A 144179-nucleotide genomic window follows, 5' to 3' on the forward strand; every position below is an offset into this window, starting at 1 on the left:
CTAGAATCCTAGTTTATTATTGGCGCTCTCTGGGTTTAACAGCACCAATTGTCACAGAAAAGCACAGCCTCAATGGCAGCGAAAGGGATCGACTACCTAATGCTAAATAATAATTATGACATGACATTGTGGGAACCGCAACCAAGTGTTTTTTATTGCAGGATATACTTTTAACACCCCGTTTTTCATAGTTCCATTATTCTTTGCGTATTGAATATAGGCTCATTCGAAAGCCAAGATTCTGATGTATTAAATTATATAATAAAAAAATTAAATAATTTATGTGCTTTAAAACATATTCTATTTATAGCTAATCAACCTTTGGCAGCTAATAACTAATATGACTATCAGTTACAGTGTTTACATAAACAATTAAAGGAGGTGAAACATGAGAATTCTAAAGTCTTTACACAGTTATAATTCTTTGTGTTTTAATTTATGTTAAAACCATGTTTAGATTTAAATATTCATTCTAGATTATTACTACTTCAGGAAACTCGGACTCGTTTAAGAAAAATATTTCAAGTCAGAGAACAGTTCTTACCAAGTACATTAAGATATTGATGGGAAATAACATGCTTACATCGCTTCTAGTTAGCATGTGGTCCATCTGTCTACTGATATGATTTCTAACAGAGACATAAATAGCTCAGGTATGATTAGTCATATAAAGATAACACATCTACTTTATTATCAAAGATCTCACTAGCATTGAATGATTTACTTGTGTAGATATTGCTGTGGAGCGTGATCATAGACAACCGTTCCTTTACACTATAATGGTAGACTCCGAGTCTACACGCTGGGATAAACATGAAAGATGAATTCTCTAATAAAAGCAGTAAGTTATATTATCAGATGTTACTCAGTTCATAAGTCATGTGAACCTGTTTGTTGAATATCCCTTTGATTACAGAGTCTGCTTTATAGTAGTGGTTGTAACTAATTCTGTGTGAGCACTTGTATGTAACTATAACTATTGTGTACCAACATTTCTCTACAGACTTCATCGTTTTCCATTTGTAACATAGATTATTATTGGAGGTAAATCATACATTTAGTTCACTAAGTATGACTAGTTGTTGTTACCCATATGATAAGTTTAACAATTCCCTATTATAACATTTTAACCATAACAGAATTCCGTGCTCTGCTTGTTAAACTGGAGTTGTTCTCTCACAAGTTCATCACTGCGTATGGCCAAACCAATGGAACGGGCAATGATGAGTGAATTTTGCAGTAATAGCACAGGGGAGTTAATTGAAATGCATGACCTACATTGATGATTTCAGCTGTATTTAGACCTAATGACTTTGTTCACGGAATTTGTTTGAATAATCTTTTTTCTATTTCTTGCCAAAAATTAGGCAAAGCAAGTTATTATATTGGTTGGTTTTTACAAATACTTGGCTAAAACAACTGTCCTTGGCTGTCCTTTATTCTGAGCAAGTTTGAGCAGGCAGAATGAAAGTTGTCCGCTCATGTTACAGGCCGCTTTTTCCGTGAGTAGGTAACTCTTTTTTAGCTTTGGTTTAATTCAAAATGTAGTAGGCCTAAGCCCTCAAAGGCGTATAAAGTATATGTATATTGTAGGTCCTTGTGTCCTGTTGAAGTCTGCCAGTAGTACCAGACAGGATGATATATTAAATATGGCTGCCTGTGTATGCTAACGTCTTTTATTCATGTATTGGCTAGTATGGAGTATTTGGGTTGCTGGTGCCAGATCTATCGATAGCAAAATTACTTCTTTACATCCAAACTGAGAGCTTTCTTAGCTTTCTGTCCTCAAACTGGTTATTTTGTGCTACTAGCATCATAATCATGGATGTATAACAAAATATTCTATTGATATTATTATAGATAATTGTCATTCTAAAAGGTGGTCCTGCTGTTTCTGAAATCTCATTCATCTCGTCGGTGTTGCTTATTGACATCGAGTGAGTGAAGTTTACTGTTAATGTTCTCTTTGACATTATCATTCAAAACATAGAGCTGGCAATGATTTGAAATCTCTTCACTGTTTTTACTTACATATTACTACACTTTACTAACTGAGATCCTAGTTTGGGAATGGAAATAAAATTAGTTTAAAGTGTATTTCTGTAATTGCAGTTGTTCCGAACTTCTTATTTATATGGTTATGTTTATGCTTACACCAAAAGACGTACTAAATGCCAACTGAGTACGATTTAAATTACATTTATTTATAATAATATCATCATGGTACTTTTTTGGTGAGGAGGGATTTTGATTTCACAAGAACAAAACGCAGTTCTGAAGACAAAATACTTCATCGACGCATTATACATGTATATAACCTTCATAGATGTATGATATACTATGTACATAGGCGTATGATATACAAGGTACATAGACGTATTATATATAATTTACATAGACGTATGGTATACAATGTACATAGACGTATGATATACAATGTACATAGACGAATGATATACGATATACATAGACATATGATATACAATGTAGATAGACATATGATATACAATATACATAGACATATGATATACAATATACATAGACATATGATATACAATATACATAGATGTATGATATACAATGTACATAAAAGTATGATATACATTGTACATAGACGTATGATATACAACGCGCATAAGCCTTTGATGCACCATGTACATCAATATATGATATGCAATGTGCATAGACCTAAGATATACAATGTACATAGACATATGATATACAATGTACATAGCCTATGATATGCAATGTACATAGACAAATGGTATACAATGTTCATAGGTGTATGATACACAATATACATAGACTTATGATATACCATGTACATAGCCTATGATATACCATGTACATAGGTGTATGCTACACAATGTACATATACACATGATATACACTGTACATAGGCGTATGACATACAATGTACATGGATGTACATGCATGCTATACAATGTACACGGATGTATGATATACAATGTACATAGACATGATATACAATATACATAGACGTAGGGTATACAATGCAGGTGATGAAAAATTCTCGCTTCAGGGAGAAAGAAATTTAACAAAATATTTTGTCAAAATGTGCTATTTTTGAACTCATCTGTGTAAACCTGTTCATCTTGCTCTGATTTCATGAATAAAGATTTTTAACAGACAAGGTTCAGAAAGTGTATCATAAAAGACGAGTTTGTTTTAATATATACATGTAGATATAGCATCACATCTGTCTCCGGCCGATATTCTGCTAAACTCATGAGTAGACACAGAAGGGAAAATATACATATTGAGGGAGCATAGGTTCAAGGCAAGGTTCATTTAGACAGAGCTGTATTTTTACTAGTAACATTCTAAATCAAAATATCTAAACAGAATAATCAAAACTTCCTGTCACTAATCCTAGTAATGCAACTATTCATATTGCTCTGTTCAGAGTTGTGTCTCTACAGATATTATTATGTGTTTTACAGCTACTCATGTTGACTCACAGGATGTAGTATGAGATGATTGCTTATACATTATTGAGAGTCACTCACAGTCTCTCAAGGTTAGCTACCTGCTTTTCTCACCACTCCAGCTATTGTCAGTATTACTCTGGTCTTTTTTCGGGAACCACCTGACTGATCGAAATGACATTTCTTGTGAATGTATACTTATATTGATCCTCTATCGTCTGTTCTTACAGGTCACATAACATTACGTGTAATGATTGTAACTTAGTTCAAACAATCATACCTTAATTATACCGATCATTCTTTAGTCAATCCTACTTAGTCAGGACGATCCTACCTTAGTCATAACAATCCTATCTTAGTCATAACAATCCTACCTTAGTCATAGCGATCTTACCTTAGTCATAACAATCCTACCTTAGTCATAACAATCCTACCTTAGTGATAACAATCCTACTATATAAATAATAATCCTATTTTAGTCATAACAATCCTATCTTAGTCATAGCAATCCTACCTTAGTCATAACAACACTACCTTAGTCATAACAATCTTAGCTTAGTCATAACAATCCTACCTTAGTCCTAACAATCTTGCCTTAGACATAGCAATCCTTCCTTAGTCATAACAATCTTGCCTTAGTCATAACAATCTTACCTTAGTCATAACAATCCCACCTTACTTATAACAATCCTAATTTATAAATAATAATCCTATTTTAGTCATAACAATCCTATCTTAGTCATAGCAATCCTAGCTTAGTCATAACAGCCCTACCTTACTCATAACAATCCTAGCTTATTCATAACAATCCTACCTTAGTCATAACAATCTTAACTTAATCATAACAATCTTACCTTAATCATAACAATCCTACCTTAGTCATAAAAACCCTACCTTAGTCATAACAATCCTACCTTAGTCATAGCAATCCTAGCTTAATCATAACAGTCTTACCTTATTCATAACAATCCTACCTTAGTCATAACAATCTTACCTTAGTCGTATCAATCCTATCTTAGTCATAACAATCCTACCTTAGTCATAACAATCCTACTTTACTCATAATAATGCTACCTTAATCATAACAATGCTACCTTAGTCATAACAATCCTACTTTACTCATAATAATGCTACCTTAATCATAACAATGCTACCTTAGTCATAACAATCTTACCTTAGTCATAACATTCCTACTTTAGTCTTAACAATCCTACCTTATTCATAACAGTCCTAGCTTAGTCATGACAATCCTACCTTAGTCATAACATTGCTACCTTATTCATAACAATCTTACCTTATTCATAACAATCCTACCTTAGTCATGACAATCTTACCTTAGTCATAACAATCCTACTTTAGTCATAACAATCTTACCTTAGTCATAACAATCCTACCTTAGTCATAACAATCCTACTTTACTCATAATAATGCTACCTTAATCATAACAATGCTACCTTAGTCATAACAATCTTACCTTAGTCATAACATTCCTACTTTAGTCTTAACAATCCTACCTTATTCATAACAGTCCTAGCTTAGTCATGACAATCCTACCTTAGTCATAACATTGCTACCTTATTCATAACAATCTTACCTTATTCATAACAATCCTACCTTAGTCATCACAAGCTTACCTTAGTCATAACAATCCTACCTTAGTCATAACAATCATACCGTAGTCGTAATAATCTTACCTTAGTCGTAATAATCTTACCTTGGTCGTAACACTTTGTATCATAGCCCTACCAGATAATAATATACATCTTTTATCAATGATTTTAACTAATTTAACCATCTGTATTTGTAGCTGTTGTCTTGAAAGTTTTGCTCGCCGTTTTTTTCCAGAATACTCTAGGGTCTAGAGTATCATAATATTTTTTTTTATTATTTTTTTTAGACCATCCATATTTCCATGCCCACTTTTCTTTTTATCTGAACGATGCTTAAAGGTTGACTTGAAAGAAAATTCACATTACAGTTATTGGTATCAAAAGATTCACCATGTTCTATTCTGTTATGTTGTAGTTGCCAAATATGTGGAAAAGTGATTACAAGCTCTTGAAAGCTCAAAAACGGAATGCCGCCGTAGATGGGAATCTTTTTATTTCGATGACGTAGCCATGAAGTTTGGTTATTGTCTTGTCACGTGATGTTCTCACGTAAACTGAAAGGCCAATAAAAAGCTCAAGATAAAACTTTTCATAGCACGAGTTTATGACAAACACTTCGGGTTTTACCGAAGACCTCGTATCAAATATAGATGTTGGCTACTTTACAGTTTCGTTTCGGCCTGGTCTAATTGGCAAGTCGTAATCTGATCATGTGAACTATTACTTCGCAAATAACTTTTTCAGCACTTTTCGATTATCACAGGTGACCAACAGGCTCTTCATGATTATCAGACAATGATATGTACTCCTTCGAAGTAAGGCTAAAAAATTAAACGATCTTTTACGGTAAGTTATAAGATATCACTGCTGAAAGTGACAGCATTTACAATGACGATAAAACAGATGTGTAAGAACAATAGACATGGTTTTATTGAATGCGTGAAATAAATTTGTAAAAATGATTCGACCAATAAGGTTGCATGAAAGTGTAAACAGAAACCATCTCACACAACTACATCACATTTGAGCCGTTTTGCAAAGAGAATCCAAACTACGGCGGTCTCGTGTGGCTGCGATTAACTGTTCGTTCTTGAGCTTTTAAGAGCTTGTAATCGCATTCCTACATATTTGGCACCTACAACACAACAGAGTAAGACATGGTGAATCTTTTGATATCAAATAACTGTAATGTTAATTTTGTTGCACGACAACCTTTAAGAATTTGGAAAAGTGTTAAAAGTAATTGTTATCGGTCTCCATATTATGTATCTCCACATAATTTGTTTCCTGTAACGTTATTTATAATTTATAGGAGGATTCAGGGCACACCACACTCAATTATTTCATGCATGTACTCATATACATGTACTATAGTCTGGCTGATGTGGATGTTCAGTATCACAAGTATATCTGGTAGAAGAAGTACCTTACCATGGTGCATATGGTAAGTTTCAAATGACCCGTTTTACTCTCCTATACAAGCTGTAGATGATATGAGTTGAAGTAATCTCAGTTAGTTCTTACTTTTAGTAGCTTTAGATAGTACTCAGTACAGTAACTTTAGATAGTATTCAGTACAGTAGCTTTAGATAGTACTCAGTGCAGTAGCTTTAGATAGTACTCAGTACAGTAGCTTTAGATAGTACCCAGTACAGTAACTTTAGATAATACTCAGCACCGTAACTTTAGATAGTACTCAGTACAGTAGCTTTAGATAGTACTCAGTACAGTTACTTTAGATAGTACTCAGTACAGTAGCTTTAGATAGTACTCAGTACAGTAGCTTTAGATAGTACTCAGTACAGTAGTTTTATATAGTACCAAGTACAGTAGCTTTAGATAATACTAAGTACAGTAGCTTTAGATAGTACTCAGTACAGTAGCTTTAGATAGTACTCAGTACAGGAGCTTCATATAGTACTCAGTACAGTAGCTTTAGGTAGTACTCAGTACAGTAGCTTTAGATAATACTCAGCACTGTAACTTTAGATAGTACTCAGTACGGTAGGGTGTGATGGTACTCAGTTCATTAGCTTCAGATACCACTCAGTACAGTTACTTGAAATAGTACTTTGTACGGTAGCTTTAGATAGTACTCAGTACAGTAGCTTTAGAGAGTACTCAGCACAATTGCTTTTGATAGTACTCAGTACAGTAGCTTTAGATAGTACTCAGTACAGTAGCTTTAGATAGTACTCAGTACAGTAGCTTTAGATAGTACTCAGTACAGTAACTTTAGATAGTAATCCGTACAGTAGTTTTAGATAGTACTCAGTACAGTAGCTTTAGATAGTACTCAGTACAGTAGCTTTAGATAGTACTCAGTACAGTAGCTTTACATAGTACTCAGCATAGTAGCTTTAGATAGTACTCAGTACAGTAGCTTTAGATAGTACTCAGTACAGTAGCATTAGATAGGACTCAGTACAGTAGCTTTAGATAATTCTCAGTACAATAGTTTTTGATAGTACCCAGTACAGTAGCTTTAGAAAGTACTTAGGGCAGTAACTTTAGATAGTACTCGGTACAGTAGCTTTAGAGAGTACTCAGTACAGTTGCTTTAGATATTTCTCAGTACAGTAGCTTTGTATAGTACTCAGTACAGTAGCTTTAGATAGTGCTCAGTACAGTAGCTTTAGATAGTACTCAGTACAGTAGCTTTAGATAGTACTCAGTACAGTAGCTTTAGATAGTACTCAGTACAGTAGCATTAGATAGGATTCAGTACAGTAGCTTTAGATAATTCTCAGTACAATAGTTTTAGATAGTACCCAGTACAGTAGCTTTAGAAAGTACTTAGTGCAGTAACTTTAGATAGTACTCAGTACAGTAGCTTTAGATAGTATTCAGTACAGTAGCTTTAGATAGTACTCAGTACAGTAGCTTTACATAGTACTCAGTATAGTAGCTTTAGATAGTACTCAGTACAGTAGCTTTGGATAGTACTCAGTACAGTAGCTTTAGATAGTACTCAGTACAGTAGCTTTAAATAGTACTCAGTACAGTAGCTTTAGATAGTACTCAGTACAGTAGCTTCAGATAGTACTCAGTACAGTAGCTTTAGATAGAACTTAGTACAGCAGCTTTAGATAGTACTCAGTACTGTAGCTTTAGATAGTACTCAGTACAGTAGCGTTAGATAGTACTCAGTACAGTAGCTTTAGATAGTACTCAGTATAGTAGCGTTAGATAGTACTCAGTACAGTAGCTTTAGATAGTACTCAGTACATTAGCTTCAGATAGTACTCAGTACAGTAACTTTAGATAGTACTCAGTATAGTAGCTTTAGATAGTACTCAGTACAGCAACTTTAGATAGTACTCAGTACAGTAGCTTTAGATAGTACTCAGTACAGTAGCTTTAGATAGTACTCAGTACAGTAGCTTTAAATAGTACTCAGTACAGTAGCTTTAGATAGTACTCAGTACAGTAGCTTTAGATAGTACTCAGTACAGTAGCTTTAGATAGAACTTAGTACATCAGCTTTAGATAGTACCCAGTACAGTAGCTTTAGATAGTACTCAGTACAGTAGTCTTAGATAGTACTCAGTACAGTAGCTTTAGATAGTACTCAGTATAGTAGCGTTAGATAGTACTCAGTACAGTAGCTTTAGATAGTACTCAGTACATTAGCTTCAGATAGTACTCAGTACAGTAACTTTAGATAGTACTCAGTATAGTAGCTTTAGATAGTACTCAGTACAGCGACTTTAGATAGTACTCAGTACAGTAACTTTAGATAGTACTCAGTACAGTAGCTTTAGATAGTACTCAGTACAGTAGCTTTAGATTGTACTCAGTACAGTAGCTTTAGATAGAACTTAGTACAGCAGCTTTAGATAGTACTCAGTACAGTAGCTTTAGATAGTACTCAGTACAGTAGCCTTAGATAGTACTCAGTACAGTAGCTTTAGATAGTACTCAGTACATTAGCTTTAGATAGTACTCAGTACAGTAGCTTTAGATAGTACTCAGTGCAGTGGCTTTAGATAGTACTCAGCACAGTAGCTTTAGATAGTGCTCAGTACAGTAGCTTTAGATAGTACTCAGTACAGTCGATTTAGATAGTACTCAGTACATTTGCTTCAGATAGTACTCAGTACAATAGCTTCAGATAGTACTTAGTACAGTAGCTTTAGATGGTACTAAGTACAATAGCTTTAGATAGTACTCAGTACAGTAGCTTTAGATAGTACTCAGTACAGTAGCTTTAGACAGTACTCAGTACAGTAGCTTTAGATTGTACTCAGTACAGTAGCTTTAGATAGTACTCGGTACAGTAGCTTTAGACAGTACTCAGTACAGTAGCTTTAGATTGTACTCAGTACAATAGCTTTAGATAGTACTCTGTACAGTAGCTTTAGAAGTACTCAGTACAGTAGCTTTAGATAGTACTCAGTACAGTAACTAATACATTTCACATTATTTTTTAGATACAAGTTACCATCATGGCACTTTGCTCCAGTCAATTCGTCTTCAACATCTGTGATTGTCCAATTATGTTTCTTCACTGGATTCCCTCTTATGTACTCATCATTTTCGCTCTGTTTGTCAACTTCTATATTGAACCCTTCAGAAGTAGGTGAAGCAAAAAAGCTATTAAAAGTGTCTGACGTCTCTGAAATCAATGATTGCGCAACTGGTTTAGAAAACATTAACATTTACTTAAAAAGCTTCCAATGTTAAGCTATGTACACTTTTCACTATTCATATAATCAGCCTTCTGCTAGACTTATACTCCTAGCTACTGTTCCTCCATGGAGCAGACTTTGATAGGTTTTTTCCTTGAGCATTACTTTTTTGTGTTACAACCGGTTATCTGTGTGCCTTTATAATATTATATTCATTTGATTCAGCTGACAGGATTTCTATTGATGACATGTATGACTAGTATGACTCTCAAGTTACCATAACTAGTTAAAGTAACAAGTTACAAGTTAACTAAGTTATTAAGTTACAATATCTATGAAACATATTTCACAAGTTATCATTATACAAGCCATTAGAAATGAGTTGGCATGTATTAAGAGTGCTCGGGATACTAAAGACGGTTAAATACTGTAAAACCTTTATTTGAACGCCATGGTGCTGTATTTTTTAATAATTTCCTTATAGCGGCGTTCTATTCGAGGCGGCTTTCAAATATATAGTGGTCCTCTATCTTTCGACAAGCTCGTCATTATGGTGGGAAAATAAATTTATGCTTTTTACGAGCGATGCATTGTTAATGTGGCCTATATTTTACACTCTCCATCAGGTTGCGCGACAGTATTATTATCGGCTTCAGCGTGTTTTTGTTTAAACGGTCTTACATACACCGTTGTACCAGACTGACCTAAAGGAGGAACTAGTTTGATTAAAACATATTAGCTACTTAGTACCAGACCAACGTAACCAAGGAACTACAGTCAAACACGGATAACTCAGTCACGGATATTTCGAACACATGGTTAACTCAAACGTATTTCTTTGGTCCGTTCCTACGCAATGATAAATTGCTTTTGATAACTCGTACTTAACATCATTAATTCGAACAGTTTTTTTGCCGAAGGAACAATTTTAAAAGAAACTTGGGTTTGTTTTAATCCGACAGAATTTACATTAGTTTTGGAGCTAGGATTACTCTGCCTTCCTAGCGAGTAAAGCGCTTCTTATATGTATATAGTGTACATATAATTCTCCCGTACCGTATAATGGAACCGATTAGGAAACCGTATAAACCTGATTAATGGCGTCGCTAACAGGTCGACTAAGTTACCGCCAACCCAAAAACGTTAAAACGTATCACCAAAGCGATAACAATTTAATAAAGACGTTTTATAGATACGACAGAGGGTAAGGACTATAATAACTGCTTAAATTCTATATATACACTCAATTACACTGTTTATCTTTCTCAACAAAACACCTTTTCAAAGGCTACACTCAATAAGTTTTTTAAATGAAACAACTGATCAGATGTAAAGCATGCGTTTTCACATTGGTCGTAAATGTTTACTCGTGCGAAGTTTTAAAATTCATCTGAAAATTTAGATATTTTTCTATTAGCTGAGATTTGTTTGTAGTCTTAGGTGATGTGACTGTCATGATGTTTTAAGATTAAAATTGGCAAAATTGATCTCTGTTGAAACACTCAGAAGAAAAAGATGGGTCCTTTTTCTGAGTGTTTTAACGGTGATCAAGTTTTGCCAATTTTAATCTGAAAACCTCATGGCAGTACATCACCTAAAACAACACACAAATCTCGAAAGATAAAAAATATCTATACTTCCTGATAAATACTTTTGAAACTTCACATGAGAGGCCGTACAACTTGCAACAAGCATCTATGATTTTGCTTTACACATAGTTTGTATATGTACATGTATCTTCTATTAAATACATCCACTTGTGACAGTGATAGGTAATATAAGTCTGATGAAGGCTCTGATAAGTCAAACACTTTTGCTTTGGCTAATAAAAAATTGTTTTTGCAATTTTTTATTAGCCAAATCCGGCTAATAATTATTTAATGGTGTCACTTTCAAAGTGTTTGGAAAAACCATGAAGCTTCGGACTTGAAAAAACAGTTTTCGGTACGCCATAGAAATTCCTGTTATTACATCGTACAGTGTTCCTAAAGAGTATTCTCATCGCTCATCAAAACGCTTTAATGTTTTCAGGTCAGATTGTAAACCACATTATGTACAAGTCTGAAGTCAATAGATCGGATATAGACCTTAGTGATTCCGAATCAGAGTGTAGTTATGATGATTGGGACGATTGATTATCGCAGGTGCATCATCACGAAAGTCATGGCAGCCACTACAGCAATGAAAGTATTGCTTATTATTGATGAACGGAGTCATTACTACTGCGATTTTTTACACACTACTCTACTAATCGCTTTTACGCTACTGATCGCTACTGATCGATATTACGGGTTTGTAAATATCAAGGAATGTCAAAATGGCAGTCAAATAGAGGTAGCATTCAATTAAAGGGTAGCGCTGTGTTTTTTTAGCCTTCTTCTATAACGACGTTCTAATCGAGGTGGCTTTCGAATGAAGGTTGCATTCAAATAAAGGTTTTATGGTATGCATGAATGTGTATATGCAGTTGACTTAAATATTAACTTCTACACATTTCATGTTCCAAGTTTAATCTATACAACTTGTAAGTAGTATAGTGAGAGCAGATCTACACACCTATGCACTTATAGTTGGATTTTGGGTACATTTTAGCCCGAGAACCTCGGAGAATGGTGTTGTCTGATGGAAAGTTTGGGGGGGTAGGTGTGTGAGTGTTGGGAGCTAAGGTTATGAAGTTTGAGAGGAATTGTGGGAAGGATGCGGTGCTGGTCGAGAGGAATTGTGGGAAGGATGAGGTGAAGAGGGCGATGGTTTCGGGTTTCGATGCGATGGGTTTGGGGTTCGGGTGTCGACGAGTTGAGCGATCGATCGTCGAATGGTTGGGGTCGGGTTGGCGACCGGTGGGGTGAACGGTGTTATGTCGTTTCGGTTGAATGAACGCTGATGTTGGACGAGTTCGGGCGTGTCTATTCGTGGAATCGGTTAAGTCTCCCTTCGTTATAAAACTCTTTAAAGATGAGTAATAAAAAAGGGGAAAGTCGAATGAATTATTCATTAGGAAAAATTTCTTTTGAGAAGACATGAAGAGTCTTTATAGAAAACTAGATGATATAATTCAAATTTCTCCAATACTATTTATTAGTTTTGGATTTTTTCCGGTTATCGGTGAATTTTTACGAAATTTAATTCAATTTGAACATAACCCCTCGGATTGTACTTATGGTATAGCTAGTTATGAAATTATTCAAAGGTTGGGAATTACTGAACGACTTGTTCAATGGGCTAATCCATCTTCACGATCAGCGAGATATTGTGTAGGCAACTCAGCTCGTTCAAACTTTTGTGGATGGAGATCAATGCCTATTAAGTTTGTTTGTTATCATCCACAATTCGAAGAAAATAATGGTAGATTTACAGCTCCAATTAATTCTTCCACTACTCGATCCACCATCAGAACTACACATACATCCAGAATTCCTACCACCACCACAACTACACTCGCTAGTACAATTCCTACTACCACCACAACTACACTCGCTACCATCATTCTAGCAAGTGGAATCACAACTCTTCCATCATCTGAAAATCTTAAGGAAAATATAACTAATACCCCTCCAAGTAATAAAGAAAGAGGCTATGGAAATGAAAGTTTTTCTGTAGACAAATTACAGGATGTCGAAATTTTTTATCATAATCACATACTGCTGCTAAAGTTGTAATCTAATTTTCATGCTTTCCTAAATTTTTATTCCACAATGAAAATGATATGTGAATATTGTATTGATTTTATTTTAATAATAGTATCTTAAAATATACAATAAAATATAAATTCTCCATCTTTGGAGATGAAGATTTTATTTCTAAAGGTTCTATTGATTTGCATATATATTCATTCAAAAAAAAAAAAAAAAAATCTTTTTTTATAAATACTAATTGTCAGTTTTCTGTGGAGATGAAGAGCTTGTCACTTCAGAATATTGTAATTCTTTCTTATCGAGAAAGAAGTATGTGCTGCTTGACTCGCTTTTCTCATCATCTTCTTTTTGTTTTGCATCATCACTGTTTAAATATATAAAACATTGAGGAATGAGAAAGGATGAAATAAATGGATAACTATATATCTTTGGTTTTAAAATTCTTAAAATCTACTTACCAAAATATACATTGAGCTAAGCCATCGTATACGTCTTGTCCACATGTGCAGGAAGGTAATCTGTCTATAGGATAATCCAATGGTAAATCCAATTGCAACTCCGTTTCACTATTTTGAGAGTTTGTTTCTTTCGAGATGTTTTTTTCATCACTTTCCTCACCATCTTCTTGATACCTGTTTAATTTTTTGAAAATCCATTGAAAATTGAGAAAAGATGATGTATATAAAATGAATAATTATATATTCATATAAAACTTTAGAATTTAAAATTTCAAAATGTACTTACCAATGTACACATTGTGCTAATCCATCATATACATGTCCACATGTACAGGAAAGTAGTCCGTGTGTACAATATTCCCATGGTGTAGCCCAAATTTGAACACAACTATCTGTACATTTCCCTTCTGACATTTTACCCTTCTCAGAATTCTGTTAGCTTATGAAGAGTGTTATGATAATAATGATTTGTTCTCGATTGCTTTTATAAAGTTGAGCATCTGTAAAACGCTTGAGTGAGTTTAATGAAAATTTATAAATAGATTACAAAACATTTCTCTATGCTTACAATTTCGCGAAATTACACATATATATTATATAGTCAACTTTCGCGAAATTGGATTTCGCGAAATTTCACATTATATATATTATATAGTCAACTTTCGCGAAATTGAATTTCGCGAAAAGTGAATTTCGCGAAATTGGATTTCGCGAAATTTCACATCATATATATTATATAGTCAACTTTCGCGAAATTGAATTTCGCGAAAGTCAATTTCGCGAAATTGGATTTCGCGAAATTTCACATCATATATATTATATAGTCAACTTTCGCGAAATTGAATTTCGCGAAAGTGAATTTCGCGAAATTGGATTTCGCGAAATTTCACATCATATATATTATATAGTCAACTTTCGCGAAATTGAATTTCGCGAAAGTGAATTTCGCGAAATTGGATTTCGCGAAATTTCACATCATATATATTATATAGTCAACTTCGATTTCAACAACTAATTCAATTTCGCGAAAATCTGTTTGCTATTTTCGCCTCATTAATTCCTTTGGACACACCCATCATTCTTCAATTCACTATATAAGCATTGCATGATCTGATGGAATATTCTGCCTCATTAACCATCTCTTGATGCCTACTTATATTTGAGAATTTGGGTCGATCGAGCGTTGATACCATAAGGCTTGTATGCTTCAGCTAGAATTCGGTTAGTCGGCTACTCGCGATTAAGTTCGTTGAGTGTCGCTGTTTTCAGGGGCTGTTGTGTGGACAAGCGCCTTGGCATTCGACCTGATTGTTTTCCTAGGTTTACCTATGGAATTCTCCTGTTTGGTTTGGCTTAACCATTCCATAACAGCCTCTCGACCAGTAAATAGATGAAGATGATGAACTAGTAAAGAGGCATACATGGATTAATATGTGGATTATTTTGAGGATAACTCCAACTCAGCGTGAGTATATCAATATATAAAACTTATATCAAAAATGTTACGTTATTGAATCATTGGCTTTGCCGTTTCCGGTTAGTGCATGCGCACGCAGTTCTGTTTTTATCCTCGAGGATGCGTTACACGTTTTTCTAATGCTCTTGTATTGTATTCCTTATTCACATGTACTATTGTTCGTTATTCATAATATACGTTCTACAGCATTAACTACACACATATTCAACAAAAAAAGTAAATAACATTCGGTTGTATTTTTTACCAAGTTTATTTCGATATAAAGTATATATGTATATTCAATTGTAAAATATAGAAAAAAATTTTATGTCAGTTCTTCTAGTAATTTAACAATTTGGGAAGTTCCTTGAATATGTACATTGTCAATACCTTCATTTTCTTCGTTATTAAGACTTTTACTAATTTTTCCATTCCAATCATATCTATCTAGTATAGTTTTTCGAACTACATGATCTCGTGTATCTTTTTCAGAAATTTTTAGCATAACTGTTAGAAAATCTTCTATTGAACATCCTCTGCTCCAAAATATTGCAAAGAGAAGACAGTAATCTCCACATGTTGTTGAAAGAAAACCTTGGAGTAGAACATCATTCCATTTAATTAACTTTATTCCAGAAAGTTTTAAGATTTGAGCGACATCTGGATATGTTGAAGGATCTCGTCCTGTTGAATCGAAATAATTAATTTCGGATTTTGTTCGAATAACTCCTATCCAGTGTTCTCCTGGTTGATAAGAATAGTGTGTGTTAAAAATATATATTCCTTCATTCGATAAAAATTGTTCTATAAATTCATTTCTTGCACAGACAGCAAAAAAATGATTATTAGTCATGTGATCTTGGGAAAGAACATCGAAAATATTTGCTGTATTCATCCTTAGAATATGCTTCCACCACTGAGTCGAACGCTAAAGTCAGAAGCGATTTCCATCATTCCATCTTTTTGTATATATGTATTAAGATAGACATTTTCTGGTGTTGCAACCCGAAAACCGATATCGATTGTTAGTGAAACATGTCTCACTAAATGAAATCCTTCGGATGAGAGATCTCCTGTCAAATCGAAAGCGTATATTGCAAGTCCAGTTTCATATTCACTCAGTCCAATTCCACTTCCTTCAGAAGAAAGATCTTTTCCCATTGCATTTAGAAGTTGTACATATGGTCGAGTATACATTCTATTTACAAAATTTGGAGTATATCGTTTTCCAAAAGGTAGTCCATCAATTTGTAGTTCTACATGACTCACATCGTAATGACCAAATTTGAAAGGATTACGATTGTATGATCCATTTTCTCCATCGTGTGATGAAAGTGAAACAAGTATTAAATTTGGTCTAAGTGTGTTATCAGCAATTTTTATTTGAGTATGGGTTAATCCAGTATTCACATTATAAGATCTGGTGTATACCCGAGAAAGAGGATACTTTGCATTAACACCATTAAGTAGTTTTTCGTTATGTAAAAGCTGAATTGTTTGGTTGATTTTTAATTTTCGAAGATGAAGTACACATTTCGTCAACTTTACTTTTCCCCCTCCTCCAGGAGTAGCTGTTGCTGCCATCAAACAATAACTTGGTTTACTTCGGTCTAGTTCTAATTTACAATTCAATCCTGGAATGAGATATCTTTCCTGTTGAAAAATGCTAAGATGGAGTCGTCCAAAAAACTCAAATGAGTTTGAACCTCTAATAAGATTCTTTCTTGCTGTAGCCGCACTATTATCGAATTCCGCACCATCTTTTGCAAGATTATCATCTTGAAACCATCCTTCTGCTTTTAATTGGTATTGTTTTGCTTCTCTGCTATTATTGAGAAGGGTTTCTATGAACGATCTCATAGGATAATCACTTGAATGTTCAACAACAGATCCATTAATTTTGAATGTTGCTGTTTTGATTAGCGAATGAAAAAACGCATCCCCTGGTACAACATTTACATTAGCAGCAGTATTGTCTAAATTGGAACCATCGTCCTTGACTACTTTTCCTTCGATTTGCAAATATGAATTACTTAAATCGATATAGTGATCTACATCTCCAGGTATTTCAATTTCAATTGGCCCATATTCACTGAGACGTGACGGAGCTAATTCACTATAATATCCGCGCTCCACCGAACTATGTGTGCCTGGAACATCAAATATACCCAAACTTTCGTTTATCGTAAAAGGAGAACCCGATATTTTTAAACCTGTTGAACCAATCTCTCCAGAACTCATCTTTCACTATTGATGTATGTCAATGAAATGAACTAAAAAATATTGAGATAATAATATATAAAGCATTTTCAAATTTTAAAAAATATTTGGAGTGGCTTTTCTCCGTCGCTTTGCAGGTTTGCTACGGTTATTTAATTTTCTTTTCCCAGGTTTTCTAACTCTTGGAATTACTACTTCATCTGTTTCTTCTTCTTCTTCTTTTGGTCTCTCTACCATGTTATTAAGATAATTGGATGCAGCATCTAACCCTTTTTTCCCTAATGAGATAGCCGTTTTTTTTGCTAGAGGCACAACAGCTTTTGCTAATTTTTTAAATATTCCTGATAGTCGTCCATTTCCCATCACTCTCTTTCCTTTATATGGTGTCAATCCGCCATTTCCTGATTGATTAGACGTGTAATATTGAATGTAAAAGTTTTTTGAGTCTTCTGGAGTATATGGAATTAATATGGAATTCATTGTTTCTTTCTGAAATGAACCGTTAGTATAACCTTCCCTCCATCAAATGGTACTTTTTCTCCATCATCACTTGTTATAAGGGTCTCTATCACATCAGTAGAAATTTTATCCACTTCAACGTAATGCGCTTGACTGAATTCTGTATAAACTCGAGAGAACTTCTTTCCACTTACTGGGACAACTCGTAGCAATCGTACATTTGCATCTCCAACGAGTCTGTTACTTACAATTGATGAATATACGTATAATGATGTAAATCCATAGTTGATATCCGGAGATGTGATGTTTCCGTGTTTTCCCACATTATAAGTTATCTTCGGATCTAATCCTAAGATATTTGCGAAATCTTGTGAAAACGAAACCTGAACACTCGAATCTCTTACATACAACATAGATTTGTTGGATATTTTGTCGTATTCGAATTCTATAGTTGGATGGAGATTGAAGGGTTTTAGAACATCATGAGTTCGTTGAATTACTTCATCTATATCTTCGTATCTTCCATTTCCAATTTTTATGTCGAAACGACGAAATCTCCCATTAAGTTCCGCTTTTGTGATGCTTATTATTCCTTCTACTACATTTGGCCAATTATTTAAAAACGATATATCTTTTAGAGCAACTTCCCATTGTCCTTCTGTAAAATCTACATATCTGGCTAGTCTAACTGTAAAGTTTGAATTAGTATTTTTAGGAAAGTCACTAAAACTAGCATCAGAAGGAAGAGTTACGAACTCCGACATTTTCAATTCTTTCAATGAAGTTCAATTGCTTATCATCCTCTTTTATTTAACAAAATCTCTTTCATTGACCCAGCTATTGAATGAATCAGGATATCCCATCCATTTAACGAGTATTTCCTTTGTTCTTCCTCGTTTCCGAGATTTGAGAATTTTCTCAATTCGAAAAAATGCGGGTTTTTTTACTTTCTGTAGTTCATCTTCATAAAAAGTTCCATCAACCGGTTCGTTTGCTAAATCACGTAATTTATAGATAATCGGTCTTTCAAAATCAAGCACTTCTGTAATTTGAAAAACTTCAACTGTCCAATTTATTGTGAAACCTCTTTCGAAAACTGTTCTAGCTTTACTAATACGAACGTAATCATCAATATTGAATTTGGGAGTACTGTCAGAACTATATTCTCCATTTTCATAAATCCTATTCCAGATTCTTTCTTGATTTTCATAATTTACATCATTCGGTTTTATTCCTAATGTTGTGTGAATAGTATTGTTATATGCTTTTACCATTTGTGGTAAAACATCAATATATCTACGATCATCCGAATATGTCATGAATCTATACATCTTCACCCGTAATGTTTTGTTGAATCGTTCTATGATGGAAGCTTTAATTGTCTCATTCTCAGATGTAAACCATTTTACTTTATTTTCTTTCAAAACTTTTTTGACATCTCGATTATTAAACTCTTTTCCTTTGTCTGTTTGAAAAACTCTATAATTAGTTCCATCCAATACTTTTTTTAAGGCTTTTGCTACCAATATACCTGATTTGTTAACAAGAGGCTCTACCCATGCTTTTCTTGAAAAAACATCAATCATTGTAAGTAAAAATGTAATTCCATCATTTTCAGCTCGATGAGATCTAACATCCATTAAATCAGCCTGTAATTGTTCACCAACTCCTGCAACAATTGTAGGTCTTCTTCTAAATTTCGTTTTTATTTGTTTGTGTAACGTATAAGCATCTTCACCACTTAACCAATCTCTAACTTCTTGTTCGCTTTCTTTTCTCCGAAGTGCTTCATTCAGTTTTCGTGCTCCACCTAATGAAGATGGTAGATCCGGGGTATAATAGAATTCATTTAGTAAGTCGTCCATTTTCCTCTTGTTCCTACATAAGGTTTTCGTGAAGACGATCTATTCGAATTGGATTTTGATTTATTTGATAAATTCGAGTTCGACTCCTTGATAATTTTTTCAAATAAGTTATATTGTTTCTCAAATGAACTTGGAGAAAAGGGAGAAGATATAATTGAACTATCTTTAACTCGAATCTTTCTTTCAAGAAGATTTCGTAAGTTCTCAGGTTTAATCTCTCCTGTAGATCCTGTTATTTTCCCGGTTAAAGAATCATAATTTCCAGACTTTTTCAATTTTTCCAGAAGATTTTTCGCTTTAGTTCGATCTTGTTTCGAACCGAAGTTTTCAACTATTGAAGAAATGGAATAAGATCTAGAAGAATTTGACGATGGTTCTTCTTCGTTTAACTTCTGTGGTAATAATGTGTCTTCTTTTTTTGGCGATTCTTTTAAAACTGTAGAGTCTTGAGACGAATTATCTTCGGGTAATTCAGGTGTATCTTTCTTTAGAGTTTCTTTTGAATTTTGTGGAGCTGAAGGTGTTTGTGACATCATTGAAATCGGATTTCGAATAGTCGGAGACTGTTGAATTGGATAACTCCGAATTGAATTCATTTCATCTAAAAAATTTTGAAGTTCAGCTGCATACAAATTAACTTTGTTATAGTCTGAAATAGTGTTATCGTTATTAATTTGACGCATCCTATCTCTGGTCTTCTTAACCTTACTTACTCTTGGATTTTCTAATGGATTGAAACGAAGTGACGAACTATAGCCATCATTGATAATTTTTGAATCCTGTTGACTTTTAAATTGGTTCCTTTTGTACTCGTCTTCAGAAACCAAAAAAAATTTTTTTGTATACTTAGGAAAGCTCATCTTCCTGCTGAATGATTAATACAAGTTGAGGGATGGCTTTATAATCCGTTTCAATAATCCTTTTCCGTTTTGCAAAATCTTTCGTTTATATTTAAGAGGTTTGTTTTCATCGATAATATTCATCAACTCCTTTTTATGTTGACTCAGAGAATGGTATTGATTTTTCGTTAAAGGTACATTCCCATATATAATATTTTTAACAATTTCAAGTAATGTTCTAATTACTTCTTCTTTCATATGAGGTAAAGCAGAACTTGCAAGTTCATCGGTAAGACTGTTCAGTATTTGCAGAATTACTCTGTTTTTTTTCATTCTCTTAGAAAGTGGAGAATTATCCATGATAACTTAATTATTTTCTTCTTCGTGTTTTAAACAATCCTCCGAGCAATGGTTCAACTAATCCTGGGAGTATAGCACCCGCGATCGGACCTAGTAAAGCCGATAAAAACCCTCCTTTTTGCAAAAGTTGTTTCTTTTCCAAATTCGATGTTCTAGGACTAATCAGTCGAGCGATGTTTTTACTTTGTCGACTCAAAGCTTTATACTGAGCATCAGTTAGTCGTTCTTTTCTTTTAATGAGTAATTTCACACAATCAATAATTGCTAAAATTAAATCCGTTTTAGCATTTTTAATAATCGATTGTTGAGAAGAAATAGAATCTCCAACTAGAGATAATAAAGTTAGTAAATTTCGTTGAATTCTTTTTGTTTCAGCCATATCTATGTGATAATTTTAGTGATGTTATAGTAATCACTCAGAGGAAGATACAGAAGTGGTATGGTGAATATTTAAAGAGAACTTGGAATATATACTTGTTTTATTTAATTATGGAATACAAATCAAAATCGTTTGCTTAATTAGGCTTATAAATAATCATAGGCGTAGAGTCAACAGGAGGGAAATTTCCCATAATTCTCATTGTATCATCGGTTTCTTGTCGGAGGTCCAGTCTCATGAAGGAATATGGTGAAGATGTTGCATCTCGGTAGGATTCCTGAAAATATTTAACTTGTCCAGGAAAAACTTGTTTTCCTAAAAATGTGATTGATGTAGAATCCCTGGGGTTTTTTCCTATAAAAAAATAGTGACTATTCAGCGAAATTGTTCTAAGTTTACCAAAGAATAAGTTTTGTGTAATAGTAAAAATACTAATATTTAGATGGTGACTTTCTCGAGTATACAAATTGTTAGCCATCTTGATATTTGATGATAATTCCTCCATTAGATCATCAATGATCATCCATCTATTTTCTCCATCTTTGGGAAAAGTACTCGGATCTTTCAATCCTTCATGAAATTCCACTCCTTTCATATTCTCAAAAGCTTCCTGCCATATTCCATAGCAATATATAATTTCGATTGGAGGAGGAGTAGATATTAATTGAGATTGTTCAATCAACCGTTTAACGAGTTGAGTTTTTCCTGATCCTGTTGGTCCTGTTATCATAGATGTGAAAGGAGAATGTAACCTCACATCAATTGATTGTAGTCCGTCTTTCTCCATGTTTTGATAATTACTAACATTTGAAGTTTTCATTTAAACTAATTATAATGATGAGGAGATGTTTCAAAAATCATACTTTCATTATTCACAAAATTTTGAAAAAATACTTCTACATAGTTCACAGTAGCATTCATCTTTTCTCCTGTAATCCGAATAAAAAAATATTCAATCAAAGATGAAGCTACAGTTATTGCAAGTAATATTAAAACCACTCCAAAAAATTGAAGCAAACTTTGTCGAAGCGGTTTTGATGTAGATTTAGTGATGTTATCAAAATGATTATGTAATAATACAGCCTCTTCAACTAATCCATCTGTTTCATCTTTTTCTTCTTCACAAGAATTGTAAACTTTAGAATTATCCTTATGAATAGTTTCCATAATTTTATATTCCTTCTAGTTGAACTTCTCAATGATATAATGTTCATATATATAAAACTCTTAACTTATAAATAGTGAATGGACAGTTAATCGATTCCACGAATAGACACGCCCGAACTCGTCCAACATCAGCGTTCATTCAACCGAAACGACATAACACCGTTCACCCCACCGGTCGCCAACCCGACCCCAACCATTCGACGATCGATCGCTCAACTCGTCGACACCCGAACCCCAAACCCATCGCATCGAAACCCGAAACCATCGCCCTCTTCACCTCATCCTTCCCACAATTCCTCTCGACCAGCACCGCATCCTTCCCACAATTCCTCTCAAACTTCATAACCTTAGCTCCCAACACTCACACACCTACCCCCCCAAACTTTCCATCAGACAACACCATTCTCCGAGGTTCTCGGGCTAAAATGTACCCAAAATCCAACTTTAAGTGCATAGGTGTGTAGATCTGCTCTCACTATACTACTCTTGTATATAGACTTTGATAGTAACTTTTATGTCTATTATTCAACATTTACCTCTCTGGAATAGTTTTTTATTTTCATATTTCCTAACTAGTTATAATTTTCAACAAGCTTCTATTTTTTCTCCTTCACTTTCTTCCATGAATCGTCGCCATTGTGATTTACTATTAAAACATGATATTATAAATATATATTTTGCATATGTATAATATATATAAAATTGTATACCAATACAATGCACCAGTTTCTCAACAACCTTATAAAACAATGTCTTTCAAAGAGTTTACTTTCCTTCATCATATGTAATAATTAATCCTACATCATATACAGACTAATTACATACATACTGATACACTGGTGTAAAGTCTCTTGTTTACTAACTGATCACGACTATAGATAATAAAGATTCAACAGCTCTGGTCTATATTCATAGTTAATGTACTGTCTCTCTATTTCATGGTAGAGAGATTCAACAGTTCTGGTCTCTACTCATAGTTAATACCCTGTCTCTTTATTTCATGGTAGAGAGATTCAACAAATCTGGTCTATACTCATAGTTAATATCCTGTCTCCCTATTTCATGGTAGAGAGATTCAGCAGTTCTGGTCTTTATTCATAGTTAATACCCTGTCTCTCTATTTCATGATAGAGAGATTTACTGTTACATACTGTTACACTCAGTGTTCGAAATGGGGTATGCAGGGGTATGGCATACTCCTAAGAAAAATTAGTGGTGGTATTTCCTAGAAGGCATACCCCCTCATATAAGGTTGCTCATATCTTATTAAATGCAGTAAAATCGGAATGAAGTGAAATATTCACACAACTTTTTTTTCCTATACTTTCTGAACTTATATTAGCTCGAGTTCATTACACCAAAAACAGTGCGCATTTTCGGGACGAGAGAATCACGTTACTGATCTTTAATATCTTCAGTCAGCTTTTTGCTATTATAGTGGATCAACTAGATTGTTTTGTTAAAAACCTGAAAACCAATCGGTTTTCTATCAACCGACACAATCGACGGGACCCTGTGTTGGCTATCCTCGACTAGTTTAAGATTAATCATTGCTTGGATTCTTCTCTTGTGTTTTGGATGGCAGTTTTGAATAATTTCTAGCGTATTATACTAGTTTCCTCGTTTCTTTCAATTCATAATGAAACAGCATGGGCTAATAGATAACTTCTTTAAAGGTGAGTAAGAATTAGTGACTGTCATGAATTTAGAGTCTGTATTTGAAAAAAAAGTGACTGACAGAGCTTATCCTATAATAATATTTATGATGGCTTGGAGATGGGACTTTCTAGTGTCTGGGGTCTGTGTGGACTGTTTATGGGGCTTTTTGACTCACTCACATCACAACTTGGAGTCTCCATAGTCATAGAGCACACAGGTTCTGCAGCTAAGCCCACTTGTAATTTCTTACTGGACACAACACAGGGTTTAAAGTTATGAAAAACAGCATAATTTAGGGGCATTCGTGCTAAAAAAATTTCCGAGGAGCACCCCCGACTCCCCTCAACTGAAAGGGCGCAGCGCCCTTCTCAGACTCACCCTGCGAGCGGCGAGCAGGGCTGTTGGCCCTGGCCACTGCCCTTCTGGTATGACAGAGAGTGCCCCCAAGAATCTCTCTCCACTTCAGACACTGGATACACTGGTGTAAAGTCTGTTGATCACTAACTGATAACAACTATAGATAATAAGGATTCAACATTTCTAGTCTGTATTCATAGTTGACACCCTGTCTCTTTATTTCATGGTAGAGAGATTCAACAGTTCTGGTCTATATTCATAGTTAATACCCTGTCTCTCCATTTCATGGTAGAGAAATTCAACAGAGCTAGTCTATACTAATAGTTAATACCCTGTCTCTCTATTTCATGGTAGAGAGATTCAACAGTTCTGGTCTATATTCATAGTTAATACCCTGTCTCTCCATTTCATGGTAGAGAAATTCAACAGAGCTAGTCTATACTTATAGTTAATACCCTGTCTCTCTATTTCATGGTAGAGAGATTCAACAGTTCTGGTCTATATTCATAGTTAATACCCTGTCTCTCCATTTCATGGTAGAGAAATTCAACAGAGCTAGTCTATACTCATAGTTAATACCCTGTCTCTCCATTTCATGGTAGAGAAATTCAACAGAGCTAGTCTATACTCATAGTTAATACCCTCTCTCTTTATTTCATGGTAGAGAGATTCAACAGTTCTGGTCTATATTCATAGTGAATACCCTGTCTCTCCATTTCATGGTAGAGAGATTCAACAGTTCTGGTCTATATTCATAGTTAATACCTTGTCTCTCCATTTCATGGTAGAGAGATTCAAGAGTTCTGGTCTATATTCAAAGTTAATACCCTGTCTCTTTATTTCATGGTAGAAAGATTCAACAGTTCTGGTCTGTATTCATAGTTGACACCCTGTCTCTCTATTTCGTGGTAGAGAAATTCAACAGTTCTGGTCTATATTCATAGTTAATACCCTGTCTCTCTATTTCATGGTAGAGAGATTCAACAGTTCTGGTCTATATGCATAGTTAATACCCTGTCTCTCTATTTCATGGTAGAGAGATTCAACAGTTCTGGTCTATATTCATAGTTAATACCCTGTCTCTCTATTTCATGGTAGAGAGATTCAACAGTTCTGGTCTATATTCATAGTTAATACCTTGTCTCTCTATTTCATGGTAGAGAGATTCAACAGTTCTGGTCTATATTCATAGTTAATACCCTGTCTCTCTATTTCATGGTAGAGATATTCAACAGTTCTGGTCTATATTCATAGTTAATACCCTGTCTCTCCATTTCATGGTAGAGAAATTCAACAGAGCTAGTCTATACTCATAGTTAATACCCTGTCTCTCCATTTCATGGTAGAGAAATTCAACAGAGCTAGTCTATACTCATAGTTAATACCCTGTCTCTTTATTTCATGGTAGAGAGATTCAACAGTTCTGGTCTATATTCATAGTTAATACCCTGTCTCTCCATTTCATGGTAAAGAGATTCAACAGTTCTGGTCTATATTCATAGTTAATACCCTGTCTTTCTATTTCATGGTAGAGATATTCAACAGCTCTGGTCTATACTCATAGTTAATATCCTGTCTCTCTATTTCATGGTGGAGAGATTCAACAGTTCTGGTCTATATTCATAGTTAATACCCTGTCTCTCTATTTCATGGTAGAAAGATTCAACAGAGCTAGTCTATATTCATAATTAATACCCTTTCTCTCCATTTCTTGGTAGAGGGATTCAACAGCTCTGGTCTATACTCATAGTTAATATCCTGTCTCTCTATTTCATGGTAGAGAGGTTCAACAGTTGTGGTCTATATTCATAGTTAATACCCTGGCTCTTTATTTCATGGTAGAGAAATTCAACAGTTCTGGTCTATATTCATAGTTAATACCCTGCCAATCTATTTCATAGTAGAGAAATTCAACAGTTCTGGTCTGTATTCATAGTTAATACCCTGTCTTTCTATTTCATGGTAGAGATTCAACAGTTCTGGTCTATATTCATAGTTAATACCCTGTCTTTCTATTTTATGGTAGAGAGATTCAACAGCTCTGGTCTATATTCATAGCTAATACCCTGTCTCTCTATTTCATGGTAGAGAGATTCAACAGCTCTGGTCTATATTCATAGTTAATACCCAGTCTCTTTATTTCATGGTAGAGAGATTCAACAGTTCTGGTCTATATTCACAGTTAATATCCTGTCTCTCTATTTCATGGTAGAGAGATTCAACAGTTCTGGTCTATATTCATAGTTAATACCCTGTCTCTTTATTTCATGGTAGAGAGATTCAACAGTTCTGGTCTATACTCATAGTTAATACCCTTTCTCTCTATTTCATGGTAGAGATTCAACAGCTCTGGTCTATATTCGTAGTTAATACCCTGTCTCTCTATTTCATGGTAGAGAGATTCAACAGAGCTAGTCTATATTCATAGTTAATACCCTTTCTCTCCATTTCATGGTAGAGAGATTGAACAATTCTGGTCTATATTCATAGCTAATACCCTGTCTCTCTATTTCATGGTAGAGAGATTCAACAGCTCTGGTCTATATTCATAGATAATAAATACCCTGTCTCTGTATTTCATGGTAGAGAGATTCAACAGTTCTGGTCTATATTCATAGTTAATACCCTGTCTTTCTATTTCATGGTAGAGATATTCAACAGCTCAGGTCTATACTCATAGTTAATATCCTGTCTCTCTATTTCATGGTGGAGAGATTCAACAGTTCTGGTCTATATTCATAGTTAATACCCTGTCTTTCTATTTCATGGTAGAGATATTGAACAGCTCTGGTCTATACTCATAGTTAATATCCTGTCTCTCTATTTCATGGTAGAAAGATTCAACAGTTCTGGTCTATATTCGTAGTTAATACCCTGTCTTTCTATTTCATGATAGAGATATTCAACAGCTCTGGTCTATACTCATAGTTAATATCCTGTCTCTCTATTTCATGGTAGAGAGGTTCAACAGTTCTGGTCTATATTCATAGTTAATACCCTGTCTTTCTATTTCATGGTAGAGATATTCAACAGCTCTGGTCTATTTCATGGTAGAGATATTCAACAGCTCTGGTCTATACTCATAGTTAATATCCTGTCTCTCTATTTCATGGTAGAGAGGTTCAACAGTTCTGGTCTATATTCATAGTTAATACCCTGTCTTTCTATTTCATGGTAGAGATATTCAACAGCTCTGGTCTATACTCATAGTTAATATCCTGTCTCTCTATTTCATGGTAGAGAGATTCAACAGTTCTGGTCTATATTCATAGTTAATACCCTGTCTCTCTATTTCATGGTAGAAAGATTCAACAGAGCTAGTCTATATTCATAATTAATACCCTTTCTCTCCATTTCTTGGTAGAGAGATTCAACAATTCTGGTCTATATTCATAGTTAATACCCTGTCTCTTTATTTCATGGTAGAGAAATTCAACAGTTCTGGTCTATATTCATACTTAATACCCTGCCAATCTATTTCATAGTAGAGAAATTCAACAGTTCTGGTCTGTATTCATAGTTAATACCCTGTCTTTCTATTTCATGGTAGAGATTCAACAGTTCTGGTCTATATTCATAATTAATACCCTGTCTTTCTATTTTATGGTAGAGAGATTCAACAGCTCTGGTTTATATTCATAGCTAATACCCTGTCTCTTTATTTCATGGTAGAGAGATTCAACAGTTCTGGTCTATATTCATAGTTAATACCCTGTCTCTTTATTTCATGGTAGAGAGATTCAACAGTTCTGGTCTATATTCATAGTTAATACCCTGTCTCTTTATTTCATGGTAGAGAAATTCAACAGTTCTGGTCTATATTCATACTTAATACCCTGCCAATCTATTTCATAGTAGAGAAATTCAACAGTTCTGGTCTATATTCATAGTTAATACCCAGTCTCTTTATTTCATGGTAGAGATTCAACAGTTCTGGTCTATAATCATAGTTGATACCCTGTCTCTCTATTTCATGGTAGAGAGATTCAACAGCTCTGGTCTATATTCATAGTTAATACCCTGTCTCTTTATTTCATGGTAGAGAGATTCAACAGTTCTGGTCTATATTCATAGTTAATACCCTGTCTCTTTATTTCATGGTAGAGAGATTCAACAGTTCTGGTCTATATTCATAGTTAATACCCTGTCTCTCTATTTCATGGTAGAGAGATTCAACAGTTCTGTTCTATATTCATAGTTAATACCCTGTCTCTCTATTTCATGGTAGAGAGATTCAACAGTTCTGGTCTATATTCATAGTTAATACCCTGTCTCTTTATTTCATGGTAGAGAGATTCAACAGTTCTGGTCTATATTCATAGTTAATACCCTGTCTCTCTATTTCATGGTAGAGAGATTCAACAGTTCTGGTCTATATTCATAGTTAATACCCTGTCTCTCTATTTCATGGTAGAGAGATTCAACAGTTCTGGTCTATATTCATAGTTAATACCCTGTCTTTCTATTTCATGGTAGAGAGATTCAACAGTTCTGGTCTATATTCATAGTTAATATCCTGTCTCTCTATTTCATGGTATAGAGATTCAACAGTTCTGGTCTTTATTCGTAGTTAATACCCTGTCTTTCTATTTCATGGTAGAGATATTCAACAGCTGTGGTCTATACTCATAGTTAATAACCTGTCTCTCTATTTCATGGTAGAGAGATTCAACAGTTCTGGTCTATATTCATAGGTAATACCCGGTCTCTCTATTTCATGCTAGAGAGATTCAACAGTTCTGGTTTATCTTCATAGCTAATACCCTGTCTCTTTATTTCGTGGTAGAGAGATTCAACAGCTCTGTTCTATACTCATAGTTAATACCCTGTCTCTGTATTTCATGGTAGAGAGATTCAACAGGTCTATATTCATCGTTCTGGTCTATATTCATAGTTAATACCCTGTCTCTCTGTTTCATGGTAGAGAGATTCAACAGCTCTGATCTATATTCATAGTTAATACCCTGTCTCTCTATTTCATGGTAGAGATTCAAAAGTTCTGGTCTATATTCATAGTTAATACCCTGTCTCTCTATTTCATGGTAGAGATTCAACAGCTCTGGTTTATATTCATAGTTAATACCCTGTCTCTCTATTTCATGGTAGAGATTCAACAGTTCTGGTCTATATTCATAGTTAATACCCTGTCTCTCTATTTCATGGTAGAGAGATTCAACAGTTCTGGTCTATATTCATAGTTAATACCCTGTCTCTCTATTTCATGGTAGAGATTCAACAGCTCTGGTTTATATTCATAGTTAATACCCTGTCTCTCTATTTCATGGTAGAGATTCAACAGTTCTGGTCTATATTCATAGTTAATACCCGGTCTCTCTATTTCATGGTAGAGAGATTCAACAGTTCTGGTCTATATTCACAGTTAATATCCTGTCTCTCTATTTCATGGTAGAGAGATTCAACAGTTCTGGTCTATATTCATAGTTAATACCCTGTCTCTTTATTTCATGGTAGAGAGATTCAACAGTTCTGGTCTATACTCATAGTTAATACCCTTTCTCTCTATTTCATGGTAGAGATTCAACAGCTCTGGTCTATATTCGTAGTTAATACCCTGTCTCTCTATTTCATGGTAGAGAGATTCAACAGAGCTAGTCTATATTCATAGTTAATACCCTTTCTCTCCATTTCATGGCAGAGAGATTGAACAATTCCGGTCTATATTCATAGCTAATACCCTGTCTCTCTATTTCATGGTAGAGAGATTCAACAGCTCTGGTCTATATTCATAGATAATAAATACCCTGTCTCTGTATTTCATGGTAGAGAGATTCAACAGTTCTGGTCTATATTCATAGTTAATACCCTGTCTTTCTATTTCATGGTAGAGATATTCAACAGCTCAGGTCTATACTCGTAGTTAATATCCTGTCTCTCTATTTCATGGTGGAGAGATTCAACAGTTCTGGTCTATATTCATAGTTAATACCCTGTCTTTCTATTTCATGGTAGAGATATTGAACAGCTCTGGTCTATACTCATAGTTAATATCCTGTCTCTCTATTTCATGGTAGAAAGATTCAACAGTTCTGGTCTATATTCGTAGTTAATACCCTGTCTTTCTATTTCATGATAGAGATATTCAACAGCTCTGGTCTATACTCATAGTTAATATCCTGTCTCTCTATTTCATGGTAGAGAGGTTCAACAGTTCTGGTCTATATTCATAGTTAATACCCTGTCTTTCTATTTCATGGTAGAGATATTCAACAGCTCTGGTCTATTTCATGGTAGAGATATTCAACAGCTCTGGTCTATACTCATAGTTAATATCCTGTCTCTCTATTTCATGGTAGAGAGGTTCAACAGTTCTGGTCTATATTCATAGTTAATACCCTGTCTTTCTATTTCATGGTAGAGATATTCAACAGCTCTGGTCTATACTCATAGTTAATATCCTGTCTCTCTATTTCATGGTGGAGAGATTCAACAGTTCCGGTCTATATTCATAGTTAATACCCTGTCTCTCTATTTCATGGTAGAAAGATTCAACAGAGCTAGTCTATATTCATAATTAATACCCTTTCTCTCCATTTCTTGGTAGAGAGATTCAACAATTCTGGTCTATATTCATAGTTAATACCCTGTCTCTTTATTTCATGGTAGAGAAATTCAACAGTTCTGGTCTATATTCATACTTAATACCCTGCCAATCTATTTCATAGTAGAGAAATTCAACAGTTCTGGTCTGTATTCATAGTTAATACCCTGTCTTTCTATTTCATGGTAGAGATTCAACAGTTCTGGTCTATATTCATAATTAATACCCTGTCTTTCTATTTTATGGTAGAGAGATTCAACAGCTCTGGTTTATATTCATAGCTAATACCCTGTCTCTCTATTTCATGGTAGAGAGATTCAACAGCTCTGGTCTATATTCATAGTTAATACCCTGTCTCTTTATTTCATGGTAGAGAGATTCAACAGTTCTGGTCTATATTCATAGTTAATATCCTGTCTCTCTATTTCATGGTAGAGAGATTCAACAGTTCTGGTCTATATTCATAGTTAATACCCTGTCTCTTTATTTCATGGTAGAGAGATTCAACAGTTCTGGTCTATATTCATAGTTAATACCCTGTCTCTCTATTTCATGGTAGAGAGATTCAACAGTTCTGGTCTATATTCATAGTTAATACCCTGTCTCTTTATTTCATGGTAGAGATTCAACAGCTCTGGTCTATATTCATAGTTAATACCCTGTCTCTCTATTTCATGGTAGAGAGATTCAACAGTTCTGGTCTATATTCATAGTTAATACCCTGTCTTTCTACTTCATGGTAGAGATATTCAACAGCTCTGGTCTATACTCATAGTTAATATCCTGTCTCTCTATTTCATGGTAGAGAGATTCAACAGTTCTGGTCTTTATTCGTAGTTAATACCCTGTCTTTCTATTTCATGGTAGAGATATTCAACAGCTCTTGTCTATACTCATAGTTAATATCCTGTCTCTCTATTTCATGGTAGAGAGATTCAACAGTTCTGGTCTATATTCATAGTTAATACCCTGTCTCTCTATTTCATGCTAGAGAGATTCAACAGTTCTGGTTTATATTCATAGCTAATACCCCGGTCTCTTTATTTCATGGTAGAGAGATTCAACAGCTCTGTTCTATACTCATAGTTAATACCCTGTCTCTGTATTTCATGGTAGAGAGATTCAACAGTTCTTGTCTATATTCATAGTTAATACCCTGTCTCTTTATTTCATGGTAGAGAGATTCAACAGTTCTGGTCTATATTCATAGTTAATACCCTGTCTCTCTATTTTATGGTAGAGATTCAACAGCTCTGGTCTATATTCATAGTTAATACCCTGTCTCTCTATTTCATGGTAGAGATTCAACAGCTCTGGTTTATATTCATAGTTAATACCTTGTCTCTCTATTTCATGGTAGAGATTCAACAGTTCTGGTCTATATTCATAGTTAATACCCTGTCTCTCTATTTCATGGTAGAGAGATTCAACAGTTCTGGTCTATATTCATAGTTAATATCCTGTCTCTCTATTTCATGGTAGAGATTCAACAGTTCTGGTCTATATTCATAGTTAAAACCCTGTCTCTTTATTTCATGGTAGAGATATTCAACAGCTCTGGTCTATACTCATAGTTAATACCCTGTCTCTGTATTTCATGGTAGAGAGATTCAACAGCTCTGGTCTATATTCATAGTTAATATCCTGTCTCTCTATTTCATGGTAGAGATTCAACAGTTCTGGTCTATATTCATAGTTAAAACCCTGTCTCTCTATTTCATGGTAGAGATATTCAACAGCTCTGGTCTATACTCATAGTTAATATCCTGTCTCTCTATTTCATGGTAGAAAGATTCAACATTTCTGGTCTATATTCATTGTTAATACCCTGTCTTTCTATTTCATGGTAGAGATATTCAACAGCTCTGGTCTATACTCATAGTTAATATCCTGTCTCTCTATTTCATGGTAGAGAGATTCAACAGTTCTGGTCTATATTCGTAGTTAATACCCTGTCTTTCTATTTCATGGTAGAGATATTCAACAGCTCTGTTCTATACTCATAGTTAATATCCTGTCTCTCTATTTCATGGTAGAGAGATTCAACAGTTCTGGTCTATATTCATTGTTAATACCCTGTCTTTCTATTTCATGGTAGAGATATTCAACAGCTCTGGTCTATACTCATAGTTAATATCCTGTCTCTCTATTTCATGGTGGAGAGATTCAACAGTTCTGGTCTATATTCATAGTTAATACCCTGTCTCTCTATTTCATGGTAGAGAGATTCAACAGCTCTGGTCTATATTCATAGTTAATACCCTGTCTCTTTATTTCATGGTAGAGAGATTCAACAGTTCTGGTCTATATTCATAGTTAATATCCTGTCTCTCTATTTCATGGTAGAGAGATTCAACAGTTCTGGTCTATATTCATAGTTAATACCCTGTCTCTTTATTTCATGGTAGAGAGATTCAACAGTTCTGGTCTATATTCATAGTTAATACCCTGTCTCTTTATTTCATGGTAGAGAGATTCAACAGTTCTGGTCTATATTCATAGTTAATATCCTGTCTCTCTATTTCATGGTAGAGAGATTCAACAGTTCTGGTCTATATTCATAGTTAATACCCTGTCTCTTTATTTCATGGTAGAGAGATTCAACAGTTCTGGTCTATATTCATAGTTAATACCCTGTCTCTCTATTTCATGGTAGAGAGATTCAACAGTTCTGGTCTATATTCATAGTTAATACCCTGTCTCTCTATTTCATGGTAGAGAGATTCAACAGTTCTGGTCTCTATTCATAGTTAACACCCTGTCTCTCTATTTCATGGTAGAGATTCAACTGCTCTGTTCTATACTCATAGTTAGTACCCTGTCTCTGTATTTCATGGTAGAGAGATTCAACAGCTCTGGTCTATATTTATAGTTAATATCCTGTCTCTCTATTTCATGGTAGAGATTCAACAGTTCTGGTCTATATTCATAGTTAATACCCTGTCTCTCTATTTCATGGTAGAGATATTCAACAGCTCTGGTCTATACTCATAGTTAATATCCTGTCTCTCTATTTCATAGTAGAGAGATTCAAAATTTCTGGTCTATATTCATAGTTAATACCCTGTTTTTCTATTTCATGGTAGAGATATTCAACAGCTCTGGTCTATACTCATAGTTAATATCCTGTCTCTCTATTTCATGGTAGAGAGATTCAACAGTTCTGGTCTATATTCGTAGTTAATACCCTGTCTTTCTATTTCATGGTAGAGATATTCAACAGCTCTGGTCTATACTCATAATTAATATCCTGTCTCTCTATTTCATGGAAGAGAGATTCAACAGTTCTGGTCTATATTCATAGTTAATACCCTGTCTTTCTATTTCATGGTAGAGACATTCAACAGCTCTGGTCTATACTCATAGTTAATATCCTGTCTCTCTATTTCATGGTGGAGAGATTCAACAGTTCTGGTCTATATTCATAGTTAATACCCTGTCTCTTTATTTCATTGTAGAAAGATTCAACAGAGCTAGTCTATATTCATAGTTAATACCCTTTCTCTCCATTTCTTGGTTGAGAGATTCAACAATTCTGGTCTATATTCATAGCTAATACCCTGTCTCTCTATTTTATGGTTGAGAGATTCAACAGTTCTGGTATATATTCATAGTTAATACCCTGTCTCTCTATTTCATGGTAGAGAGATTCAACAGTTCTGGTCTATATTCATAGTTAATACCTTGTCTCTCTATTTCATGGTAGAGAGATTCAACAGCTCTAGTCTATATTCATAGTTAATACCCTGTCTCTCTATTTCATGGAAGAGAGATTCAACAGTTCTGGTCTATATTCATAGTTAATACCTTGTACCTCTATTTCATGGTAGAGAGATTCAACAGCTCTGGTCTATACTCATAGTTAATATCCCGTTTCTCTATTTCATGGTGGAGAGATTCAACAGTTCTGGTCTATATTCATAGCTAATACCCTGTCTCTCTATTTCATGCTAGAAAGATTCAACAGTTCTGGTCTGTATTCATAGTTGACACCCTGTCTCTCTGTTTAGCAGCAAAGAGATTCAACTTGATGTTCCAGAGCTTACACAATGGTTGATTTAATCAGAAAGCTTGTTAGTTTTTGCTGCTATAGTTATGGTTGGGCCTTCTAAGTTCTTTTAAAATTAACTCAATTTCATAGTAAACCACACAGAACATGTCATAGATAACTGATTAATTTTAGTTAGCAGCTCGCCAGGAGTTTTGTGTCAAATAATTCCTCGTCTTATTGGTTAGCTGGCAAATAAATGTACATTGACTCCTAAATTCATAGGCCAGCCATATGCAGTTAGCTCTTTAGAGATGAGATTTTAAACATCGATGCCATTTGATAAAACCTCTTTTTATTGAGAAGTCTATGTTCATAGCTAATACCCTATATTGCCGTTATCTAATGAAACAGTCCATACGTGACTGATAAGGTTACTAGTTTGTCTAGAAAGCCTGCTTGCTGACTGGTGTTTGTTTTATTCTTACTTGCTGATAAGCCTGCCATAGCATAGCATGATTAACAAGCCAGCGGTACAGCCAGCCCACTTCAGGGGGATTTGAAAATTGCTGTCATTTGAGAATAAATTTTTATTTGGTAACAAGATTTTTAAAAAGAAAGGTAAGAGAAATATGTGAATAATTGCTGTTGTGATGCATTTGCACCTGATGTTTCCATGGATTCGAGCCAGTAACACGGTCTAAATCTTTTGTTTTTAGCAAGAGTTTACTACTTTCCGTTTAATTGACCTTTGGAAAGAGTTCATCATACCTACACAGAGTATCTATAGACTGTGAGTATTTCTATAGATGTTAATAAAAGTCTGTTAAGGTAACAGGCTAAGTAAGCATAACCAGACATGTTTACCACGAGTCTTGCTCACCTACTTACAATATACCATGAGTTATTGTAGAGCTGTCTGACACTGTTCTATTAACAATCTCACCTATTTCTGTTTTCTACAGGAACACCTTATCTCTCATTAAACTCATTAGTAAGAGTATATCAGGATATTCACACAAAACTATTCTAAATATCTGCTTATATTTGTTAAGTAGGTCAAGTCAAACCATTTCCCTTGTTACCAACCTATATGTAGTTATGATTTCATTACTGCATGAATACAAATATTACTTTACTTTAAAGAGAGTGTAACTTGCTCCATGTACTAGAGAACTGAGGAGCTAGTCTCTTCCTGACCACAGTCTCTACATTAAAGAAGTCTTCACTTACATTTAGTTTGTCCAGCATACTAATATGCAGACCTACTCAGAGACCTGAAAGAGTGGTTCTAGTAAAGAGAACTGTGAGTTACATGCTTGTAGATGTCTCACTATTTTCAAAGCCCTGAGAGGGTTTCGTGTACTATTACTAATAACTATCTTGTACTATTAGTAGTAACTATATTGTACTGTTAGTAACAACTATCTCTTACTGTTAGTAATAACTTTCTTGTACTGTTAGTAATAACTATCTTTCACTGCTAGTAATAAGTATTTTGTACTGTTAGTAATAACTATTTTGTACTGTGAGTAATAGCTATATTGTACTGTTAGTAACAACTATCTCTTACTGTTAGTAATAACTTTCTTGTTATGTCAGTAATAACTATATTGTACTGTTAGTTATAACTATCTTGTACTGTTAGTAATAACTATCTTGTCCTGTTAGTAATAACTATATTATACTGTTAGTAATAACTATCTTGTATTGTTAGTAATAACTATCTTGTACTGTTAGTAATAACTATATTGTACTGTTAGTAATAACTATATTGTACTGCTAGTAATAACTATCTTGTACTGTTAGTTATAACTATATTGTACTGTTAGTAATAACTATCTTGTAATGTTAGTAATAACATTATTGTGCTGTTAGTAATAACTATATTGTACGGTTAGTAATAACTATCTTTGTACTGTTAGTAATAACTATATTGTACTGTCAGTAATAACTATTTTGTACTGTTAGTAATAACTATTTTGTACTGTCAGTAATAACTATCTTGTCCTGTTAGTAATAACTATTTTGTACTGTTAGTAATAACTATCTTGTCCTGTTAGTAATAACTATATTATACTGTTAGTAATAACTATCTTGTATTGTTAGTAATAACTATCTTGTACTGTTAGTAATAACTATCTTGTAATGTTAGTAATAACATTATTGTGCTGTTAGTAATAACTATATTGTACGGTTAGTAATAACTATCTTTGTACTGTTAGTAATAACTATATTGTACTGTCAGTAATAACTATTTTGTACTGTTAGTAATAACTATTTTGTACTGTCAGTAATAACTATATTGTACTGTTAGTAATAACTATATTGTCCTGTTAGCAATAACTATATTGTACTGTTAGTAATAACTATCTTGTACTGTTAATAATAACTATATTGTACTGTTAGTAATAACTATATTGTACTGTTAGTTATAACTATCTTGTACTGTTAGTAATAACTATCTTGTCCTGTTAGTAATAACTATATTATACTGTTAGTAATAACTATCTTGTATTGTTAGTAATAACTATCTTGTACTGTTAGTAATAACTATATTGTACTGTTAGTAATAACTATATTGTACTGCTAGTAATAACTATCTTGTACTGTTAGTTATAACTATATTGTACTGTTAGTAATAACTATCTTGTAATGTTAGTAATAACATTATTGTGCTGTTAGTAATAACTATATTGTACGGTTAGTAATAACTATCTTTGTACTGTTAGTAATAACTATATCGTACTGTCAGTAATAACTATTTTGTACTGTTAGTAATAACTATTTTGTACTGTCAGTAATAACTATCTTGTCCTGTTAGTAATAACTATCTTGTACTGTTAGTAATAACAATCTTGTACTGTTGGTAATAACTATCTTGTACTGTTAGTAATAACTATATTGCACTCTCAGTAATAACTATCTTGCACTGCTAGTAATAACTATTTTGTACTGTTAGTAATAACTATTTTGTACTGTCAGTAATAACTATATTGTACTGTTAGTTATAACTATCTTGTCCTGTTAGTAATAACTATCTTGTACTGTTAGTAATAACAATCTTGTACTGTTGGTAATAACTATCTTGTACTGTTTGTAATAACTATATTGTACTGCCAGTAATAACTATCTTGCACTGCTAGTAATAACTATTTTGTACTGTTAGTAATAACTATTTTGTACTGTCAGTAATAACTATATTGTACTGTTAGTTATAACTATCTTGTACTGTTAGTAATAACTATCTTGTCCTGTTAGTAATAACTATATTATACTGTTAGTAATGACTATCTTGTATTGTTAGTAATAACTATCTTGTACTGTTAGTAATAACTATATTATACTGTTAGTAGTTACTATATTGTACTGTTAGTAATAACTATCTTGTATTGTTAGTAATAACTATCTTGTACTGTTAGTAATAACTATCTTGTACTGTTAGTAATAACCATATTGTACTATTAGTAATAACTATCTTGTACTGTTAGTAATAACTTTCAAAAACTTATTGTAAGTTAATAAACTTAGTAAGTGTAGACTAGGTTATCAACAATCATAGAAGATACTTACCTAAAGTACACATGACTCTAGTATTTTGATGTTTATTATTGTCTGCAATGATTATAATATCTGTAGCTAGAACTACCTAGTAATAGTACATCTCATACACACCATGTACAGTGGAACCTCGGTTTTCGAATGCTTCGGTTCTCGACCATCTCAGTTTCCGACCAAAAATTTTGAGATTTGTTCGTCTCGGATCTCGACCATAAATTTAGTTATCGACCAAACCGGAGCATGCGCAATTGAATTAAACGTTTGTAGCAGCTCCGGAAACAACATGTTTATACATTTAACGACGTTGTTATGAGCCACTTTCGGAAGGTTCTCAAACGAAGGAAGATGTTTCGGGTCATAAATTCTTTACAGGAAGGAACCATCTTGGACGACATCCTTCTATACCAAAGAGATTCGCTAGAGACAACTCTTTCAGTCGAGTTACGCTGAATTGTTTTGGAGGAGGATTCTCCTTCAAAGATGTGAAGTAAACGTGCCATTGCTTATTCTATTTTCTTTTTCACACAATTTTTGATGTATCTGATCTGTTGCATGTTTTTATTAAATCATTATCAATTTCTGTGATTTTTGGTATTGTATCGTAACCTTTAATGTTTTCGATGTTTTAAGAGCAAAGCATACGAGATGTTTACTTTTTGTTTTCTTTGTATTAATATTGAACACCATTTATATCTACCCATTTTATTTATAGTATACATTTGGTGTAAAATGTTGAAAAATACTTTATCAAAGTTGTTAAATCGACTTGGAACGAATTACAGCTTATATATATTAATTCTAATGGGAAAACTCGTTTCGGATCTCGAACAAGTCGGTTTTCGAACAACCTTCTGCAACGGATTGTGTTCGAGAACCAAGGTTCAACTGTACATATTATGGCTTGAAATATGTAGATAGTGATTACATATAAGGCTATAGCTATTTATTAGTACTATCAACACAACAGGGCTCTTGTATCCACAATGCCTGAGTATATTTGTAAAAGGTCCATCATAGGGAGAGGTATTTATTAGTCTTGTCAACACAACAGGGCTCTTGTATCCACAATGCCCGAGTATATTTGTAAAAGGTCCATCATAGGGAGAGGTATTTATTAGTACTATCAACACAACAGGGCTGTTGTATCTACAATGATAGAGTATATTTTTAAAAGGTCCATCATAGGGAGAGGTATTGCTGGTGATGATGCTACTTAAAAATGTACCAGCTGGTGATACAAATTGATCTTGTTACCTAGATACGAGCAGTAGATTCAGGGGGGATCGATCAATATTACCGGGGTCACCTGACACCTATGGCAGTGAAAGATCAAGGATGGTGTGGCTTCTTTGAAGTAGTTGAATGTATTTGTCTGCAGCACTTTTCATAACTATTTTCAATTACACAGCAGTCTCCTTGGCAACACATCGTCTATATTATTCTATATGCCCCTCCTTTTTGTGCTGCCCTACATCACTGTCACTAGTCTGGTTGTCTACATTCATACACTCCTTCAATATTTCCCGATATCTTCTTTCGACTTTATAAAGCTCCAAGTTTGCTCTTTGAACCTTTTGAAGAGATAAAGAAATGGGCTGACATTTTACGACTTGAAAGTTCATATAATCACTATGTTTCCATGACTCACATGATAAGTATTTGGGGCTGCGAGCAAGTCAGTTACTTTGCAATCGAGCGTTTCAATAAACATCTGCACGATATGATGCACACTTAGCACCAGCGCTTAACCCCATAGGTCAAGTATTGACCTAATTACTGACTATAAATAGCTACGCAGTCTTCTCACGCTAAGCTTAGTGGCAATCGTTAGGAACATTGGCAACATTGGCGCATTGAGACTGTTCAATTCAAAATAAAAATGACTTAAGGGTGAAAATTATTAGACTGGAAAGCCTGCGCGATATTTTAATGCGCATCCTTTGCAGGTGCCATTTCCATCATTTGCAAGCATGATGGATTTGATAAAGATTTGCAAATCACAAAACCTGCCCAAGTTGCTGATTTATTACGTTTCCATGATGCGGTTAACTCGTGGATTGGCTCATGTCAGCAAATCACGCATGTCATGGAAACAGTGACTGCCAGCAATCTGCTTATAGTTCCAGATGTCCTTTGCCCTATGACATATCCTAATCACAATGCATGCATATACATCCTCTCTTTTCCAACCACATACAATACAATGCTGGAACACCATTAGTTAGTTTAGACTTGCCAGCTCTGTTCTGTTGTTGGTTTAACCTTTGTTGTCTTTCAAAGCTCTCTTGTAAGTATCTACAGAGAGTTATATTTGGTAAGTTGGTCAAGTCTAAACATCAAGTCTATACATTACTACATTGAATAATGATACTGTTTACCTTTCAGAAATAGTGAACCTCATTTCATGTACCAGAGAACTGAGGAGCAAGTCTGTTTCAAACCACAGTCTCTACAGAAAAGAAACCTCCCTTCATCCAGTATTCTAATCAGTAGACCTACTCAGAGAACTAGAAGAGTAGAGAGAACATTCTAGTAAAGTGAACTGTGAGTTAAAAATACTTGTTATAAGTTCTGTTAGATCATTTCCTCAAGGTAGAGTCTGTACAATTTGTTGACACCAAGTTGTTATGTGGAGTATTTTATGTAGACTCACCAAGTGTCAGGATATTTGAAATGTCAGCCATCTTGTTGTTAATATTTATTGTTACCTTATTTGGACTCAGGCCAATAAACAGCTATGGTCTTTACCATTCAGTTGATGTAGGGTAAAAATAATTGTGTTTTATTGTTTACTAAATACTAGTCTAACTTCCTAAATGCTTCAACAAATCACGATTCACTCACATGTAAAGACCATTTGATGAAATTATAATCATTTTAGTGGTACTTTTGCATAGGCATCATTTGGCAGAACTAGCATGAGATTTGACCGAGAATAAAAAACTAGGCCCATAAATTCCTAGAATATTTCATTTTTTGGAAGTGCACAAACTCATCGAAAGAGTGATATTATTAAAACTGACCAGAAGAGATGCAAGTGAAGGTAGTCTTTATTCGACTTGACAGTGGTTTAGCTTCATTCAACACAATAACGGAGTAATTTAGCTGTGAGTCTTTGTGTCATTGTTTCATACGTAAGGTTTAGATCATGTTAATTTATTGATCAGCTGCCCTAAACTACAAAAAACCTTTTTACACATCATCAAATAACTAGTGTAAACTGTAGCTTTTGGTTTAGTCATAAATAATTATACATGAAAGTTTATCTAGCTATTGGCAAACTGATGCTTCAAGTTAATTGGAATTCAGTGATCATACATAAAAGATCTTAGCAACACTATTTTGACAAATAGTTCCACATAAAGATGTTTTAGCAGAAATCCAATTTATTATTGGTTTTTTTACTCTGACTTAATTTTTTGACCTGCAAAATTATTGATGTCAATGATGACTGCCCCAGAGTTTCAAGGTTTGCTTTCCTATCATTGTTCCTCTCTTGGTTGGTATTCTAAGCTCCATAGACATCAGGGTGTTTGCATTCTCTATTACTGAGCCAGCTCATGCATATGCCAGGTTTTAGTTTTCTATATCTATCAAGGGTGCACAACTCTTAGCAGTTGATCAATGTGACCCATTTTATTTCTTCTCATATTATCGTGGATAAGCTTCATATTCCTCAATCAGATACATAACCAGGTGATGTCCACACAGTGCTTTTTTCTCATCTATTTACTTTGGTTTGTTCCGATCAATCTCTGTGTGTTATCCATCTATAAGTCCTCCATATATACATGTAAGTAGTCTGACAGACTGCCTTCCTCCTACAGACTACATTCTTATAGCCTTACACTTCCCTCTATTTAAGCTAGCCAATGTGTCTCCTTAGCAACACAAAAACTATTTAATTGTATCTGTTCAGTCATTTCTACGCAATCTCACATCAATGTCACTACTTCTGTTTAATGTTTTCTTACCAAGAAGGATTACATCTGTTTGCTATTTTAAATTTACAACTTGCACTTTAGAAAATTCCAAGCTTTGGCCTTTGACCCTTTTGAGGAAATGTGAGAAGTAGAGTGGTATTTTATGACTGCAAAATTCATACATACTACAGTCATATTTCAACTTACGAGCTTAATGCGTTCCGAGACTAAGCTCGTATGTCAATTTACTCGCATGTTGGTGCAATTTATTTATATATATATAGAACAATTAAATATATATTGATTGGTTTCCATACTCTAAAAAGAGCAAATAAAACACTCAAAACAAGATATTGTAACAGAAAGAACATGTTGGTTATTTTCCTTACGTACTACATGCTTTCAAAAAGCAACAAATAAAAAATGATGCAAGGAAATGTGATTAATTAAAATGTAAAATTAAATACATACAATAGCAGTTATCACTCGCGTTTGCCAGGGAGGGAGATATAAGTTATTCTTCGTTACAACAGTTGACTTTGATAAATTTGGATTTTATCAAAGTGTTAAAAGACAAACTTAGAAGCAAACTTTCATTTTCAACTAAACGAAATTAAAATTTCTTCGGCGTTCATAGTTTAAAGTTTCTTGCTGGTTAGCGAGTAATCTTTCCTTTTTTTCGCTTTCACGACTAGCCGGCCGTTTTAAGATAAACCTATCTGAGGACGTTTGCCTTTGTCGCCCTTGCAACATGTTGCGATAAGGACGAACACAAGTGTCGTCACAAATGGTTAATGCGCGACCACTAGCCAGCTTGTCCGAATGTCTATTAAACAGTTTGAATAGATAGCGCTGGCCTTTTCACATAGCATCGTTTCAGTTACGCTGTCACCGGCCAATTGTTTGTCCAATGCCATCAGCGGTCGTGAAGATCGCTGCACTGTTTAGAAACTATGGTTAGTCCTTTTGCGAACAAAATGCCCTGAATATAATCCTGTTTGATATTATAAATGTATTTCTGTCATATTCCCGAGCTAGCTCAATCACATATACACATTTCGCATATTTTTCAATATTTTTCCGTTTAATATCAATTGTTATCATTTGCTTTTTCTTTGTATTATCTTTCATTTTACTGGCAAACTTTCGGTCTACGCACAGTACGTTTAATTCACATAGTTCTGCACAGAAAATCGTGCACAAAAAACACGGTACAACAGTATAACCTGAGCAGTTGAAAAATACAGAGTGATGCTGTTCTCATAAAACACCTCCGGCATACTTGGCAACTGACTCAAGTGCTCGTATCTCAAACATGGCTCGTATGTTAGTGCTAAAACTTGCTTGAAAGCTGGCTCGTATCTCAAGTTTCTCGTACGTTGGAGCACTTGTAAGTTGAAGTATTACTGTATAGTTAACCGCTGGTAGTCTGAAATGACCTTGACACTTATTCCCTTATTACAAGTATTTATTAAGTACACATTAACATATGCTGACAGGTATTATTGATATAAGCATCTAACAGCTGATTATATGCAGCTATAAGAATATGATATAACATTTAATGTATTCTATTGTCATATTCTCTCCTCTCTCTTTCTACTCATGTGTAACACATCTGTATGTATCAACTTATATAAGAGAGCTATTGTAGACTTTACTAAAATACTTACTCCTTAACTATGACATTCTTGTTACTAGTATCATCTTCAAATGTTATTCTAAAGTCTAACTATCCATTAAATATTATATAAGGATAAAAACAGTGTAGATAAACATGAGAGAGTTAGCTAGGATGATATAAGTGTGACAGGGGTATGATATTTGAGATCCTACCAACAAATAAAAATGTACTCAAGGTTTAAACTTGCAAAGCAGGAGTTATACAACATGAGTGTTGCATAATGCAAAGTTATTCAATTATGAGATTTCGATATTTCTTAAGGATTCAGAAAACATTTTCTCTAGCTTGGATTAAAAATTGCTGTTCTGCTGGAAAGGATAATGCCAATTTAGTGAAAAGCGGTTGTCTAAAAGCATTCAACAAAAATGTCATTTGCCTTATTCACAGATGTGATTTGTATCATGCATAGCAACGCCATCAAGGTCATCACTCAATGTGTCAATCTTTTGACACGAAGGGTTAAAAATACTTGCAAATTTTACAAATCAGCATAAAAATGTGTCATATGATCTCAAAATTGGTTATCTATATGCCGAGCCTGCATCACACAAGAGATTGAGCTATCAGATATTCTAATTTAGGAGTTGAAATTTGCTTATTAGTATTTGCTAGACAAGTACATGTAGGGTATGGAATAAAATTGTATTTAAATAAGGCTTTAATATGATGCCAGTTTGAAACCTACACACAGTTTTAACAGAACTTTTTAACTCTGCCAGATGAGCTATCATTCCCTTCATGGTAGATTTTATTTAGTATGTCTACCAGGGCTGGATATAATCCATTTTATCCTTTACATGCCATTATGAACATAATTCATTGAGAAAATCTTTTCTCTACATAAAACATCAGTTTTGATAATTTTGATAGCTATTTTCATCAAATTAACAAGTTTATGAAATCAAGACAGCCACCATTATTCCTAGCAACCAATTTTCTACCCAAAAACTCATTGGGAGTTGACTTGGATCGAATATCACAACATTTTGGAATCAACACATCACAATTGCTCAATGGGGCATATAGACACAAATGCAGCAAATAATTCATGCTTTAGATTTTTTGCATACTACTGTAAATGATAGATTTGACCGTGAGGTATGTTTTTACTTCATGTGGCTCATATGTGAGATTGAAAGTAATGTATATTAGTAGTGACTAGAAATTCCCCTGTCATACAGCCCACGACCAAAGTGATAATGGAAAAAAGATAGGGTACTGCTGGTTGTCGAAAAAGTAGTTACAACAGGTCAGAATTCTACAAAAGTAGAATTCTTTAGTTATGTTGTAGGCTTCGCCTACAACATAACTAAAGAATTCTCTGAATCAGATGAGTTGTTGTTATTAATTTGAGTAGTGTGTTGTTGAACATTAGCATTTGATGTTGATGGTTGCTGTGAGGACCTTCTATTTTTCCTCCTCCGTAATAATTGGGAGACATGTGGACGGCCACTGCGACGACGTGGTGTTCTGGGCGGTTGTACGTCCATGGTAGTTGTCAAGTTGTTTTGAAATGTAATTCAAAAGGTCAATTATGCTAAACAAAAGGTTGTATAAAAATCAGACCTAATCTACTACTATCTCAAACCTATGTTTTACAACAATAAAATAAATATTTATTCAAGCTGTAGGCCTAACCTACTGTACGTAATTTAACTAACAACAGCAATAATGACATATGTTTATTATATCTCTGAAATGAAATACTAAAATTAAAATGGCAAGCTGCCGTGTAATATACACAGTTTGAAAGTTGTTTTGGAAAGTTAAAAGTTGGTTGTGTTGAATGTAGAATGGTTTTGACAGCGATATGTAACAGAAAGCAAGCATTAGCATTAACACGTCTAGAAGTTTTCTGCAAACTGGAGTAAAATAAAGAAATATTCTTGTCACGAAGGAGCATTGTAGTTTGGCCCTAGCTTGTAGAAAAGATCTAAAAAAATCTGGCTAATGTTCTAGATAATTTAATGAAACCTTCGGTAATTTGACAAAAAACATAGACTGATAAACTGTGTACCACATTTTTGTATCTGTAAATCGGTCTACGCCTCAAACAGTCTACGTTAATTAAAGAAACCTTCGGCAATTGGACAATGCCATCATTATATACTTTGATGTTGTAAATTATAATGATTATTCTTATAATTAAATATTATAATAATTTTTTTATAAAATCAAATAATTAAATCGAATAATAAAATCGGCAAAAAAGAAATGATTACTTTTCAGTACTTCTAAGTTAATTACAGAAACCTTCGGAAATTTGGGAATGATATAGACTGGTGAAATGTGCACCTTTTTCTCGTGAAATTTGGACGACTTAATAGTTCTACTATCTGTCACACATCCTTATCGGCGTTTTGTTGGCCTTAATTTGATTAGAAAAGATTTGTCAGGTTTTTATTTCGATTTTAGACCATATTAATCTGTCTATTTATGTATAAGATCAATCAGATGGGTTACACAGAGAGAAAAAAATGATTGTAATTTGATTTAGCCAGGCTTAAGACTTAATATTATGTTGATAATGATCTAAAAATCACTGTTACCCATAACACATACCCATACTGATTGAATAATGTTTGATAATGATAATTAATGGCAAATTAAACAAGAGCTGGAGTAAATAGTGAGTCTATCCTACATTCGACTGACAACTCAAACTTCAATCAGAACTGATCATTCTTAAATCAGTGAAGCAAAATGAAAAAATCAATCATATGACACTGAAGATTGATTTAATAATGATCGCTAATTAATTGTTGACAGCCAGGACTATCAAAATTCAATCACATACTTTCTCATGAATCGGTTTTAAATCATTGTTGAAATAAATCAAATTTCAGACAGTTGCCGTTTAATATTGATTCCACAATCCACAGCAGTTTAGACCAAGAGTTGTTCCCACTTTAATTTGGTTACACATATTAAATACATATGTTACACATAAAAATACAACCATGTTCAATTGTCTCTGTATGAAATGCTTACAAGCATTCAATTTGCTAGAGTCCAACGCTATAAAGTTGCCGTGTAAGCTACCATAACAATTGTTTTTCTCTGTATATTCCAAGTATAATAAAACTTCAAAAAGTTTACATCATTTCTATCATCTGAATAACCATTTATTCTGATCTGACAAAAAATCACTAACGATCGCAGAATCAAATAACTTTTATTTTACCATTTTAAAATTCGAGACTATGTTGACAAGGTTTTTCAATTTTTATTCTTTTCCAAAAGGCACGATTTTTTTAGCTTTTAGCACAAAGCAACGTCTCTCAGATAATCGTTTTATATTGTAATTCATCGACTAATATCTTGTTGATGATATTTAAAACTTACTAGCATTCACATCCTTTGTTTAACGCTACTAGACGACAGCTTTATAAACGTCTACCGAAAGCGTCATAAAGTTCGTTTCTCCACGCAACCGATAAACAACATTAAAACGATAAACGATAAGCGACACCCTTTCCCCAGCCCAAGGGTTGAAGTCAAGCAAAAATGACGTGAATTCCAGGATTTGAGTTTCAAAAAATGGTACTGCCATGGCAGAAACCGCAGTATAGAAGGATACGACCCTGCGTGGCAGTTTAGTGAACTGAGCTAAGAAATGTAATGCATTGTATTTTGAACCACATCAAGCTGGGGTTAGTTCATGAAAGTATCTGTTCCCTAATTGGAACTAGACAGAAGCGTTGGATTTGAACTTGGTAGTGGAAACTAACAGTCAATAAATAAAAAGTACTGTACATCCTTCCTTGCTGAGATCCAGGCACTGCCCCTTGATTGATTCATGTGAACAATTTATACATTTGGAGAATTATAAATATATTCATTCGTCAGTTTGTTCAAACCTAGCTAGATATTCTCTCAAGAAAGGTTTTCAACATGACATTGTTGAGTTCACTGAACTAAGGTTTCTTTGCACATTTTTGCAGAAATGGTGTGTAGCCAAACACCGTTTTTGGCCCAAGACTGCTTTGGTCTGATTGCTGGGGTAATGAAATGCTGGAATAAGACTACACAACAGAGTAAATTATTGAGAATTCGGTAATTGCATTAACCTTTTGCTTAAAAAATGTAAAATGGTAAAATACGAAATTTCCTCTAGCAACTTATCTCATCATAATATGTTTAGCTTGGATGTCAAAAGTCTAGTAATATAAGGGCCAAGACTGAGATCTCATTAATAAATCCAGACCACCATATCATCGATTTAGCTGCACAGACTGCAGCAAGTCATATCTCACGTTCTACCAGCAACACAAAATTGAGCTGTCATTTACAAAGCTGTTTATTAACGAGCTTATGCAGAAGCAATGAAAACTCTTTAGGCATGCTCTTTATCTAATGAATCCAATGAAATAGCTGGCCAAGGACTGACATGATCATCTTGCAATAGTGGTTTTAAATTTTCTATTAAACCTTGGACTGTTGTAGTAAGGAAATAGCTATGATCAGAATGTTGTTGAGTTTCAAATCTGGAATAATTGAAAAATTGCCTTATTGCATATTATTGGTCTACTCTGGAATGTCAACAGTATAATTATTATTATTAGACTTCTTTGATTTTGAAAAAAATCATTTTGAAGCAATTGAAATTTCACAAGCATGACTAAGTTGTGTACATATTAATAATTAGAGCTTTGTATATATTCTTCTTGATAAACATAGAATTGTGTTGTGAATCTCTTGACTATAGCAAACTCTTGAAATAGTTGTACATGTAAGACCAAGTAAAATTATAGTATCACACCTTTTCACACTTGCAGAAAATTGGAATGAGCTACAATAAAGGAATGTTGAAAACGGGGCAATCAGTCAAACATTGCTTTTGTAGACAGTTTTAGATATAATTGATATCAATGGTAAAAACCCTCTATCTAATATTATTGGTTTTATTGTTTTATTTATTATTTAGTTTTATTGTAGCCTAAGCTCAGCCTGTCTCAGGTTAGTTGCAGTTGATATATTTTTATATACATGCTAGATGGTAAACTCATTGGCTGTTATGCTACAGCCTTCCTAATTCAGCGAGCCCAATACTATCTACTAGCCAATGCCTAAAACCTCTGTTGGATTGTGCATAAAATGCTATCTTCCACAATCTTCTACTACAATTATCTAATACTATATGATTGCTTATTTATAGCGTGGTTATACCTTGTCTTATTATTAACAGATGCTATGAGTTACATAACCTAATTCAATGATGGGATTTATGTTGTATATGAAACAATGACGCTGTGAGTTATTGGGAGTGCTTGCTTTCAGTATGGGCCAGCGCAACAACTAGAGCGACCTGGTAATATTACAACCACAGCTGAGAAGAACATTTTTATAGACAAGCTTTTAGTTATTATTGTTGGTCACTTTGTTCTTTTAGCTATCAGGATGTTTTCCTGAGCACTGTACACCATGATACCAAGCAGCCTTAATACTAATATTCTGTAATGTGCTTTTGCAGTAGAAACAGGTAGTTGAAACCACCCCTTGACCGACAGCGAAACTCATGATGCCTTGAAATGAGTATGATTTAAATGTAAATTTCTATATGGCTTGGCACTTCAATTATGGTGGCCTTTTGAAAAAAGTGGTTTTTGGTAGAGCTTATTGTATGTCAGGTTTTGAGGCAACTGAAGCCATTCTCCCATTATCAATGAAAACAAAAATAAAGTTTCAGCTAATCATACAAAATTATTGTGCAATGCAGTCACAGTTGTTTAACCAATGCTTCATGGATATAATTAATGGCCAATTGATGTTTGTCACTAGTATGACTGCATTTCACCAGAGATACAATAGCTAAGAAAACTTACCATTTTGTTAAAATTCAAGGATAAACATGACTCTGAAATCCTCTAATTGTAGCATGTAGCTAATGTATCCAAACTGCTGCAATCTAAGATTGAGGCTGTACTATTGACAAATTTTCATCACCTTACTATTTGAATGATGGCTTCAAACAACCCATTCGATGGCCATTGTCCGACTCAAATCTCTTAATTCCACTTTCCTAATTCAACAAACAAAATGTAGTTTGTGGAGTCGAATATAAGTGAATAGTATAGTATTAGTTGAGCCATCTGTAAGCTTTCTACTAGAGCTAAAAGGATGAAATACTAGATTAAATTACTACATTACACTTATTTAGGATGTTTTGCCTTGCCTGATATCGATAAAATACACTTATTACCAGCGAAACATTTGGTTGGGAGCAATGATCTGGCAATTGTTTTCACTTAATCTGATACATAGAAACCTTTAGTGTATTTTATTTTACTGAGTGAAGATTGATTTCTCCTATTAAGTTGAATCGTCATTTGTAGTGCTCACAAGATCTGTAATCTGTATGTTTATTTGACTTTTGTAAGTGTTTCTTAAAACATGGAGTTAAGGTGGTTATATGTGAGCCAAGGGGGTGGCCATGGTTTGCCATGAGCTGACATTTATATACAGTATCATTATTGGTGCTATACAGTATATACACAAAATTTGATTTACGTGGTAATAAGGAAAAACCCTGATAGTAATGCATTCCTAACACCGCACGTCTTCGCCACTGTTGCAACATCTATCTGATACTCAACCCAACTGAAATGATTAATGTATCCATAATACAATATTCAGTATAAGATAAGCTATTTGTTTTTAAGTCAAATCAAGTAGCTACACTACACATATTGCGTGGTGGGGTAGAGGCACGGCTCTTTCCTCTCCAAGAGAGCCTATCCAGACTAACTCATATTCATTATGTCTTTTTTTACTTATGTTGACATCTTGGGGTTTTTAAAATTCTCTGTATTCCTAGCTTAAAAATACAAACTAAAATCATTGCATTCCACGGTTAACTATTATTCACAGTATTTTTGCTCAATACATGTACAACACATTGGCCATGTCTTGCTTTAAAGCTATAAATGCCCAATTTCTATGATGATGATAAGTGGCTCAGGTGCTGGGCAGCCTATTCATCGCATTGACCAATGAAAACAAGGGAGGCATTTTCAAATCATCCTTGTAGAATTAAAGCTGGAAATGGTCATTTTGCACTTGATACTGTTAAAGCGATCACCTAGTAGGATACACAACACGATAGACAACTATTCAGATAATTACAAAATATATCATAGTGACGACATAGACAATATTGAAGCAAGTAACCATGAAGAGCTTGTGCCATCTGTGCCATCACACTTTCTGCAGTCATTTGGATAATCAATTGTGAAAGCCTGCCATGGTGAGTTTGTATAACATACAACATGGCACTATTTAGCCAAAAATTTATCATAAATGTCATAGTAATGTTTCTTTCACTAAGCAATGTAAAATTCCTGAGAACTACATCCTTGGATATCACAAAAAATCATAGAACACACGCACACCCCTTGGAGCAAGAGTAATGGTGGCTGTATTGGGATTTTTAAGACTATATTCACAATCTCAAATCTTTTATAATTTAATGTATATTGTCTGTTGTTTAAAACATATAATAGAATATTTAACCTCACAGAAACAACAGAACAACTATGAAGAAATTGCTCACATATTCAACCAGAATATATCATTTAAATTTTTCTATCAATTTTAGACCAAGGCGTCGATGAAGATATTTTTATAGAACTGATGGAACACCAGCTGGCCAACCTTCAGCCTAACATGATCTCAAGAACTCAAACTCTCCTTATTAGGAAACAGAAGGAGTTAAAACGAGTAAGTTGAAAAACAATATTTCAAATTGTAAAAGTATGTTGAGTAAATCAATATTCCCCATTGAGTTAGATAACTCCGAATCATTAACGCAAAGTTAGATAACTCCTAAACATCTACCCTACCTACCCACATAACTATATTACTAGTTGTAGCCAGAGCTATTAGTTATGACTTGTATTATTATCATTACCCAGACCTTAACACAGAGTTAGATAGCTCCTAATCATTAACGCAGAGCTAGATAACTCCTAATCATTTACCCTACCTACCCACATAACTATATTACTAGTTGTAGCCAGAGCTCTTAGTTATGAATTGTATTATAATTATCACTCAATCCTTAACACAGAGTAAGGTAACTCCTAATCATTAATCCTGCCTACCCACATCACTATATTGCTAGTTTTAGCACATTTACATGAACTATTAGTTATGAACTGTGTTATTACCTATATGATTTTTACCTTTGTACCAATTATTACCAATTTACCTTTGTGGTTTTATAGGTGACAAGCTTGATGATGAAAAGCAATGTGTTTTGAGGGGCAAGTCGACAGCCACCAGCCTGTTTATGGAGAGACTTTCACAAAGTACCTTGGATGAAACCAGCAGAGGAGCCATTGTATTGACAAATGAACAGGAATGCATCTACCTGGTTTTGCCAACAGGAACAGTGTTCCTGATGGCAACTGAGGTAGATGCATGTCTGGCCTATGTTAAGTGTTGGTTTGTGGTTAACCAGAGGTACCACATCCAAGCCCATTCATCAGTTGGGGTTCTGGTGGAACGTCTGGTACGGCTGCTCTCATCATTGATGACAACAACCTCTGCATTGCAGATGAGACTTCTTCAAATGATGGGGATAGTCAAGTAACAGCTTCTTTAGAACTCCAACTGATGGTATCTCGGCTGGTGTCGCTCGTACTCAATTAAAATATTTTCTCTTTTATAATTATTTGTAAACATTTACATGTAAATACTTCATTGCAAAACAGTTCATTTTTAACCTTTTTATTCATATTATAGCTTTAAAGTTATCATAATATATTTTGCTTATACATATATTTAACCTCAGTATTCCATGAAAATAAAAATAAGAAGTTCATAGTAATCAGTTCACTCAAGTGTGTAATTGTCTTCTCCTGGTATAAAATTACAATGTTATTGTGATTTAAAAATGACAGTACCATGAGTGAACAGGGAGCATCCATAGCAGCACAGCACTGAATCACAGAATGATTTAGTTTTGGTTATTTCCACAAAAAGCATCCCTGTACAACAACTCGACTATCAATCATAATATGATTGGAAAGGCACTAGCAAAGCTGTACAAAAGCTCAACTTTCAATCATTATATGATTGATCAGGCACTAGCATACCTGTACAAAAGCTCAACTTTCAATCATTATATGATTGAACAAGCACTAGCATACCTGTACAAAAGCTCAACCATCAATCATTATATGATTAAAAAGGCACTAGCAAAGCTGTACAAAAGCTCAGCTATCAATCATAATATGATTTAATAGCCACAGTATGCGTTGGCATAGGTAAATCATTATTAAATGCAAATTAAATCAATTTTGAGTACAGTTTTGTCACCCTGAATTTAGATTTATTAATGATTTAAAATTCAATCAAAATTTCTCTCTGTGTAGTTTTAGGATATTGCCGTAACCTTTCAAAGACTTGGTAACATATTTAAATATGTTTAAATATGTTTAAATATGTTTTGTATCATTATTATACCTAAACGACTCTACACAAAAAAAATGGTTAAATTTGTTGATGAGATTTCGGTACAATGGTTTGGTAACGGCCGTTAATGGGTAATTTTTCGGGAGTCGTGTGCACATATGCATTTATCATAAATCTCCCAACCAAATGCTTCGCTCATGTTTGGTTGTAGGATTATTGTACATGTAGTAGTGATTATATTAGTAGTGATATATTGAGATATAGTAGTTACTTGTTGTGATATGTCATACACAATACAAACATAAACATATAGGAATAGTCTTTTCCTTTGATTATTGCTATTTGTTGTATTTAACAACACCTACACCCAGTAAATTACAGCTACCATTGCAGTTATCCTATTGCACTGCAGTGCCATTTGACTGCTAATATTGCATTTCTCAACCATCAGTACCCTTTCTTTTTTTCCAATGTCTCTTTGGTCGTGGGCTGTATGACAGTGGAATTTCTAGTAAATAATACAAACATTATATTTACATGACATAAAGAAAAGGTTAAAGGCCAAACAGTGATCTGACTGTTAATTCATTGGCAAGCTGCCTTAAACAACAACAGGAACCTTTTATTGACATAAAATAACTGGTCGAACCAGTAGATGTTTTTAAGCAGTGACAAAATATACAGTTACCAACAAACTGAGGCCTCAAATAACCTGAAGTTTGGGGATAATGCATAACAGATTATATTTAACAACATGGTCTTCACAAATTGATTCGTAATGATGTGCTGTCTGTATATAAGTTTATTTTTCCATCAATTTACTTTGGTTTGTTCATGTCATTCTTTGTCATTCATGTCATATCTACTCACGCTGATATCAATGTCACTTGCTCTGTTTACTGCTTTCCTAACAAAGAGGATTACATCTGTTTGCTATGCTTTTGAAATTAAAACATTCCACGCTTTGCCCTTTGAACCTTTTGAGGAAGGTTCAAAAGGTTACCATACATAGGGAAGGCAAGGTGGGGCTTATTGGGAAAAAAATCAAACATTGATTCAAATGGACTTTTTCACAGCAATTTATATGTAACTCAAAGAAATTATGAAGTATTACGTTAAGCATCTTTTGTTACAAAAATAATGCCATTGGATGAGTATTTTAGAATTTATCCTCATTTTTCTGATACCATTCTAATGTCCAATTTGCCCCGATACCAAAGTGCATGGGGACAGTAGCGGGGTGCTTTGAGACTATATATTAAACAACTGTAGTAGCACTAAATAATAAAGACAAGTCTATTTTGGATACTTTATTTGAATCATAAACTATTAAAATATTAAAAACTGCAGTAGCGTGAAACAATAAAAAAAGTCTATATCAAAATTTTTATATAAACCTTGAGTTGCATTGGTACAAGCTGTAGGCCTATGCATTTAGAGTTATATGGTTCACATCTAAATGTATTGACTTAAATCAACACCAGATGAAAACTGTTCTGCCAGTCTCTGAGCTCCATCGCACTTAGTAAGCGGGGACAAATCATGATGACTTGGGCATCATCAACATCGCATCTTTCATCACCATGAAGTATCGCGTCTCACTTTGTACTTTTAAGAACTTCACTTTGGAGATATTCTCAGGTAAACTTCTATCTTCTATGATTCCAACGTAGTGAACCAATGTCTTCTTTGAAGTGTACCGTATCAACACAAAATCACAACAAAATCACAACAATGTCTTCTGGGTTTACTGTTTCATTGCACTTCTCAGTCTCAGACTCGCTATCATCATCAACCAAATTGTGCCAATGAAATGTTTGAATCTTAATCCCTTGTCTCAGAAGTTGGAGATCTCAATATTTGTCTTATGTTCATGTTTACTTCTTCGGATCCTTTAGCTAGACTATTAAGCAGAATAATTAATTTGACATGGTTTCTGCGGGTTTTCTTTGCGAGCCGGTGGCTTCCGAAACGGGTGAAGCTGCTCTGGTGTAATTGGTTCATCTTGATTAGCTATTAGGCTAGCCGCTGAAGTGGAAGGCATGTTTGGCTCACTAGCTGACCGTAAAAGCATTGTTTTCACTGGGCTGTTAGATTCAGTTGCTGGAAACTTTCTGTCAGATACATTGGCTGCCAAAAAGTCTGCTTCTGTAAAAACATCAAGGTTATATGGTGAAAATCCAATCGCTTTAAAACCTGCAGTTATATTCGCACATATATTTTAGAGAATGGCCCTGTTCAATTGCATTCTTTGCTTTGGCAACAAAACGCAAAAGTGTCAACTTCTTAAATTTAAAGTCGGTAGCCTCTCCTCGCAATGTAAATTTTCTATCTAACAACCGTTACAGTTGTACAGCAGCTTTTTATGCTCATCTGTATGGCTAATGCTTGTGGTTGGTTTTCAATTACGTACCGTGATTCTCTTGATTTTATGCACTTTTAAAGCAAACAGCAACTACTGACCCCTGTTACTTATTGCTAAGGCTGGCATGGCCTTGAAAAAGTGCATAGTACAGGATTTAACTTTCCTTGCATTCTGGTAATTCTAAACAAACTACGCAAAAAAGCATGAAGACTCATGAGATGCATTGGGACGCTTGGGTTGCCTTGGGACATGTCCCGATGCACCCCAAAAAAGCAATACACCCTACAGGATAAAAATATTTGATGGATTTAATAATTTACAAGTTCGCTTACAGTAAAATCCGTGGATTATTAAAATCCACGAATAATTAGTTTTATTTTTAACACAAGGAAACTTAACTACTTCCTCAAATAACAACCTAGCCGCTAGGCAGTGTAAACATTGCTGAGTTCTAAACTTTTCAACAATCATTGCCGGGGTTTTGAGTTAAGCCCATAGCCAATGCATTACGCTTCTTTACAAAGTCTTTCAAGGTTGTCACAAGTTATTCGGAATTCGGTCCAGCATCAGCATCAAAGAAATCTCTCCTGCTGTTCTTTACGTTGAAAAAGCTCATAACCTACTACAAGTTGTTGGTTCACCAAAGGCCTCCAAATCGATGAACATTCATGAAGACCTCTGGATGCAGCCAAAGATTTATAGCTTAGCATGATCGACATAGATTTCTCAGCTAAATAAAAACCTAAACACATGGTATACGCATGTGAGGGTTTTCCTCTATTGCTAGCTACGTTCACGAATTAATTTATTCGCGAATATGCATGAAAAGACGATTTTCGTGAAATTTAACCCCGCGAATAATTTCATCCTGTAGGGTATATTGCAAAAATATTATGCTTCAGCAATGTAAATATAATGATAATAAAACCATATAAAAAACATGCTGAAAGATGTAGCCTTGAAAGACAGATTAAATTTGGTGTGTTTGATAAATAGTGTCAACTCTATTCCATTGGTTATTCTGAATGTTTACCATGAAATTAACAAGAGAGACCCTCACCGGGCATCAATAGTTACTCATTTGTCTCATGCTTAGAGTGATGTGGCTTATAACTACAACTTTTCTACTATATTAGAGAACATTTATAAATACTTATAGTTGCTGTGGCCACTACTACTGGGTCCACTAGTTCAGCCATGTCTAGTACTGATGCTATTAAAGATTGTGCTGTAAATATTTATCTAGTGACCTTGATATGTGCATTACATTCATGTGTTGACCAACAATTGTCACAGGAGCAACATAACACTCTTAAATGCGTTGGAATGTTTTTGTCTGCAGTGCGTTTCATAACTCTTTCCATTACGTATTAGTCTCCTCAGGATCACATTGTCTATTTATTTTATCTGCCAAATCCTTTCTACTGAGTCTATTCAAGAATGGATCTACTATTATCACTGGGTGCCCTGGCACCTGTGATGGCGAGAGATGAATTGTATAATGTTATACCCTATAAAGCAGAAAATTGTATTTGTCTGCAGCACTTTATTTATTTGTTTGCAGCACGTAATAACATCATGTGTCAAAACAATAACCACAACGAGTTGACTATGTTGTCGAAGTAAAGGGATTCCAAACTACAGCGTCTTACAAGGTGATTACAAGCTCTTAAAAGCTCAAGAACGAACAGTTAATCGCAGCCACACGAGACCGCCGTAGTTTGGATTCTCTTTCCAAAACGGCTCAAATGCGATGTAGTTGTGAGAGATGGTTTCTGTTTACACTTTCTTGCAACCTTATTCGTCGAAATATTTTCACAAATATACTTCAGGCATTCAATAAAGCTATGTGTATTGTTCTTACGTGTCTGTTTTATCGTCATCGTAATGCTGTCACTTTTAGCACTGATATCTTATAACCTACCGTAAAAAATCGTTAAACTTTTTAACCTTAGCTCGAAGGAGTACATATCATTGTCTGATAATCATGATGAGCCTGTTGGTCACCTGTGATAATCGAAAAGTGCTGCAAAAATTATTTGCAAAGTATTGGGTCACATGATCAGATTACGACTTGACGATTGCATAATGCCGAAAGAAAACTGTAAAGTAGCGAGCATCTATATTTAATACGGGGTCTTCAGTAAAACTCGGAGTGTTTGTCTTGAACTAGTACTATGATAAGTTTTATATTGAGCTTTTTATGGGCCTTTCAATTCACGTGGGAACATTAGTGGAAAGACGATAACCAAATTTCATGGTTGCGTCATCGAAATATAGAGATTCAAATCTACGGCGGCTTTTCGTTTTTGAGCTTTTCAGAGCTTGTAATCACATTTCCACATATTTGGCACTTACAACACAACAGAGTAAGACATGGTGAATCTTTTGATACCAAATAACTGTAATGCGAATTTTGTTGCAAGTCAACCTTTAAAGCAGTGGAATTTATTTGTCTGCAGCACTTTCCATAACTGTTTTCAATTACACAGAAGTCTCCTTAGCAACAGACTGTCTATTTAATTCTAACTTCTTCATTTTTATGCAACGCTACATCAATGTCACTAGTCTGATTTACTACCTTCGTACACCCCTCCACTACTTCTGAAAATCCGCTCCTGACATTACACCGCTCCAAGCATCACCCTTTGAACCTTTGAAGAATTTAGAGAAGAGAGGTGACATTTTATGACTTGAAAGTCCATATAATCACTATGTTTTTATAACTCGAACGATAGCATTTGTGGCTTTGCGCAAGTTGAGTTAAGGTAGGGCCACACGAGACAAAATTTTCACGAAATCGGCAAAGTTTGGACGAAACGATTCGTACGAATTGATATTTGGACAAATTCGTCCATCGTTGGTTGCGCACGATGAACGAATCCTTAATTGGATGGAACGTGAGAAATTCCTACGAATCATTGTTTGATTGGTCGGTTGAAAAGGTTAGTTGAATGTTGAAGGTCGTTCTCTTTGGCGCATATCCAGAAAGATTGAAACGGAATCGGCTTCAATTTATCATCGCGTTCTGATTGGTTAGTTGAAAGTTAGTTTCGTACGAATCCGTGGTGGGAAAACTCCGTGTGGCAGGTCAGAAATTTCGTACGAATGGAATTCCCCAGATTAGTTGAAATTACACGATACGTGTGGCCCTACCTTTACTTTGCAATGTGTTTCAATGAACATCAGAATGATGCATGTGCATTTAGCACTAGCGTTTGACCCCATAGGTCAAGTATTAACCTAATTAATGATTCTATAAATAGCTTAGCTTGCGGGTTTAAGCCAGTTCCATGATACAGTTAACTTGCGGATTGGCTCAAATTGAAGAATCATTCCAATCATGGAATCATAGTGACTGCCAGCTAACTGTTTATACTTCCAGATGACCTTTGCCCTATGACATACCCTAATCACAATACACGCATATACCTCCTCTCTTTTCCAACCACATACAATACAATGCTTGAACACCATTACTTAGTTTAGACTAACCAGCTCTGCTCTGTTGTTGGTTTAACCTTTGTTGTTTATCAAAGCTCTCTTGTATCTACAGATAGTTATATTTGGTAAGTTTGTCAAGTCTATACATTCAACTATATATAGTTATGATTTCATTACTATATGGAATAAAGATATTGTTTGTTTTTTTTAACAGAGTGTTAAGCTGATTCATGCACCAGAGAACTGAGGAGCAAGTCTCTCCCTGACCACAGCCTCTACAGAAAAAAGTCTATATGCATTCAGCTCATCCAGCATACTACTAGGCAGACCTACTCAGAGACCTGAAAGAGGGGAGAGAATATTCTAGTAAAGTGAACTGTGAGTTATATATACTTGTTACAAGCTCTGTTAGAACATTTCCTCATGGTACATTCTGGTAACACCAAGTTGTTATGTAGAGTATTTTATGTAGACTCACCAAGTGTCAGCATATTTGAAATGTCAGCCATCTTGTTGCTAATATTTATTGTTACCCTATTTGGACTCAGGTCAATAAACAACTATGGTTTCTACCGCTCAGTTCATGTAGGGTAAAAATAATTGTGTATTATTTTTACTAAATGATAGTCTAACTTCCTGAAGGCTTCGACCGATCACGATTTATTTACAAAAAACTTCTTATTGCTAAGTACATTCGGGAGTTACATTTGCTTGGGCACTAGAAGTCAGGGTTGTGATCAGTATGAAAAACATTCTAACTAAGCAATGATAAGTACTCACTGATGGCCAGATGCTACATGTCATTGCAGTTGCAGTAAATTGTTGCACAGATATGTATGCAGTCACATTAGCCACACAGATTTGACTTAGTACAACCACAACGCAATTGCATGATGTCAATGCTGCACAGATTCATTATGAGTGAGCAAACAGATTGATCGCAATGAGCATGTTGTATTTGGTTGAAATGAGAGACTTATAGTTTTAATATATGATGTCACATGTCCGATTGGAAGTACAGTGGTGTGAAAAATAAACGGACCACCTTATAAAACTTGATCATTGCTAGCGCTCAGCACTCAAGGTGATTAAATCCCTCATTAAGCTCTTATTATTGAGTAGAACCTATACATAGTATACATCAAAAGAAAGCTTAGAATGAGTAGAACTTGATGAAACTAATTCTAGCTTGAAACAACAATGTTAGATAAGTTTTAGAGAGAGTCAGAGTTAGCAATTATTTTTTGGCATTTTCACTCATTTTGAATAACATTAAACCTCTATTTTATTTATGTTGAAACTTAAAGCAGTGATGCTACTCAGATCAAAGACGTTGCGTGACACAATCCTCTTGCCGTTACGTTTTGCACAACAGAATAATTTGTCTTTGAAGTTGCTAACTTGCTATAAAAGTGAACTTCTAGCGTTGGTAGATTCATTCAGTCAAACATCGACATCATGCTTCGTCATCTTACAGAAGCAAAGCGAGCAGTCATCGTACACCTTTACCAGGAAGCGTTTGATGGTGTTACAACCAGTACTTTTAGCAACCTTTACTTCTTTAGCAATCTCCCGCTGTGACTTGCCTTTCTGGTAAAGGTGTACGATGACTGCTCGCTTTGCTTCTGTAAGATGACGAGGCATGATGTCGATGTTTGACTGAATGAATCTACCAACGCTAGAAGTTAACTTTTATAGCAAGTTAGACTCTTCAAAGACAAATTATTCTGTTGTGCAAAACGTAACGGCATGAGGATTGTTTCACACAACATCTTTGATCTGAGTAGCATCACTGCTTTAAGTTTGACCCTAAATAAAATAGAGGTTTAATTTTATTCAAAATGAATGAAAATGCCAAAAATAATTGCTAACTTTGACTCTCTCTAAAACTTATCTAACATTGTTGTTTTAAGCTAGAATTAGTTTCATCAAGTTCTACTCATTCTAAGCTTTCTTTTGATGTATACTATGTATAGGTTCTACTCAATAACAAGAGCTTAATGAGGGATTTAATCACCTTGAGTGCTGAGCGCTAGCAATGATCAAGTTTTATAAGGTGGTCCGTTTATTTTTCACACCACTGTAGCTCTCACATATTCACAGCAACTTATCGGAGCAACCAACACGTCTCAAACAGAGCAGGAGAGTTGTAATAGACTTCTCTAGGAACGCACTCATTCGGTTGAAACCAGACATTAGTGGTTAGATTAGTAGATGTAAATTATCAGAGACAATTAAAGATAAAGCTGTGTACCTTCTGTATTCAGAAGAAGATCATACGAGTTGCTAGGATACCACATCCTACTATTCCTGCATTCTTAGCTAAACTGTACGGTCATGAGAATGAGGAAGTTTGTTCAGAGGATACCTAATTTCTTTAGGTTTTGTCTTTATTGTCATTTTGTAGTACTTGATGGGTGACTTTCCATATTTGGAGTTTTTGACTAGGTCATACTTATCAAGAGCGAGAACCTCTGGTCACTGGAGACATTATCTTCAGGTATGTTGTTTTTAGAACATGACTTATATTAGACCTTGATACAGTGATGGTTCAGAAAACTAAATATATTTATTGAGTGTGTGAACCTTACTGGTAAGAAGTTTAAATATGATCAAGCTAATTCATACAGGATAGAAAGTTGTGACTAACTAACTCAGGATATAGCAATAGTTTAATCAATAGTGATTTTATAGTACAGTTTAGACTCTGATGATAGAGTTGAGATGATTTAGAATTGTCTAAACTTTCAGTGGAAATATTTGAAACTACATCTTATTATAAAAGTTTACTAATGTACCTTATATTTACAATGCTCTTTCTAAAAATACCTATTTGTAGGCTCACGGGCTAGCAAACTATTGTTTCTCCAATGATTCAACAGACGATAGACAGAGACTTGTCTATGAAATAGAAAAACGCTGGTACTATAATAAACACCCCCTCGATTATCAAGAGTTTCAAACGCTTATCAGCGAACACAAACTATTGCTTCAAGATTACAGAAGAGCGACTAAAACTGACTTTGAGACTTTGGATAGTTTCGTGGAAAAGTTTGATATTGATGACTCATTCTCTGATACTAATTTGACTCATGCCAAACGATTTTCTGACAAGTTGTTTCGTATAAGTGAATCATGCAGTAAAAACTTTATAGAGTTTTCACAGGAGATTATCGAATGTAGTTACCAACTTGTCAAAAACCGAGGCTATCAGGCTCCTTGCAAATTTTCAGCTATTGCTTTAGGGTCAGTTGCCAAAGGAGAGGCAACTCCATATTCTGATTTAGAATATGCATTCATCGTTGAAGAAAATGATGGGTACTTTGAGAAGCTTGCAATGGACACATACTTCAGAATAGGAAACTTGGGTGAGTCTCCTTTGAAGAGTTTTGACATTGAAGAACTTGCGTTACCGCATAACCTTCATCTACATGAAAATATTTCCATGAAATCAGGTTATCACATTGATGGAATAACAAAAAAGTCTGGAAACATACCAACAGGAAACGGCAGAGATGCTGGTCAACAACTAACATTTACACTAAATGAGCTGATGGAACTTTATGTGAAATCTGCTGAGGCTCCTTTTGATGGATTTGCTGGTGACAAATCCGATATGCTCTCATCTTCAGTGCTTCTCTTCACAAATGAGTCAAATGCAGATAAATATTCTCTGCTTTCAGCATTTTCTCAAGCAAGGCATGACTATGAGTGTACTGAAGCCAGTCGAAATGAAACCGTAATTGCCAAGCGCTTCAAGACTTTTGCTCAAGACATGAGAAAATACAATTTCTTACCCGAGTTTGTACGGTATCAGCCACCAGAGAATCGTGATATCAAAGTCAAAGCGGACATTTTCCGATATCCTACTCTACTCGCAAATAACCTTAAGATGTGTTTGGGATTGAAAACCAGTAGTTCTTGGGAACACTATGACTGTCTACACCAGCAAGGTGTGCTCTCAGATAATAACCATATGTACCTAAACATCATACTGGCTCTATCTATCTATATACGGACTGCTTCATGTTTTAAAGAGGGTTGTCAAACAGAATCAATCCGAGTTAATCCAAAAATTATTTCAGATGCGGCTACAAGATACTACGTTCCAGTCAATTTTTTTGTGTTCCTTGGATGCCTTCTTATCCCAGTCAAACAGTCAATTGAATCCACACTAGGGCGAATTGAAATGTGTAGTACTAGTTCAGTTTATCACAACGACTTAGCTGAACAAATTATAAAAGCGGTTTTTGTCTCTCGAGAAACGTTGTTGCCCAAGATTCAAGTTCTCTACTTTACCGGACAGTACCAAAAGGCTAAAGATGACCTAAGTAAGGTCATTGGTAAGCCAATTGAAAGCGCAAGCTATTCCGAGTTCAGCAAATGCATAGAGAGCTTGATTATGGAACGTAGTACCTCTGCGACAACGCTAGCTCCAACTTCTACAGCGCTCGCTAAAGATCGCCCAACGCACCGCAAATATTCCGAACTTTGCGCCTACATTCTCTACTACACAAATAACTATGATCGTGCTGTAGATTTCTTCAACCAGTTCCTCGTTTTCTCCCCTGAGCAGCAAGGATTATGGAAGCTCCTTATTGCACATTGTCATCAAGAGATGGGAGACATGATAACTGCAAAGAGTTTCGTGAATGAGGTGAGTATTTTATAAGATTGTAGACTTTGTCACTGTCATACCATTCTTAAACTCTTTCGTCACTAATAATTCAAACTGATTCAGTCAAACCTCAACTTATGATCATCTTGTGATACAACATTTTTTGACATACGTCATAAAATCTGAGTAGTTTGCGTCTCAATATATAAAATAAGTTCTAGCCTTTTGCAATTTAAATTTGTCAAAACAATATTATTTCTAAATTAGTACTCATGAATGAAATTGTCCTTAACATAATGTAGTTTGGTTCTTAATATTGTTTTTATATTATCAAGCAATAGGCTATTTCTTTGTTTAGTTTCAAAATCATACATATACATGTATATGAAAAAATTATTATATATATATATAATAATGTTTTTTATATATATGTATGATTTTGAAACTAAACAAAGAAATACTGCTTATAGAAGATATATAAAAAAAATGTATATATATATATATACATGTATATATACAGTGCTGTCAGAAATTATGAGACCACCCAATAATTCTCGCCTTTGTTCAACTTTGCACCTCTGCTGGCACCATATTAATTCATTCATTTGCCACATATTGTACATCATTAGATACAGAAATTTCTCCTTGTTCTAGTAAAGTAAATCAGGAGTCTTTCATTCTTCTTTTACAGCATTGGTGATAAAATTAGTGTCATCAAGTTATCTCTTCAGTGTCCGACCACATAGCTTGTTAGTGGTAAAACGTGATGTCATCACTATGTGTTGTGCATTCTGTAATCTCACAAAGTCAAATAGTTTGGCATAAAAAAATAAAAAATGCATAAAATATTAAAATGAATAAAAAAACGAAAATATCTTTTCGTTTTTTTATTCTATCAGTTGCATATGCCTTTCGATTAAGATAAAAATAAGTATGGATTGTTATGTGATGGAAATTTGCTTCATATTAATCAGTAGAAAATTCCGCATCTAATGGTATATGTTTTATGATAGTTTTTTGTAAAACTAAGTCAGTAAATCATTGTTACCACCTTGTCTCTTAAAATGTGATGTGGTCTCATAATTTCTGACGGCACTGTATATACAGTCAAATATGAATAACTCGAACTTCACGGGACCGAGCGAAAGTGTTTGAGTTATCAGAGCATTCAAGTTATCAGAGCACTGTCACAAGTCCATGTATTTACTTATTTATTAGTAGATACATGTACATATACAAAATATAATATAAATCAAAAGCATAAATGGCTTGTTTCAAATTAAATGCTTCTAATGTAAAGTTTAAAACTTTTTTATCAAAAAGTATAGAGATTTTTCTATCACTTGAGATTGGTTCGTTGTTTGAGGTAATGTTATTGCCAGGATGTTTTTTAGATTGACACTGGCAAAACTTGATCATTGTTGAAATGCTCAAAAGAAAAAACATCTTTTTTTTTTAGCGTTTTACCCAAGATCAATTTTGCCGATTTTTCTTGAAGTTTATGCAAAGGTTACCTCACATTTCCTTGCTTCCGAAGGGTGATCGCTAAGCGGATGTTTGGTATGAATCAAATTTCACCAAACCTTTAGAAAAGTCGTTGACAAAAATATTTTGCCGATGGTGGTAATAACGACGCCAATGAATTACGAAAAGTTGAGGTTTACCGCTATGGCCTGAAATAAAGTGATTTTCTAAATCGATAGCAACAGTTTCAGTAGCCTTTGGGCAAAAAACTGTTCGAGTTAGCAGAGTTGAGGTCGAGTTATCTAAAGCAATTTATCATTGCGTGGGAACAGACCAAAGAAGCCGTTTGAGTTAATCATGTGTTTGAGCTGTTGGAGGGTGAGTTATCCATGTTTGACTGTATATATATATATATATATATATATATATATATAGGCTATATATATATATATATATCGTCATGGACCCCAAGACATCAAGAATATATATATATGGTGGTATTATTGATGAAAAGACAAAAGGCAATGCTTTTAGAATTATAATATTTAGGCCTAGTATAAAAAGAGTGAAGATAATAATAATAAATATAACATGAGTGAAATTTTTAACTAAATCTCTAAAACTGTCTGGTATTTTACGTGAGAAAGAAAGTGAAAGGGATGTAAAAGGAAAGTGTGAAATGAGAGTAAACAGAAATGATAATTTAAAACTAAAATTGTATATGTATTTAGCTTTAAACATAACTTTATATAATAAATGGTAATATTATATGTAACTACCTTTATTTTTGTGTGAGATAAAACAGTTATACGAAACAAGATATTTTATAAGAATGCTTGCTACAACATTTAACATATAAAACAACATACAACAATTTAACATATATACAACATTTGACATGTGAAACAAAATTCAGTTTATTGAAGAATAGTCCTCTTTCTTTTACTATAAGTTTACAAGGTGCTGAGCATCTGACCGTCAAAGGTAAGATTACTCCTAATCGCTCATGAGAAAAAGCCATTTTCCTTCTTCGTAATTGTAATATAATGCAGGCAGACTACGAAATGATTGAGCAGGCTACACAAGTTTGAGCATGCTAGATATTACTTGGCAGCCTACAAGTGTTTGGGCGGGCTGCCAAATGTTTACACAGGTTAAATAATTTTATAACAGGCAGGCTACAAAATCCTTGACAGGCAGGCTACAGAATGTTTGAGCAGGCTATAAAATGCTTGGGCAGGCTAATAATGGTATGGGAAGGCAGGTTTCCTACACATAGCTCAGCATATGAACTGTGAATTTCCATGAGATATTTTATAATAGCAGAACAATAAATTGCTGTGTAACTTTGGAGCAAATAGAAACTGTCAAAAATAACTTTGTAGCATTTAATCAATAATATTAGCCAAACTTTTCATGATTTTGAAAATATAGCTTTTTCCTACAAGAGAAATAATAATGGTATTGTAAACACTCCTTAAGGCAAGCTCGTGTACTATAATATTTTTTCATGAAACGGCTAACCTATTGTATAAATGCCTTTTCTTAGCTGCTTCAGTACGGGTCTGACAGCTGAAAGCTAGTTGATAATATACTGGTTTATGTTTGAGCGCAAGACAATGCTGCATATAATCATAGAGTTATGATCCATTACACAGATCTTGAATAAATTGTAGGCAAAGGTGAACTTAAAAAGTCTGAGCAACCCCTCTGACCAGAGTTCAACTGACTTATTGAGTTTAGCCTTTGGACCCAACTGCAACCATGAGGATGCGTCTACAACCTACATCAACATTGGTTGGCTTTTTCAATGCTTGTGCGACTACAAAGAGGCTCTGGATAATTATCTAATGGCTCTAAAATTAGATGTAGATTGTCATGGACAGATTTGTGATTCTAGCATAGCCCGTGATTATTACTACATTGGTATTGCATATCGAAGGCTTGGGCAGTATGAAAAGTCTCTAGAATATCATACAAAGTCATTAGCTATGCAGCAAGCTATATATGGTGCAAACTCTAACCATAGTGACATTGCTAACTCCTACAATAACATTGGCTCAGTATACAGTGATTTGGGTGAGTATGAAAAGTCTTTAGAATATCATACAAAGTCATTATCTATGCAGCAAGCTATATATGGTGCAAACACCGACCATAGTGACATTGCTAGCTCCTACATTAACATCGGCTTAGTATACAGGATTTTGGGTGAGTATGAAAAGTCTCTAGAATATCATACAAAGTCATTAGCTATGCAGCAAGCTATATATGGTGCAAACTCTAACCATAGTGGCAATGCTAGCTCCTACAATAACATTGGCTCAGTATACAGTGATTTGGGTGAGTATGAAAAGTCTCTAGAATATTATACAAAGTCATTAGCTATGCAGCAAGCTATATATGGTGCAAACACCAACCATAGTAACATTGCTAGCTCCTACAATAACATCGGCTTATTATACAGGATTTTGGGTGAGTATGAAAAGTCTCTAGAATATCATACAAAGTCATTAGCTATGGAGCAAGCTATATATGGTGCAAACACCAACCATAGTAACATTGCTATCTCCTACATTAACATTGGCTCAGTATACGGTGATTTGGGTGAGTATGAAAAGTCTCTAGAATATCATACAAAGTCATTAGCTATGCAGCAAGCTATATATGGTGCAAACACCGACCATAGTGACATTGCTAGCTCCTACAATAACATCGGCTTATTATACAGGATTTTGGGTGAGTATGAAAAGTCTCTAGAATATCATACAAAGTCATTAGCTATGAAGCAAGCTATATATGGTGCAAACTCTAACCATAGTGGCATTGCTGGCTCCTACAATAACATTGGCTCAGTATACAGTGATTTGGGTGAGTATAAAAAATCTCTAGAATATTATACAAAGTCATTAGCTATGGAGCAAGCTATATATGGCGAAAACACCAACCATAGTAACATTGCTAGCTCCTACAATAACATCGGCTTATTATACAGGATTTTGGGTGAGTATGAAAAGTCTCTAGAATATCATACAAAGTCATTAGCTATGAAGCAAGCTATATATGGTGCAAACTCTAACCATAGTGGCATTGCTAGCTCCTACAATAACATTGGCTCAGTATACAGTGATTTGGGTGAGTATAAAAAGTCTCTAGAATATTATACAAAGTCATTAGCTATGGGGCAAGCTATATATGGCGAAAACACCAACCATAGTGGCATTGCTAACTCCTACAATAACATCGGCTTAGTATACGATGATTTGGGTGAGTATGAAAAGTCTCTAGAATATTATACAAAGTCATTAGCTATGCAGCAAGCTATATATGGTGCAAACACTAACCATAGTGACATTGCAGGCTCCTACAATAACATCGGCTTAGTTTACAGTAATTTGGGTGAGTATGAAAAGTCTCTAGAACATCATGAAAAAGCATTAATTATGTACCAAGCAGTATATGGTACATATGCTGGCCATACAGACATTGCTAAAAACTACCATGGCTATGCTGAAGCGTACGCAGGTATTGGAGAATACTCAAAAGCCTTAGATTATTGCAGCAAAGCATTAGCTATGTTTCAACAAGTATTTGGTGCAGACACTAACCATAGTGATATAGCTGGGTGCCTCAGTACCATTGGAGAAGTGTGCAGTAAGGTAGGGGAGTATGAAAAGGCTTTGCAACACCACACCATGTCATTAGCTATGTACCAAGAAGTTTATGGTTCAGATGCCAGCAATGTAAGAATTGCTGTGTGCTACAAAAGGTTTGGAGATGTCTACAAAAGACTCGGTGAGTATTCCAAGGCTTTGGATTATTTTAATAAGTCACAGACAATGTATAAAGTTACATTGGGGTAGACACTACTCATCCTAAAGTTCTCAAGCTAAACTCTGCCATAGCCAATGTAGAGGTAACACAGGAATGAGAGTCTATGATAGGCTGGTTATTTGCTATTATAGAGCCACATAGAATACATTCACTTTGATGTTTACATTGTGATGAAAGTTTTATAAGAGTCTGTGTAGAGATATCAACTATCCAATCACTCCCACAAATACACACGACTCATCTACTACCTGTTACTAACAACTCTATTAGTTTATGAACAGAGAAATGAAACTGTACTCTCTTATTTTACCCTTTATTAACCACTCTTATTCTTTTTATACCTTTATTATTTATATTGTTATACTGCTATATTTTTATCATTGTGTTATGTGACATGGTTTATTATTTTGTAGCTGCTATAATAATAAATATTGGATAAATATTATTTAGCAAAATATTCACAGACTGATGGACTATTAGTTTGATACAAGTCTTGGTGTAGCGGTTTCCTGCTAGGTTCAGTAGAATGCGAGTAGGATGGTTTTGATGCACTGATTTGTAGGTAATTAAGTTTATTAATCATCAAACCAAACCGTAAAATCTACAAAGTATCAAAAGCAACAATAGCTTAAAATTAAAAAGAAATACACTAATTCACAAATACACATAATAATAATAATACACCAATTCCCAGAATGCATAAGAAATTATTGTAATAACGATGTATTAAAAAGGCAAGGAAATAATATTAATAAAAGCATACATTTTGCCATCTGCAAACTCGCAGTACTGTTACTCATAGAAAAATGTGATAAAATGATTACAATTCAGAGATAACTAACGTTGCTCGCTGTAAATTCAGCTGTAAACTGATGGCTATTGCTAGGTAGTGGATTGCTAAACACTAAGAAAACACTGCTAAATAACACAGGACTGGTCACCCAACTTGAACAGATCTCCCCATCCAATCACAAACCAGGCAATGCTGCTCAAGCAGAGACACTTCCATTGCCTAAACTTGCCCAAACCAAAACTTGCCTAAGCTAAACCGGTTTGCGCCGTTGGCAACAAGCCAATTTATTAGTGGAGTAAGAATTGGGTTCACTGAGTACACAAATGAAAACCATTGGGCAATAAAGTCGTTGTTGAAAGTGCAGAAGTGCATGCGATACATGCATGTAACCTTTTACACTTGGTATCAATACTTTCAAATGCTTGTCAACAGTGAAAACAGCAAAGTAGAAAAATGCTGCCAGTTCTAGACATAAAGTTACTTATAGGCAAAATATATTAACTTTTCAAAAGATTATCTGAAATGTTTCATGAAGAGCTGCAATTTGTATCAGAAACTGCATGTTCGATGCAATTTGTCCCATAGGACCTTGATGACATTGAATTGAGATCATCATAACTAACTATTTTAGCTAATCACAGGACGAGTTCATTAGTTTTACTTCTGCTGATGTCAAGCATGAAGTTCATTTCAGAACAACTCATTGAATATGTGTCACCAATGGGCTGGCCACACAAACAAGTCATTTCATCAATGTAGGTAGCCAAGACTTACTTCTATGTTATTGTATAATTCCTTTTAGCTGAGTTAATTTTTCTGTTGCCTTTACAAACACTAACAACTTGTAATATCTCTTCAACTTTATATTCAGTTTTGTATATAGGGAGGCCATATTGAATATATGCTGCTCTATCAAAAATTGCCAATCGAACTGGCTAGGTAGGTAATAGTTACATATGCACCATTATATTAGTGAGAAGATAAATTCATTGACCACTATATGACGGGTAGACAACTCTGCATTAATCCTATAATCACTTTAGCAACTCACAATACTAGAGACATTTTTCCTCACATAAATTTCCCCCATTGCTATATTGGAGTTGTCTTCTTCAAAAGGGTATATTCCGTTAGCAATGAATTGAAGAATATGATATAACAGCTTGTAACCATCAGTCTAGTATTCAGGTGCTCTTAATGCTGCAACAGACCATATAGCTTTTGGTTGTGGAAAATACGCACAAATAATATTGAACGTTAGATTTTGCATTGTTAGAATATTCAGCAAAATATTTGTAAAATGCCCTGGCCTAGCTGCATATATCAACTGAAAGAAAAATCAACAACTTAGACATCAAAGAAAACACATCAGGCTCACAAGTTCTTCTAGTATACATAGCGTAAATTGGTGGCTGCACTGGGTAACCAACTAAGAAATAACCACTATGTGATATCTGGTACTATCGGTCAGCCATCCAATGTTGTTAGCACTTGCTAATTCAGCCTGTTATGTGATTATTGTCTCTTGATGTACCACATACCAATTGAAAGAAAAGTTGAAAAATTAATTTTTGGCCGAAATGCACCAGTTCACTATTTCTCTCAGTACTAGTTTACCTTGTTTATATGTGGTTAATGTTATCAGATTTCAGAATTTGTTTATATTTGGGCTGGGTGTAAAGTTTTAGCTGATTCATCTTTCTTCTTAAAGCAAGTGTTTGATTAAAGTATCGCCTTTGCAGAGGTTTCAACTTTTTACTCAAACGTCTTGAGATGAAAAGTGTCGTATATTCAGGTTCAGCTGGTGCTATTTCAATCAGCGAGTCTTGTCTATCACAATGTGAAGTGCTTCCTGTTACTTCTAGCCAGTCTTCACCAGAGGCATCCGACTTATTGCCATCATCAATTATAGGAAAATGTTTATCTGTAGCCACTAATGCATTTGGGACTCTACCTTGCGGTGGGATACTGCACAGAGAATAGTCCATGTGTAGCGCAGGTAATGGATTCATTATTGTTGGGGCACCATCAATGAAATGTTTACTGCAGATAACAGAATATTTTGAAGGAAACCAGACTTTTTTAGAAGATGTCTTTCGATTGACTAAGGATTTCCATTGTGCTCGTCTTTTACAGTCGACAGGAAATTTAAAATGAGTAGATGGTAAAGGGCACCCACATGAACTTGTAAAAAAGAAAAAGAAAAATATATGATATATATAAAGTACAGAGTAAGCAAAATATGCTCAATATGCAATAAGTACTGACTTATACCGCATATGTGAACCTAATATCAGAGAAGAATTTTAACTTACTGCACAACAAGCATCCCAAAACAGTTAAAACTTATCAGTTTAATTTTAAATGTTTTTTCAAATAGTTATATGTCAACCTATTTTATTCCCAGGGCTGTTACTCTGAAAGAAACACCCACCTGGATAGGCCCAGACTTGCATATTGTACCCCCAATCACGTTGTTGGTCAATTTGATTATGGATATCATAGATATAGTAAACCCTAGATTGGCGAATAGCTATCAATACAATGGAGCAAAAGTGAGGCCTATAATTGGCTGTTGTTTTCACGACGTTACGTCGTAGTGATGTGCATCACAGCATCAAAGCCTTCATTTGAGCAATAAGTTTAGTGGTGAAAGCATGCTTGGCATGCTAGTTTTTAAGTCATAAACATAACAATAAGACCAAATTCTTAGTGAAATGTCATCAGAAGAGACCACAACACCCCAGGTATATCCTGAATTGCCCATAACAAAACAGAACTTCAACTCAAAACGAGAAGTTCTCAACAATATCATAAGCTATCTATGCCGATTAAAGATACCAAGCTGAAAGCTGCTAGTGGAAAATAATAGGAAAATCATCATCATTTCGTCATTGGTTTTGAGTCAGCAGCCAAATCTGTACATGACATTGCTCAATATCTTTTCAGCAACTACCCTTACATCAACTACTTCCTAACCTTTAAGATCAACCAGGATCACATTGAGATTCTGTTTTCCACAATACGATCTAAGGGTGGCTATAACAATAACCCGGATGTGCAGTGCTTTAGATCTGCACTTCGAGCACTGTTCATAAAAGCAGATATCACACCAAATCCCAATGTTAACTGTATTGATCTGGATGTGAGCAGGGCTGAAAAAACTGGCCAACTCCTGGCTACATTCTCTGGCTAGAAAGAAAAAGAAAGAAGAGACAAAAGCTGAGGAAGGTGAAGATGAGGAGTTCGGTGATGAGGATTTTTTCTAACTCAAATGTGATGAGCCATCAAGTTTTTGACCGATGTCGAAGTAGTGGGAAGTAGAAATAGTGATGACATAACCCTAATCTCAGTTAAAAACAGAGGAGGATTGGTGACCAGATTGATAGGCCGAATATGAATTGCTGCAGAAAAGTGCCTACGTTCACACATGGAGAGCTGTGGTATCACACAGAGAGCTTTCAAACAAGCAACATCACAGACAATAACATATGACTTATTACATAACCTCAATCAAGGTTTTACATGTACAGTGCATGCCAACAGTCTACTCAAAACTATAGTAAATCGCTATACTAAAATCAGAAAACACTATGCCGCTTCAAAGCAGGAATCTAGCTCAACCAACCTTAGACAAAAACTATCTCGTCTAGTTATTTTAAGTCATGTCTAATGGGTGTTTAATACAGGGGTCCAGGTAACTGCTTCTAAATCTCATTTGATTCATTAGTTTGTTATTAGTTTAATTTCTATTTGGTCACTCTTTGTATTATCAATGATATAGAAGCTTCTAAATCATTGGTATTATTCATTACCATGTGTGTAAGATTCTTGCCTTTCTCATCCAAAGTCATTACAGTCATACTTCGACTTACGAGCTTAACGCGTTCAGAGACTGAGCTCGTATGTCAATTTACTCGCATGTTGGTGCAATTTATTTATATATAGAATAATTAAATATATATTGATAGGTTTTCATACTTTGAAAATGCAAATAAAACACTCAAAACAATATATTGTAACAGAAAGAACATGTTGGTTATTGTCCTAACTTACCACATGCTTTCAAAAAGCAACAAATAAAAATAATGCAAGGAAATGTGATTAATTAAAATGTAAAATTAAATACATACAATAGCGGCTAACGCTAGCATTTGCCAGAGAGGGAGAGATAAGTTATCCTTCATTACAACAGTTGACTTTGATAAATTTAAATTTTATCCAAGTCTTAAAAGACAAACTTAAAAGCAAACCTAAAAGCAAACTTTAATCTTTAACTTAACGCAATTAAAATTTCTTCGGCGTTCATAGTTTTAAATTTCTCGCTGGTTTGCTAATTTTTCTTTTGTTTCGCTTTCACGACCAGCTGGCCGTTTTAAGAAAAACCTATCTAAGGACGTTTGCCTTCATCGCCCTTTCAACGTGTTGCGATCAGGACGAACACAGGTGTTGTCACCAAGGGTTAATGCACGACCGCTAGCCAACTTGTCCGAATGTCTATTTTTTATAGTCTTGATAGATAGCACCGGCCATTTTACGTAGCATCGTTTCAGTTACGCAGTCACCGGCCAATTGTTTGTCTTTTATCCAAAACCTAAGCAGTCTCTCCATCAGTGGTCGTGAAGATCGCTGCATCGTTTAGAAACTATGGTTAGTCCTTTTGCAGACTAAATGCCTTGAATATAATCCTTGTGTTTGATAATTGTGGATGTATTTCTGTCATATTGTTGAGCAAGCTCAATCACGCATACATCTTTTGCATATTTTTCAATAATTTTCCATTTAATATCAATTGTTATCATTCGCTTTTTCTTTGCACTATCTATCCTTTTACTGGCAAACTTTCGGTCTACGCACGGTACTCTTAATTCACATTCTGCACTGAAAATCGCGCACAAAAAACATGGTACAAAAGTATAATCTGAGCAGTTGAAAAATACAAAGTGATGCTGTTCTCATAAAACACCTCCGACATACTTGGCAACTGTCTCATGTGCTCGTATCTCAAATATGGCTCGTATTTTAGTGCTAAAACTTGCTTAAAAGCTGGCTCGTACCTCAAGCTTCTCGTACGTTAGGGCACTCGTAAGTTGAAGTATTACTGCATATAAGTTTTACATATTTTCAATAAAATATGCAGTCTCAGATTCACAAACTATGGAAAAATTGAGCAGTTTTAGTGCTAAGTCAATAGGAGTTGATAGATCAGCTGATTCGCTTTGCACATCACCATGACCATGCGTCATGCTAATTATAGGCCTCACTTGTTTTGATTATTCGCATATCTAGGGTTTACTATATCTATGATGGATATTGTACCCCCAATCACCTGGTTGATCAATTGGAAGTACACCCCCTAAACACTGGGAGTTCCCTAGAGGGTGCCCAGGCATGCCTGCCAACTCTCACGCATTGGGCGTGAGACTCACGCAATCACCCCAAAGAAAAAATGGAAATGCGTGAGATTTTTGCCCCAATTTCCACAATTTTATATATACTATCATTGATATATCAATTGCCCCAAAACCAAATTTCACGCATTGCCCCACTCTTGGGATGGCAGGTCTGTGCCCAGGTTCCACGCCCCGCTAAACATCCATTATGATTCATGCATTAATAAAGCAGAAAAAACTACAAACAAAATACCCTATTTCATTTAAATACGTTTTTATTTCGGACTTTTGTTTGTTTAATAAAAAACGATCAACGATCAAAAACGATGTTGGAAAAACGATCTTTTTTTCTGCAAACGGCTTTTTTTTGTGGCTAACATAGACCAATATATTGTAGTTTACTTTTGGAAAAAAATTTAACTAAAAAAGGCAATTAGCTAACCAATTTATAAAAACCGTTGGTGTGGCGACATAATAGTCTGCCCACTAGCGTCAGTATCTCAAAACGATAAGTTGTCGCTATGCTTGCAAAAGGGTTAATAAAACTGATTCAAAAAATCAACCATCAGATCATCATTTTCATTTACAAAGGAAAACATAATGAATATAAATGAAAGAAATATCATATCATTCATTCTGAATATATTGCTAAAGGGTTGCTAAGATGATGCAGTGCCGACTCTCTCTTTTCCCTTACGTTCCCGTCAGCAAGCACGCAGATTTTAATGCAATCTGCATTAAAATGAAGGCTGGAATTTTGGTGCAACTTCTTGGTATTACTTTGGCTAAATAAAACCTTAATGAGCATGGGCCCTTTTACTTGCTTGGCTGTGGAAACTCCCCCTAAAGGAGCAAATTCGCTGACAGTGCCCTATGGTCTGAAAAACCCCCCCTAAAATGTGATTTTGGGCCGAACCTAATGGGTCTTTTAGGGGGGAGTATCAGCCCTGGGATTTTATTTCGTTGTTTCGGTGACCAAAAAGGTAAACTAACTCTAACTAACTAAAAATATAGGCCGTTTTCATAACATAGTTAGTTAACATCATAACTGCAAATGCTAAAGAGATAAATTATTACGAAGACTTGACAGCGAGCAAACTTACCGCAGCATTAGGTATAAGAGCTTTTAAGCTTTTGAGCTTTTAAGAGCTTGTAATCCCTTTTCTACATATTTGGCACCTACAACACAACAGAGTAAGACATGGTGAATCTTTTGATACCAAATAACTGTAATGTGAATTTTGTTGCAAGTCAACCTTTAACATGCTAGAATGGCACCTTTACAGGGCACTGTCACACTCTCATATGCACTAACTAATCAACAAAATATAAGGAATATTTCATAACTCTGGCACTATCTATTTATTGAAATTAAATTTAAAATTAAGCTAAAAAGTTGACAATTAATAATATATAAATATAAAAATTTGTACCATATTATGTAAATGATTTCTAAACAATATTGAAATTTTGATTACAAGTAGAATATTAAAAAATAGCTGGAAATACTGCATACACACCCTGCAATGTTTGATGAACTCTACAGATTTCTTTTTTGGGCTGCAATAGCTTCGTTGTGTTGTTTGTACATTTGTACACAACACAAGATTCTTTTGGCATGTTTTTTTGCTGTTGCACTAATGGTACATGGAGTGACAATGATCACAAACAAACTAACTAGCAAGTGCTAATAATTTTGGATGACTGGCAGATAACAAAATACTATAGCAGCTGCCAAACATAGATTGCACTATACAAAATTGAATCGATATTATAGCAAAGTTTCAACAAGAAAATAGTTTAGGTTTATTAGTGCACTTATGTAATAAATGTTTACCTCATTAACCACATGTAAACAAGGTAAACTAGTACTGAAAGAAATAGTGAACTGGTGCATCTCGGCCAGAAGGTAATTTTTCGACTTTTCTTTCAATTGGTATGTGGTACATCAAGAGACAATAATCATATAACAGGCTGAACTAGCAAGTGCTAACAATGTTGGATGTCTGAACGATAGTACCAGATAGGCCTACCACATAGTGGTTATTTCTTAGTTGGTTACCCAGTGCAGCGCACCCATTGACACGCTATCTATACTAGAAGAACTTGTGAGCCTGATGTGTTTCTTTGATGGCTAAGTTGTTGATTTTTCTTTCAGTTGATATATGCAGCTAAGCCAGGGGCATTTTGCAAATATTTTGCTGAATATTCTAACAATGCAAAACCTAGCGTTCAATATTATTTGTGCATATTTTCCACAACCAAAAGCTATATGGTCTGTTGCAGCATTAAGAGCACCTGAATACTAGACTGATGGTTACAAGCTGTTATATCATATTCTTCAATTCATTGCTAACGGAATATACCCTTTTGAAGAAGACAACTCCAATGTAGCAATGGGGGAAATTTATGTGAGGAAAAAAGTCAATACTAGAACAGATTCTACCTATAATTTTTAGTCACTCTAACAAACTACTGCTAAGAACAGTTGTTTGTTTGAAAATATTGTTACACGCTAATTGACAGCTATGTATTGCACAGAAACAGTCATACCTGCAACATAGGCTAGTAGTGTTATTAGAACAAGAGTAACTGAGTATGGGAGAAGATAGAAAGCAAATCAGGCAGGATACCCTAAAAAATGGCCATCGCAACTGACCTTACTTGCAGATATTGTGAATTTCTCAAGTTAGACATCCTCAAATGCTGGTTAAATCATTGGATATTTTATTGGTCAAATGACGATATATTTTTATTGTGGTAACGAAGCGGATAAAGAGATGGTGAAAGTCGTAAGTGCAAGTAAGTAGAAAATCTGAAGTATAATTTTTGAAGGAATCCTGTTTGAGTTTGCAACTTTAACTTCAACTTGGAAGAATCCTGAAAGCAGAGAGTTATCTGCTCCTGTCTCATTTATGAAATAAAGAATGGAAGACGAGATCATATTAGATTTATCATAAAAATACATGTAGATTAAAAGGAGTTTCGGCAGATTGGACATAAAGTTCTTTCACCTCATCCAATGTAAATATTAGTCGTTGACCATGAGCTCTGTTGTTTCCTAAAGAACAGTGCACAGTAATTTTGCAGTGAGTTACTACTTCGTAACACGCAGTAGACATTTACTGCTACTGTAACTGCCCTCTTACTAAATATTGGCCACTGCGATTTACTGCGTGATTATGCACACACCGCATTACTTGAAAACCAGGAGTTAATTCATACTGCGAATGCACCTTCTTCAAAACTTACTACTTCGTAATTACCACCGACAAATCATTGACCAAATCACAAACTCCTATATATCATTTTGGAATATGAAACTAGGTATTAAAACAATTCTGATGAACTCAGGCTCTTTGTATTGCATTATCATTAGCATTATATATTAAAGCCTTGATAGATTCTCAATTCAGTTATATACTACATGCTGATTGCGATCAATTTGTGTGCCCACTCATACAGTACTCAAATTGGACTAGCAGTCGCATCATACAATTGTGTTTGCGACTGCACTGCAAATGCAACTACAGAGATATCCTTGCAACAATTTGCAACTGCAATAAATTTCACATCTGCGTATCATTCAGTATTTATCAATGTGTAGTTAGGAGTTTTGTACTGATCACAACCTACTCTGACAATGAGTAGATCAGAAAGTAAGTAAAAATACTGTCTAATATAAGCATTTACTCAATAGAAATGCCAACGATATGATATATTATATCTACATATATGTAAACATTTTATATAATATTGTAACAACTATGTATTCACGTACCTAGTTGTTGCTGATAATAGTATTGCCTAGGAAATTATAATCGGACTAAACAGCCAGGAGGAAAAAACCAACCTAAAGTGTTTTGTGGCTTTTGTATTGAATGTCCATTTACTGCGTACACTTTTTAAGTCTACCTATTAGACACATCCCTCAACTCTTGGTACTATACTAACCTCTCAAGTTCACTTCCTGTACACACTCTTTAGGTCTACCTACTAGACACAATCCCTTAACTCTAGGTACTACACTAACCTCTCAAGTTCACTTCCTGTTCTCACTCTTTAAGTCTACCTACTAGACACATCCCTCAACTCTTGGTACTATACTAACCTCTCAAGTTCACTTCCTGTACACACTCTTTAGGTCTACCTACTAGACACAATCCCTTAACTCTAGGTACTACACTAACCTCTCAAGTTCACTTCCTGTTCTCACTCTTTAAGTCTACCTACTAGACACATCCCTCAACTCTTGGTACTATACTAACCTCTCAAGTTCACTTCCTGTACACACTCTTTAAGTCTACCTACTAGACACATCCCTCAACTCTTGGTACTATACTAACCTCTCAAGTTCACTTCCTGTACACACTCTTTAAGCTCACTGACTGAACACACCCCTCATGTCCACTTCCTGAACACACCCCTCAAGTCTACTTCCTGAACAAACCCTTCAAGGCGACTTCCTGGACACACTCTTTAAGCTCATTAACTGAACACACCCCTCAAGTCCACTTCCTGAACACACCCCTAAAATCCACTTCCTGGACACACCCCTCAAGGCGACTTCCTGGACACACCCCTCAAGGCGACTTACTGAACACACAACTCAGGTTTACTGTCTGGATACACCTTCGTATGAGTTACTCATATGACCTCATGTGAAGGTATAGTCAGAATTCATGATTAATTTTACAGACAAATGCAAATCAAACCGAATACAATCTGTTGTTATAAGAATAGTTGCTCCAATATATGAAGGTTTTGACTTCTGGAGAAAATTTTGGAACTGAATAACTTTGTAAGTCAAGGTAGACTTTAAACCTCTAGGGAATAATATATGCAAGCGTCTGGTTCTTTGATTTGTTCTAGAAGGTTCTGGTTAAAAGTTAAAAGAACCTCAACTTACCCATGAGGTAGAGAAATAGTAAACAAGCTGAATTTCTTGGTTCTCCTCTTGTTTACTTATGTGTGCTAAATTGTAAATTGATTTTCTATTAAATTTGGTGTCCTATCATAGAACTGTGTTGCTGCTCTATTGAGATAAGATAAATCCAATCATGTTTTGTTGTTTATTTAATCGATATACATTTGTTGATGTTTTTTGGCAACATAAGGCCAAATATAATGTACAAATGTGATCATTTACTCTTCTCTGTTTTGCTTTGGTGAAATTACATAAATCTCTAAGTCATGACTTGAGAGTGTTGAAGGAGATTTTGTCCTTCTGTCGGCTGTAGAAATAGCAGCAACAAGTAGCAAAAGCTAGAATATGTTAGTTTGATGGTTTTATCTTGACAGATAAGAGTCATTGTAAATCATGAACACACTTTAGTTGTAGGATGTGTTGGTGGGTGTCTAGACAGAAGAATATCAGATGGTAGTAGAAGTGCTAAAATTAGGGCAAAGTGAAGGCATTTGGGAATGCATGTACTACATGTAGTTGTGAATGTACAGTAATAAATTTGGAGTAGACGACTCTCAATGTATGGTAAAACTATTCAATTAACCCTGTCGTCTTGGCTTATGCTAAACCCTGTCGATTATGTTTTTCGCAAGGGGAAACGAACAAAATGTCGTTTTCGGTAGCGTCTTTTTAAATTGGAAATTCTGTCGCACCAAGTGTTTGTAAGAAATAATAATTTCCCAATTCTAATTCGCAACATATCAGCGCTTGTTTATAGCCTAGTTGTAGTATGTTATATCACTAGCAAACTCGAAAATTACAATCAAAACCCACATACGTTTTAAAAGAATTTTTTCAGACATGTTTGCATATGGCGACCTCGAGTAGAAATGAAAGTAATGACACTACATCAAATGTTACTAAATGAAAACCTAAAAAAGTGTCAGACACACTAAAGAGGTTGTAAGTACATTGTTGAACAATTCAGAGGATGAAGGAGATTTTGTAGAGGATGATTGTAGCAATTTAAGTTCAAATGACTGAATCTTCAGAGTCAGTAAGTAAAACACTGATCCCAATGTATGACCCACTGCAAGCCAAATGCAACTGCAGGTGATGCTGGTGTTGTTGGTTGGAGACAAATAACGAATTTGCGGCGTGATAAACCCCCAGAGTTGCATGATTTCGTGGGTCAGTCAGGTCCAGAGTTTACACTAGCTGAGGGCTCCCATTAGACTATTTCGAAAGACTTTTCTCATCAATTGTGGACAATGGCCAGTCTTCATGAGAGCTTATGGTGGCTGAAATCAATGAGTACAAGCTGTGGTGTGACAGCAATAACCCAAAACTACTTCCCAAATCTAAAGTTAGGCTTCGGAACGATGTTGATGTGTTACAAATGCTTTCATTGGTACTGTAATCAATATTGGTTTAGTACGTAAACACGGCATAGAAGAATATTTGTAGCTCTTATCTGTAAGCCGTATACATATATTACAAATAGAATGTAAAAGGTTGTAATAATATGCTTGTATTTACTTATTTTACAGCATATTGCAATTAGAGCGGAAATTCGCATTTTTAGCAAAATAATTCACCCGTGGCACCCCACAAACCTACCAGCGAAACGGTTAATGAAATAAGGTTGACCAGGGTGTTTGATCTTGCTTTTTATTGTGAAACAAAATTGAAAAAATTGAAAAAAATTTAGTATTTCACTAAAAATTTAAAGAAATAAAAATAGTGGGCCTATACTGACTTCAAGGTTTGCGAATGAATAATGACTTCCTCAATTGGCAAGGCTTTGCTAAACTACCTTTAACTAGCTGATCTATTAGTCTCAGCTGAGTTTTACCAAATATGGTCATACAGTAAACATATTATTAGTAGTCAATCCAATAATTGAATTATTATTGTAACTAATGTAATCCTTTAATTAATATAGTATTATGGTATATGGGAGAGGGTGCAGTGCTAGTTGTACAGACATTTTTATATCACATGTTATTATATTTTATCCAGTTCCTTCTTAACACTTTTACAAAGGAAGTCAGACAGATCTTATGAGGAGTTGCTTCCTCTATTTGTATGGCTTTTCTATACCATCTCTGATTAGTTGATCTATCAGATTCAAGTGAGTTTTACCAAATATGGTCATACAGTAAATACCAATATGGTCATACAGATTCTATTAATACTAGTCAATCTTATAATTCAATTATTGTTGTAGTTAATTAATACCCTTCAATAATATAGTATAAACAAACTCAAACTATGTAACTCACTAATAGGTATCTGCTATGAAAGAGTGAAATGATTTGCATATTTGTATTTGGTGCATATATATCTGAACTATTGGCTTGAAAACCAAGTGATGACCTTTAATCAATACTTAGTTACTAGTGTTGTCATTCAAATAGTAATATAACACCTTTCTTTATGCACTCCTAATTTATCAATATATCTATAAATATTTGAAGTTGAAGCTTTTTCTATTGTTGGAAATCAGGCAAGAATTGCTATGAAATATTTTGGAAATCTTGCATAAACAAGCTTGATTGCTGTTCTTTGCCCTGGTTTGTGTTGGTTCACAAATAATACGAAAAAATGGATTGACCAACCAATCAGATAAAGGAAATGAAATGGTCTTTGAATCTGATCTGTTTTTAATTCAAGAACTTTTTAAGCCAAAATTCATACATTTTATTTAAAAACCAAAACATAAAAAGAGGCCATTTATGACACATTATTGCAGCCGAGTCGCCATGGTAAGAAGATACATATATGATGGGAATCAGTTGGCTTTGATCATTTATGTTTGCATTACAAGAGGGAATAATTCCAATAGTGCCTGATGCTTTCCCATGCAATGAGAATAAAGACAGAATTGAGAAAAGCCAGGACAATCATTTGCTCTGGAGACAATTCAACACAGAAATCATCAAACATAAGTAACAAATAGTAGTAAATACCATGACCTTGACATGAAGTATAAATAAAGGGAGTTATCATATAAACAAGATAGCTGACACAAATACTAGTGGCTCAACATGGAATCAAGGAAATAGAAATATAGTTTCAATTGAAATAGAAATTCTCTCTTTAATTAAATTTGATTGTTACCTTTAATAGTAACCTTTTAAAATGGGTTAAATAGCAATTACAACATTCCTGCTCAAACAAAAACATCCAAACTAGTATGAGCCAGTTTTTTAATTTGATCAAATTACTACCTAAAAACTGCTTAGGCTTTTTCCTGGAAATTCCAGATCATCAAGCTCAAGAATGGTGCAGTGAGAACTCGATGGCCATGTAAACCAGATTGTCTAATAGACAAGGTGTAACACAACTCCATAACCTGAATGTCATACGAAGGTTTTTACGCTACAAAACTAGTAGTGTCAATAGTTGTCACACCTTAATGTCGTGGCGCTGAGCAGACAACTACTAAATCTGAACGATTTAGACAACCTGGTAGGATGTCATGAGAGTGAGTGAGCCAGTATAGCTAATGCCATAGTAGTGAAGGCGTATACTCCACATGTAGAGACCATGCCTTGTTTGTTGGTTATGGCATCTACAAATACACCAAGTTGTCAGTTATTGCCAACACAGCAAGCAGATGAAACCAGGGTAGTTTCCTAAGAACAAATCAACAGCATGTGCTCAGCTATGATCATCAACAGAATATGTATGTTTGTTCTCATATATTTCTTATCTAAATTCCTATTATTTCTGGAAACCTCCAAGACAAGTCTTTCTATGGCTTGCATTGTTTTACACAAAGTATGAAGATGATGAAATCGACGTGAAGCACCATATTGGAGAATGAAACAGTAGATTTGTAGCATGTGTAACATTTATGTATAACTTTCTATTGGCCATTAATAATCATGTTCTTCATTGCATGCCAAAAACCAGGTCTATATGATATACAAAAAGGAATATCAATTACTATCATCTATATGATAGAACTGAGAAAAATATATCAACATCATTGAACAGATGAGAATGCATAAATCCAAGGAAAAACAACAGTGCCGTCTTTTTGTATATGGAACATCTGCATTGCCACAACATCATTCATTAGCAGGATAACAACAAACCCTACAGACACTGTCTTCATTGTTTGAGATCAAATACTAGTATAGCGTGATTTCATATTTTATTTAATAGCTTTTCAATCAGAACTGTAACAATTGGAGTTGTGTGCTCAAGAAGAGAGTATGTCGCTAATAACATCAGCAGGATGCCCATTTATTCAATTGAACGGTTACTTAATAAGTGAACAGTATGTGGTATGAAGCAGAAAGTTCAATCACTGAGGAGTTCAAATTACTGACATCCTTATAATAATATTACCAATCACCTAGAATACTAGCTCTAACCACAACTAATAACAACTAATAGACATCATAACTTGTGACTCCATAAATATTATTCCTTATCACTGCTTGCTACAAACAACAGTATAAGGGGGGCACCAGAGACCTAGATGGGTCAGAGTTGTGACAACTAGAGGTGCTGTTAGAGAAATCCTCCGTTTAGTTTCCAAGTTGCAAACATATCACTAACAATTATTTTCAGCGAGCTCCAAAACATGAACATAAAATTTCTTTTTATTCTAATTTATAATAAAGGGAGCAGACAACTCCTTATTAGTGCACTGCATTCCTGCAGTACACATTCCTGCAGTACATTGCAAGAATGTTTCAAGATTAAAATCAATAAAAGTGGATCACAGTTAAAATGCTCAGATCAAGTGAAAGTGTGATTATGATGTCTATAGTTACAAAGAGATCGACTGTGTAGAGACTGCTGCAACTTGAAAGTAATAGCCGATGTCAACTATTACAGGGATAACAACTAGTGACTTCATTTTACACATAATCTTATTCTGAGCGTTTTAACATTTAAGCTTTTGTCAGCTTTTGTCGATTTTAATCTTGAAACCTACTGGAAGTCAGATGACCTCAAACATTAAAAACAATTGCAAATATATGTAATAGAAAAATTCTGTCAAAATTACTTTTTGATAAAATCTGTTAAAATTTTGGGTTCATCTTTAAATATAGTAAACATTTCATCTTCTACTTTAGTAATATTATTTTAAGGGCTGAACACAGTTTATTCTTAGTTATTTTGATATTGAAAATTGTGCTGTATTGCCAACTATTGTTTTATAATGCTTTCCTTTGACATACACTCAGTACACACGGAGTACCAGTACCACCCCCAACTCTTCTAAAGGATCTCAACTATATGTCTAAGAGAAATCACCTGCGCTCAGTAATATCAGGTTACGAGCAACCCCAATTATGAACAGAAAGAAGTGAAAATTAAAAGGTGAAATGTGAGCAGAAACCGTTGTCTGAATTCCACTGAAACCAATCGATAGACTGAAGAGAGAGACGTGCAATCACATGGGATTCAGCTATAATTACATGTAGATAAAGCACTTGCAGAGCAAACCAAATTTGAGCACCTGCAGTAGCCTGTCACAATGCAGTTTCAAATGCATGTTACAGTATGAAAGTACCTGTATTACGGTGTTCTTATTCTACAATATATGCAAACGCTAATCTAGAATAGCGAAAAGTCACCTGCTTGAACTTGTCACGCAGACACTTGCAGATGCCATTTAGTAAGTCATTACAGGGTGCCTCTATCAGAACACAAACTAGAACCAAACTGTCTCGCTTACAATTACATGAAAAAGCTCACACGTCTCAGAGTAATGTTGAATTAAAAGCTTTTCATCAGGTTATTAAAAACAAATTCAATTTGATTAAAACTTCTACACTGATGCAAGCTGTCCTATGGGTATGGTTTTGTTTGTTGTATTCTGTTGTAGAAGTCTTTGAACATAGATTTTGGCCAAGTAAGCAAACCCAAACCATAGCAGGCAAAGTTGCGCAGTAGAACCACCTCGGGCATCCATTTACATTAACGTGTGAAGTCAAATCAATAAACTAATAATATGAATAATTAATCACCATATTAATAGATACATAACAGTATATAATATATGTAATATATATTATTCACCATATTAATAGATATATAACAGTATATAATATATGTAATATATATATTAATCACCAATTTCCTCCTACTAGTAATATTACGAATAAATTCATGCAACTTTTGAATCAATATTTCTAGGCTCACTTCATTCTGTGAGCAATATATCCTATACATGAACTAGCATTAAAACTGTTTGGAAAAACAAACATCAATCCAGATCCTTGCTGGTACGATGTTAGGCCACGATACAGCTACCCAAGTTGTCAAGGTGTTGACCTTTTGACCTTTGATTGGTCAAATTTATGCCATTTAGAGTGGCCTTCAGAGAGAGACCACTCTTTACAGTGAGTCTTTATGGATATCAGTATTTACGCAGTGTTTTTAATACTTATATCAAACTTTAATTCATTAGCTATGGGTCCTGATGGTGATAATAAAGGGACAACCAAAAATTGGGTACTATGGAAATGGGTCTGCTAGCAATAAACAAAAGTCAAAGAAGAGTGGGATACCAAACTTCATCGGCAGAAGGAAAGTTATCAGTTTGTTTGAATTACTAGATTTAAAGCACAAACATTAGGAAACTATTAGAACAATGGATGATCCTATGGGCAGTATTGATGGCAGGTGGATGTGTAATTTCATAAATACTTTCAGCAGTTGCCAGAAACAGGCTTCTTGTGGGTATTTCTCCAAATAAAAGCTTCAAAAAGCATAGATGTTAAGAGGCCTCACCATATGGCAATTTTATTTTGTGGTCCCAATCCCGGAATGAATTGCAGCCGTATCCCAGGATTCTACTGTAGCACTACCATGGACTATTTTATATTGTAGTAGTACCCTGGCAGTCCGGTGAATGGTGAGAGTTTAACATGTGTAACAGCTATGTGCACAATTATTCCACAACACTGCAGGGTGGTTGAACACTGAAGTTAGTAGTGTACCTGAGTGGAACCCTGAATACCTGAGTTCAATTCCTGTGAAGTGTATTATTTATTCTTAACCTCTAAGTCTGGCTTCAAACAGACAGACAGGGCTCTTATCATAGTGAATATTATGTACTATAGCTACTCTTATACCTGGAGTTGTCCTACCATACAGTTGTCATTCCTACCATACAATCAACCAGCTACTCATGAGGTACTATTTAATAATTAGATGGGACTCTTTGGAGAGATCAACTGCTATGAATAATATTCAGTTTGTATTACAGACTGCATTTCGCTATTCCTGCTGTCGCTGTAAATAATAATTTTTTACATTAAAAACCAATTTTTATTTAATTAGTTATTTATACTTAAAACCTCAAAAAACTGATTAGTATATACTAAGTATAAATAAACTTAAAAAACAAACAGTTGAAATAGCTTAGTTTATTGGGTTATGCACCTATTTTGTATTATCATTTGACAATCAAACAGAACTTATAAAGGCTGGTTACATATAACCTTCTGTTTGTTCAAGGAATAACAACTCCTATAAAAGAGAACTATACTGAATAGAAACACAGTGATTATCATCATGACTATGTATAAGGGACAATGTTTAATGAATTTATCAGTTTCATTTTCCCACTCAAAGCATTATAAATAAATTTATATTAAATTTTAGTATATTCTATCAGAAAGTATCAGTATTTTTCTATCAATTGAGATCGTATTTGATGTTTGAGGTGATCCGACTAACAGGATGTTTCAAGATTAAAATCAAAAAAACATCCGCCGTAATCAAAATGCCCAGAACATAAATATGCGTCAAAATGATGTCACAAGTTGCTACTGGTGCTATAGTTGATATTGGCTATAATAGTGTACCTGTCGCACCGTTATATGTGTTTAATCTGTCGGTTTTTTATAACTATAGACATCATAATCGCACCTTTGCTTGATCTGAGCATTATAACCGGGATCAAGTTTCATCAATTTTATCTTGAAACATCCTGGCAGTCAGATTAACTCAAACATTAAACCATAACTGCCACGAACAACTTTTATCGTATTTACTAGGTAAATCAGACATGCTGATTCCGATTTTGTAATCAAAATAAAGATTAGGCCACTAACCTTCAGAGTAATAAAGGATTTTTTATAGCGTTTTAATATCGGTCTCGAAAACAACACGATCGGCATAACAAGCTCCGCCCATAAATACTTGACGTAACCTAGCTTTTTAGGAACAGAAGTTACGTAGAGATGTTTAGACCGATTTAGAATAATAGAGATGGGTGTTTTAAAATCTATTAATATCTGAATCCAGCTTTAAAAATAATATCAGTCTTTTCTGAAAGGTAGATAAGCTATTTAGCATTGCATATTTAAAAAGCGCGATAACAACGCTAGCTCGTGATAAAACCGCGCTTTTTGAGCTCATTTTTCTCGGCGTCCAGCCCATTTAAACGTCATGTAACAAGCTGCGAGCAATTTTAAATAGTTTATATCCCTTTCATAAAAAACTGAAACTATTTTACAGGCTGGATTTAGATAATAATGGGTTTTAAGACACCCATCTCTATTATTTTAAATCGGACTAAACTTTCCTAACTTCCGTTTCTGAAAAAGCTAGGTTTCGTCACATATTTATGGGCGGAGCTTGTAATGCCGATTGTGTTGTTTTCGAAACGGATATTGAAACGCTTTAAAAAAGCCTAAATGACTTTGAAGGTTAGTGGACTAATCTTTATTTTGAGTACAAAATCGGAATCAGCGTGTCTGATTTACCTAGAAAATACAATAAAAGTTGTTCGTGACAGTTATGGTTTAAAAACAATCATACATGATATAAAAGTACTGATACTTTCTGATAAATTCTTGTCTAAGCTCATCTTGAAATGAATGCTATAATAATTGACAATAATAGGAAATACATCCTACCTGTATCCTCTCCGAGAGTATCCCAGTGCTTTGACCTCTCCACAGCATCAGTCCACCGCCTAAACCTCTTATCTCTCTCTAAACAACCAATGAAAAGAGATCACAGTACGTATGACACAAATAGAGTTACACAACAAACTACAGTCACTAAGCCAAGAGGTAGGAAATATGTACACTTGGTGCACAGGCTAAAAAGCCAACATGTAGGTGTTCACAACAACAACAGACTCGGTTTTGTATATAACTTGATGAGCTGCTCAAGGAGGGAGTCTGTCTTTTTCTTATTTGTAATGAAATTATTGCCCATGGAGTAATAAAAAACCAAGGATGACTCCAACTCTGCCCACACTACTGAGTTTGCAGGGTGAGAAGAGCAATTACCTGGCTGAGGTCAGATTACAAGAAATGCAAGTGGCTCCACTATATTTAAGAAAGAAGCGCATACCCTTGCTCTCCGTTGTAAGGCAGTTTGTGAAACATAAAACATAAAAAAGGCAACTTGTCCACAGTCATCCTAACACCTACCTTCCTCTGATATGAGAGGTTTAAAGACATCAGTAGTGATGGCAGACAAATCCTCAGGATTTAAACTCCATACTCCAATGCAGTACCCGGCAGCCATTGCTGCACCGAGTGCTGTCGTCTCTGGCATGGAAGGCCGAACTAGAATATTCAATATAAATAGACTATAATTATAAAATATGAAAATATCATTTGGATAAACAAAGGGATAATTCCATCGGGCATTACATACGCTGCCAGTACAGTTTATTTACTAAAAATAACCAAACACCATCAGGTATGATTGGCTTATGTAACCGCTCAAACACCAATGAAATGCCCCTTTCTAAACACTGGATCTCTCAAGCATAGAATGGTCTAAAGGAGTGGTCACACGAGAGCCGAAACGAACTAAATGACGCAAAACGACGTCGCTCTCAGTTGTAAACTGTTCGGGCAAAGACATTTCTTGCCGAAACGAACCAGTTTGGTTCTGCTCGAAATTTTGTGGCCGAACCCTTGCTCTTATTGGCTGGTTAAAATTCTAGAGAGCACACATCACATTTCTCTTTACGTGCGTGTGAGCAAAGTTAAAAAAGAAATGGGACAATCTTTTTATTTTGTTAAATAAACAACACGAAGCAATTTACGGCAAGGCTCACCCGGACTTGTGATTGTGTTGCATAAATGTAAGATGTTGCACTCAAGTTTTGCATAAATGTAAGATAATGGTTGTAGTTTTCTTTCGTGTAGAACAGAAGTAATGTGTCATACTCATCCTGATGAAGAATCGTTGACTGATTTATTTATGTAAAACCACAGTACTATGATAAACACTGTTTTTGTTATGTACTCAGCATAAAAAAACATTCCATGTTAACAAAAATATAATTTTGTTGATGGGAAGGGTCGGCAAAATCTTTGTATCGAGTGATTTGTTTGGAGCAGATGAACGAACTTCTGATAAATCTGCGGCGTAATTATAATTAATAATTGTTCCTCAAAGTTTTTGTTTGCAATAGAAGTATTTAACTAAAATACATAAAAACTACCAATAAAACAGTGTCCCGTATTCATGTATACGGTATCTAGAAAGCGAAGTGACTTCGGATGCCGTGTGACATGTGACTTAGCCAAACCGAAGTAAAACAACCTCCGAACCAAACCAAACCTAAGTCAGTTCGGCCATCGTGTGACCACGGCTTTACTCGACTTTCACAGACAACAGATAAATTATTAGCTGTGAACAAATTCTTGAAATCAATTACAGACAATCTAAATACACAAACATCTCACACAAAGCCAGCAAAAAGGTACAGTACCCTACTAAAAGCTTTAGATAACCTCCAACCTTTAGATGGCCTCACAAATGTCTTACCGACGGGAATCCCGACGAGGTCTGCTTGCGTTTGCATGAGTAGAGAATTCTGAGTCATACCTCCGTCGACCTGGAGAGATGCCAGAGGGATGCCGCTGTCGCTATTCATAGCATCTAAAATCTATAAATAGATTTCGTATGCACCTTGGACATAAAACCATAATGACTAGTAGAGCTCAGTGTATCCAGAAGAAATTTACCTCTCTGGTCTGATAGCAGACGGCTTCCAGAGCTGCTCTAACGATATGTGCCTTTGTTGTGCATGTTGACAGGCCGCATATCGTTCTACAATACAAGGATATTAGCTCTGGTCATAGATGTCACCATGTATACCTACTACTCTGTATTTTCAGTAACAGAAATAATTTAGTTTATCTACAATGATGCGTGTTTGAACTTCACCAACAGCAAGGAGATTTAGTTCTAGAAAGAGGGGACAACTTCCAATCCACTAAAAAGAAGTTTACTTAGGTATTTAAGCAACTGTGGTATTTTAATGATTCATGTCCATGCTGGCCAGCCATGTTGGGCAGCCATTTTGTGCAGCTATATTGAACAGCCATCTTGTGCAGACATATTAAACAGCTATCTAGGGCAGCCATATTGAACAGCCAGGCTGGGCAGCCATATTTAACAGCCATTATGTGCAGCCATACATATTGAGTAGCCATATGGAACAACCATATCTGTCAGCCAAATTGCACAGCCCTGTTGGACAGTCCTGTTGGCAGCCATGCTGACTAGCTTGTGCGATGCAAATAATATTACTATTATTATACAGTGCACCCTTGAGATACGATTACCCTGATATACGATTTTTTCACCTTACGAAGTTGAACATCGTGAGATCTTCACCTCGCTATACGAATTTTATTTCACCATACGAATTTGAGAAAAGTTTCGCCCGAGTTAAAATTTGGCGATTGGTGTGCTAATAACGCACGTCGAAATAACAAAGACGCCGAAATGCGGTTTGCCGAAAACATTTCACAACGTTTAACAGAGACACGATGACCGACTTTTCTCAGGTCAGCGTTCCACGTGGGAAATTTTGTGAAAAACACATAATCGAGAGCGAGTATCCATTTTTAGCGTTATAATCCTTCTACAAGACAAAGGAAAAATGATTTCCATGACAACAGAGTTGGAGGTCATAAATAAATAGGAAGAAGACGCCTGTATTGTTAATATTGCCAAGGAATATGTTCGCAACCAGTCAGCAATTATTAAAAATAAGAAATTCATTAAAGCAAGCAAAAGCATACCTGCCAACTCTCACGCATTGGGCGTGAGACTCACGCAATCACCACAAAGAAAAAATGAAAATGCGTGAGATTTTTGCCCCAATTTCCACAATTTTATATATACTATCATTGATACATCAATTGCCCCAAAACCAAATCTCACACATTGCCCCACTCTTGGGTTGGCAGGCCTGAGCACAAGGAGGAGCTTACGACTGACGACTTGAAGGAGTTGAAAGCAATACACGGGATGTAGAAAAGACATAAAGTCAAGTGTGAAGTGTTGATAGTAACAATAGTGACAGTATGACAATATGATACAATATGACAGAGAGTAGCAATAGTGACAGTATGACAATACGATACAATACAATATGACAGATAGTAACAATAGTAACAGTACGACAATACGATACAATACAATATGACAGATCATAACAATAGTGACAGTATGACAATACGATACAATATGACAGATAGTAACAATAGTGACAGTATTACAATATGATACAATATGACAGATAGTAACAATAGTGACAGTATGACAATATGATACAATACATAATGACAAATAGTAACAATAGTGACAGTATGACAATACAATATAATAGGACAGATAGTAACAATAGTGTCAGTATGACAATATGATACAATACAATATGACCGATAGTAGCAAGAGTGTCAGTATGGCAATATGATACAATACCATATGACAAATAGTAACAATAGTGACAGTATGACAATACAATATAATAGGACAGATAGTAGCAAGAGTGTCAGTATGACAATATGATACAATACCATATGACAGATAGTAACAATAGTGACAGTATGACAATATGATACAATACATAATGACAAATAGTAACAATAGTGACAGTATGACAATACAATATAATAGGACAGATAGTAACAATAGTGTCAGTATGACAATATGATACGATACAATATGACAGATAGTAACAATAGTGTCAGTATGACAATATGATACAATACATAATGACCAATAGTAACAATAGTGACAGTATGACAATATGATACGATACAATACAACAGATAGTAACAATAGTGACAGTATGCAAATATGATATAATACAATATGACAGATAATAACAATAGTGACAGTATGACAATACAATATGACAGATAGTAACAATAGTGACAGTATGACAATACGATATAATACAATATGACAGATAGTAACAATAGTGACAGTATGACAATACGATATAATACAATATAACAGATATTAACAATAGTAACAGTATGACAATACAATACAATATGACAGATAGTAACAATAGTGACAGTATGACAATACGATACAATACAATATGACAGATAGTGACAATAGTAACAGTACGACAATACGATACAATACAATATGACCAAAAGTGACAATAGTGACAGTATGCAAATATGATATAATACAATATGACAGATAATAACAATAGTGACAGTATGACAATACAATATGACAGATAGTAACAATAGTGAAAGTATGACAATACGATACAATACAATATGACAGATAGTAACAATAGTAACAGTACGACAATACGATACAATACAATATGACAGATAATAACAATAGTGACAGTATGACAATATGATACAATACAATATGACAGATAGTAGCAATAGTAACAGTATGACAATACGATACAATACAATATGACAGATAATAACAATAGTGACAGTATGAAATACAATACCATATGACAAATAGTAACAATAGTGACAGTATGACAATACAATATAATAGGACAGATAGTAACAATAATGACAGTATGACAATACGATACAATACAATATGACAGATAGTAACAATAGTAACAGTACGACAATACGATACAATACAATATGACAGATAGTAACAATAGTGACAGTATGAAATACAATACCATATGACAAATAGTAACAATAGTGACAGTATGACAATACAATATAATAGGACAGATAGTAACAATAGTGACAGTATGACAATACGATACAATACAATATGACAGATAGTAACAATAGTAACAGTACGACAATACGATACAATACAACAGATAGTAACAATAGTGACAGTATGACAATACGATACAATACAATATGACAGATAGTAACAATAGTAACAGTACGACAATACGATACAATACAATATGACAGATAGTAACAATAGTAACAGTATGACAATACAATATGACAAATAGTAACAATAGTGACAGTATGACAATATGATACAATATGACAGATAGTAGCAATAGTGACAGTATGACAATACGATACAATACAATATGACAGATAGTAACAATAGTAGCAGTACGACAATACGATACAATACAATATGACAGATCATAACAATAGTGACAGTATGACAATACGATACAATATGACAGATAGTAACAATAGTGACAGTATGACAATATGATACAATACAATATGACAGATAGTAACAATAGTGCCAGTATGATAATACAATACAATATGACCGATAGTAGCAAGAGTGTCAGTATGACAATATGATACAATACTATATGACAAATAGTAACAATAGTGGCAGTATGACAATACAATATAATAGGACAGATAGTAACAATAGTGTCAGTATGACAATATGATACAATACCATATGACCAATAGTAACAATAGTGACAGTATGAAAATATGATACGATACAATACGACAGATAGTAACAATAGTGACAGTATGCAAATATGATATAATACAATATGACAAATAGTAACAATAGTGACAGTATGACAATATGATACAATACAATACGACAGATAGTAACAATAGTGACAGTATGACAATACGATACAATATGACAAATAGTAACAATAGTGACAGTGTGACAATACGATACAATATGACAAATAGTAACAATAGTGACAGTGTGACAATACGATACAATACATTATGAGAGATAGTAACAATAGTGACAGTATGACAATACGATACAATACAATATGACAGATAATAACAATAGTAACAGTATGACAATACGATACAATATGACAGATAGTAATAATAGTGACAGTATGACAATACAATATGACAGATAGTAACAATAGTAACAGTATGACAATACGATACAATATGACAGATAGTAATAATAGTGACAGTATGACAATATAATATGACAGATAGTGAAAAAATCTTACAATAATATCATGAACTAGTTGTAGAGATATTATTATATTCACCGAATGCTTAGCTACCAATCTACACTAAGAATGTGAAGAACAGGTCATGAACTTTTATAGCTTCTCCAAAATAATGTGAATTTTTACGGAGTCAGCAAATTTGGGTCCACAGTAACAATTGTGCGCATAGGGTAACTGTTCCACCCAACTAAAGATGAGACGATGCTCGCATCAAGTGTTAAGTCAGTAGCCATATGGGGCCTCAAACAGGGAGCAAATTGAAATTGCATTTGAGCATCAAAAAGGTAGGATCAAAGATTTTGCTACTTACTTAATAGGTAGAAATCGTAATAATCGTAATGATGAACATAGTTTTAACAATTTAATGTAAACTTTTAAAAGCAAAAAAATTGTTTATGTAATGATTTAACAGTTCACTAAAATAATTGACTAGATAAACATTTATAGTAATTGTAAGAAAACGCCGATTTAAATAAGGTCATAAGTCGATTTTCACTCATAGCTCATTGCAGAAGTCTGTTCAAAACATGATTTGTTATAAATCCGCAAATATTTGTTCTATTATAATTTAAAAATATTCTAATGTACAGTTGTGTATTCTAGCAAAACCTGTGAAATAAAAAACATTTCTCATCTTCTCTTTTTACTAATTGTACCATAACAAATTAAACACAGTAAGATGTCATCAATAGCCAAATGTTTGGCCAAAGTCTGAAAATCTTGAATTTTCTGCTCAAATCCCAATTTGGTAAAGATTAGAAGCCTTTGCACGTCACGTTATGACTGTAAACACTACAGTTATGGCAGTGATAAGGGGGGGAGGAGGAGGGGAGAGGGGAGGGCTCATGCTCCCCTTCCCCCCCTTACCCCTGTCATGACTGTAGTGTTTACAGTCATGAATGTGATAAGGGGGGCCCCTCATGCCCCCCTTATCACTTTTTAATAGTCAGGATGTCGGCAGCAGCTCATGACTTGAACTTAAACTTTGGCTGCCCAAAACAAAATCAGAGTTTATAAATGTGGTTAACAAATTTAAGATTGACTGCATTCCCCGACAAGTATGTTAGACTGCTTTCTGAAAGATGTTAAAAATGTAACTGCTTGATAAAATAGAAGAACTGAAATAACGTCAAATTTCATTGTATATTTAGAGAAAACATCAAAACATCGTAAATGAATCTTAACTAACGCAGCGAGCAACCTTCAAAAGATGACAGCCCATCTGACAGCAAGAACTAAATTCCCTAAAAGTACTCACCTGTTTTTTGCTTGTCCTTCGCTGAAGCAGAGCTGTCCTACAAGAGCAGCCTGCTGATCTCCAACTACTCCACTTATCGGCAGACCTTTAAGGGGCCCATCAGCACGCTTCCCATAAATCTCAGCTGTGCTACGAATCTCAGGCAATAATACATATTCTACTTCAAAAATCTACAAAAAGTCATAAAACAATGAAAAAGAAGAACAACATAAAAAATAATAATAAAGCACTGATCATGGGTAGATAACTCCAAATTTACTATGTTTCCACAATTTTCGTCATAATTTATTTTTTTGCAGTTTAGACCAGCAGGTCTTCTTGTTTCTTCAATTTAGAACAAGAGGAATAGTAAAGCTATTCAAGCACCTCCCCTCTTCCCTCTAAATATGCCTCTTCTGTCCAATTAGCTTTACAGTGCACCCTCCGGATACTATGTTGATCCATTCCAGCATTGGCACTGTATGGTGAAAAAATCGTATGTACGGGTATAGAAACCATTGCCATTATACAATGCAAATATTCCCTGGTAAAAATCATCAAAATCTTATGAAAATGTTGTACATATTGAGAGCTACTAACAAAATAGTATGTTAACTTCAGTAACTATAATTAGGCCTACCTACAGTAACTGTTTTGTGTTTAGTGGTCATGATCTGCAATAAAATGCATCATTATAATGTGTGTACCACATGCAGTACATAGTACATACGGTAAGGAGTTCTTACCTTCAAGACACACGTAGGTATAAAATAAACATTGAGTTCACTTCAAATAAATATAGCTTACTAAACACACTTGAAGCTAAGTTTAAGTATGTATTTTTTAACTATTTCACTGTATCTCAAAGTTTTTTGTCAATGAAAGTTTATCACGTAGCAGTTTCTGTCTACGCTTTCACTATACCTTTTAGCACATCTGGTTAAAACATTTTTAACCTAATTCAACCAAAAAGGTCAAGCGATGCAGTTCTCAAAAGTGGCCTCTCGCACACTTGACCATTTAATGGCCATCCAAAAAAAAGAAATTCTATTTACTATACAGGACGTACATACCTTTGCAGTAATGTGACTTGAGCCGGTACATGTAACGAGTAGAGCAGAGAGGAGGCAAAAGTGTATCAATGCTTATTATGTTACTGCACACTTAAAATAAAATTAATACGTAACGAAATGGAATTTTCTGGCAAGCTAAACTAGCCCTGTCTAAGAGATCGCAACTTCAATTTTTGAGGTAAAAGCCTCACCATGTTCAACTTCGTAAGGTGAAAAAATCGTATATCAGGGTAATTGTATCTTGAGGGTGCACTGTATATATGTACAATAACTAGCTGTGCTACCCGGCGTTGCCCGGTATTAAAAATCAGCTTGTAAACAACGAGAACTGGTAATGAGAACTGCCTGCCACTTGCTATTAGCCTGGCACATTACCAATGGATAATTTGAGTAAGCTTACTAATAAAACCTACCGCTTCTCATGACGTTACGCCATTGTGTTGCATTGTGACGGAAAGCGGTGACGTATTTGCTAATATTTAACGACATATATTGCCTAGCAAAATCTATCAATCTCGTGTAGCTTAATTAGTTAGGTGTCGGACCTTTGAACAGAAGTTCCAGGATCAAACCTTCTGCGGTATGAATTCGTTATTCCAAGATTTCAATAGCTATAGATAGACAATCACAATGACAAACGAATTCACACACGACCAACTATTGAGAAACATGCATATTGCTATCATATTTGAAATGTCATATTGTTTCCATTTGTCAAAGGTGAAACTTTGGTATATATGCTAAAATTTGACGTTCGGCAAATGGAAACAATATATTTAATTTTTTTACATATGCACTTACATTGAGGCAATGAATGAGTTTATGATAATGGGACATCTCCGTCTCAGTCAACCCTTGCCGTTGGAGAAATTCAACTCAGATTCAGAGACTGCAATAACGGTAGGCTATAGCCTACACAAAATCACAAAAGATTGAACAATAAATGCACAAAGCCAAACACGTATACTTGCATAATGCTAAAACATTTTCAAAAATGAAATAAAAACATAATCACCAAAGAGTTTCGCTTTATTACTGACCATTGACATAATGTAGTAGGCCTACCAGGTGCATCATGAAGAGATCGTTTGGCAATATTTGAGAGCGTTGTTCATTTTTGTTGAAATATGCTTGTCAAACGTAATATAAAAAACCACTACCAGCATTAGGATCCTCACTATTTATCGTGGCGCCAAAAACCATCAGTATACGAGAATGACAACAAGTCGCAATGAAGATTTTTACTTTCTTCAATTAAATCGAAAATCCTTAAACGGTTGCAAGATAATTGCACAGGTTTTAGGCGTCGGAAGGGACGCCCCTGTTAGTGACTTTTTGAGTCGCTCAGTAGCAAAAGCGCTACTGCCAAGTTCACTACAATAGTTACAATACTTCTTGTCATAGTGCACAAATATACGGCTGCTCATACGCGTGTCCCAGTTTGACTTCAAAACTTGGTTTATATTTTCCATTTAGCGACTTTCTTATTATTAGTTTTCGGTACAAATTATCGTGTAGACAAGCGGGAATCACTTTTTTTTTTTTTTTTTTTTTTTTTGAGCAATATTTATTGTGGTAATCAATAGTCATATTTTACAATATGTTTTCCACAAGGTACCACGGCAAGTAAACTAACTAAAAAGCGGTGTACAACAAAAAAATAAAAAGGACCGCAAAGAAACTATAGTCTAACTAAAAAACTAGTGAATAGTCTAACTAATATAATAATATTAGAACTGAATGCATAAAATATGTAGAACACAAGCTTGAGGATTGATATGAGTATTGTTTAAACAAAAAGTGGACAAATAATAGCTCAGTGAAAATAGTATACAAATATATGACAAGTTTTCTAGTCATGAAAACAAAATGTAATATGAAATGGTTAAAATAGCTAAGGCTAAATGGTGAATGGTATTATTGGTCAGAGGATAGTAAATGTAGTTTGAGTTTTGTTTTAAAAGATTGCAGAGGAAGAGTTCTTAAATGAGTGAAGAGATTATTAAATGAATTTAGCAGGTTACTGTTGAGTTTGTTGTGGTTTATGGCACTAGGTAATTTGAATCTGTTTCTGGTTTTGTGACACTTTCAACTAATACGTAGCAGTAAGCCAAGAAGACGATCTATTACTTAACTTTTGGTAAAATTACACTTTGTAAAATAAGACAAGAATGTTTTAATAGTTGTAAAACGCCCTTAGTTTGGCCCAGGCATTAGCTTTAACAAGGTAGACTAGAATGTACATTTTACACTTCAAAACAAGGCGTATGGCAGAGTATTGTTAGATATAGTTATTTTTTATCCTTGGCATGCCTGTCAACTCTCACGCATTGGGTGTGAGACTCACGCAATCACCTCAAAGAAAAAATGAAATGCGTGAGATTTCTGCTTATGACTTATACTCGCAGTCTAAAATTATATTTATAAACTTCCCACTATGTTTGGGGTTAAGAGGGCTTTTAAAATGCACAACGGTAGAAAATAATTCATTCAACAATGCTATGCTAAAAAAAATCCAGTACTTGTACTCGAGTAACGAGGTCATTAGTCTTGGTCACTGTCATGTGACGTCTCCAGCGATTGATTCCATTCGAGAGGTTGCTTTTTCTTGATGCTTAAAACTGTAGCAGCAATTTGGTTGGTAGTTGCCAAAGCTATGTTCACAACTGTCCATTTAAACTAGAGCTGCACAATGATCGCGTTAATTAAACGATCAACGCAATCAATACAAATATACGATTAACTGAGTTGAGCCAATTAATCTTAAATAAAATACAACCGAGGTGGTGATCATGATATGGTTAATTTGTATTGTTCACTATATAACATGAACATAGCAGGTTACTACCATTTAATTTACTAACAAATAAATATTATGACAAGCAACACCTTCTTACCAATTATATACAACCACAATTATTTTGCACTCAACTATGAAAACACAAAGTGAGCTGCTAACATTAAACTTGTTTATACAATGCACCAACATCGCGCCGATCTAGCCATTAGCGGCCATGTTGTTAGCTGTTCCAACATGTTTCTAGGTAATAGCAACAAAAGCGATTTCAGTGTTATTTAATACGTGTATATTACGATCTATTTTTTGTTTATTTTTAACAACTTTCTTAGGTAAATTATAGATGTATTTTTATTTTTCGAAAAGTCACACTCATATTTTAGCTTTAGAATATTAGTAATATAAGATTGACACTCTATTGGTACATGAAAGCAGAAAAATGTTTTCCGTAATAGGTGGTGCATTTCTGTGTTGTTGTAAGCATAAACAAAAAAGCGATGTGCAATATATGCCAGAAGCTAGAAAGAATTTGCCTACCACCACAGCACATGATCATTAAGATATAATTTAACTAATTCTCACCCTGCCGCGCAGAAATCATCACCAGCTATCGCAGACAATAACTACTACTATTGTCCTCTGCGAGTGGCTACTCTCTAAAGCTGGCAATATTGTATGTAGGAAGAGGGCATCTCTTTATTCGGATAATGTGAATAAACTGTGCTACCTCAACTCTTGGCTGACCTAATTATAGACTTTCACAGACTGTTTTCATACTCATAATAATTATTACATTGTAACTTATGTACATTTTGCATAACAAGTACTTCTGCTAACAATTGTGTCAAATATAATTTATTTATATGTAGCTGTAAGATTTGTTTTTGAATATGCAGGTTTTTGCTAGATGAATTCTCAGATTAATCAAAGATTAACTGGTTCAGACCAGTTATTAATCGCGATTAATTTTTATAGTCGTTGTGCAGCTCTAATTTAAACACAGTGTCATAGTTTGACTTTCTCGATATCATGTGTTACAAAATGGCTAGCTGATTTGCTAGTCATTTCCTGTGATTGTGATTTGCTGAAGGCGTAATGCTTTTTCTGGAAAAGTGAAAACCTTTTGGTCAATTGCTCTCTCACCAACTTTTGCGTGTGAGATGCAAGATCTCTGACTAAACTTACCTTTACTAAAGACCATGTTTTAAGGAAAGATTAATAATTGTAGTTTACTATCCGCTTCTTTAACACACATAAATTACATAATTTTTTTATCATATATTTCAATACATCAGAGTCTTGGCTTTCGAATGAGCCATTGTTTGACATGGTGAGACAGACATTGGTTGGTGTTTATAGGATTTCCCCAAAGCTCTACCGCAGAAATGTTCAATGGTATAGGCTCGAAAATTGTGACGTCACAATTTTCATATTCGGTTTTGTGTGCTCTTACCACTTATTTTATTGCTTACTGCTTATATTTCTCAACTACGATAATGACGCTAGTCGCAGGCGAAGGTAGGACAACTCCAGAGAACCAATGAAGATGGCAAAGGAAGCAGTGTCATTAGCTCTCTATGTACAGTTTATTTCTATGATAAATAACTCGGATTCCAAGCACCATGCTATGTTTTTCCGATGATATTATGCACTAGCCCTCTCTTTCTATTGTGGTGTTGAGGGGCACGACTGAGACTAATTAATTTCAAGCATTGTAGACACGTAGTCTTAGAGCCATGCAACTGCAGGTCACAATTTAATCGGTGTGATTTCATTACCTTTATCAACGACAGTATATTTATTGAAGCATAATTGGTTGGCATTGTTGGTTATCTAGAATCCTAGTTTATTATTAGCGCTCTCTGGGTTTAACAGCACCAATTGTCACAGAAAAGCACAGCCTCAATGGCAGCGAGAGGGATCGACTACCTAATGCTAAATAATAATTATGACATGACATTGTGGGAACCGCAACCAAGTGTTTTTTATTGCAGGATATACTTTTAACACCCCGTTTTTCATAGTTCCATTATTCTTTGCGTATTGAATATAGGCTCATTCGAAAGCCAAGATTCTGATGTATTAAATTATATAATAAAAAAATTAAATAATTTATGTGCTTTAAAACATATTCTATTTATAGCTAATCAACATTTGGCAGCTAATAACTAATATGACTATCAGTTACAGTGTTTACATAAACAATTAAAGGAGGTGAAACATGAGAATTCTAAAGTCTTTACACAGTTATAACTCTTCATGTTTTAATTTATGTTAAAATCATGTTTAGATTTAAATATTCATTCTTTGATTATTACTACTTCAGGAAACTCGGACTCATTTAAGAAAGATATTTCAAGTCGGAGAACAGTTCTTACCAAGTACATTAAGATACTGGTGAGAAACAATAACATGCTTACATTGCTTCTACTTAGCATGTGGTCCATTTGTCTACTGATATGGTTTCTAACAGAGATATAAATAGCTCAGGTATGATTACTCATATAAAGATAACACATCTACTTTATTATCAAAGATTTCACTAGCATTGAATGATTTACTTGTGTAGATATTGCTGTGGAGTGTGATCATAGACAACCATTCCTTTACACCATAGTGATAGACTCTGAGTCTACACGCTGGGATAAACATGAAAGATGAATTCTCTAATAAAAGCAGTAAGTTATATTATCAGATGTTACTCAATTCATAAGTCATGTGAACCTGTTTGTAGAATATTCCTTTGATTACAGAGTCTACTGTATAGTAGTGGTTGTAACTAATTCTGTGTGAGCACTTGTATGTAACTATAACTATTGTGTACCAACATTTCTCTACAGATTTCATCAATTTCCGTTTGTAACATAGATTATTATTTGAGGTAAATTATACATTTAGTTCACTAAGTATGACTAGTTGTTGTTACCCATATGATAGTTTAACAGTTCCCTATTATAACATTTTAACCATAACAGAATTCCGTGCTCTGCTTGTTAAACTGGAGTTGTTCGTTCACAAGTTCATCACTGCGTATGGCCAAACCAATGGAACGGGCAATGATGAGTAATAGTACAGGTGAGTTTATTGAAATGCATGACCTACATTGATGATTTCAGCTGTATTTAGACCTAATGACTTTGTTCACGGAATTTGTTTGAATAATCTTTTTTCTATTTCTTGCCAAAAATTAGACAAAGCAAGTTATTATATTGGTTGGTTTTTACAAATACTTGGCTAAAACAACTGTCCTTGGCTGTCCTTTATTCTGAGCAAGTTTGAGCAGGCAGAATGAAAGTTGTCCACTCATGTTACAGGCCGCTTTTTCCGTGAGTAGGTAACTCTTTTTTAGCTTTGGTTTAATTCAAAATGTAGTAGGCCTCAGACCTCTAAGGCGTATGAAGTATATGTATATTGTGGGTCCTTGTGTCCTGTTGAAGTCTGCCAGTAGTACCAGACAGGATGATATATTAAATATGGCTGCCTGTGTATGCTAACGTCTTTTATTCATGTAATGGCTAGTATAGAGTATTTGGGTTGCTGGTGCCAGATCTATCGATAGCAAAATGGCTTCTTTACATCCAAACTGAGAGCTTTCTTAGCTTTCTGTCCTCTAAACTGGTTATTTTGTGCTACTAGCATCATAATCATGGCTGTATAACAAAATATTCTATTGATATTATTATAGATAATTGTCATTCTAAAAGGTGGTCCTGCTGTTTCTGAAATCTCATTCATCTCGTCGGTGTTGCTTATTGACATCGAGTGAGTGAAGTTTACTGTTAATGTTCTCTTTGATATTATCATTCAAAACATAGAGCTGGCAATGATTTGGAATCTCTTCACTGTTTTTACTTACATATTACTACACTTTACTAACTGATTTCCTAGTTTGGGAATGGAAATAAAATTAGTTTAAAGTGTATTTCTGTAATTGCAGTTGTTTCTCATTTCTTATTTAGATGGTTATGTTCATGCTTGCACCAAAAGACGTACTAAATGTTAACTGAGTGCATTGTAAATTACATCTATTTATAATAATATCATAATTTACATAATAACTTATTAATTAACTGTACATTATAATTTATTTAATAACATATATAATTTACATAGATGTATGATGTACTATGTACATAGACGTTTGATATACAATGTACATAGACGTATTATATATAATTTACATAGACGTATGGCATACAATGTACATAGACATATGATATACAATGTAGATAGACATATGATATACAATATGAACTCATCTGTGTAAACCTATTAATCTTGCTCTGATTTCATGATTAAGGATTTTTAACAGACAAGGTTCAGAAAGTGTATCATAAAAGATGAGTTTGTTTTAATATATAGATATAGCATCACATCTGTCTCCGGCCAATATTCTTCTTAACTCATAGACACATAGAAGGGAAAATATACATATTCTTCCCATCCATTTCCGTGACTTGAAAATGTTAGAAGTTTTTAGTCACACAATGCCGTAATTTGGTTGAAGTCATGCAATTTGGCCACATTCATATGGCATAGACATTATAGATAACCAATTATTTCTGGCCAATTTTATCTGGCATGGACATATATGATGTACATCACTTGAAGTTGACTCAAAAAGTAGACACATAGAAGGGAAAAGATATTGAGAGAGCATAAGTTCACATCACATCTGTCTGCGGCCGATATTCTGCTAAACTCATGAGTAGACACAGAAGGGAAAATATACATATTGAGGGAGCATAGGTTCAAGGCAAGGTTCATTTAGACAGAGCTGTATTTTTACTAGTAACATTCTAAATCAAAATATCTAAACAGAATAATCAAAAGTTCCTGTCACTAATACTAGTAGTGCACCTACTCATATTGCTCTGTTCAGAGTTGTGTCTCTACAGATTTTATTATGTGTTTTACAGCTCCTCATGTTGACTCACAGGATGTAGTCTGAGATGATTGCTTATACATTATTGAGAGTCACTCACATTCTCTCAAGGTTAGCTACCTGCTTTTCTCACCACTCCAGCTATTGTCAGTATTACTCTGGTCTATTTTCTTGGACTGCCTGACTGACCGAAATGACATTTCTTGTGAATGTATACTTATATTGATCCTCTATCGTCCGTTCTTACAGGTCACATAACATTACATGTAATGATTGTAACTTAGTTCAAACAATCATACCTTAATTATACCGATCATTCCTTAGTCATAACAATCCTACCTTGGTCATAACAATCCTATCTTAGTCATAACAATCCTACTTTAGTCATAGCAATCTTACCTTAGTCATAACAATCCTACCTTAGTCATAACAATCCTACCTTAGTCATAACAATCCTACTTTATAAATGATAATCCTATTTTAGTCATAACAGTCCTATTTTAGTCATAACAATCCTACCTTAGTCATAACAACCCTACCTTAGTCATAACAACCCTACCTTAGTCATAACAATCTTAGCTTAGTCATAACAACCCTACCTTAGTCATAGCAATCTTAACTTAATTATAACAATCTTACCTTATTCATAACAATTCTACCTTAATCATAACAACCCTACCTTAGTCATAACAATCCTACCTTAGTCATAGCAATCCTAGCGCAATCATAACAATCTTACCTTATTCATAACAATCCTACCTTAGTCATAACAATATTACCTTAGTCATAACAATCATATCTTAGTCATAACAATCCTACCTTAGTCATATCAATCTTACCTTAATCATAACAATCCTACCTTAGTCATAACAACCCTACCTTAGTCATAACAATCCTACCTTAGTCATAGCAATCCTAGCGTAATCATAACAATCTTACCTTATTCATAACAATCCTACCTTAGTCATAACAATATTACCTTAGTCGTAACAATCTTAACCGAATCATAACAAGCTTACCTTAATCATAACAATCCTACCTTAGTCATAACAACCCTACCTTAGTCATAACAATGCTACCTTAGTCATAACAACCCTACCTTAGTCATAACAATCCTACCTTAGTCATAGCAATCCTAGCTTAATCATAACAATCTTACCTTATTCATAACAACCCTACCTTAGTCATAGCAATCCTACCTTAGTCATAACAATCCTACCTTAGTCATAGCAATCCTATCTTAGTCATAACAATGCTACCTTAGTCATAACAATCTTACCTTAGTCATACCAATCCTATCTTAGTCATAACAATCCTACCTTAGTCATAGCAATCTTAACTGGGTCATAACAATCCTATCTTAGTCATAGCAATTGTAGCTTAGTCATAACAACCCTACCTTAGTCATAACAATCTTAGCTTAGTCATAACAACCCTACCTTAGTCATAGCAATCTTAACTTAATCATAACAACCTTACCTTAATCATAACAATCCTACTTTAGTGATACCAATCTTACCTTAGTCATAACAATCCTACCTTAGTCATAAAAATCTTACCTGGATCATAACAATCATATATTATTCATAGCAATCGTAGCTTATTCGTAACAACCCTACCTTAGTCATAACAATCTTAGCTTAGTCATAACAACCCTACCTTAATCATAAAAATCCTACCTTAGTCATAACAATCCTACCTTAGTCATAACAACCCTACCATAGTCATAACAATCTTAGCTTAGTCATAACAACCCTACCTTAATCATAAAAATCTTACCTTAGTCATAACAATCCTACCTTAGTCATAACAACCCTACCATAGTCATAACAATCTTAGCTTAGTCATAACAACCCTACCTTAATCATAACAATCCTACCTTTGATTTTTGATTTGATTTGATTTTTATTGCGTAATAATAACATGACAATATGAGTAAAAAAATACACAGAGTAGCAATAGGACATGCCAGATAGCCAGAGGCTAGAGTCAAGGCAGCCCCAGCAAGCAGTAGGAAAAGAAACAGAATCAGCGATAAGCGCACACTCCGGAGCACCAGAGTCAGGAAGGACAGTCCCAGGACGCCCACAGGCGCTCTACCAACTTCGCCTTCAGCTGACCCGGAGCAGAGCCCGCACAATCACTCAGAAATTTATTATATAATTTCATTGCACTAAAAAATATCGATCTCTGTCCCTTAGAAGACAAACACTTTTTCAACTTTAATTGATTTTTACTTTTTAAACGGGTATCTTGACAATGATCTATCATAAAATCTTGCAACTCTTCCATGGGGAAAGAATTTGTTAAAAACATTAGCAGGCGATACTGGAATAAAATTTCAATTGGCATTATTTTTAAAATTTTAAAATTTTTGGAAACTGTTTGATTTGGTTTAAAATTGAGTATTATTCTGATTGCCTTTTTTTGCATGATTAAAAGTTTGTTTAAATCAGTTTTGTTGCCGTGGCCCCAAAACTCGATTCCATAGATTAAAAGAGAATAGAAAAAACTGTAGTACAAATTGATCATGGTTGATTTGTCTAGGTAGGGGCGAATGAAACGTAATATTAGTAATATGTAATTAAGTTTTTTGATGAGACTTTGGATGTGTTTTTTAAAAGTCAAGTTGTTGTCTAACGTGATACCTAAAAATTGAGTCGAATCTTTGATTTGTAGTTGAGAATTGTTTAAAGAAAGGCTTAGATTATAATTTTGAGTGTTTTTAGACGGATTTTTGAAAACTACTTGAAATGTTTTACTGTTGTTTAAAATGAGTCTGTTTGATAGGCACCATTCATTAATAATATTTAATTCCTCTTGGAGTTTAGAATTATCTGTTGAAAATATATTGGTGTCATCTGCGAATAAAATACAATCCAAAGCAGGTGCAGCATTTACTAAGTCATTTATAAAAATTAAAAATAAGAGGGGTCCTAAAATTGATCCTTGTGGGACACCAATCGTAATTGCCCTCATTTGCGAACAATCAGTATCTGTTTTGGTGAATTGAAATCTATTTTGGAGATAACTTTGAATAAGAGAGGAAGACTTTACACTAAAATTGTAGTAAAAAAGTTTGTCAATTAAAATTTTGTGATTAATCGTATCGAATGCCTTTGAAAAATCCAAAAATACGCCCTGAGTTATATTACTTTGATCTAAATTAGTATATAAAAATTCCATTAGACTGTTTATTGCTGTAGTGGTGCTTTTACCTTTTCTAAAACCAAATTGTTTAGGCGACAAGATGTTATTGGTTTCTAAAAAATCCCGTATTTGCAAAGACAAACATTTCTCTAAAATTTTTGATAAAGCAGTCATAGCAACCTTAGTCATAGCAATCCTAGCTTAATCATAACAATCTTACCTTATTCATAACAATCCTACCTAAGTCATAACAATCCTACCTTAGTCATAACAATCTTATCTTAGTCATAACAATCCTAATTTACTCATAACAATGCTACCTTAGTCATAACAATGTTACCTTAGTCATAACAATGTTACCTTAGTCATAACAATCTTACCTTAGTCATAACAATCCTACTTTAGTCTTAACAATCCTACTTTATTCCTAACAGTCCTATCTTAGTCATAACAATCCTACCTTAGTCATAACAATCCTACCTGATTCATAACAATCTTACCTTAGTCATAACAATCTTACCTTAGTAATAACAATATTACCTTAGTCATAGCAATCCTACCTTAGTTATAACAATCCAAACTTAGTCATAACAATCCTACCGTAGTCATAACAATCCTACCTTAGTCGTAACAATCCGACCTTAGTCGTAACAATCGTACCTTAATCATAACAATCCTACCTTAGTCATAACAATCCTAACTTAGTCGTAACAATCTTACCTTTGTCATAACAATCTTACCTTAGTCATAACAATCATACCGTAGTCGTAATAATCTTACCTTAGTCGTAACACTTTGTCTCATAGCCCTACCAGATAATAATATACATCATTTATCAATGATTTTAACTAATTTAACCATCTGTATTTGTAGCTGTTGTCTTGAAAGTTTTGCTCGCCGTTTTTTTCCAGAATACTCTAGAGTCTAGAGTATCATAATATTTTTTATTTATTATTTTTCTTAGACCATCCATATTTTCATGCCCACTTTTCTTTCTATCTGAAAGATGCCTAAAGGTTGACTTGCAACAAAATTCACATTACAGTTGTTTGGTATCAAAATGTTCACCATGTCCTACTCTGTGATGTTGTAGGTGCCAAATATGTAGAAAAGTGATTACAAGCTCTTGAAAACTCAAAAACGAAATGCCATCGTAGATGGGATTCTTTTTATTTCGATGACGTAGCCATGAAATTTGGTTATTGTCATGTCACGTGATGTTCTCACGTAAACTGAAAGGCCAATAAAAAGCTCAAGATAAAACTTATCGTAGCACGAGTTTATGACAAACACTTCGGGTTTTACCGAAGACCCCGTATCAAATACATATGTTCGCTACTTTACAGTTTTGTTTTCGGCCTGGTCTAATTGGCAAGTCGTAGTCTGATCATGTGACCTATTACTTCGCAATAAACTTTTTCAGCACTTGTTGATTATCACAGGTGACCAACAGGCTCGTCATGATTATCAGACAATGATATGTACTCCTTCAAGGTAAGGCTAAAAAGGTAAACGATTTTTTACGGCAAGTTATAACATATCACTGCTGAAAGTGACAGCATTTACAATGACAATAAAACAGACGTGTAAGAACAATAGACATGGTTTTATTGAATGCGTGAAATATATATTTGTGAAAATATTTTGACGAATAAGGTTGCATGGAAGTGTAAACAGAGACCATCTTCCACAACTGCGTCACATTTGAGCCATTTTGGAAAGAGAATCCAAACTACGGCGGTCTCGTGTGGCTGCGATTAACTGTTCGTTCTTGAGCTTTTAAGAGCTTGTAATGGCATTCCCACATATTTGGCACCTACAACACAACAGAGTAAGACATGGTGAATCTTTTGATATCAAATAACTGTAATGTTAATTTTGTTGCACGGCAACCTTTGAGAATTTGGGTAAGTGTTAAAAGTAATTGTTATCGGTCTCCATATTATGTATCTCCACATAATTTGTTTCCTGTAACGTCATTTATAATTTATAGGAGGATTCAGGGCACACCACACTCAATTATTTCATGCATGTACTCATATACATGTACTATAGTCTGGCTGATGTGGATGTTCAGTATCACAAGTATATCTGGTAGAAGAAGTACCTTACCAAGATGCATATGGTAAGTTTCAAATGACCGGTTTTACTCTCCTATACAAGCTGTAGATGATATGAGTTGAAGTAATCTCAGTTAGTTCTTACTTTTAGTAGCTTTAGATAGCACTCAGTACAGTAACTTTAGATAGTACTTAGTACAGTAACTTTAGATAGTACTCAGTACAGTAGCTTTAGATAGTACTCAGTACAGTAGCTTTAGATAGAACTTAGTACAGCAGCTTTAGATAGTACTCAGTACAGTAGCTTTAGATAGTACTCAGTACAGTAGCTTTAGATAGTACTCAGTATAGTAGCGTTAGATAGTACTCAGTACAGTAGCGTTAGATAGTACTCAGTACAGTAGCTTTAGATAGTACTCAGTATAGTAGCTTTAGATAGTACTCAGTACAGCAACTTTAGATAGTACTTTGTACAGTAACTTTAGATAGTACTCAGTACAGTAGCTTTAGATAGTACTCAGTACAGTAGCTTTAGATAGAACTTAGTACAGCAGCTTTAGATAGTACTCAGTACAGTAGCTTTAGATAGTACTCAGTACAGTAGCCTTAGATAGTACTCAGTACAGTAGCTTTAGATAGTACTCAGTATAGTAGCGTTAGATAGTACTCAGTACAGTAGCTTTAGATAGTACTCAGTACATTAGCTTCAGATAGTACTCAGTACAGTAGCTTTAGATAGTACTCAGTGCAGTAGCTTTAGATAGTACTCAGCACAGTAGCTTTAGATAGTGCTCAGAACAGTAGCTTTAGATAGTACTCAGTATAGTACCTTTAGATAGTACTCAGTACAATAGCTTTAGATAGTACTCAGTACAGCAGCTTTAGATAGTACTCAGTACAATAGCTTTAGATAGTACTCAGTACAGTAGCTTTAGATAGTACTCAACACAGTAGCTTTAGATAGTACTCAGTACAGTAGTTTTATATAGTACTCAACACAGTAGCTTTAGATAGTGCTCAGTACAGTAGCTTTAGATTGTACTCAGTACAGTTGCTTTAGATAGTACTCAGTACAGTAGCTTTAAATGGTACTCAGTACAACAGCTTTAAATAGTACTCAGTACAGTAGCTTTAGATAGTACTCAGTACAGCAGCTTTAGATAGTACTCAGTACAATAGCTTTAGATAGTACTCAGTACAGTAGCTTTAGATAGTACTCAGTACAGTAGCTTTAGATAGTACTCAGTACAGTAGCTTCAGATAGTACTAAGTACAGTAGCTTTAGATAGTACTCAGTACAATAGCTTTAGATAGTACTCAGTACAGTAGCTTTAGATAGTACTCAGTACAGTAGCTTTAGACAGTACTCAGTACAGTAGCTTTAGATTGTACTCAGTACAGTTGCTTTAGATAGTACTCAGTACAGTAGCTTTAGATAGTACTCAGCTTTAGATAGTACAGTAACTAATACATTTCACATTATTTTTTAGATACAAGTTACCATCATGGCACTTTGCTCCAGTCAATTCGTCTTCAACATCTCTGATTGTCCAATTATGTTTCTTCACTGGATTCCCTCTTATGTACTCATCATTTTCGCTCTCTTTGTCAACTTCTATATTGAACCCTTCAGAAGTAGGTAAAGCAAGAAAGCTATTAAAAGTGTCTGACGTCTCTGAAATCAAAGATTGCACAACTGGTTTAGAAAACATTAACATTTACTTAAAAAGCTTCCAATGTTAAGCTATGTACACTCATCACTATTCATATAATCAGCCTTCTGCTAGACTTATATTCCTAGCTACTGTTCCTCCATGGAGCAGATTTTGATAGGTTTTTCCTTGAGCATTACTTTTTTGTGTTACAACCGGTTATCTGCGTGCCTTTATAATATTATATTCACTTGATTCAGCTGACAGGATTTCTATTGATGACATGTATGACTAGTATGACTCTCAAGTCACCATAACTAGTTAATGTAACAAGTTACAAGTTAACTAAGTTATTAAGTTACAATATCTATGAAACATATTTCACAAGTTATCATTATACAAGCCATTAGAAATGAGTTGGCATGTATTAAGAGAGTGCTCGGGATACTAAAGACGGTTAAATACTGTAAAACCTTTATTTGAACGCCATGGTGCTGTATTTTTTAATAATTTCCTTATAGCGGCGTTCTATTCGAGGCGGCTTTCAATTATATAGTGGTCCTCTATCTTTCGACAAGCTCGTCATAATGGTGGGAAAATAAATTTATGCTTTTTACGAGCGATGCATTGTTAATGTGGCCTATATTTTACACTCTCCATCAGGTTGCGCGATAGTATTATTATCGGCTTCAGCGTGTTTTTGTTTAAACGGTTTTACATACACCGTTGTACCAGACTGACCTAAAGGAGGAACTACTTTTATTAAAACAAATTAGCTACTTAGTACCAGACCAACGTAACCAAGGAACTACAGTCAAACACGGATAACTCAGTCACGGATATTTCGAACACATGGTTAACTCAAACGTATTTCTTTGGTCCGTTCCTACGCAATGATAAATTGCTTTAGATAACTCGAACTTAACATCATTAATTCGAACAGTTTTTTTGCCGAAGGAACAATTTTAAAAGAAACTTTGGTTTGTTTTAATCCGACAGAGTTTACATTAGTCTTGGAGCTAGGATTACTCTGCCTTCCTAGCGAGTAAAGCGCTTCTTATATGTATATAGTGTACATATAATTCTCCCGTACCGTATAATGGAACCGATTAGGAAACCGTATAAACCTGATTAATGGCGTCGCTAATAGGTCGGCTAAGTTACCGCCAAACTAAAAACGTTAAAACGTATCACCAAAGCGATAACAATTTAATAAAGACGTTTTATAGATACGACAGAGGGTAAGGACTATAATAACTGCTTAAATTCTATATATACCCTCAATTACACTGTTTATCTTTCTCAACAAAACACCTTTTCAAAGGCTACACTCAATAAGTTTTTTAAATGAAACAACTGATCAGATGAAAAAGCATGCGTTTTCACATTGGTCGTAAATGTTTACTCGTGCGAAGTTTTAAAAATCATCTGAAAATTTGGATATTTTTCTATTAGCTTAGATTTGTTTGTAGTCTTAGGTGATGTGACTGTCATGATGTTTTAAGATTAAAATTGGCAAAATTGATCTCTGTTGAAACACTCAGAAGAAAAAGATGGGTCCTTTTTCTGAGTGTTTTAACGGTGATCAAGTTTTGCCAATTTTAATCTGCAAACCTCATGGCAGTACATCACCTAAAACAACAAACAAATCTCGAAAGATAAAAAAATATCTATACTTCCTGATAAATACTTTTGAAACTTCACATGAGAGGCCGTACAACTTGCAACAAGCATCTATGATTTTGCTTTACACATAGTTTGTATATGTACATGTATCTTCTATTAAATACATCCACTTGTGACAGTGATAGGTAATATAAGTCTGATGAAGGCTCTGATAAGTCAAACACTTTTGCTTTGGCTAATAAAAAATTGTTTTTGCAATTTTTTATTAGCCAAATCCGGCTAATAATTATTTAATGGTGTCAATTTCAAAGTGTTTGGAAAAGCCATGAAGCTTCGGACTTGAAAAAACAGTTTTTGGTACGCCATAAAAATTCCTGTTATTACATCGTACAGTGTTCCTAAAGAGTATTCTCATCGCTCATCAAAACGCTTTAATGTTTTCAGGTCAGATTGTAAACCACATTATGTACAAATCTGAAGTCAATAGATCGGATATAGACCTTAGTGATTTCGAATCAGAGTGTAGTTATGATGATTGGGACGATTGATTATCGCAGGTGCATCATCACGAAAGTCATGGCAGCCACTACAGCAATGAAAGTATTGCTTATTATTGATGAACGGAGTCATTACTACTGCGATTTTTTACACACTACTCTACTGATCGCTTTTACGCTACTGATCGCTACTGATCGATATTACGGGTTTGTAAATATCAAGGAATGTCAAAATGGCAGTCAAATAGAGGTAGCATTCAATTAAAGGGTAGCGCTGTGTTTTTTTAGCCTTCTTCTATAACGGCGTTCTAATCGAGGTGGCTTCCGAATGAAGGTGGCATTCAAATAAAGGTTTTATGGTATGCATGAATGTGTATATGTAGTTGACTTAAATATTAACTTCTACACATTTCATGTTCCAAGTTTAATCTATACAACTTGTATATAGACTTTGATAGTAACTTTTATGTCTATTATTAAACATTTACCTCTCTGGAATAGTTTTTTATTTTCATATTTCCTAACTAGTTATAATTTTCAACAAGCTTCTATTTTTTTCTTTCACTTTCTTTCATGAATCATCCCCTTTGTGATTTACCATTAAAACATGATATTATAAATATATATCTTGCATATGTATAATATATATAAAATTGTATGCCAACACAATGCACCAGTCTCTCAACAGCCATATAAAAACAATGTCTTCCAAAGAGTTTACTTCCCATCATCAAATGTAATGATTAATCCTACATCATATACAGACTAATTACATACATACTGATACACTGGTGTAAAGTCTCTTGTTTACTAACTGATAACAACTATAGATAATATAGATTCAACAGTTCTGGTCTATATTCATAGTTAATACCTTGTCTCTCTATTTCATGTTAGAGAAATTCAACAGTTCTGGTCTATATGCATAGTTAATACCCTGTGTCTCTATTCCATGGTAAAGAGATTCAACCGTTCTGGTCTATATTCATAGTTAATACCCTGGCTTTCTATTCCATGGTAGAGAGATTCAACAGCTCTGGTCTACATTCATAGTTGATACCCTGTGTCTCTATTTCATGGTAGAGAAATTCAACAGCTCTCGTCTATATTCATAGTTAATACCCTGTCTCTATATTTCATGGTAGAGAGATTTAACAGTTCTGGTCTATATTCATAGTTAATACCCTGTCTTTATATTTCATGATAGAGAGATTCAACAGTTCTGATCTATATTCATAGTTAATACCCTGTCTCTCTATTTCATGGTAGAGAAATTCAACAGCTCTCGTCTATATTCATAGTTAATACCCTGTCTCTATATTTCATGGTAGAGAGATTTAACAGTTCTGGTCTATATTCATAGTTAATACCCTGTCTCTCTATTTCATGGTAGAGAGATTTAACAGTTCTGGTCTATATTCATAGTCAATACCCTGTCTCTCTATTTCATGGTAGAGAGATTTAACAGTTCAGGTCTATATTCATAGTTATTACCCTGTCTCTCTATTTCATGGTAGAGAGATTCAACACTCTGGTCTATATTCATAGTCAATACCCTGTCTCTCTATTTCATGGTAGAGAGGTTTAACAGTTCTGGTCTATATTCATAGTTATTACCCTTTCACTTTATTTCATGGTAGAAAGATTCAACAGTTCTGATCTATATTCATAGTTAATACCCTGTTTCTCTATTTCATGGTAGAGAGATTCAACAGCTCTGTTCTATATAAGTAGTATGTAGAGAGCAGATCTACACAAAAAAGTGACGGATCCAGCGGGGGGATAGAAAAAGGGGGTTGCGAATTAAATTGGCTAGGGGTGTAGATTGAATTGGGTGGAGTTGAATGAGATGTTGGGGTTTGGGGGGAAATTGTGGTGTAGAGTAGGGGGTTGAATTCGAGGGGGTACGGATCCGCTCCCGGCGTAATTGGCGGATTATCTGTGGATGAGTCATCCGATTAGCGGGGGATGAGTCATCCGATTAAACGCGGATTATCGCGGGATTAGTCGAGGGAATCGTCGCGGATTAGTCGGCCGAATCGTCGCGGATTATCGGTGGATTAGTGGGGGGTGAATATCTGGGACATCGAGGGCTGGTTGGTTTTCCGGAGTGGATCTCGCGGATTATCGAGGAGAGCGAGAGATTACCGGATGAGTGAGGGGGTTAATATCTGGGACACCGAGGGGTTGATTTTCCTGAGATTGTTATATATTTGAAACATTGAATATATATGAGAAAGTGTTTATGTACAAAGTTATTTTTTGAAGTTTTGATGATTTTGTAATGTTGAAGCTCTTGAATGGTTAAGAATTTTAAGGAATTTATTTTCGGATTTTTTTGTATTTTTTTGTATGTAAGATTGAAATTTGTTGGAGAAATTAATATGTTGAATGAAAGATCAGTTTTATTACAAAATTATTCACTTTAAAAGATATATTTATATGTATTATTCATTATTTCCATCATCATTTTGTTTCAATAAAAATAAAATAGTTTATGTTTAACTTGAAATATATGAAAATGTTCAAGTAGATAGGACACAATAAAGATAATATAGTATAAATGAAACATTGAATATATACATAAGAAAATGTTCATGTACAATCTTTATAACGAAGTTTGTATCGAGTTGTTTATCATTCACTCATCGTCATCGGAAATATCTATGATAGCAGATTCCTTTTTGCATTGTGTACTCTCGTAAAATCTGCTTGCTTCTTCATGTCCCATGACTACTACATCGTAGTATTCGCGAGTATTGTGAGATGTTACTAGTCCCTTGTATATAATGATACCCGGATAATTTTCTTTCAACGAAAGGGCATATCTCGAAGGCATCGTTAAAGTTCCTTGAACTTCCTCTCCATCAACTTTGGTTGAAAATGCTACAGTTGGTACCACATTCACCTTGCCTTCAGCATCTTTGTATTCACTTGTTCCAACATTGTGATAGTAGAAACTAGATGGTGCTTTGAACTCCTTGAGATGACGAGTCTCGAAAAGTTGTATAAGTTTTTCAACTCTCTTCGTTCTCAGATTGGCTAGAGTGCGTTTCATGTCCAAGGGAGTTGAGGTTCCTTCTGTTACTCGTCTTAAGTCATGGTAACTTCCCTGTCCATTACTCTTAGGTTTTAATCCAAGATATACCATAATACTTGGATAAGACAGCGATTAATCTAGAAATCGTTTTGGAGCAAATACAGCAGTAGATTTAGTAATCCCATTTTCCACATAGTTGAAGTGAATGATAGAGCACGCTCCATGGATCGAATGAGCTTCTTCCGTTTTTGTCACCTCCATAATCAATCCTACTGAAAGGTCTGTCATTTTCTGCAGTGATTTTGCCTCCATTAAAGTATCCTTACTTAATGTTCTTAACTTGTCTGCCACATCTTTTGCCCTTTGCTCCAAATTCGTTTCGATTTGGTTGGTTTTCTTCTTCTTCGTTGAAGGAGTCGTGTTAGAAAGAGTTACAGGTGAAATTCTCTTTTTCGTCATCTTCACTGAACTATTCGATCCAGATTTTATCACTCCAGATTGAGTATTATCCTCCATAGTTGTGTAGTGTGTTAATTCTCTGAGTTTGAATGAAGAACTGATATCGTTTTAGTAAAATTCTGCTGGTTATATACAATTCTCCTCATCAAATGATTAATGAGTTTTGATAAATTTAGCTGCATCATCCATAATATCAGAAGACTTTTCGCGAAATTGAAAATCGCGAAATTCAATTTCGCGAAAGTTGACTATATAATATATATAATGTGTAATTTCGCGAAATCCAATTTCGCGAAATTCACTTTCGCGAAATTCAATTTCGCGAAAGTTGACTATATAATATATATGTGTAATTTCGCGAAATTGGATTTCGCGAAATTCACTTTTCGCGAAATTCAATTTCGCGAAAGTTGACTATATAATATATATAATGTGTAATTTCGCGAAATCCAATTTCGCGAAATTCACTTTTCGCGAAATTCAATTTCGCGAAAGTTGACTATATAATATATATAATGTGTAATTTCGCGAAATCCAATTTCGCGAAATTCACTTTTCGCGAAATTCAATTTCGCGAAAGTTGACTATATAATATATATAATGTGTAATTTCGCGAAATCCAATTTCGCGAAAGTTGAGTGAGACAAGTTGGATTAGAAGTGATTTATAGCTTTTGTGCAGGTTCCACCTCCTTGAACTTGACTAGTATAAATACAGCCAAGTTTGATGGACTCACCATTATCGAGAGTTTTTTTCGAACTATTTCTATACCTAACTGGATTATATATCTCACAAAAGTTTGGATTAATTTGGATATCTACGTATAATCTTTTCTCAGAACTTTGGATTATATTTCTCCGAACTAACTGGATTATATATCTCACAAAAGTTTGGATTAATTCTACAATTTGGATATCTACGTATAATCTTCTCTCAGAACTTTGGATTATATTTCTCCGAACTAACTGGATTATATATCGCACAAAAGTTTGGATTAATTCTACAATTTGGATATCTATGTATAATCTTCTCTCAGAATTTTGGATTATCTCTGTTTCACTGGATTATATTTCTCCGAACTAACTGGATTATATATCTCACAAAAGTTTGGATTAATTCTACAATTTGGATATCTATGTATAATCTTCTCTCAGAACTTTGGATTATCTCTGTTTCACTGGATTATATATCTCCGAAATTTGAATACATCAAGGAAATGTATCCGGCATCTTCCCATTCAGAAGGAGACTGGAGCAAATCTGATGAGGTGAGTTGATTTACAATAATTGGTGGAAAAAAATTTTTAATGAATGAATAAATGTAGAGAGAATAGTAAAATGAGATTTTTAATTCTTGGCAGCTGGAAATCTTCCTCAAAGATGTTCAAGCTTTCACGAGAGCATAATTTAATTTCATCGGAAAATTCTGCTTCTTCCACTTCAATTGATAATAGAGAAAGAAGCAGAAGTAGGGAAAGAAGTGTATCATCCGTTTCAGCTAATAAATATATCTGCTTAGAATGTTCGACTTCATTTAACAAAAAATCAATCCTCAAAAGACATGTTAAACACATTCATCTCCAATCGAATGAAAGTTCAGAATCGTTTACAACATCAACTAATGATTCTTCGGAACAATATCACGAATATGATGATGATGATGATGCCTCGATTATTATACAAGTTTCCAACCCCCCTTTCATTTTCGAAAAAGTAAAGATTGTTTCTCATCATTCTTCATTTCGTTCTGCTTCAACTCAAATTGGAAGAGGAGATCTTAGTCGATCTAAGATAACAGTAACTCCTATTACTCGAAATCTTGCTGATGATGAATCCGATGAATCAGATGTATCAGAAGAAGAAAATACAAATGAAATCGAAGAAAATAGATATTTATCTGATCAACCTACAAATCAATTCGAAAGAAACGAAAATGAAGTGGACGCTGATGATGACAATTTAGTTGGTATTAATGATAGAGTCGAACCCATCGTTCCTATCGAAAATGAAAGAGAACAAGTTAATCAGGATATCATTCCTGTTAATAATGATGAGGCATGGGATGAGTTAATAAGAAGATATTGGAATGCTATGAAAACAAAAAGACGACGAGGAAGAGTTGTTGAAATGTTAAACGTAAATTTATGGAATGGAAATATTCCTCAAGCAGAACTTCCAACTCCAAACCATTCGGAAAGAATATGGAACGAAATGATGACAACTTGGAATGGGATACAAACAAGAGCTAAATTAAATTGTAGTGTGGGATGCATTCTTGAACATAAAGCCACAGGAGAATTAAGATATTTTCATGCTTCATCGAATAATGCTACAATTTTCAAAAAAGCAAAACTGATTACAACAAGACAGGAACTACAGAATTTTTTTGAAGAATTGACAAGACAAGATCTTGCTGCTATAGCGATTCGAGAACGCCCGAATACAGCTTGGAAATTGAATGTAATTACCAATATTTCATTCTATTTCTATAAATTGATTGGAATGGGGCAAATAGGAGTGGCTTCAGATCTTCCGTCTCACATTCTTAACAATCGACATGTAATCACTATGAGCCGCACTCCTTACACAGACAATCTCTGTTTCTTCAGATGTTTAGCATTGATGGAGATGTGTAAGTGTTCAAAGCGATGTAGTTGCACCAGACAAAGACCAAAACAGCATCTTGTGAAGATGCTATTTCAAAAGTACTCGAAACACATTTCTTCTCCTTCCTCATCCTCCAAAGATCTGATGAAGAATTTTCCTGGAATTGAGTTAGGAGACTTAATTTCTCTTGAGAAGTGTTTTGACATCCGTATAACCGTATTATCTCTGAATGCTGATGAAACCTCAACAGTCATCTGGACATCGACCCAAAAAGAGGGAAAGGAACTCTTCCTCGATTTGCAGAACTCTCATTTCAGTTTCATCAAGGATGTTAATGCTTATACTAAAGGGTTTAGTTGTCCTTCCTGTGAAGTGAGTTTTACAAAAAGAGGAAATTTCAAGAGACATAAATGTAGTCAAGAAACAGTAACAAACTTCATCTTCGAAGGAGGAAAGTTTAAGGCAACACCTACAATTTTCGAACAACTGAAACGAGAGATAGGAATATCCGTGGCTGAGGAAGATACTTATTATCCTTTTTTAATCACCTATGATATCGAGTGTTATCTTCCAAAATCCGACCTTCCACCAAATTCCAATTCGGTTACATTCACATCGAGACACGAATTGATGAGTATATCAGTTTGTTCAAATGTACCCGGATTTAAGGATCCAAAGTGTTTTGTAAGTGAGGGAGATACTGATTCTTGTATATCTTTTTTTGTTCAGTATATTTCCCAAATTGCTGATGAAGCCCGGGATATCCTTGAAAAAAAACTTTACTACATTAGACAGATGATGAAGGCAAAAGCTGAAAAGCAAGGAAAAGTTGAAGAAAGATTTAAATTCTGCAAATTTTCCAATCCTCGAGTATACCATTCAAGAGAGGGATTTCGTCATTTATTTGAACGTTTCGACAAATTCATCTCATGTATTCCGATTCTAGGATTTAATTCACAAAACTACGACCTGAATGTGATGAAAGGACCTCTACTTCGATGTCTTCAAGACACAGAAGATGAAGATTTTGATTTTGTAGTGAAAAGAACAAACAAGATGAGCTGTATTCAATCAAGAAGATTCAAATTCTTGGATATTTCCAACTTCATTGCTCCAGGATTTTCCTATGCAAAGTATCTCAAAGCTTTCAAATGTTCTCAACAAAAAGGATTCTATCCTTATGAATATATGGATGATCTTGAGAAGTTGAAACAACCGTTTCTACCACCTAAAGAATGCTTTTACAGTTCTTTGAGAGATGAACATATTTCGGATGCTGATTATGAAATCTGTTTAAACATTTGGAAACAAGAGAAGATGAAAACGTTAAAAGATTTTCTAGTATGGTACAACAATCTCGATGTAGTACCATTTGTTGAAGCTGTAGAAAAACAAAAAAAAGTTTACAGAACCATGGGAATCGATATGTTGAAAGACGCCATTTCACTTCCTGGATTGGCGGTAAAATGGATGTTGAAACTTTCAGATTCACCTCCTCATCCTATGAGTTCTCATCATCAGACAATCTCATCACATCATTTCAAAACTTGTCAACCTGTCTGTCTGATCAAGGAAAACGATAAAGATATTTACTTTACCATCAAGGACAATATCGTAGGTGGACCTAGCATTATTTTTCACAGACTTCATGAGTCGAAGAAAACACTGATTCGAGAAAGAAAGTTTGGAAAGGAATCCAAACTTTGTGAACTTATTCTAGGAGTTGATGCAAATGCATTATATTTGTGGAGTATGATGCAAGAAATGCCTACTGGAAACCCTAGAATAAGGCGAATCGAAAATGGATTTGCATACACTCATCCTCGAAAAAATAGCAAGGCTGCTCATGGATGGTTACAATTTTTGACTTGGAAGGATAATATTCAAATCTTACATGAAAACAATGATAAAGAATTTAGAATTGGACAACATAATCTTCCTGTTGATGGATATTGTGAAGAATCGAATACAGTGTTTCAATTTCATGGATGTTTCTAGCATGGACATAACTGTAACAAGACCAAAGGAATAAGTATACATCCATATAAGAATCGACCCATGAGTGAAGTTCTGGAGGAAACGAAAAAGAAGGAAGAATATGTTAAAGAACTTGGATATCGTTTAGTAAGAATCTGGGAGTGTGAATGGGACAAGATGGTTGAGGATAACACCGAGATTAAGAACTTTATTAGTATCTTCAACGAAGAGTTTTATCCTTCCAATTCCTTTGCCACCGAGGATGAGATTATTCAGCAGATTATAAAAGGGGAGATATATGGATTCATTGAATGCGATATATCTGTTCCTGAAAACTTATACGAAAAGTTTTCAGAAATGAGCCCCATTTTCAAGAATACATCTTTGAATAGAAATCATCTTAGTGAAAGTATGAAAGAATTTGCTGAAAAGGAAGGAATGCTACCTCAAGAACAACGAACTTTGGTGGGGAGTATGTTTGGACAAAAAATTTTACTACTCACCACTTTAGCAAAATGGTATCTTAATCATGGGATGATTATAACCAAAATATATCAACTCATAGAATACACCCCTAGAAGAGTTTTCAAGTCATTTGGAGAATCTGTCTCAAATGCTAGAAGAGCTGGTGACAAAGATCCTGACCAAGAGTTGATAGCCACAACCAATAAACTCATTGGAAATTCATCGTACGGGAAAACAATCACTGAGAAATTAAAACATCGAAATGTCAAGTATATTCAAGGAGATTATGAAGCATCCTTGAGAATACGATCACACAGATTTGAATCTTTGGAGGAAATCGATGATAGCTTCTATGAGTTGACTCAACACAAGTCTTCGGTTAGTAGTATATATTTATTATCTTATTGATATAATTGAATCATAATGAAAAATTTACTTGGAGTAATATATGTAAAGGAATCTAATAAGACTGTATATATATATATATTTATTCAGATGAAGATGGATATACCTGTACATATCGGATTCTCCATATTACAACTGGCTAAACTTCGGATGTTGGAGTTCTACTATGACTTCATGGATAGGTAAGTAATCTTATTTGTATCTTCTAGAAAAAATATGTATAATGGTATTCATTTGAATGATAAATTTTTGAAATGAGAGTATTATAATACTAAGATAACAAGAATTAAGGATTGAAATTTTTTTTTTTTAGATACTTCGACAGAAAGGACTTCCAGTATGTGACGATGGATACAGATAGTGCCTACATGGCTCTTTCAGCACCTATGGATAATATCGTTAGAAAAGAGATCGCTGATATATACTACAAAGAATATGGAAAATGGTTTCCTAGGATGTATTGCGCACGACACGAGGATGATTTCCAACTCTGTAAATCTGATCCTACAAAGTTGTGGGAATTACAAAATTGTTGCAAAGAAGTATATCAATATGATATAAGGACTCCTGGTTTATTCAAAGTAGAATTTTCAGGTCATGGAATAGTAGCCTTAAATTCTAAGACTTACTTTTGCTGGAATGATGAAACTCATTCTACAAAGCATAGCAGTAAAGGATTAAGTAAAACTACGAATAGTTTTACAAAAGACACTTTTTTAAAAGTATTACAATCAAGATTTCCTAAGGAAGGGATAAACAAAGGCTTTGTAAAAAAAGACAATAGAGTGTTCTCATACACTCAACTTAGAACAGGATTAACATATTTTTATTCAAAAAGAAGAGTATGTAATGATGGAGTGAGCACAGAATATATTTTAGCATAATTTTTAGAAGTGTTTTTGTTGCTAAGTATATATGATAGTAGAGTTTTGCTCCACGATGTATTATTACTATAAAATTTTATTTTCGTCATTGACTCTTCTTTTCGTATATACAACATCAATAATATATAACTAAGCTCATATAAATTTAATATACTATCCAATGTAAAATCATTTCGAATGTAGACTTTCTCATAGTAACATGGCTCAAAACATTCTGATTAAAGATTTTGTTCCATTCGAGGTTGCAGAAATAATCCCCGATAACATCTTGATTCAACTTGACAAAAATGAACAAATTCGTACACATCTCACCGCGGAATGTTTATACTACATTCTAGGAACAGCTGCTTTTAGAAAAGTTGTGTCATTGAAAAGATTAAAGTCCAACTGTGTCTGCAGTGCGATGGAATGCAGGGAATGTTTGGAATCAATAATATCTGTAAAAGAAATATCGATAACACCCTCAGATTTGAAGATGATCTTTGAATGGGTTGATCTTGAAGCTACCATTCGAGAAGGTAAAATTGGAAAAGAGGTTGATTTAGAATGGATTAACAGATTTATCGCGATCGATTTTAAAACGATGGAAGAAAAGATTTTTGAAACCATGCTTTGGAATACAATTCGGCACTACATGACTCATCCTACACAACGTGAAGAAACGAAACAACTGCTCTTCAGAAGACTCCTTCATATAGCACAATTTCCATTAATCGGAGAAAGACTGGAAGAGGAAATCGAGCATGAAATTGATGAAGTAATTATAGATGAAAAAACTGTTGGATGAAAATAATAAAAGATTCGGAATGTTATTAAGTCTACTCCTCTAGAATTCTCCACCATTCTTCAATTTAGCTCTGACGGTGAAGGAACCAAAAACGAAGAAAACAGAAACAATGTCGGTTATATTTCTAGAGGAGTTTATTCCAGCTCATCTTAAGGATGGACAATTATCAAGAGTGGTTGTAAAGAAAAACACAAAAAAATTCATCAGAAGAGTTACTGAAGAAACTTTTTACTATGTTATCGGATTCTATATCTATAAACGCTTCGTAACATATTTAGAAAGTCAGTGTAGATGCTTCGAGGGAGCTCAAGGATGTCAACATTGTATTAGAATAATGCAAATACGATATGGAAATGAAGGATTGACTCGACAAGAACTTCATGAGACTTTTGCCGAACTCGATATTGGAACGTGTTTGGAATCTGCTCAAATCGGACCAAGGAGTGACAAAGTCCAACTATCATTATTATCCTCACTTGATTGGAACACACCTTCAAACATAATATTAACCGAATCAAGACTTTATCCATATTTGAGAGGAGAAGCCAATGATCAACAAGTTACAAATCATTACTTCAGTGAACTCCTACATATCAATGGAAAGAATTGATAAACATCACAGTTAGACTTTGCATAATTCTTTATATTTATTCACTTCATTTCCAAGAAGGATTGAATAACTTTTTTGTATACTATTTCAAGATAATTTTGAAGAATGAACTATATATATTATATCGACATACTTTTTATTCATTTTCTTTGCCTACTTCACTCAAGAGAGTAGTATTTTAAAAAGACACTATGACTATAATGAATTTGCACATTATAATATTTCTCATTTTACGGTTTACGGGAATAATAAATGGAAATCAAAGAATTCAATATGTTACCGATGTGAATAGCTGCTTAAGCAGAACACTCAATGAATTTGAAGTTTCATTACTACTTCCATTCGAAGAAACTACTTTATATCACAAGAATAATGAAACATGTGGAAGAATATTTCCATCAGACTACTTTCATTGTGGTTATCCATTACCAGGCAATCACAGATTTGCATGTAAAGAACTACTAAATGAAGATGAAACAGATGGAGAAAACCTATACCTTAATCCTATAGTGTCAGCTTCATCTGAACAAGTTCTAACATATTCTGAATGTGAATATTCAGTTCAAAATTCCACAATCGATATTCTAATTGATTTCAAATTATTCTACAGAGGAGAATTATGTGGATATAACTCTACTCTTTCAATGTTGCAATGTCCTCCAGGATCGAATTTTCAAGATATTGACTTTATCTGTAATCTTCAGCCTATTTCAAATTCTACTACACCTAAAGATACCTTCATTTATGATAATATTGGAAAAAATGAAGGGTTAGATTTGTTACTTCCTGTTCAGTTTCTCAATTCTTTGGGAAAATCAACTCTTATTTTAGTTCTTCGATGTGACACAGAAATTGATGAAAGATGTATTCCAAAACTTTCCTTTTTAAAACGAATGACAGAATGATTTTGAACTTTTGTAACATTTATAGTTTATATTTTATAATAAAAACTTATCTCTCATTCAACCAAATATATAACATTCTCCTCTCGCTCTCCTCGATAATCCGCGAGATCCACTCCGGAAAACCAACCAGCCCTCGATGTCCCAGATATTCACCCCCACTAATCCACCGATAATCCGCGACGATTCGGCCGACTAATCCGCGACGATTCCCCGACTAATCCCGCGATAATCCGCGTTTAATCGGATGACTCATCCCCCGCTAATCGGATGACTCATCCACAGATAATCCGCCGATTACGCCGGGAGCGGATCCGTACCCCCTCGAATTCAACCCCCTACTCTACACCACAATTTCCCCCCAAACCCCAACATCTCATTCAACTCCACCCAATTCAATCTACACCCCTAGCCAATTTAATTCGCAACCCCCTTTTTCTATCCCCCGCTGGATCCGTCACTTTTTTGTGTAGATCTGCTCTCTACATACTACTTATATACATAGTTAATATCCTGTCTCTCTATTTCATGGTAGAGAGATTCAACAGCTCTGATCTATATTCTTAGTTAATACCCTGTCTCACTATTTCATGGTAGAGAGATTCAACACTCTGGTCTATATTCATAGTCAATACCCTGTCTCTCTATTTCGTGGTAGAGAAATTTAACAGTTCTGGTCTATATTCATAGTTAATACCCTGTGTCTCTATTCCATGGTAAAGAGATTCAACAGTTATGGTCTATATTCTTAGTTAATACCCTGTCTCTCTATTTCATGGTAGAGAGATTCAACAGCTCTGGTCTATATTCATAGTTAATATCCTGTCTCTCCATTTCATGGTAGAGAGATTCAACAGTTCTGGTCTATATGCATAGTTAATACCCTGTCTCTTTATTTCATGGTAGAGATATTCAATAGTTCTGGTCTATATTCATAGTTAATACCCTGTCTCTCTGTTTCATGGTAGAGAGGTTTGACGGCTCTGGTCTTTATTCATAGTTAATACCCTGTCTCTCTATTTCATGGTAGAGAGATTCAACAGTTCTGGTCTATATTCATAGTTAATACCCTGTCTCTCTATTTCATGGTAGAGAGGTTTGACGGCTCTGGTCTTTATTCATAGTTAATACCCTGTCTCTCTATTTCATGATAGAGAGATTTACTGTTACACACTGTTACACTCAGTATTCGAAATGGGGGTATGCAGGGGTATGGCATACTCCTAAGAAAAATTGGTTGTGGTATTCCCTAGAAGGCGTACCCTCTCATATAAGGCTGCTCACATCTTATTAAATGCAGTGAAATCGGAATGAAGTGAAATATTCACACAACGTTTTTTTCCTATACTTTCCGAACTTATATTAGCTCGAGTTCATTACACCAAAAACAGTGCGCATTTTCGGGACGAGAGAATCACGCTACTGATCTTTAATATCTTCAGTCAGCTTTTTGCTATTATAGTGGATCAACTAGATTGTTTTGTTAAAACCCTGAAAACCAATCGGTTTTCTGTCAACCGACACAATCGACGGGACCCTGTGTCGGCCGCCCTGTGGAATCCTCGACTAGTTTAAGATTAATCATTGCTTGGATTCTTCTCTTGTGTTTTGGATGGTAGTTTTGAATAATTTCTAGTGTATTATACTAGTTTCTTCGTTTCTTTCAATTCATAATGAAACAGCATGGGGCCAATAGATAACTTCTTTAAAGGTGAGTAAGAATTAGTGACTGTCATGATTTTAGAGTCTGTATTTGAAAAAAAAGTGACTGACAAAGCTTATCATTTAATAATATTCATGATGGCTTGGAGATGGGACTTTCTAGTGTCTGGGGTCTGTGTGGACTGTTTATGGGGCTTTTTGACTCAATCACATCACAACTTGGAGTCTCCATAGTCGTAGAGCACACAGGTTCTGCAGCTAAGCCCACTTGTAATTTCTTACTGGACACAACACAGGGTTTTCAGTTATGAAAAACAGCATAAGTTAGGGGCATTCATGCTAAAAAGATTTCCGAGGAGCACCCCCGACTCCCCTCAACTGAAAGGGCGCAGTGCCCTTCTCAGACTCACCCTGCGAGCGGCGAGCAGGGCAGTTGGCCCTGGACACTGCCCTTCTGGCATGACAGAGAGTACCCCCAAGAATCTCTCTCCACTTCAGACACTGGTCACACTGATGTAAAGTCTGTTGATCACTAACTGATAACAACTATAGATAATAAGGATTCACCAGTTCTGGTCTATATTCATAGCTAATACCCTGTCTCTTTATTTCATGGTAGAGAGATTCAACAGCTCTGGTCTATATTCATAGTTAATACCCTGTCTCTCTATTTCATTGTAGAGAGATTCAACAGTTCTGGTCTATATTCATAGTTATTACCCTGTCTCTCTATTTCATGGTGGAGAGTTTCAACAGTTCTGGTCTATATTAATAGTTAATACCCTGTCTCTCTATTTCATGGTAGAGAGATTCAACAGAGCTGGTCTATATTCATAGTTAATACCCTGTCTTTCTAATTCATGGTAGAGAGGTTCAACATTTCTGGTCTGTATTCATATTTGACACCCTGTCTCTCCATTTCATGGTGGAGAGATTCAACAGTTCTGATCTATATTCATAGTTGACACCCTGTCTCTCTATTTAGCAGCAAAGAGATTCAACTTGATGGTACAGAACTTACACAATGGTTGATTTGATCAGATATTATTTTAGTTCCTGCTGCTATAGTTAAGACTGACCCGTCTAGTATGTTCCTGTAAAGCCAACCAGCTCCCATATTAAACGACACAAGAGGTCAAGGGTGACTGATGTGGTTAGCAGCTTGCCAGGAGTATTGTGCCAAATATTTCCTTGCTTTATTTTGGCTAGCTGCCAAATCATCATAGATTGACCCTGAAATTCATAGACCAGCATTACAGCTAGTGCTGTTTGGTTGGGAGTTCAAACATTGACGCTCTTTTCTAAAATATCTTTAAACATTGTTGTATGGAAATACTTCGAAAACAAGATACCAGCAGGGAATGTAAAGAGACATTAAAAGATTCTCTAATTTTAAGATGTCAGAATTAGAAAACATCAATCTTGGAAACTGCTGCGTCAACACCACGTCAACACCGCCAAAGGAATTTGGAATACAATTACACCTACCAACCATGACCAAGCACAACCAAAGATAACTGAGCTTACCCTGAGTCAGCACTTTTCCATTACATAACACAGCGCCAATCAATGTTATGCAATTCCAATTTCAAGATACAGATATAGCGCTAATCAGATGACGGCTCAGAGACAGCGTTCCCTCCAGTAGACTTACTCCTACAACACAAAGATATAATACGAACATTATACGTACCGTCCTCAGGCTATCCTGAATGCCTATAAAAGCTAACAATTTCTAGTAGCTCATCCTCTTTTGACAGTGACACTTGTAGACGTACAAGACGAGCTTAAGGGCATTTACAGCGAGCTGTTGGCGTAAGAGATTATTTCACTTAGTTTCATTGATTGCTATCTATCTTATATTTTAGAATTTTGCTACTTGTGTATTAGGCTTTGGTTCATAATAATAAAAGATATCTTGATTGCTATACCAAACATCTGAGAGTTAGCATAGTTGAGGCCTGCACATAGATCTGGGTCAAGTTCCATACTCGTACTATTAGCAACCATTGAATAAACAATTAGGCTTACCTAGCCTAATTAATCACAACAAGCATAGTGGTTATTAATCATTGATGTTAGTGTGGTATTCAGGTAAGGCAAATTACCTGAAAAACCATATAACAGCATCTACTGCAGAAAAGGTCAAGAGTTACTGATTAGGTTACTAGCTTGCCAGAGAGTCTCCTTGCTGATTAGGGCTTGTTTCATTCTGATTGGCTGGTAAAACTTCTACAGTATGATTATTAAGCCAACATTACAGCCTGCCTTCTTCAGTAGGTAGTTCAACATTACTGCCATCTGAGAAGAAATCCTTTATCCAGCAGCCAGATTTCCAAAAGAAAAGGTAAGACAGATATGTAAATCATTGCTCTAGGTATGTTTTTTACTTGATGTTTCTATGGCGCCGAGCTGGTAATATGGTCAAAATTATTTTTGTTTTTTTAACAGGAGTTTACAACTTCCTATTTAATTTAGCATCAGAAGGAGTTCATCATATCTACACAGAGCTTCTATCTACTGTGAGTATTTTTATAGATGTTATAAAGATTTGTTAAGGCAACTGGCTAAGTTAGCATAACCAAACACCATATTAACCCAGGTCTTGTTCACCTAATTACTATGTACCATGAGTTGTTGAAAAGCTGGCTGGCTCTCTTCTATCAATAATTTCACCTAGTTCTCTTTTTCAACAGGAACACAGTATCACTCATTCAACGTATTGTGAAGACGTTATCAGTAGGTTCATACCAAATTCTTTTGTATGTAGTTATACTTGATAAGTAAGCCACAACTATACATCAAACTGTATATAGTTATGATTTCATTACTTCAAGGAATGACGATGTAGTTTACTTTTTAGAGAGAGAGTGAACCTCAATTCATGCACCAGAGAGCTGAGGAGCAAGTCCCTTCCTGACCACAGTCGCTACAGTAAAGAAACCTTCACTTACATTGAGCTCATCTAGCATACTAATAGGCAGACCTACTCGGAGACCTGAAAGAGTGGAGAGAATGTTCTAGCGAAGTGAATTGTGAGTTGCATGCTCGTAAAGGCCTAAGTTAGTGGGTAAACAAGCTCATTAACAAATCAAATATAGTACTTACTGAATGTATAGGTGACTCTAGTAACTTTATTTTAGTTAATATCAACTGTTTGTTTTATATTAAGTATTATATTTGCTTCAACGTCTATATACTTGGCAGCTAACTGTTTATGATACCAAATGACCTTTGCCTTATTACATATCTAAATAACGATGCATCGATATGCTTAGTTCCTTTTCATCAGTGTTCGAAATGGGGGGGGTACACAGGAGTACGGCGTACCCCTAAGAAGAATTAGTGGGGGTATTCCCTAGAAGGCGTACCCCCTCTCATATAAGGTTGCTCATATCTTATTAAATAAGGTAAAACCGGAATGAAGTGAAATATTCACACAACGCTGTTTTCCTTTTCTTCCCGAACTTATATTAGCTCGAGTTCATTTCACCAAAAACAGTGCACGTTTTCGGGACGAGAGAATTACGCTACTGATCTTTAATTTCTTCAGTCAGTTCTTTGCTATTATAGCGGATCAACTAGATTGTTTTGTTAAAAACCTGAGAGACGATCAGTTTTCTATCAACCGCCACAATCGACGGGACCCTGTGTCGGCCGCCCTGTGGAATCTTCGAATAGCTTAAGATTAATCATTGTTTGGATTCTTCTCTTGTGTTTTGGATGGTAATTTTAAATAAATTCGTGCTTATTATACTAGTTTCGTCGTTTCTTTCAATTCATAACGAAACAGCATGGGCCAATAGATAACTTCTTTAAAGGTGAGTAAGAATTAGTGACTGTCGTGAATTTAGAGTCTGTATTTAAAAAAAATAGTGAGGGACTGAGCTTATCATATAATATTATTCATGGTGGCTTGGAGATGGGACTGTCTTGTGTCTGGGGTCTGTGTAGACTGTCCATAGGGTTTTTTGACTCACTCACATCACAACCTGGAGTCTCCATAGTCATAGAGCACACAGGTTGTGCAGCTAAGCCCGCTTTTAATTTCTTACTGAACACAACACAGGGTTTTAAGTTGTGGAAAACAGCATAATTTAGGGGCATTCATGCTAAAAAAATTTCCGGGGAGTACCCCCGGACCCCCCTCTACTGAGAGGGTGCAGCGCCTGTCCCAGACTCACCCTGTGAGCGGCGAGCAGGGTGAGTCTGGGACACCACCCTCCTGGCATGACAGAGAGTACCCCCAAGAATCTCTCTCCACTTCAGACACTGCTTTTCACCTACACACTACTAAATACCATGAGTTATTTAGAAACTATCTTGCTCTGTTCTCTTGTTTATTTTACCTAATTATGTTTTCTAACAGGAACTTGCTCTCAGCTCACTAGCAGGAAGTCTTTGGTAGATTTACGCAAAACTCTTACCTCGGTATCCAACTGTACTTGGTAAATAGGTTAAGTCATATAACTTGTTTAAAGAATAGAGAAAGCATGATATTATTATGCTTTATTAGTTATCTTGAGGTGTTGACTGATGTTCTAAAAAAGAATCAAGGAGATTGACCCTCTAGAAGCTGAGATATAGCCAGCCAAACACAGGTCTACCTAATAAAGAATCAGAGGAAAACCCTTCGAAAATCCCGAAAACTGTGACGTATAAAATCGACTTAATGGTCATGTGCCGGAGTTGCGCACCCTTACCGCCGTTATGTATAATGATTGTTTTGGCTACGAGATGTGAAACGCTTCTCGCGATAGTAAATAATTTACATACTAGCTGTGGGTTCTCAGAAAAATCAACCAAACATTGTGTGGTAAAGGCATTTGCCCACAACCCCTCGCCATGATTTTTCAAAGCAGAAGAGCATATTTTGACTATTGTGCTTCAAATTTTAACTCGATCTCCACGGATATGCTCCGAAGATCATCTGTTCAACGAACGGCGCGTGTATAGTCTATATGCGATATCCGCGAGCTGCAGTTTGTTTAGAATAAGAAATAGGAATGGGACTTTTTGTTCCTTCATCATGTTTCTACTGTGTATCTACTGCAGCATTCAGTTGATTTTCATGATTATCGTCACTATTAACAGACTAGAAGTTCACTACAGCCATAATCTTAAAATGACTAACTTGACCGTGCTGCTCTTGCTATAAGAAAAGAAAACGATAACTTTTGCTTTGATTTTTCTATTGATCTATTATCTTATCTATGATTATTTTTTATGATTTATATAATATTCATAATGCATATTATACAAAATAATAATATAACTGTGTATAAAATAAATGATGTAACTAATATAATTTGTAGAAAATTCCAAATGATAACCGAGATTGATGATTGATTTAATTGATTTCATTTATTAGCTATAATTAAAAAAATCTGAACAACGCTAAAGATGAGTCTGAATAGGGAAGCTAAGTGGGAGAACAACAAAACTGAGCTGAACTAGCAAAATAGCGAAATGTTGCGAAATAATAGATGCATGTAATTATTTTATGCTAAAACTAATCTACACGTCGGAGGGACTGGTTCGGAATTCTAGGAGCGATGATTGTTAGGCCCAATTTGATTGTTCTATACTCCCAGGGATTAAACCAATTAAAACGCCGTGATTGTTATAGGAGAGCACATTAGTTGGCTTAATTGACCGATGGCACACAAGTCGATTTTATACGTCATATATTGATGATTACCAAAACACTTTTGTTTTTTGGTAGACCTGTGTTTGGCTGGCTATATCTCAGCTTCTGGTTGGTCAATCTCCTTGATTCTTTTTTTAGAACATCAGTCAACACCTCAAGATGAGAAATAAAGCATAATAATATTATGCTTTCTCTATTCTTTAACCATCAAACTATGTGTAGCTTGGATTTTGTTGCCACATGAATATATTGTTTACATTTTCTTGTATCTGGAAAATAACTGGAGCAGCTTTCTTTCAGAGCAGCCTGTGAAGAAAGCTGGTCTTCACTCGCATTCAGCTCATCCAATATACTAATAGACAGACCTACTCAGAGACCTGAAAGAGTGGAGAGAATATTCTAGTAAAGTGAACTGTGAGTATTACATACTTGTTATTATAAGTTCGGTTAGACCATTTCCTCATGGTACAAAACTCATGGCAAAGACTATCTTGTACTATTTGTAATAACTATTTTGTACTGTTAGTAATAACAATATTGTACTGTTAGTAATAACTATCTTGTACTGTTAGTAATAACTATATTGTACTGTTAGTAATAACTATCTTGTACTGTTAGTAATAGCTATCTTGTACGGTGAGCAATAACTATCTTGTACTGTTAGTAATAACTATCTTGTACTGTTAGTAATACCTATCTTGTACTGTTAGTAATAACTATCTTGTACTGTTAGTAATAGCTATCTCGTACTGTTAGTAATAACTATTTTGTACTGTTAGTAATAACAATCTTGTACTGTTAGTAATAACTATCTTGTACTGTTAGTATTAACTATCTCATGTTGTTAGTAATAACTATCTTGTACTGTTAGTAATAAATATATTGTGTTGTTAGTAATAACTATCTTGTACTGTTAGTAATAACTATTTTGTACTGTTAGTGATAGCTATTTTGTACTGTTAGTAATAACTATCTTGTACTGTTAGTAACAAATATCTTGCACTGTTCGTAAGTACTATATTGTACTGCTAGTAATAACTATATTGTACTGTTAGTAATAACTATATTGTTCAGTTAGCAATAACTATCTTGTATTGTTAGTAATAACTATCTTGTACTGTTAGTAATAAATATATTGTGTTGTTAGTAATAACTATCTTGTACTGTTAGTAATAACTATTTTGTACTGTTAGTGATAGATATTTTGTACTGTTAGTAATAACTATCTTGTACTGTTAGTAACAAATATCTTGCACTGTTCGTAAGTACTATATTGTACTGCTAGTAATAACTATATTGTACTGTTAGTAATAACTATATTGTTCAGTTAGCAATAACTATCTTGTACTGTTAGTATTAACTATCTCATGTTGTTAGTAATAACTATCTTGTACTGTTAGAAATAACTATCTTGCACTGTTAGTAATAACTATCTTGTACTGTTAGTAATAGCTATCTTGTACTGTTAGTAATAACTATCTTGTACCGTTAGTAATAACTATATTGTATTGTTAGTAATAACTATCTTGTGCTGTTAATAATAACTATCTTGTACTGTTAGTAATAACTATTTTGTACTGTTAGTAATAACTATCCTGTACTGTTAGTAATAACTATCTTGTACTGTTAGTAATAACTATATTGTATTGTTAGTAATAACTATCTTGTGCTGTTAGTAATAACTATCTTGTACTGTTAGTAATAACTATCTTGTACCGTTAGTAATAACTATATTGTATTGTTAGTAATAACTATCTTGTGCTGTTAATAATAACTATCTTGTACTGTTAGTAATAACTATCTTGTACTGTTAGTAATAACTACATTGTATTGTTAGTAATAACTATCTTGTACTGTTAGTAATGACTATCTTGTACTATTAGTAATAACTATCTTGTATTGTTAGTAATAACTATTTTGTACTGTTGGTAATAACTATCTTGTACTGTTAGTAATAACTATCTTGTATTATTAGTAATAACTATTTTGGACTGTTAGTAATAACTATCTCAAACTGTTAGTAATAACTATCTTGTACTGTTAGTAATAACTATATTGTATTGTTAGTAATAACTATTTTGTACTGTTGGTAATAACTATCTTGTACTGTTAGTAATAAATATATTGTATTGTTAGTAATAACTATTTTGTACTGTTGGTAATAACTATATTGTACTGTTAGTAATAGCTATCTTGTACTGTTAGTAATAGCTATCTTGTACTGTTAGTAATAACTATCTTGTACTGTTAGTAATAGCTATCTTGTACTGTTAGTAATAAATATTTTGTACTGTTAGTAATAACAATATTGTACTGTTAGTAATAACTATCTTGTACTGTTAGTATTAACTATCTCATGTTGTTAGTAATAACTATCATGTACTGTTAGAAATAACTATCTTGCACTGTTAGTAATAACTATCTTGTATTGTTAGTAATAACTATCTTGTACTGTTAGTAATAGCTATCTTGTACTGTTAGTAATAACTATTTTGTACTGTTAGTAATAACTATCCTGTACTGTTAGTAATAACTATCCTGTGCTGTAAGTAATAACTATCTTGTACTGTTAGTAATAACTATTTTGTACTGTTAGTAATAACTGTCTTGTACTGTTAGTAATAACTCTCTTGTACTGTTAGTAATAACTATATTGTACTGTTAGTAATAACTATCTTGTACCCTTAGTAATAACTATCTCATGTTGTTAGTAATAACTATCTTGTACTGTTAGTAATAATTATCTTGTACTGTTAGTAATAACTATCTTGTACTGTTAGTAATAGCTATCTTGTACTGTTAGTAATAGCTATATTGTATTGTTAGTAATAACTATCTTGTACTGTTAGTAATAACTATATTGTACCGTTAGTAATAACTATCTCATGTTGTTAGTAATAACTATCTTGTACTGTTAGAAATAACTATCTTGCACTGTTAGTAATAACTATCTTGTACTGTTAGTAATAGCTATCTTGTACTGTTAGTAATAGCTATATTGTATTGTTAGTAATAACTATCTTGTACTGTTAGTAATAACTATCTTGTACTGTTAATAATAACTATCTTGTATTATTAGTAATAACTATATTGTATTGTTAGTAATAACTATCTTGTACTGTTAATAATAACTATATTGCACTGTTAATAATAAATATCTTGTATTGTTAGTAATAACTATATTGTATTGTTAGTAATAACTATCTTGTACGGTTAGTAATAACTATCTTGTACTGTTAGTAATAACTATCTTGTACTGTTAGTAATAACTATCTTGTACTGTTAGTAATAACTATTAAAAACTTATTGTAGGTAGATTACTTAGTAAGTGTAGACTAGGTTATCAACATTCAGGGAGGATACTTACCTAAAGTACACATGACTCTAGTAATTTGACATTTGTTATTGTCTGCTATGGTTATAATATCTATAGCCAGAACTGTTTGATAATTACTATCAGCCATATTCTATTGGTTTTTCTGAAAGTTTACCATGACAGTAACAAGAGAGACCCTCACAAGACTTCAATGGGTACTCATTTACGACATGCTTGTAGCGATACAACTCATAACTACATCCATCTCACTACTGCAGTCATACCTCGACACACGACTGCCCCAACATACTAGAAATTTGAAATACAAGCAGAATCTTGAGCAATATACGAGCATACGCGTTACGAGTATACGTGTTTCGATATGGTCGCTAGGTGACCAAGTATACAAGAGGCCAGTTTGAGAACAATATCACTTGCTCTTTCTTGTCAGATCAGTTTAAAAAAGTTTTCAAAATGCCGGACAAAAGTGACAGCAAAAACAAGTTGGCAAGCGCCAAGCCGGATGAAGATGATAAAAACCAAATTAGAACTATTATTAGTAGAATATTAGTAAATTCATATCAAGACATATTTTAAGTGAGTCTTTAATAAGCTAAATTCATTTTAGTTCAATTTAAAGTTTAGTTATGTTACGTAGTGACACAAAAGCGTTGTGTACTGAACTTGCTGCCATGAAGTCTCTCTCACACTGTCATTAGCCATTACCACCTGTCTTATACTGTAGGTAAGATCTCTATTTGATACTGTACATAATAATGTTACATGTTGTTGCAAATCATAACCACTAGATAGGTATTTGTCACTTTTTGAGCGGAAGGTAATGAATTAGGACAATTAAAACACTATTAAGAATTGTTCCGTCATCATATTCTGTTTTCAGTGGTTTTTCAATAGATAAAAATGAATTAATTTGTACTGAGTTTTATTATTCAGCGAATATTGCTCTGAGATACAAAAATATCAATATATGAGCTCGGTTCCGGAATGCATTAAGCTTGCACGTCGAGGTATGACCATATGTTAGAGGGCATTAGGCCGCTAGAATGTTCCATCAGTAGCCTGCCATAGGGAGATGTATTGCTGGTACTGGTGCTATGAAGGCTTGAAGCTATAAATTGACACTCGACCTAGATACAAGACATTACATTTGGGCATGGATCCAACATTATCACAGGGGTCACCTTGCACCTTTGATAATTGCAGATTAAGGGCTATGTGACTCTTTTAGTGCAGTGGAATGTATTTCTCTGCTGCACTTGACATAACCATTCTCAATTACACAACAGTCTCTTTGGCGACACATTGTCTATTTAATTCTAACCACTCCATCCTTCCTATCCATTCCTATATCAACATCACTAGTCTGCTTTACAACTTCCATACACCCCTTCACTACTTCTGAAAATCCCCTCCTGATATTACAACACCTCAAGCATCGCCCTTTGAACCTCATGAGGAAGTTAAGAAGATTTGTGACATTTCATGACTTAAACACTCATGTATGCTGCCGATAGCTGCTTGTAGTACTGATACTCTTTCCACTATTACATATCCTAATCACAATGCATGTTTATACTTCATCCCTTCAACTACATACAATACAATGTTTGCAGTACCGTGAATTTTTGTGAAGATAGCTAGCTCTGTCTTTACAGAGATTTAACCTACATGTAGTTTTCTTTTTCAACCGGAACACAGTATCACTCATTGAATTTATTGTCAAGAAGTTATCAGGATAGTCACATAGAACTCTTACATAAGTATCTAGTTATATTTATTCATTAGGTCAAGTCAGACTAGTTACTTCACCATCAAACTATATATAGTTATGATCTGATTATTGCATGGATAAAGATATTGTTGATTTTATAGAGACTGCGCATCTCATTTTATGCACCAGAGAACTCAGGAGCAAGTCTCTTTCCTACAACTGCCTCTACAGAAAATAAGTTTTTATTCTTCATCCAGTATACTAATAGGCAGACCTCAGAGACCTGAAAGAGTAGAGAGAATGTTCTAGTAAAGTAAACTGTGAGTAGTACATGCTTGTAGATGTCTCACTACTTTCAAAGACTTGGAAAACTATCTTGTGTTGTTAATAATAAGTATTAAAAACTTATTGTAGATAAATAAATTTAGTTGGTGTTGACTAAGTTATCAACAATCAGAAATGTGATATATAATATTATAACAATGTAATAATAAGCATGGTTGTGACTATTACGAAAAACTCATAACTTACCAATACTGTGTCTTGATAGGTACTCACTGATTCCCAGTTGTAAAATACATTGCAGTGGCAGTAGTTGCATTGGCAGTACACTAGCAGTAGTTAGATTGTTACAGCCATGCAGTATGCATTATAATTGCATTGCATATTTTTACTACTACGAAGTGTGGAGTACACATTCTGTACAACTATTTTCTAGTGCGCAGTTAGCAGTATTGGTACAGTGGTGGTATTACCTACTACACAGTATGTAGTACTGGATGGAGTGTGTATGTTGCTAACATGTATTTTTGTATATATTCTGAAAGATATAGCTTTTATTGCCTTGCACTTAGTGGTCTTGATTATTGTGGCCAAGTAATAGAACACGACAGTTTCCTTTTCAAATGAAATAATAATCAGCTGTGGCCATTACAAAAGGATCATAACTATGCATTAATAAGTACTCACAGATGCCCAAATGTAAAAAGCATAAAAGTTGTAGTAAGCATAGCACAACCATGCAGTATATTTGCATACTTTTACTACTACGCAGTACCCAGTATACATGCTGTACAACTATTTTCTTATGCACAGTAAACAGTATTGGTACAGTGGTGGTATTACCTTCTGCACAGTATGCAGCGCTGGATGCAGTGTGAATATTGCTAACATGTAATTAGTACTGTTCCATGCAGTAGGAACTATTACATCACACTGGACATACATGCACAGATAAGGTTTGTAAAAACTCATCACATAATCAAATATTGATTTGCTTTGGAAGCAACCACAATACAACCACAATTTGTGAATTCTGCACAAATTCAGTATGAGTGAGCAAACAATTTGATCATAATGATCATGTTGTATTTGGTTGAAATGAGAATCTATTATGGTTTGAGTATATCATATTACGCGTTGGATTATAAGTAGTTCTCAACTTAACACAGCGTACTTATTATACTAAATTGCTTTTCACCCAGCTACAACGTAACCCTGAAAGACTGAGTTATTGACAAGTTTCGTTCTGTCAGCGATTTCACTCACTTTTGTTTTCCAACAAGAACACAGTATCACTCATTGTACTTATTGTCAAGAGGTTATCAGGAAATTAACATAAAACTATTAGATATCTACTGCGTAGTCAATGTAAAGCCTTTATTTGAACGCCATGACACTCTATTTTTCAACCCTTTTCCTGTAATGGAGTATTATTAGGGGTGATGTTCAAATAGAGGGTGGCGTTGTATTTTTCAAATAGCTCGTCAGGCAAAACCTTCACGCATTGCTATTTGGGAAACTTTTCATGAAAATAATACTAAACTTTTAGCCGCATGCGCGCTAAGCCCAAGTTACAATGTGAAAGTAATAGACAAATTTGACATTTGATCATATTGTTTGCGATACAGACACTAGGTGGCCAAGTATGCGAGCGGCCGCTTTTGAAAACAACATCGCTAAGTTTTTCTTGTCAGATCAGTTTTAGTAAAGCCAGCATACTACTAGGTAGATCTACTAAGAGACCTGAAAGAGTGGATAGAATGTTTTAGTAAATTGAACTGTGAATATTACATAATTGTAAATGCCTAAGTTAGTGTGTGTAGAGAATGTGATATTATTAAAAATGATCAGAAAAGGTGAAGGTGAAGGTCGTTCATCTGTCTTAGCTATGGTTTAGCTTTATTCAGTTAAATTACTGAGTAATTCAGCTGAGTATTTGTACAATGTGTTCCTATGTAAGGTTCAGATACTGTTAATTTATTGGTCAGCTGCCCTATACAGCACAACGCGTATTACCCATCATCCAATGATTGGTTAAAACTTTAGCTGAACATGTTCCAACAGAACTTTAATTTGTCATTTGTCTTTTAATCTGAGATCTCCAATTTTATTGATATCACTGATGACAGCCTTAGGGTTCCATTGTCTTGTTTCTTAACATAATTATTTTTTCAGTTGGTATTCTCTTTTATTTTATCTGCTCGTGGTTATACAAGTTCTTAGGTTTTATATCTATCAAGGGTGCACAATTCTTAGTATTTTCTCGATGTGACCCATTTTGTCTCTTCTCATCATCTTGGACCAGCTTACCACATTTCCCAATCTGATGCATAACCAGGGGCTGTCCACACAGAGGTTTCTTTTTTTATCTATATTTACTTTGGTTTGTTCAGGTCATTCTTTGTGGTAACCTTCCATAATTCCTCCATCTATAAGTAGTCTGACAGAGAGTATTCTTCCTTCAGACTTCATTCCTATAGCCTTACACTTCCCTTTGTTCGCATTAGACCTTAGCTAACACGGCTCCTTAGCAACACATCTTATTTATTTGTATCTGCTTCATTATTTGTAAGCAACCTACGTCAATGTCACTTACTCTGTTCACTGTTTTCTTAACAAGGAGGATTACCATACTTACCAAGTAGTTGAAATAAAGAAGCGTGAGATTGGCGGCAAATGTAGCAGTTGAATCTGAAGCCTAGATTTCTTTAAGAAGCTTTTTTTTCTTCATTGGTACCTACATAGGAGGCCCTTCCACGATTTTATTGATCTTGGTTTATTGATGAAAAACGAGCAAGTCGTTAGGCATCAATGTTGCTAAATCTAAATAGCCCAGGTTTTTATGGCAAACATAAGGTTTAATAACTATCTGTTTCATTGTTGCTAACTTTGTTTAATGATGAGGGCTCACAACTAGTAAACAAAGGGAAAACGACAAGTAAAAAAAATTAAACCACGACTTTTATTTAAAAAGCTGGAGGAAAACGAAAGATTTTGTGCAAAAGGGAGACTGACTTAAAAACTGGAGGGTCCCGGCCAAACTGGGAGACTTGGCAAGTATGAGAGTATGCTCCTGACATCTAAACATTCCAAGCTTTGCCCTTTGACCCTTCCCAAGGAAATATGAGAAGTAGAGTGGTATTTTATGACTGCAAAATCCATACATACTTGAGTTGACTGCTGGTAGACTGAAATGACCTTGACACTTACTCCCTTATTACAAGTATTTATTAAATACACATTAACATATGCTGACAGGTATTCATGCTATCAGTGTATAACAGCTGATTCTGTACAGCTATAAGAATATAATATAACACTAAATGTCTTCCATAGACACATTCTCTCCTTTTTCTACTCGAGTGCAACACATCAGTCTGTATAAACTCTAGTGAATACTATAATAATATTTATGATAATCCCTACTGAAGTTTGTATATCTAGTAGTAAATAGTTGATACAACTATAAGGGAGCTATTGTAGAGTTTACTAAAATACTTACTCCTTAACTATGACATTCTTATTACTAGTACCATCTTCACATGTTATTATAAACTCTAACTATCCATTAAATATTATATAAGGATAAAAACAGTGTAGATATACATGAGAGAATTAGCTAGGATTATATAAGTGTGATAAGGGTATGATATATGAGCTCCAACAAATAAAAATGTACTCAAGGTTTAAACTTGCAAAGCAGGAGTTATGCAACATGAGTGTTGTGTAATGCAAAGTTATGCAATTATGAAATTTCGATGTTTCTTGAGGATCAGGAAACATTTTCTCTAGCTTGGGTAAAACAATTGCTGTCCTGCTGAGACAGATAATGCCAAATTAGAAAAAAGCGGTTGTCTAAAAGCATTCAACGAAAACGTCATTTGCCTTATTCGCAGATCTAATTTGGATCATGCATAGCAACGCCATCAAGGTCATCACTCAATGTTTCAATCTTTTGACACGAAGAGTTAAAAATACATGCAAATTTTACAAATCAACATAAAAATGTGCCATATGGTCTCAAAATTGGTAATCTATACGCTGAGCCTGCATTACACAAGAGATTGAGCTATCAGATATTCTAATTTAGGAGTTAAAATACACTTATTAGTATTTGATAGACAAGTACATGTGGGGTATGGAATAAAACTGAGTTTAAATAAGGCTTTAATATGATGCCAGTTTTAAACCTACACACAGTTTCAACAGAACTTTTTTAACTCTACCAGATGAGCTGTCATTCTCTTCATGGTAAATTTTATTTAGTATGTCTACCAGGGCTGAGTTTAATTCATTTTATCTTTTACGTGCCATTATGAACATAATTCATTCAGGAAATCTTTTTTTTACATAAAAACATCAGTTTTGATAATTTTGATATCTATTTTCGTCAAATTAACAAGTTTATGAAATCAAGACAGCCACCATTATCCCTAGCAACCAATTTTCCGCCCATAAACTAATCTTGGAGTGGGCTTGGATCGAATCTCACAACATTTTTTTTTGGAATCAACACATCACTATTGCTCCAAGGGGCATATAGACACAAATGCAGCAAAAAATTCATGCTCTAGATTTAATGCATGCTACTGTAAAATGTTAGATTTGACCGTGAGGTACATTTTTACTTTATGTGGCTTGTATGTAATATGGAAATTAGTGTAGGTGCCTATATTAGTGGTTATTATTGTACATGTAGTAGTGATTATACTAGTAGTGATATATTGAGATATAATAGTTACTTGTTGCAATATGTC

At 34.5% G+C, this 144179-nt stretch overlaps 2 protein-coding genes and 3 long non-coding RNA genes across 7 annotated transcripts; 4 read left to right on the forward strand and 1 right to left on the reverse strand.

The window, feature by feature from the left end:
- Positions 1 to 3467: 3467 nt before the first annotated feature.
- On the forward strand, positions 3468 to 12121 carry LOC137387795 (uncharacterized). The gene is made up of 3 exons (XR_010977952.1): positions 3468 to 3541; positions 6372 to 6503; positions 9493 to 12121. It is a non-coding gene; the product is annotated as an uncharacterized lncRNA (long non-coding RNA).
- Positions 12122 to 68416: 56295 nt separating this feature from the next.
- On the forward strand, positions 68417 to 69820 carry LOC137387839 (uncharacterized). The gene has a single exon (XM_068074353.1). It carries the CDS (start codon positions 68483 to 68485, stop codon positions 69428 to 69430), a length of 948 nt encoding a protein of 315 aa, XP_067930454.1. The 5' UTR covers positions 68417 to 68482; the 3' UTR covers positions 69431 to 69820.
- An 11859-nt stretch (positions 69821 to 81679) lies between these two features.
- On the reverse strand, positions 81680 to 99213 carry LOC137387792 (glycerol kinase-like). 3 transcript variants are annotated; one of them, XR_010977950.1, is made up of 9 exons: positions 99044 to 99213; positions 98780 to 98890; positions 96927 to 97096; positions 91470 to 91554; positions 91270 to 91390; positions 89916 to 90053; positions 89391 to 89468; positions 83911 to 84070; positions 81680 to 81794 (listed from the first exon to the last, which is right to left on the reverse strand). XR_010977950.1 is itself a non-coding variant. In XM_068074304.1 (9 exons), exons 2-8 carry the CDS (start codon positions 98813 to 98815, stop codon positions 86049 to 86051), a joined length of 633 nt encoding a protein of 210 aa, XP_067930405.1. In that variant the 5' UTR covers positions 98816 to 98890; positions 99044 to 99213; the 3' UTR covers positions 83977 to 84070; positions 86033 to 86048. The 3 variants fall into 3 exon arrangements, 2 of the variants coding, with proteins under 2 accessions (XP_067930404.1, XP_067930405.1); XM_068074304.1 differs by lacking the exon at positions 81680 to 81794 and adding an exon at positions 86033 to 86053 and having other exon boundaries at positions 83977 to 84070; XM_068074303.1 differs by lacking the exon at positions 81680 to 81794 and having other exon boundaries at positions 83148 to 84070.
- Positions 99214 to 100061: 848 nt separating this feature from the next.
- Positions 100062 to 103453, forward strand: LOC137387796 (uncharacterized). Its single transcript, XR_010977953.1, has 3 exons — positions 100062 to 100118; positions 103102 to 103172; positions 103345 to 103453. It is a non-coding gene; the product is annotated as an uncharacterized lncRNA (long non-coding RNA).
- Positions 103454 to 105692: 2239 nt separating this feature from the next.
- On the forward strand, positions 105693 to 115278 carry LOC137387794 (uncharacterized). Its single transcript, XR_010977951.1, has 3 exons — positions 105693 to 105771; positions 110804 to 110935; positions 112361 to 115278. It is a non-coding gene; the product is annotated as an uncharacterized lncRNA (long non-coding RNA).
- The last annotated feature ends 28901 nt before the right edge of the window (positions 115279 to 144179 follow it).

This window comes from Watersipora subatra, chromosome 2 (genome assembly GCF_963576615.1).
Source record: "Watersipora subatra chromosome 2, tzWatSuba1.1, whole genome shotgun sequence".
Lineage (NCBI taxonomy): Eukaryota > Metazoa > Bryozoa > Gymnolaemata > Cheilostomatida > Watersiporidae > Watersipora > Watersipora subatra.

Coding starts and splice junctions, on each gene's coding strand:
- LOC137387792 (XM_068074303.1), bottom strand. CDS start 98,815: ATGTCCCATTATCATAAACTCATTCATTGCCTCAAT. Junction 91,391..91,469: donor TCTGCTATCAGACCAGAGAG/GTAAATTTCTTC, acceptor ATCTATTTATAG/ATTTTAGATGCTATGAATAG. Junction 89,469..89,915: donor ACCTCTCATATCAGAGGAAG/GTAGGTGTTAGG, acceptor TTGGTTGTTTAG/AGAGAGATAAGAGGTTTAGG.
- LOC137387839 (XM_068074353.1), top strand. CDS start 68,483: ATGGAGCAAGCTATATATGGCGAAAACACCAACCATAGTAACATTGCT.